This window comes from Triticum urartu, chromosome 5A (genome assembly GCF_056163025.1).
Source record: "Triticum urartu cultivar PI428250 chromosome 5A, HENAU_Tu73, whole genome shotgun sequence".
NCBI lineage: Eukaryota > Viridiplantae > Streptophyta > Magnoliopsida > Poales > Poaceae > Triticum > Triticum urartu.
The window spans coordinates 439,434,387-439,578,565 of record NC_141877.1 but is presented as its reverse complement, the minus strand read 5'-3'; the positions used below and the strand labels follow the sequence as shown (position 1 = coordinate 439,578,565).

Genomic DNA, 144,179 nt, shown 5'->3' with positions numbered 1-144,179 from the left:
GGATCGTCGTTCGATCAAGGAGAATCCAACGGTGTAGATGTATGATCCGTGGGGTTTGGATTCTGGCCAATCAGAAAGCACGACTCAGATCGCGCGTGTGGCGGAGGGGTGGGGGTGCATCGGCCATGGTTTAGTGGACACACGGCTTTCATTAGTGAACCGTGTGCTCTTTGAAAACATTTACATTACCTACCATCATATTTTTGTTCGAATGAAAACATGAGTTCATCATTTCGCCTCCAATTTTTTCCACGGTAAGAAATCACGAGTATGGTGGAGAGTGTCATATACTAGCTCCATCTGACTAATGCTCCCTCCGTCCCATAATATAAGACGTTTATACAAGCTAAAATGGCTTGCAAAAACATCTTACATTGTGGGACGGAGGGAGTAGTATATAGTATCATAGAGTACGTACGTATCTTCATAGTGCATATATAGTATCATAGAGTAGTACTAGCTCCCTGTGTAAACTAATATATAAGAGCGTTTAGAATACTAAAATAGTGACCTAAATGCTCTTATATTAGTGTACGGAGGGGGTATATATCATAGATGACCGTATTTATGGCCATGCATGACACAAAGTAGTATAGCATTTATTATTTATATATATGTTACGGTATCTACATATGTTACTACTTCTTTGCCACATCATCATATTTTATACTCCTGAGTGCATGGTATACCGACTATGATACCCCACTATGGACACCCTAATAAGGCTGGTCGTAATATGGGAGTATCAAGCGGTACGATGCATGCCAACTAGACTTTTTGGATGATGTGGCACACAGTTAAACCGGAAAGGAGGTAGTATGAGAATAGCCACAATGGAGGGTACATTAGTAACATACACATATCCCTAGACTATATATGTTACTACCTTCATAGTGGGTAGTAACATAAGTGTAGTGTCATGCAAAGCTTCATTTATTAGGTTATAGACTCATATTGCATTGGGACATGTGATGATACAATAACTAGCTAAGTTATTGAAACTATCTCTCTCCTCATTAACTTATTGCCACATAAGCAAGTTTGCTGAGTTGGAGTCGATGTTACTGCTGAAGTTACTCCCACTGTGGCTAGTGATCTGATACTAGCTAGCTTGTCGTCTATGATATACTAGCTACCTCACTAAGAGCATGGTTAATAATATAGCCAAGGGTCGGCTATAAGAAGTTGCCATGTCATATACAGCCAACCTCTTAGCGGGCATGTACAATAATAAGTTTTATATACGTACTAGTTTATCAATAGTTGGCCACCTTACATCCTCACAAAGTGTCTTGGGTCTCGTGTTGCAGCTGGCTCTACTAACCAAGAGCCCGCTTCTCTTCTCTTTCCTCCAACTAATAAGCACATATATGTATTATTCTATTCCTTATAGCCTGCTTAGACTACCCACAGGGGGAGTAACATAGGTAGTAACATCACACGTATCTAGATAAAATAGATGATGTGGCAAGCAATAAATGAAGAAAGAGAGGAAAGTGGTAACATAGCTAGTTAGACTGACCACAATGGGTAGTAACATGCACAAGTTACTAGTCTATGTTAATACCTCTATAGTGGGGAGTAACATATGTGTGGTAACATGCAACACTTCATTTATTAGGCTATAGACTCATTTTGCCTTGATATGTGTGTGATGTTACTCATACTACTAGTAACTAGCTATGTTACCACTTTCCTCCATTTCTTCATTTATTGCTTGCCACATCATCTATTTAACCTAGATATGTGTGATGTTACTACCTATATATGTTAGGGCATCTCCAATGGTTGTAAGATAGTTGTTGGTAGACTTTGCCACATAGGATTTTTTATGATGTGTCATATAATAAATGAGGGAAGATAGCAATGTTGTATGTACATGAACCAACACCCCTTGCACAAGCTCCAATGTAGAATGAGAGAGCACCTTATTTATTATATCACGTCCTACTGGGAAAACTAGATACTATCCATTGGAGTTGTTGTATGTTAAGGTGTTGGTTGATGACATGTCATATTTTACCAACAAGCTAACATACAAACTGTTGGAGATGCCCTTACTCCCACTATGGGTAGTCTAAGACTACCCACGGTGGGAATAACATATATAGGTAGTAACATCGCACATATATAGGTTAAATAGATGATGTGGCATGCAATAAATGAAGAAAGAGATGAAAGTGGTAACATAGCTAGTTACTACTAGTATGAGTAACATCACACATATATATCAAGGCAAGATGTGTCTATAGCCTAATAAATGAAGTGTTGCATGTTATCACACACATATGTTACTCCCCACTATAGAGGTAGTAACATACACTAGTAATGTGGGCATGTTACTAGTCTATGTTACTACCCATTGTGGCTAGTCTTACTAGTAGAGTAACATCACACATCTCAAGGCAAGACGAGTCTATAGCCTAATAAATGAAGTGTTGCATGTTACTACACATATGTTACTCCCCACTATAGAGGTAGTAACATAGACTAGTAACATTCTATGTTACTACCCATTGTGGCTAGTCTTAATTATGTCACTCTATTGTGTACTTGCTCTAATGCATAGTATCATAGAGTAGCTAGTATCATATGTAGTACTTTATTTATATTGTCATGCATGACACATAGTAGTATAGCATTTATTATGATACGGTTTCATGATACATGATACTTACCCCTCTCTTTCTTCATTTAATTAATTCTATGACAGCTCATCAAAATTGCCTAGTTGGCATGCATGATACTAGCTATGATACCCCCCTTACTATCAGCCTAACAAATTTGTACAGATCATTTGTGTGTTGCTTTGTGAGTTTTCATCCGTTTATTCGAGAAGCGGGGAGAAGTTTCAAACATTTCGGCCGCGAGGTGCGGCCACTGGCGTAGGCCTAGTTGGTATTTTAGTTACAGGAAATTCAGATGGAGTTCGAACATCATCAAAATTGATGTGTGCCTGTGGCGTGCTCTCACGACCCCGTGAAAAAAATTGGTAAAGTTTGGCACAAGTTTTGATGACCGCTCCTTCCAAACCGGAGCATCTCACATGAAGGATCATGGTTTTCCAAAAGGAGACGTGTCAATTCAAGCTCCTGTGGCTGGTGACTTCATCGTTTGGCCTCATAAAAATTTCCCCACGGTACGCAATCACCAATATACCATGTGTTTGATTTTCTGGCGCATTTGAGGTATCGTTAGCTATATTTAAGACAATTTTTTTGAGATTAACATTCATTTTGTGCATATAAAAAAATTACAACCGGAACTGCATGTGCTTTGCTACCTCTTGAGCATGCGTTGGTTTCCCTTGAACAGGAAAGGGTGATGCAGCAAAGTAGCGTAAGTATTTCCCTCAGTTTTTGAGAACCAAGGTATCAATCCAGTAGGAGACTACATGCAAATCGCCTAGTACCTGCACAAAAATCAAGAACCTTGCAACCAACGCGATAAAGGGGTTGTCAATCCCTTCATGGCCACTTACAAAAGTGAGATCTGATAAAGATAATAAGATAAATATTTTTGGTATTTTTGTTGTATAGATTGAGAAGTAAAGATTGCAAAATAAATAGTATAGATCGGAAACTTATATGATGTAAAGTAGACCCGGGGCCATAGGTTTCACTAGTGGCTTCTCTCAAGATAGCATATATTACAGTGGGCGAACAAATTACTGCCGAGCAATTGATAGAAAAGCGCATAGTTATGAGAATATCTAGGCTAGGCATGATCATGAACATAGGCATCACGTCTGTGTCAAGTAGACCGAAACGATTCTGAATCTAATACTATTACTCCACACATCGATCGCTATCCAGGATGCATCTAGTGTATTAAGTTCATGGAGAAACGAAGTAATGCAATAAGAACGATTACATGATGTAGACAAGATCTATTCATGTAGGAATATACCCCATCTTGTTATCCTTAATAGAAACGATACATACGTGCCTCGCTACTCCTTCTGTCACTGGAGAAACAGAGTAATGCATTAGGCAAGATGACATGATGTAGAGGGATAAACTCAAGCAATATGATATAAACCCCATCTTTTTATCCCCGATGGCAACAATACAATACGTGTCGGTTCCCTTTATGTCACTGGGATCGAGCACCGCAAGATTGAACCCAAAGCTAAGCACTTCTCCCATTGCAAGAAAGATCAATCTAGTAGGCCAAACTAAACCGATAATTCGAAGAGACTTGCAAAGATATCAAATCATGCATATAAGAATTCAGAGAAGAATCAACTATTGTTCATAGATAATCTTGATAATAAACCCACAATTCATCGGATCTCGGCAAACACACCGCAAAAAGTATTACATTCAATAGATCTCCAAGAACATCGGGGAGAACTTTGTATTGAGAACCAAAGAGAGAGAAGAAGCCATCTAGCTAATAACTATGGACCCGAAGGTCTGTGGTAAACTACTCACACATCATCGGAGAGGCTATGGTGTTGATATAGAAGCCCTCCTTGATCGAATCCCCCTCCGGCAGATCGCCGGAAAAGGCCCCAAGATGGGTTCTCACAGGTACAGAAGGTTGCGGCGGTGGAAAAGTGGTTTCGTGGATCCCCTGGATGTTTTCAGGGTATAAGAGTATATATAGGCGAAAGAAGTCGGTCGGTGGAGCTACGAGGGGCCAACGAGGGTGGGGGCGCGCCTACCCCCCTGGGTGCGCCCTCCTGCCTCCTGGCCGCCTCATTGCGTCTCTGACTTCCACTCCAAGTCTCCTGGATTGCGTTTGTTCCAAGAAAGATCCTCGCGAAGGTTTCATTCCGTTTGGATTCCATTTGATATTCCTTTTCTGCGAAACACTGAAATAGGCAAAAAAACAGCAATTTGCATTGGGCCTTCGGTTTATAGGTTAGTCCCGGAAATAATATAAAAGAGTATATTAAAGCCCATTAAACATCCAAAATAGATAATATAATAGCATGGAACAATCAAAAATTATAGATACGTTGGAGACGTATCAGCATCCCGAGCATAATTCCTGCTCTTCCTCGAGTAGGTAAATGATAAAAACAGAATTTTTGATGTGGAATGCTACATAACATAATTTTCAATGTAATTCTCTTTATTGCGGCATGAATTTTTAGATCCAAAAGATTCTAGACAAAAGTTTAATATTGACATAAAAATAATAATACTTCAAGCATGCTAACCAAGCAATTATGTCTTATCAAAATAACATAGCCAAAGAAAGCTTATCCCTACAAAATCATATAGTTTGGCCATGCTTCATTTTTGTCACACAAAATGCTCCCATTATGCACAACCCCGATGACAAGCCAAGCAATTGTTTCATACTTAGCCTTTTCAAACCCTTTCAACTTTGACGCAATATATGAGTACGAGCCATGGACATAGCACTATGGGTGGAATAGAATATGATGATGTAGGTTGTGTGAGAAGACAAAAAAGGAGAAAGTCTCACATTAACGCGGCTAATCAACGGGCTATGGAGATGCCCATCAATTGATGTCAATGCAAGGAGTAGGGATTGCCATGCAACGAATGCACTAGAGTTATAAATATATGAACGCTCAACAAAAGAAACTAAGTGGGTGTGCATCCAACTTTCTTACTCACGAAGACCTAGGGAATTTTGAGGAAGCCCATCACTGGAATATACAAGCCAAGTTCTATAATGAAAAATTCCCACTAGTATATGAAAGTGACAAAATAAGAGACTCTCTATCATGAAGATCATGGTGCTACTTTGAAGCACAAGTGTGGAAAAAGGATAGTAACATTGCCCCTTCTCTCTTTTTCTCTCATTTTTTATTAGGCCTTTTTTCTCTCTTTTTTTATGGCCTCTTTTTTTATTTGGGCTTCTTTGGCCTCTCTTTTTTCGTCCGGAATCTCATCCCGACTTGTGGGGGAATCATAGTCTCCATCATCCTTTCCTCACATGGGACAATGCTCTAATAATGAAAATCATCACACTTTTATTTACTTACAACTCAAGAATTACAACTCGATACTTAGAACAAAATATGACTCTATGTGAATGCCTCCGGCGGTGTACCGGGATGTGCAATGAATCAAGAGTGACATGTATGAAAGAATTATGAAGGTGGCTTTGCCAAAATAACGATGTCAACTTCAGGATCATGCAAAGCAGTATGACAATGATGGAGCGTGTCATAATAAATGGAACGATGGAAAGTTGCATGGCAATATATCTCGGAATGGCTATGGAAATGCCATAATAGGTAGGTATGGTGGTTGTTTTGAGGAAGATATAAGGAGGCTTATGTGTGATAGAGCATATCATATCACGGGGTTTGGATGCGCCGGCGAAGTTTGCACCAACTCTTGAGGTGAGAAAGGGCAATGCACGGTACCGAAGAGGCTGGCAATGATGGAAGGGTGAGAGTGCGTATAATCCATGGACTCAACATTAGTCATAAAGAACTCACATACTTATTGCAAAAATCTACAGGTCATCAAAACCAAGCACTACGTGCATGCTCCTAGGGGGATAGATTGGTAGGAAAAGACCATCGCTTGTCCCTGACCGCCACTCATAAGGAAAGCAATCAAGGAACACCTCATGCTTCCAATTTGTCACACAACGTTTACCATACGTGCATGCTACGGGACTTGCAAACTTCAACAAAAGTATTTCTGAATTCCACAATTACTCAACTAGCACGACTCTAATTACCATCTTTATATCTCAAAACAACTATCAAGAATCAAACTTCTCATAGTATTTAATGCACTCTATATGAAAGTTTTTATTATACCCATCTTGGATGTCTATTATATTAGGACTACTTTTATAGCCAAAGAAAATTACCATGCTGTTCTAAAAGACTCTCAAAATAATATAAGTGAAGCATGAGAGATCAATAATTTCTATAAAATAAAACTACCATCGTGCTCTAAAAAGGTATAAGTGAAGCACTAGAGCAAAATTATCTAGCTCAAAAGATATAAGTGAAGCACATAGAGTATTCTAATAAATTCCGATTCATGTGTGTCTCTCCCAAAAGGTGTGTACAACAAGGATGATTGTGGTAAACTAAAAAGCAAAGACTCAAATCATACAAGACGCTCCAAGAAAAACACATATCATGTGGTGAATAAAAATATAGCCTCAAGTAAAGTTACCGATAGACGAAGACGAAAGAGGGGATGCCTTCCGGGGCATCCCCAAGCTTAGGCTTTTTGTTGTCCTTGAATTTTACCTTGGGGTGCCTTGGGAATACCCAAGCTTATGCTCTTACCACTCCTTGTTCCAATCCATCAAATCTTTACCCAAAAACTTGAAAACTTCACAACACAAAACTCAACAGAAAATCTCATGAGCTCCGTTAGTATAAGAAAACAAACCACCAATTTAAGGTACTGTAATGAACTCATTCTTTATTTATATTGGTGTTAAACCTACTGTATTCCAACTTATCTATGGTTCATACCCCCCGATACTAGCCATAGATTCATCAAAATAAGCAAACAACGCACGAAAAACAGAATCTGTCAAAACAGAACAGTCTGTGGCAATCTGGAAGTTTCGAATACTTCTGTAACTCCAAAAATTCTGAAAAATTAGGACGTGCTAAATAATTTGTATATTGATCTACTTCAGTTGTAATTGGTATTTAATCGCTCTTTGGTAAGAAATTAAAATTATTCTCGTGAGCGCATACTTTCTGTTTTTTACAGCAAGATCAAATAACAATCAGCCAAGAAGACCCTAAAGGCTTTACTTGGCACAAACACTAATTAAAACATAAAAGACACAATCATAACAGATGATATATGATTTATTTATTACTAAACAGGAACAAAAAGCAAGTAATAAAAATAAAATTGGGTTGCCTCCCAACAAACGCTATCATTTAACGCCCCTAGCTAGGCATAAAAACAAGAATAGATCTAGGTATTGTCATCTTTGGTGTGCAATCCATAAGTGGCTCTCATAATAGATTCATAAGGTAATTTAATTTTATTCCTATTAAAGTGTTCCATGCCTTTCCTTAATGGAAATTGGAATCTAATATTTCCTTCTTTCATGTCAATAATTGCACCAATCGTTCTAAGGAAAGGTCTACCAAGAATAATAGGACATGTAGGATAGCAATCTATATCAAGAACGATGAAATCTATGGGCACATAATTACTATTTGCAACAATAATAACATCATTAATCCTTCCCATAGGTTTCTTAATGGTGGAATCCGCAAGGTTCAAATTTAAATAACAATCATCAAATTCCCGGAAACCTAACACATCACACAAAGTTTTTGGAATCGTGGAAACACTAGCACCCAAATCACATAAGGCATAGCATTCATGTTTAATGTTAATTTTAATAGTAGGTTCCCACTCATCATAAAGTTTTCTAGGGATAGAAACTTCTAATTCAAGTTTTTCTTCATAAGAGTGCATTAAAGCATCAACGATATGCTTAGTAAAAGCTTTGTTTTGATCATAAGCATGAGGAGAATTTAACACGGATTGCAACAAGGAAATACAATCTATCAAAGAGCAATTATCATAATTAAATTCCTTGAAATCCAAAATAGTGGGTTCATTGCTATGTAAAGTTTTGACCTCTTCAATCCCACTTTTACCAATTTTTGCATCAAGATCTAAAAACTCCGAATCATTGGGACGCCTTTTAACTAAAGTTGACTCATCTCCAGACCCATCTTTATCAAGATTCATATTGGAAAACAAAGATTTAATAGGAGACACATCAATCACTTTTAGATCTTCATCATTATTATCATGAAAACTAGAAGAACACGCTTTCACAAAGCAATCTTTTTAGCATGCATCCTAGTGGTTCTTTCTTTGCACTCATCAATGGAAATTCTCATGGCTTTGAGAGACTCATTGTAGGATCGAAAGTATGTCTAGAGGGGGGTGATTAGACTACTTGACCAATTAAAAATCTATCCTTTTCCCAATTTTAGTCTTTGGCAGATTTTAGCTATCTTAGCACAAGTCAAGCAATCTTAACACATTTCAAGAAAGCATGCAAAGAGTCTATGAGCAGCGGAAAGTAAAGCATGCAACTTGCAAGAATGTAAATGGAAGGGTTTGGAGAATTCAAATGCAATTGGAGACACGGATGTTTTTGTCGTGGTTCCGATAGGTGGTGCTATCGTACATCCACGTTGATGGAGACTTCAACCCACGAAGGGTAACGGTTGCGCGAGTCCACGGAGGGCTCCACCCACGAAGGGTCCACGAAGAAGCAACATTGTCTATCCCATCATGGCCATCGCCCACGATGGACTAGCCTCACTAGCGGTAGATCTTCACGAAGTAGGCGATCTCCTTGCCCTTACAAACTCCTTGGTTCAACTCCACAATCTTGTCGGAGGCTCCCAAGTGATACCTAGCCAATCTAGGAGACACCACTCTCCAAGAAGTAACAAATGGTGTGTTGATGATGAACTCCTTGCTCTTGTGCTTCAAATGATAGTCTCCCCAACACTCAACTCTCTCTCACAGGATATGGATTTGGTGGAAAGAAGATTTGAGTGGAAAGCAACTTGGGGAAGGCTAGAGATCAAGATTAATATGGTGGGAATGGAATATCTTGGCCTCAACACATGAGTAGGTGGTTCTCTCTTAGAAAATGTGTATTGGAAGTGTAGGTATGTTCTGATGGCTCTCTCCACGAATGAAGAGTGGGTGGAGTGGTATGTATAGCCTCCACACAAAAACTAACCGTTACACACAATTTACCAATCTCGGTGAGACCGAATTGAGAAACTCGGTTGGACCGATTTAGCAAACCTAGTGACTGTTAGGATTTTCGGTGGGACTGAGATGCAACTCGGTAGGACCGATATGGTTAGGGTTAGGGCATAACGTAATCTCGGTGTGACCGATTACACAAACTCGGTGGGACCGATTTTGGTAATAAGCTAACCAGAGAGTTGGTCAGGTAAACTCGGTGGGACCGATTTGCTCATTTTGGTGGGACCGAAATGTTACAAAAGGGAAATAGAGAGTTTACATTGCAATCTCGGTGGGACCGATCGCTCATCTCGGTAGGACCGAAACGTTACGAAGGGAAACAGAGAGATTACAACCCCATCTCGGTGTGACCGAGATCCCTATCGGTGAGACCGATTTGCCTAGGGTTTGTGGCAGTGGCTATGACATCTGAACTCGGTGGCGCCGGATAGAAAGAATCGGTGGGGCCGAGTTTGACTTTTGGTTTGGGTCATATGTGGATGTGGGAAGGTAGTTGAGGGTTTTGGAGCATATCACTAAGCACTATGAAGCAATAACCTCATCAAGCAACACCTCATCCCTCCTTGATAGTATTGACTTTTCCTATAGACTCAATGTGATCTTGGATCACTAAAATATAAAATGTAGAGTCTTGAGCTTTGAGCTTGAGCCAATCTTTTTGTCCTTAGTATTTTGAGGGATCCACTTTCCTCATCCATGCCATGCCATTCATTGAGCTTTTCCTGAAATATTAATCTTGGAATAATGTTAGCTCAATGAGCTATATGTTGTTAGGAATTACCAAAACCACCCAGGGATAGTTGCACTTTCAATCTCCCCCTTTTTGGTAATTGATGACAACATATAGATCAAAGCTTCGATGAATGATAATAAGAGTGAAAAACATTGTCGCTTTGAGAAGTATGTGAAAAGCAAGAGCTCCCCCTAAATTTGTGCATAGTTTATGATTTGCTTTGGACTGCAAATGCATAGAGAGTTAGGCTCATGGGTTACTCTTCCATGTCACATACATCTTGGTGGAGCGCTCAAAATGATAATAATTAAATACATGCACTCATCACCAAGCAAAGTGAATGATCATATAGGGATAAAATGATAATGTCATCCAACAAGCATTAATGTAGCATATGATCAAACACACATGATCATCCAAGTATCACACAGACAGAAAGTATCTCAATCAAGCAAATAAAGTTCAACCACCAAAGCAAGAGAGAATAAAAAAGCAACACTCTCTCTCGAAGCCTATGATCTACACATTTTTCTCCCCCTTTGGCAACAAGTTACCAAAAAGTTCATAGAAAATGCATAACACTAAATCGTCTCTCAGGCTTGGTCTTCAGGTGGTGGTGTCCGGAGAACTCCAAGAACGAAGGCTTCAGTCGATGTAGATGGAGCTGTTGGAGTAGGTGCTGGAGCTTGTGGCACTAAAGCTGTAGCTGATGCAGATGAAGTGGCTCTGGTGTCTATTACTGGCGCTGCAGTTGACCTCTGAGCTCTAGGCACTCTGGCAAATGCCTCAGTGGTTGTCTTGCCCTTCCTCTCCTGCATATCATCCTGAAGTTGCTCCACAATAGACTGGATCTCAGTTACCTTCACATCCATGTCATAGAACTTCTGCTCCGTGATCCTTTCCAAGCTCTCCTGGTTTTGAGTCAGGGTGGCCAGCCCTTTCTCAATCCTTAGAGTGGATGCAATCAAGTAGCCAAGCTGATCTTGCTTGCTCTTCAGAAGATAATGAGATGCCTCTTCCATGGTTGGCATCTTTGCAGCTTTCTCAGCCTTTGCCTTCTCCCTCTTTGCTTGAGCATGCACAGAAGATGGTTCATCCTCATTCATAACCACTTGGTTGTCCTCAAAGTCTGGATAGATAGGCATGTGCTCCTTGTCCAACAAGTATGTGCCAGTGCCCATCTTGGAGTTAATCAACTCCTGGATCTGTGGTGCATACCCATAGCTTCTCTTTTGGTCAGCAGTTGTCCTCTTGATAGTTTCAACTATAAGACTCGTGACCTTGAACTTTTGTGGCACATCAAATATATGTAGCAGATTGATGGAGTGGCCTCTGATCATTCTGTGATCACCAGACTTGGGAAGAAGAGTGTGCCTGAGGATCCAATTGATAGTAGGCAGTCCTGACAGCAGGTGTTTCACTGATCCAAATTGGTGAGTCTCAAGATCTGCATCAGGAATCTCCTTATACATGCTAGCCATGGAGCTGTGATCCTTCTTCTTCTTGGCATAGACATCCAAGTCATCTTCATTCTCCTCAGGAGCATTGATTAATTGAGCCCATTCTGCTACTATTGACTGGTATCTAGTGCCTTCAGACATCCAAACTATCTTGCCATCTGGGTAGAAGTGAGCTGTGGAGTAGAACTGCATGATAAGCTCATCATTCCACTTTGTGAGTTTCTGAGCCACAAACTCATCAACTCCACAAGCCTTGAAACTGTCATATACTCTTGGATAGTGTTCTTCATTCTCCTTGATGTACTCCCAGTTGAACCATCTCATGTCACATACTATTGGTTTCTTGTCAAGCAACACTGTCTCATAAAAATCCTGTTGTTCTTTGGTATGGAACCTATAGTCCACAACAGTTCTCCTTCTGGTGGCATATGGATCTGACTCTCTCCATAGCCTCAATCCTGAGTCCTTCCTGATCTTCATGTTTTCTGCTATGGGATGAGCATCATTATGATCTAGAATTTTTGGCTTTAACTTCCTCAAAACATGTGTCTCATCATATTCTTCTTTAGCAACAGTTTCAGGCACTGGGGCCTTGTTTTTCTCAGCAGCTGGAATGTTCCTGGTACTCCTCTTTGGTGCAGTTTTGGGTTTTGGAGCAGCTAGCTTGGGAGCTTCTTTGGGCTTAGATGAAGCAGCCCCTGATCTTATGGCATCTCCCATAAGTTTCTGTGCCTTAGGTGCTGGTGCAGCATCTTCTTCCTCTTCCTCTTCAGAATATCTCATCATAGATGGCTTTCCAATTACTCTGGCCATGGTCTTCTTGACCCTCTATTTCCACTTCTTGCCATCTTCAGCTTCCTTGGGTTCAAGAGTGAGCTCCATTTTCTCACATGTGGCAACTTTCCTAGGTTTAGACATTGGCTGTCTTCCTGTTGGTCTCTTGGTCTTCAGACCTGGCTTAGTTGCAGCAGCAGTGCTATATTCCTTTTTAAGCACTTTCTTCTTGGAAGTGGCCTCATCCTCAACTGCCACATAGTCTTCATCCTCAGATTCAAAAGTTTTATTCTTTCTGGCCCTGGTGGCAGCTTTTGGCAAGTTGTTTGGTGTGCTCCTGCTTCCATCATTTGAGATGCTAGAGGGACTAGTGCCCTCACTCATGTGAACCTGCTCCTCTGACTAGTTCTGACTGTCACTTTGATCAGACATAATGCAATCTCTGACAGCTGACCCTGTGAATAGATTATAGATGAGGTAGAGTGGATGAGCATCACAAAATACGGAGGTTTTTGCAAAAGAATGAATCAAAAACTTAGTTTTAGTTTTCCTCAGAAAGCATTTTGGATCAACCAATTTGTAAACTCAGTGATACCGAAGCAGCTATTGGAACCTAAACTAGTGAACTCGGTCAGACCGAGTCACAGTTCGGTGGTACCGAGACTGCTAGGGTTTCACAAAGTCCTGAACTCGGTCACACTGATTTTCAATTCTCGGTCAGACCGAGAATCACATATGCAATGGCCTGAGCCGAATCGGTGGTACCGAGTTCCACAACTCGGTTGGTCCGAGATGATTTCGGCAGAAACCTAACCCTAAATTTTCAAATCATCTCTAATCTACGGAGTGTTTTTGACTGGATAAGATAGTTTCAATCGTGGCAAGATTCATGGCGAACACAATGTGCTAGGAATCAGATAAGGATAGCATAGTGATCAAGTTCATACCCTAGTTCGGCGATGAACTCGCTACGGCGGCAACGGCGGGGATGATTCCCGTTGACGGCGGCGGAGACCAGCGGCAGGAGGCAACTGGCGACAAGGAGGACGATCCGGAGTACCTGGAGGTAGAGCAGGCTAAGCGCGGGCGAAAGAGTTCAGAGAAAATTTCCAAAATTTTACCCGTGGGTATATATAGCCCGACCCTGTCGGTGTGACCGAGTGGAACAACTCGGTGGCACCGAGATGCATTACTACAAGCAGTTGCTGCAACTCGGTGTGACCGAAAAGTTCAAATCAGTTGCACCGAGATTGAAAACCTAGATCGACTTAGTGATCTCGGTATGACCGAAATGGGTGAATCGGTCAGACCGAAATGCACAAAGAAGTTTTGGAAGTTTAAGTCTATGAAAAATCGGGGACTCCGAGTGCTCCTCACACAGAGTGGTTCGAATCTGACTTGATCAAATTTTGTGATGTAGCATGAATAGAGTTTGAGACGAGAAAAGCATAGATAGCTAGAGAAGGTTCTTAGGCATTCTTGTCCATCCACTTGGCAAGAGGAAAAAGAAACCAATCAATCAAAACAACAAGTGGATGTCCTTGAATGAGTAAATTATGCAACCAACATGCTCATACAATAAAATGGCAATTGAAATATGTGGCAAAGCATGCACAACCAATTCTAGCATCTATCAAGCAATTGGCGATGACTAGGTCATCTATATATGAGTATATTGACTTAGGAGTCAAATGAGAACATTTGATCATAGGTCATACTCATCGTTTAAGCACAAGTGGGGTTACCACTTTTACATAAAGCGCTATTGTTTTCACACCATTAGAGTTGCTTTAGCTCAATTCTTAGAGTAAAGCTCCCCCTAGATGTGAGATCCCCCCTAAGAGGGATGAACTAACCTTGGGTTTTGTCGATGATGACTTCATGTAGATGTTGAAGATGTGGATGCTCAATGTTGATGCAGATCATTTGGAGCTATCCTTTGGAGTGAGTTGCTCTTTCAATACCTACACGGGTTAGTCCCACAAGGAACAAACAAGGATATCCATAGGCATAGAGTGATGCACACACAAGATGATGTCTATGAAAGCTTTAGATTACCTTGTCCCTTGTCTTAAAAACAAGAGGGTTTGTGACTCCTTGAACTAGTGCAAGATGTGGAAGTTGATTGCACTCGTTCTTGCCAAAATGATAAGAGTGAAGTATGTTGGCGGAGTCACCCTCAAGAACTCTCTAGTTCTTCTTCTTCGGGATCCACACCATCTTGATGGGAATCCTCGGAGTTGTAGTTGTACTTGATGAAGTGGAACTTGATGTAGTCTTGGGAACCCACTTGACCAAGGCCTTAGGAGCTTCTTCAAATGCATCAATTTCCTCTTGAAGCTTGTCCTTGCCTTTTTGCTTGTGGTCTTGTGGTGAAAGATCATCTTGAGCTTGTGTCCCTTTGAAAGAAGTAGGATCATACTTCTCTTGTTGAGGAACAAACTTCGTCTTGGGGTATTGATCTTCTTCCCACTCAACTCCATTGGCATTGAACTTTCGCTCAAAACCAACACCTTGGTTCTTCTGATGCCTTCCTTGCTTGCGTACAATTTCCTCGAATTGCTTACTCCTGGCAAGGCTCTTGTAAACACCTTTCTCTATAATTCCCTTCAATAAGCTATTTTCTTGCTCAAGTGTAACTTGGCTAAGAGAATCATTAGTGGAATCAAGAGAACTACTAGTAGCAACAACATTGGATTTAGCATGATTATTGTTACTACTAGAGGAAGAATCTTTCTTGTTCTTGTTACTATACTTGACTTGAGGCATGTAAGTGGATAAGAGTAAACGCTTGGCAATGTAAGAAGAACTTTTCTTGCGAAGATAATCATTGATTGCCTTCAAGAACTCATGCTCTTGCTCAAGATTGAGCTTTTCAAAACGTAATTTCTCATGAGTCCTTAAAAGTTCTCGATGATCTCCTAAGATAGTTTCATGAGATAACTTAAGAGTGTTTAGTTATTTAGTTAGAGACTCAATCTTCTCCTTATCATTGTCATTCGTTTCATCTTGATTAGCATGATTAATTGATGTTTCATCATAGTATTCATCACTAGAGTTGTCAACAAGTAAATCATCATCACCTAACATGTCATCTTCATCACTATTGAAATCAACATACTCGGGGTGTGATACCTTTGGACCTTTGGCCATGAAGCATCTTCCAATTCCTTCATTTGGTGAATCAAATATGTTGTAGGAGTTGGTTGAAACAAGTGCTAGACCGGCAACACCTTCATCTTGAGTATGTTCGGAGTCGGAGTGATAGCTTCTCTCGGAGTGATTGTCGGAGTCGGAGTCGGATACCCATTCACCAACATGAGCTTGATGTCTTTGTTTTGTGTAGCTCCTTGATGATTTGTCCTTTCTTTCCGAATCCTTGCTTCTCCGTGAGGGTCTTCGTTCATAACGATCATCTCCACTCCTTCTTTCTCTAGGTGGTGATTCTTCTCTTCTACTTCATCTTTTTGGAGAATCTTCTCTTCTTTTGTGGGGTGCCGTACACTCATTGGAATAGTGTCCGGGCCTTCCACAATTGTAGCAGTTTCGCTCTCGACTAGAAGATCTTTTGTCATTGTAGGACCTTGACTTGGAGCTTCTCTCTTTGCTTCTACTCTTGTAGAATTTGTTGAAGTTCTTCACCATTAAGCTCAATTCTTCATTGAAGGTTTGTTTCTCACTTGATGATGTGGGGGCTTCGCATGAGGCTTTGTAAGCACCACTTGATTTGTTGTGAAGTTCCTCCTTATCCTTGAGTGACATCTCATGAGCAACAATTCTTCCAATGACTTCCGTTGGCTTGAGATCTTTGTAATTGGGCATCATTTGAATCAATGTGCACACGGTATCATATTTTCCATCCAAGGCTCTTAGGATCTTCTTGATGATGAATCTGTCGGTCATCTCTTCACTTCCTAAGCCGACAATCTCATTTCTGATAAGAGCAAGCCTAGAGTACATTTTAGCGACACCTTCACCATCCTTCATTTTGAACTTGTCAAGTTGACTTTGAAGCACATCCAACTTGGATTCCTTGAAGGAGTCGGTACCTTCATGCATGTCAATCAAAGTATCCCAAATTTCCTTTGCATTCTCAAGACGGCTGATTTTGTTGAATTCTTCGGGGCAGAATCCGTTGAAGAGGATATCACAAGATTGAGCGTTGTATTGCAGCATTTTCAACTCTTCCGTGGTGGCTTCACGATCCGGTTCTCTCCCATCAAAGAATTCACCTTGCAAGCCAATACACACAATAGCCCAAACGGCGGGGTTATGTCCAAGAATATGCATTTTCATCTTATGCTTCCAACTAGCAAAATTAGTACCATCAAAGTAAGGACCTCTACGGTGATAATTTCCCTCGCTAGACGCCATACTCTCCTAGGTTGTGAAACCAAGGCTATGACCACTAAAAGCTATGGAAATCAAACCAAATGGAGACCAAAGCTCTGATACCACTTGTAGGATGGAAAGTATGTCTAAAGGGGGGTGCTATCGTACATCCACGTTGATGGAAACTTCAACCCACGATGGAGCATATCACTAAGCACTATGAAGCAATAACCTCATCAAGCAACACCTCATCCCTCCTTGATAGTATTGACTTTTCCTATAGACTCAATGTGATCTTGGATCACTAAAATATAAAATGTAGAGTCTTGAGCTTTGAGCTTGAGCCAATCTTTTTGTCCTTAGTATTTTGAGGGATCCACTTTCCTCATCCATGCCATGCCATTCATTGAGCTTTTCCTGAAATATTAATCTTGGAATAATGTTAGCTCAATGAGCTATATGTTGTTAGGAATTACCAAAACCACCCAGGGATAGTTGCACTTTCACTCATTGATATCATGCTTAGGTGGAATAGATCTAAGTTTAAAATAATCAACATCAAGAGAAATTCTATCCATGTTCCTAGCCAACTCATCAATCTTAGGCAATTTTCTTCAAGCAAAACATTGAAATTCTTTTGCGAATTCATAAATTCTTTAACACTAGTCTCAAAATCATAGGGCATCTTATTAAAATTTCCATAAGAGTTGTTGTAGGAATTACCATAATTATTAGAGGAATTACTAGGGAACAACCTAAAATTAAAGTTTCCTCTATACGCGTTATTACCAAAATTGTTCCTACCAACAAAATGCACATCCAAGGATTCATTATTATTCTCAATCAAAGTGGACAAAGGCATATCATTAGGATCATAAGAAACACTCTTATTAGAAAACAATTTCATAAGTTCATCCATCTTTCCACTCAAAACATTAATCTCTTCTATCGCATGAACCTTTTTACTAGTGGATCTTTCGGTATGCCATTGACAATAATTAACCAAAATATTATATAGGATTTTAGTAGCTTCTCCTAAAGTGATTTCCATAAAAGTGCCTCCCGCGTCTGAATCTAAAAGATTTCTAGACGCAAAATTCAATCCGGCATAAAATTTTTGTATAATCATCCATAAATTCAAACCATGTGCACGACAATTATGTATCATTAATTTCATTCTCTCCCAAGCTTGTGCAACATGCTCATGCTCAAGTTGCTTAAAATTTATAATATGGTTTCTAAGAGAGATGATCTTGAAGGAAATATGCCCTAGAGGCAATAATAAAGTTATTATTTATTTCCTTATATCATGATAAATGTTTATTATTCATGCTAGAATTGTATTAACCGGAAACATAATACATGTGTGAATACATAGACAAACAGAGTGTCACTAGTATGCCTCTACTTGACTATCTCGTTAATCAAAGATGGTTATGTTTCCTAACCATGAACAAAGAGTTGTTATTTGATTAACGGGATCACATCATTAGATGAATGATCTGATTGACATGACCCATTCCATTAGCTTAGCACCCGATCGTTAGTATGTTGCTATTGCTTTCTTCATGACTTATACATGTTCCTATGACTATGAGATTATGCAACTCCCATTTGCCGGAGGAACACTTTGTGTGCTACCAAATGTCACAACGTAAATGGGTGATTATAAAGGTGCTCTACAGGTGTCTCCAAAGGTACATGTTGGGTTAGCGTATTTCGAGATTAGGATTTGTCACTCCGATTGTCGGAGAGGTATCTCTGGGCCCTCTCGGTAACGCACATCACATAAGCCTTGCAAGCATTGCAACTAATGAGTTAGTTGCGAGATGATGTATTACGGAACGAGTAAAGAGACTTGCCGGTAACGAGATTGAACTAGGTATTGAGATACCGACGATCGAATCTCGGGCAAGTAACATAACGATGACAAAGGGAACAACGTATGTTGTTATGCGGTCTGACCGATAAAGATCTTCATAGAATATGTAGGAGCCAATATGAGCATCCAGGTTCCGCTATTGGTTATTGACCGGACACGTGTCTCGGTCATGTCTCCATTGTTCTCGAACCCGTAGGGTCCGCACGCTTAAGGTTTCGATGACAGTTATATTATGAGTTTATGAGTTTTGATGTACCGAAGTTAGCTCGGAGTCCCGGATGTGATCACGGACATGACGAGGAGTCTCGAGATGGTCGAGACATAAAGATTGATATATTGGACGGCTATATTCGGACACCGGAAGTGTTCCGGGTGATTTCGGAGAAAACCGGAGAGCCGGAGGGTTACCGGAACCCCCCGAGAGGAGTAATGGGCCATATGGGCCTTAGTGGAGAGAGAGAGGGGCAGCCAAAGGTGGGCCGCGCGCCTCCTCCCCCTGGTCCGAATTGGACTAGGAGAGGGGGGCGGCGCCCCCCTTTCCTTCTCCCTCCCCACTTCTTTCCCCCTCCTAGTAGGAGTCCTACTCCTACTAGGAGGAGGACTCCTCCTTGGCGCACCATAGGGGCCGGCCGGCCTCCTCCCCTTGATCCTTTATATATGGGGGCAGGGGGCACGCCTAGACACACAAGTTGATCCACATGATCATATTCTTAGCCGTGTGCGGTGCCCCCTTCCACCATAATCCTCAATAATATTGTAGCGGTGCTTAGGCGAAGCCCTGCGACGGTAGTACATCAAGATCATCACCACGCCGTCGTGCTGATGAAACTCTTCCCCGACACTTTGCTAGATCGGAGTCCGGGGATCGTCATCGAGCTGAACGTGTGCTAAAACTCGGAGGTGCCATAGTTTCGGTGCTTGATCGGCCAGGCCGTGAAGACGTACGGCTACATCAACCGCGTTGTGCTAACGCTTCCGCTGTCGGTCTACAAGGGTACGTAGATCACACTCTCCCCTCTCGTTGCTATGCATCACCATGATCTTGTGTGTGCGTAGGAAATTTTTGAAATTACTACGTTCCCCAACAGATCTTAGCAGGAGGAAAATACTTAGAGATAAAAGCATCTTTGCACTAATTCCATGAATCAATACAATTTTTAGGCAAAGAAGAGAACCAAGTTTTAGCACTATCTCTAAGCAAAAACGGAAATAGCTTCAATTTAACAATATCAATATCCACATCTTTCTTCTTTTGCATATCGCACAAATCAACAAAGTTGTTTAGATGGGTAGCGGCATCTTCACTAGGAAGGCCAGAAAAATTATCTTTCATGACAGGATTCAACAAAGCAGCATTAATTTCACAAGATTCAACATCGGTAATAGGAGCAATCGGAGTGCTAATAAAATCATTGTTGTTGGTATTGGAAAAGTCACATAATTTAGTATTGTCTTGAGCCATTGTTACAAATAATCAATCCAACACACAAGCACATAAGAAGCAAGCGAAAAGAAACGAACGGAAAATGGGCGAATAAAATGGCAAAGGTGAAGTGGGGGAGATAAAAATGAGAGGCAAATGGCAAATAATGTAATGCGAGGGATAAGAGTTTGTGATGGGTACTTGGTATGTCTTGACTTGAGCGTAGATCTTCCCAGCAATGGCGCCAGAAATCCTTCTTGCTACCTATTGAGCATGCGTTGGTTTTCCCTTGAAGAGAAAAGGGTGATGCAGCAAAGTAGCGTAACTATTTCCCTCAATTTTTGGGAACCAAGGTATCAATCCAGTAGGAGACTACACGCAAATCGCCTAGTACCTGCACAAACAATCAAGAACCTTGCAACCAACACGATAAAGGGGTTGTCAATCCCTTCACAGCCACTTGCAAAAGTGAGATCCGATAAAGATAATAAGATAAATATTTTTGGTATTTTTGTTGTATAGGTTGAAAAGTAAAGATTGCAAAATAAATACTAAACTAGAATTTTATATCGGAAACTTATATGATGTAAAGTAGACCCAGGGGCCATAGGTCTCACTAGTGGCTTCTCTCAAGATAGCATATATTACGGTGGGTGAACAAATTACTGCCGAGCAATTGATAGAAAAGCGCATAGTTATGAGAATATCTAGGCATGATCATGAACATAGGCATCACGTCCCAGTCAAGTAGACCGAAACGATTCTAAATCTACTACTATTACTCTACACATCGACCGCTATCCAGCATGCATCTAGAGTATTAAGTTCGTAAGAACAAAGCAACGCATTAGGCAAGATGACATGATGTAGAGGGATAAACTCAAGCAATATGATATAAACCCCATCTTTTTATCCTCGATGGAAACAATACAATATGTGTCGGTTCCCTTTCTATCACTGGGATCGAGCACCGCAAGATTGAACCCAAAGCTAAGCACTTCTCCCATTGCAAGAAAGATCAATCTAGTAGGCCAAACTAAACCGATAATTCGAAGAGACTTGCAAAGATATCAAATCATGCATATAAGAATTCAGAGAAGAATCAAATATTGTTCATAGATAATCTTGATCATAAACCCACAATTCATCGGATCTCGGCAAACACACCGAAAAAGTATTACATTGAATAGATCTCCAAGAACATCGAGGAGAACTTTGTATTGAGAACCAAAGAGAGAGAAGAAGCCATCTAGCTAATAACTATGGACCCGAAGGTCTGTGGTAAACTATTCACACATCATCGGAGAGGCTATGGTGTTGATGTAGATGCCCTCCATGGTCGAATCCCCCTCTGGCAGATTGCCGGAAAAGGCCCCAAGATGGGATCTCACGGGTACAGAAGGTTGCGGTGGTGGAAAAGTGGTTTCGTGGCTCCCCTGGATGTTTTCAGGGTATAAGAGTATATATAGGCGAAAGAAGTACGTCGGTGGAGCGACGAGGGGCCCACGAGGGTGGGGGGTGCGCCTACCCCCCCCCCCCAGGGCACGCCCTCCTGCCTTGTGGCCGCCTTGTTGCGTCTCTAACTTCCACTCCAAGTCTCCTGGGTTGCATTTGTTCCAAGAAAGATCCTCGCGAAGGTTTCTTCCGTTTGGATTTTGTTTGATATTCCTTTTCTGCGAAACACTGAAATAGGCAAAAAAAACAGCAATTTGCACTGGGCCTTCGATTAATAGGTTAGTCCCAAAAATAATATAAAAGAGTATATTAAAGCCCATTAAACTTCCAAAACAGATAATATAATAGCATGGAACAATCAAAAATTATAGATATGTTCACTAGTGCGCGTCGGTCCTAAACAAACGGTTTAAAACCCCTTTCCGCGACGGCATTTGGAACCGTCGCCAAGTGAGTGTGTGCGATAGGGTGTCCTTCCCACACGACCCAGAAATCGTCAGGGATAGGCCCTCCTGGGACCCAGGCTAGGGCCGTGTGCGATTGGGCGAGGCATCAAAACTCATTCATTTCCGTAGGTATGTACATCCCACACGGTGAATCCCATAAATCATTTCCGTAGGTATGTACATCCCACACGGTGAATCCCAGAAACCATTTCCGTAGGTATGTATATCCCACACGGTGAATCCCAGAAAAACATTTCCGTTCATATGTATATCACACAGTCAATCCAATGAATACATTTCCGTTCTTATGTACATCCCACACAGTCAATCCAGGGAAAACGTTTCTGTTCGGATGTACATCCCACACGGTTTTATGTATACGCTCATGTGTGAAAGGTGTAACTATCACACACGCTCTGCCTTGGTTAACTATTTGCTTTCATTAACTACATCACGCATGATTTGATGTAGAAAACTGTGTGGCATTGGGCTATCCATCGCAAGCGCTTTTACTGCTAAAACCGTTTGCAAAGGTCCATGACCATTTGTTCTATTTTTATTTTTGCCTGTAATTTATTATTCTAATTGGAAATTTTGAAATACGAAACGTGCAACTCAAATTCTCAGCACAATGGTTCAACAACGAATCCATAGATAAAATTTCCAGTAATCTAGATTCACTCATTTTGCTCCTTATGTAGTCTATATTGGAATCTCTAAAAATACTTATATTTAGGAATAGATGGTGTATAAGACATGGGATGTAGCTAACCTCGACGGCAAACAACAGCATCGCCCATTGTAGCCCTGTGTAAGTACATGGAAAGCCAATGTTAACTACAACAGGGTCAACATCCACCAAAAATAGCAAATGGTAATAAAACAACAGCATCTGTAGTGATATCTTCATTTTGAAAGAGTAGCACGGTAGCAAAGGGACGGATTAAAAAATGGATACAACTGTTAATTGCAGGAGGCTTAACAACATGGTAATTCATGTTTTGTAAGTTTATAGCCATTGAAATACAACTCTTTAAAATGGATACAACTGTTAATTGCAACAGGCTTAATGGCCATTGAAACCGGTACTGATAAAAATGCAATTGGCAGAGTTAAACATCACAGGGCAGGTGCTGCTAGAGCAGATAATGGCCCAGTTGTCTATAAAAAGGTAGGGAAATAGCTCAAACGTGTTAGGCATGTTTACTACAACATGCTTAATACATCGACAGTACAAAACATAGCCATTAATTGCAACTGGTATTGGTAAGATTGAACTGGTGGGTACATACTTGGTAAGTCATGAGCGGTAGTTGCTGGGGCACTTCATCTTGGCCAGAGCCCGCCCAAAGTCAACGGCGGCGGAGGCGAGCTGTTCCTCCGGGTCAAAGCGTGGATCAGTGCCACTGACATGTGTACCTACAGGCAACCAGTAAATGGTAGAAGTTAAACTGCAATTGCACAAATGATGTGAAATACTGTAAGACATGGGATGCAGCTAACCTTGACGGCAAACAACAGCATCGGCCGTTATGACCCTGCGTAAGTACATGGACAAGCATGTTAAGTACAACAGGGTTAGCATCCACCAAAAATAGCAAATGGGGCAGCATCTCTAGTATATCTTCATTGTGGAGAGTAGCATGGTAGCAAATGGACAGATTAAAAAAATGGATACAACTGTTAGTTGCAACAGGCTTAACAACATCCTAAGTCATGTTTTGTAAGTTTGTAGCCATTGAAATGCAACTATTTAAAAATGGATTCAACTGTTAATTGCAATAGGCTTAATAGACATTGAAACCAATACTAATAAAAATGCAGTTAGCATAGTTAAACATCACAAGGCAGGTGCTGCCAGAGCAGAGAATGGCCTAGATGTCTATAAAAAGGTAGGGATAGTGGCAAAAACGTGTTAGGCATGTTTACAAGAACATGCTTAATACATCGACCGTACAGAACATAGCCATTAATTGCAACTGGTATTGGTAAGATTGAACTGGTGAGTACATACTTGCTAAGTCCTGAGAGGTAGTTGCTGGGGCACTTCATATTGGGCAGAGCTCGCTCAAAGTCAGCGACGGCGGAGGCGAGCTGTTCCTCCAGGTCGAAGCATGGATCAGTGCCACTGACATGTGTACCTACAGGCAACCAGTAAATGGGTAGAAGTTAAACTGCAATTGCACAAATTGTGAAATACTGTAAGACATGGGATGCAGCTCACCTCGACGGCAAACAAAAGCATCGGTCGTTATGACCCTGAGTAAGTACATGGGCAGGCATGTTAAGTGCAACAGGGTTAGCATCCACTAAAAATAGGAAATGGGCAACATCTCTAGTGATATCCTGAGCCATGTATTGTAAGTTTGTTGCTGGTCTTGGTGAAATAGAGTTGGACACGGTAATATTTGAACATCACATAGTGTGTAGTACTGAAATAAACAAGGCACGAACATGCTTAATACATCAACCGTACAAATCATAGCCGTTGCAAGTGGTATTGGTAAGATTTAGCTGGTCAGATCTTACATGTTAAGTCCTGGGGGGTAGTCGCTGGGGGGCTTCATCTGGGCCAGAGCCTGCACCATGTCGGCGGCGGTGGCGGAGGCGAGGTGTTCCTCTGGGTCAACACGCACAACGGCCATCGCGCCATGGACCGCCATCAGCTCCTCGCGGGGGGGGGGGGATTTGGAGGCATGAGGATCTTTCGCATGTGCCATTTAAGCAATCAGGTCGGGGACGTGATAGAGACCGGTGGGTTACCTGACTGGATCCGAGCAGAACGTAGATGTGGTTGAAGTTGTGGTTGCGGCGACGGCGGTTTGAGATGCCGGTAGGAGGAGGCGCAAGGGAGGGGATATTGAGGGGAAGGGGATGTGGTTGGAGGAATAAATTCTGAAATTGCGCGCCTAATGAAAATTTCGATGCGAGATTTGGAACTTGGGCAGGGGAAACACACAACACAGACGAAGCGCGTAAAATACTCGTGTGCGAGAAAAAAGAAAGTTGGCAGATCCCGTCTCCAAAAAAATATACACGTGTACTTGATTTTTTTTCGGTCAATGGTACGCTTGGTTTATTAGGAAATATCGCACAGGTAACTGACTTATGGGTCATTAACGCAAAAAACGCAGACGGGTACAGCATAGAAACCGTGTGTTTTGTGATCTTCTAATGATTAACGCAAAAAAAACGCACACAAGCACACATGCTAATCAACGCTCAAAGCCCTCAAACTTAAAGTACTACTGGTAATTTGCTCTAATACTACAAAATTAAACTACTTCTCACATGCTGCCATTAGGGCATGCTGGCCAGACACCGGTGTTCTCCTTCCCGGCCTTGTAGGCGGCAGCCCACCATGCTTCGATCTCCGCCAAGCTCTCCTCACCACGGCGTGCTGCCTCTTTTTTCTTGCGGCGGCGGGGCTCTCTTTTCTTGACTGTTTTTTTGCCTTTTCCGCTCCTTCTGTGCGGCTTTGGCCGCCTCTAGATCCACCACTCATTCGGACATGGCAGCCTCAAAGTCCGCCCATGTAACTATCTGGCCGCCGGCGGCAATGAACTCGGCATGGCGAGATGCCATCGCTTCCTTACCATGTGCACGATCGCGGGCGGCGAGGAACGCGGCGCGGCGGGATGCCATCGCTTCCTTACCAGTTACTGTGCGCCATGGTGCCATGGATGACGCCTGGAGAGAGCTCTGGGACGGAGGGGCCAGGCAGCCGTACAGTGCGGTGGTATTCAAGAGCTCAACCAAAAACGACAACAGAAATTTGGCTTCCCTTACAATTTTGCTCATTCATTATCGCACACGGTTCATCTCCGTTGCTTCCGAAAATAGTGTGCGCTGAGCCTATTGTTTGTTGCATTATGATTGGCCGAAACCCCAGCCACGCAGATCGCACATGTGCACCGTTGGATGCGCCGCGATCGAACGACAATCCACGTCCCTCACATCACACTCGTGCACTTGTAGCTGGATTGGATTTATATGCGCTAAATGCCTAGAAAATGCACATAATCCCCTAAATATGGTAAATGAGCCCGGAAAAATGCCAAATTTGAACATGGTGATTTGCAGGGTGTATGTTCGTCATAGAAAAAAAACTCCAGGGCAAAGAACGAAGAAAATTTGGATTCCCCTTCAATCTTGAGGATTTCCCTTTCGAAAGCATGGAACTTCCTCGGTAATGGTTCGATTTATGAAGGGCACGCATGACAACATAAGCCAAACCTTCTCAAATTTTTACCAACGCGTGGTGAGGTTATACCATGGCACCATGCCAGGCGTCATGTTTTTAAAGCATTTATTTCATTTTTTATAGTTGAAAACCCAACGAACAGACATTTGTGGTTGACTATTGCCACACATTTCATCGAAATATATGTCCATTCCTTGTAAAAGGCATGAGAATTTACTAAATGGCACGAGTATGGTTTTCTACACGTTCTTATGGACCCTTTCATGCATCGATTGTTTGAACTTGAATTATGCGCATTAATGCCTAGGAAATGCACATAATCCCCTAAATATGGCAAATGAACCCGGAAAAGTGCCAAATTTGAACACGGTGATTTGCAGGTTGTATGCTCATCATAGAAAAAAAACTCGTGGACAAAGGACAAAGGAAATTTGGACCCCCCCCCTTCAATCTTGGTGATTTCCCCCTTGAAACCATGAAACTTCATCGGTGATGGTTCGATTTATGAAAGGCGCGCATCACGACATAAGGAAAACATTCTCCAATTTTTACCAGGGCATGGTGAGGCCATACCATGGCACCAAGCCAGGCTTCATGTTTTCCAACCATGTGTTTCATTTTTTCATAGTTGTTAACCGAGTAAACGACGCGTTTATGGTTGACTATTGCCACACATTTCCTTGAAATATCTGCCCATTCCTTGTAAAAGGCATGAGAATGTGCTAAGTAACACGAGCATGGTTTTCCAGACCGTTCTTGTGCACCTTTCATGCATCGATTGTTCGAATTTGAATTATGTCCATTAATGCCTAGAAAATGCACATAATGCTCTAAATATTGTAAATGAGCCCAGGAAAATGTCAAATTTGAACACGTCGCATTTGAGGCGGTATGTTGATCGTTGGAAAAAAAACTAAATGACAAACTAGGACGGAAATTAGGATTCCCCTTCAATCTTGGGGATTTTCCCTCTCGAAAGCATGGAACTTCCTCGACGATGGTTCGATTTATGAAGGGCGTGCATGATGACATAAGCCAAACCTTATCAAATTTTTACCAGGGCATGGTGAGGTCATACCATGGCACCATGCCGGGCTTCATGTTTTTTAAGCATTTATTACATTTTTTCTATAGTTTAAAACCCAACAAACAAACATTTGTGGTTGACTATTGCCACACATTTCATCTAAATATCTGTCCATTCCTTGTAAAAGGAATGAGAATTTACTAAATGGCACGAGCATGGTTTTATAGGCCGTTCTTGTGGACCCTTTCATGCATCGATTGTTTGCACTTGAATTATGTGCATTAATGCATAGGAAATGCACATAATCCCCTAAATATGGCAAATGAACCCGGAAAAGTGCCAAATTTGAACACGGTGATTTGCAGGTTGTATGCTCATCATAGAAAAGCTCATGGACAAAGGATAAAGGAAATTTGGATCCCCCTTCAATCTTGGTGATTTCCCCCTCGAAACCATGAAACTTCCTCGGATGATGGTTCATTTTATGAAAGGCGCGCATCACGACATAAGGAAAACATTCTCCAATTTTTACCAGGGGCATGGTGAGGCCATACCATGGCACCACACCAGGCATCATGTTTTCCAACCATGTGTTTCATTTTTTGTATAGCACGAGCATGGTTTTCCAGACCGTTCTTGTGCACCTTTTCATGCACCGATTGTTCGAATTTGAATTATGTGCATAATTAATGCCTAGAAAATGCACACAATCCCCTAAATATGGTAAATGAGTTCGGAAAAATGTCAAATTTGAACACGTTTCATTTGAGGCGGTATTTTGATCGTTGGAAAAAGTCTGAAAGACAAACTAGGACGGAAATTTGGATTCCCCTTCAATCTTGGTGATTTCCCTCTCAAAAGCATTGAAATTCCTCAGTGATGGTTCGATTTATGAAGGGCGTGCATGACGACATAAATCAAACATTCTCATCTTTTAACCAGGGCACAGTGAGGCCATACCATGGCACCATGCCAGTCGTCATGTTTTTCAAGCACATATTTCATTGTTCTATAGTTGATAACCCAGTAAATGACGCGTTTGTGGTTGACTCCATTGAAATCTCTGCCCATTCCTTGTAAAAGGCTTGAGAAATTACTAAATACCACGAGTATGGTTTTTCCAGCCGTTCTTGTGCACCCTTTCATGCACCAATTGTTTGAATTTGAATTACGTGCATTAATGCCTACAAAATGCACATAATCCCCTAAATATTGTAAATGAACCCGGAAAAGTGTCAAATTTGAACATGGTGATTAGGAGGGTTTATGTTCATCGTAGAAAAAACTCATGGATGAAAGACAAAGGAAATTTGGATTCCCATTCAGTCTCGGCGATTTACTATCGCACACGGTTCATCCCCGTCGCCTCTGCGAACCACGTGTGTTCACTCACACATGCAAAAGGAAAATAAAACCCTCGCCCACTTCGTCCCCACTCACTCGCCGTAGACTCCTCCGCAACTCTGCACCCTAAGCTCGACGGCTGTTGGCGGCGGCCGTAGGTCGCGCTCCAAACGGCACCGAATTTCGCCTCCACCGCTTTTCACCGCCTATCTGCTCCGACATTCTAGACTCTGGTCGACTGGGGTTTTCTGCGGGATTGGGCCTGGGATTTTTCTCCTGGAGAAGGTAATCAACATAATTAGCGAAATATTCGCTCATCTCTTATCGCAGTCCGTCCGTCGCTGTTAATCAACAGCGAAAATCGCCGTGGAATCATTTTTGTTCTAGCTGATTCGTGGGTGTTCATTCATGTGTGCACAGTGCGAGCACAAATCGGGCAACTATGGTCGTGGCCAGTCGGAAACGAAGTTCTATCTCACCATCCCGGATGACTTCAGGGAGCGCTCGGTATGTTCAATCTCAACCTACCACGGTCGGCATGGCCTAAATTTGTGAACATGTACTGTTTGTTGCTACATTATCTATATATTTGCATCAAATCTTTGTTACATTGTCGATTTTTAATTCTATATTTTTGTACTTTGCTTGCATCTATATATGGATATGTTCTATCAGTTACTCCCATATTTGCATCTTGCTCGGTTATTTCAATATATCTAATTTACGATCTTAATTTTCATTTCAAGCAGTACATCCCTTGCTTTGCAAGAACATGAGTAGAAGGAAATCTTGGGCTTTACTTTGATGATGACTCCCAGGATGTCATATTGACAACGCAACATGGGTTTACAATGATGGTTAGCGTAAAACTTGATAAAGATGCTCACTCATATTTTAATGCGGACCTTTGGAGAAAAATGTCTAAGTGTTATGAACTAAAAGCTGGCAATAAAATTCTAGTGCGTGCACCACAGCCTGGTCTAATTAACATGGATGTTTACTTCCCCAACATCATCAGCCGATCAAAGTCTGGTCGAGGTTAGTGTCCTTTCAACTTTCTCCATGCTGTCATGTTACTATTTAAGCAACCAATTGGTCACTATTTAAGCAACCAACTGTGATATCATATTCAGACTCCGTTCCTAGGCAGTAACAAATTCTGTTTACCAATTTATGCGCACTATATATATTCTTCTGCCATGTTCTGAATAAATAATACCTTTCCACCTTTTAAGCAGGATATGTTGGATGCATAGTGAATGATCTGTATGTTACTAAGCGTACCAAATTTCACTGGAAGGACTTGAAGCATGTCATAAACTTTGTTAATAATCTGACAGAGATAGCATAGCGTATGAATGCTGGATTTTGGATGGGATTAATTACACCTATGGTGCACACACTAAACAAGACCAATTATGTGCACAAAGCGCTGGTAAAAAGTCTTATTTTAATGTTGATGCTCATAAACTATATATATCTTCAACGATATGTTACAATTGTTTTCTATTCTACATGTCAACAGAAATTGCCCCATGTAGCCATTCCTGGATCGATTTCCCGGCGTGGTCGAATTACACTTGTGCCTTCTAATAACGCCAAAGTGATTGCAAGGTACTGCATTTCCCGCAAAAATGGAACCATTCAAATTAACAAGTTCTCGCTTCTCGTGGCACTGCATCCATATTAGAAAATTGGAGACACTGTTCTACACCTTCTCTACCAAGGCACAGGAGGGCTCTTCCTTTTCATTGACGAGATGTCGAGTCGCCATGATCAAGCTGCTTCCAGTGGATAGTTGTGGTTGTTAGCCCTCAGCCTCTTAAAATGTGCTAGCTGTTACTATATATGTTAAGTATGTAGATATGGACCATATGGTTGTTGGCCCTTAGTCTCTTAAAATGTGATAGTTGTTACTATGTTAAGTATGTAGATATGGACCATATGGTTGTCAAAACCGTGTTACGAAGATCCTCCTTTTGTCGAATAGTGTAAGCACTATATATATGTTACTCAAATGTTGTTACCCAAGTTCATAATTTTCATGGAAAGTATTAGTATCGTACACAGTTCATTGAGTTTAAGCATGTGCCCGATGTCCAGAAGGCATTTGCATATTAACTATCCATATTGCAAATTCACACACATGTTCACATAAGGAAATGTATGTGTAACATACTAATCATCGCACACGAGTACTCGTAGACGCATCGTGTGCGATACTCCTCGCCACCGCAAGCAACTAGTTTGCATTTTTCAAAGTTTTTTGTACACACATGAAGTAACTGTATTGACCGTCTGTGTTGTAATTTCTCATCGCAAATAGTTCATCCGAGTCAGCTGTTTGCCACGTATCACACACATCTTGTTTACGCAACTCGTTTGTGTTCTTTTGGCTCATTGCAAACAGTTTATCCATGTGAATTGTATGCTGCATATCACACACATCTTGTTAAGTTGAACCGTTTTTGTTGTGTTCTCTAATCGAAAACAGTTCGTCCGAGTTAACCATATGTCGTATATCGCACACACATTGATATGGCTTCCTATTTCTGTTGTTCTACCTCATCGCAAACAGTTCGAATGGATTAACCATGTGTCCTGCATCGCACACACATTGTTATGGCTCCTCGTTTATGTTGTTCTGCCTCATCGCAGATAGTTTGAACGGATTAACCATATGCCCTTCATCGCACACGCAACTAAAACCTGAACCATGTTTGATGAATCCGTCATCGCAAACATTTTATACATTTCTGACGGTTTTCCTACACCACCGTTTGTGATCATTGCATTGCACACAGTTTCTCGAAGGGTCTCTGATCGTAGTGTCGCGTTAGCAGTCTCCTGCAGCAGTGGTTGGGGACGTATCAGTGTTGTCGAAAGGGATGAGGATCACCGTTCAATCTGCGAGCATCCAACGGTGCAGACGTACAATCCGTGGGGTTTGGGTTCTGACCAATCAGAAAGCATGACTCAGATCGTGGGCGGGGTGGCGGGGTTTGGTCGGCACATGGCTTTCATCAACGAACCGTGTGCTATTCGCAAACCAGATTACATACTGTAGTGAGATCAATTGAGTGTGCTACCTCTATGATATAATAATAATAATAACAAAAAACAGTTCATATTCATTGCCTGAGCTGACAGCATATCAAGGTCAACATATGAACGGTTCTTACATCAACAGAAAACCGGGCATAACTCACAAATTCAGTACACGCGGCAGTTCTAAATTGAACGAATTAAGTTGCAGGGTAGGCATAAAGACTAGTCTCATGGCTTAATTCCCATGTACATGGGGGAACTGGGATCATTAAGTTGACCCCGAATTAACTTGGGGTTTTCGATGATTTTACGCTGCTCTACTGCACGGGTGCGTGATTCCTTGGTTGGCAACTCATCAAATTCATCGTACTCGTCCTCATCGGCAACATCGTCGACACCCAGCACCCTTCTCTTCCCATGCATCGCTAAATCGCCGTTCTTATGCAAGGGGTCCCCCACAAAGAAAATCTAGGTAGCATCGCTGGCAAGAATGAATGGGTCCGCGTGATATGCCATCGTTGTCCTGTTAACACAGGTCTTCCTATACTCATCAATCCTTACCTGACCAAGAGGGATCCATGCGCACCTGAATAATGCCACCTTAACTTTCACATATTCAAGCTCCCAAATCTCTTTGATGGTTCCATAATATATCCTTTTATCAGCTTCATTTACAGTCATGCATTCTATTCGAACAGAGATGTTCTGATACGAGGTCTTCTTATCACATTCCTCAATGTAGAACATGTATCCATTTATGTCATATGCTTGGTACGTCAACACCATAGGTGATGGCTTTTGTGCCAACCACGTACCAATGTCATCGATGGATCCTTGTGCCAAACGATTCTTCGGCCATTCGGCGTACTTCTTAATGTGCTCCTTCATCTCCACTTCTGATGAAGGCACCATTGGTAAGAAGTTTTGGTGTATCTCCTCCAAGTGTTCTTCGGCATAAGCGATGAGAATTGGGTTGTTAAGCAGTACCGTCAAATGGGATTTCTCTGCCAATTCTCTGGGTGCAGCCATTTGTGTGCCAACAAGGACCAGCTTACCTTTCAGCCTTCCCTCGTGGTGAGAGAGGGGCAAACCTATAGGTCTTTGTTTCATGTATTCGGTGCAAAACTCAACCACCTCCTCCGTGGTATAACCTTGTAGGATGCTTGCCTCTAGATGGTTTCGGTTCCGACACAAGCGCTTCAGTATTCCCATGAACCGCTCGAAGGGATACATGTTGCGAAGAAACATAGGACCACAATACTTTATCTCGTCGACAAGGTGCACAGTGAGATGGACCATGACATCAAAGAATGACAGTGGGAAAACATATATAGGTTGGACAATATTCTTGCAATATCATCTTGCATATGATCCAATTCTTCAGGATTTACAACTTTCTGCCATAGTTGGTTGAAGAAATCACATAGGTCAATGAGTGTGTTTCTTATATCTTTGTCCATCGGATTCCTGATGGCCAACGGGAGGATTTATGTCAACATTACGTGGCAATCATGTGACTTCATGTGTCCCACTTCATTTTACCTGAGCTCACATCCACCAAACTTCTGCTGTTTGCGCAGTAGGAAGAGCGTGTCTTAACTGACAACAAATAGGTGAAGAACTGTGTTGCTTCTTTTGTACTGAAATTGTAACTGTGGTGAGTTTTGATGAATTTGTCATCATCTTCTGCTTCACTCTTGCATTGTGATTGATTAGCAAGCATATCGAGCAATGAGCCATCACCATCCTTTCTTTTACCTTTAATCTTGAGTAGAGTACCAAGAATGCTTTCACATACGTTATTCTCTACGTGCATGACATCGATGTAGTGACGTACACATAGAATCTCCCGGTAAGGTAATTTCTAGAACACTGATTTCTTCTTAAACACTTGATCCTTGGGTGTTAGTTTCACCGTCAAAGGGCGGTTCTTGCCAAGCACGACATTAATTTTTTTAGCCATGTTGTGGACCACCTCCCCTTCATAGGGTCTTGGGCCCTCAGCTGTCTCTATCGTACCATCAAATTCAGCTTTCATCTTTTGGTATGGTTGATTTTTCCGTAAGAACCTACGATGACGCAATTATACTTTTTTGCACGAGTTGGGAAGTCTTCTGCTAGCTGTCCTATCCATGCATGTGACACACCCTACACCTCCCCTTGTTTTTTTCCCCGATGTGTTGCCTAATGTCGGCATATCTTAAATGGTGTGCACCAGCATCGCATGTAGATCGAAAATCTCCTTTCTGTAAGCATCATAACATTTTACAGTAGGCGCATCTGTCCACAATGTCAGCGGTTCTTCTACCGGTAGCTAAAAGTAAATGTCGATGTCATTTCCAGGTTGCTTCGGGCCTTGGATAATCATTGACATCATAATGTATTTTTTTCTTCATACACAACCAAGGAGCTAGGTCATATATGCATAGTAGCACCGACCATGTGTTGTGATTGGTGCTCATATCGCCAAAAGGATTCATCCCGTCACTACACTCCCCGAGCTTTATACTTCTAGGATCCTTGGCAAATTTTTCAAACTTGTTGTCGATTAATTCCCACTGAACCCCATCTTTCGGGTGCCTCACAAACCTATCCGCAATTCGCTCATCATGATGCCACCGCAACCTCTTTGCCTCTCTAGGGTTTGCAAACAAACACCTCAACCTTGGAATTAAAGGCAAGTACCAAACAACCTTGAACGGGGTTCCTGTCTTGATCTCATCGTCCAATTTGTACTTGTCATATGCTCTCTTGCGCTTGTATCGTGCATGCTTGCATGTGGGACATGCACGCAAATCATTTTACTCACCACGGTACAATATACAATCATTCACACAAGCATGTATCTTCTGTACTTCAAGTTCCAATGGGCAAACAATTTTCTTCGCTTCATTCGTGCTTCTCGGGAGCACATTATCTTCCGGAAGAATTTCTTTCAAAAGACCTAACTGGAGGAAATATGCCCTAGAGGCAATAATAAAGTTATTATTTATTTCCTTATTTCATGATAAATGTTTATTATTCATGCTAGAATTGTATTAACCGGAAACATAATACATGTGTGACTACATAGACAAACATAGTGTCACTAGTATGCCTCTACCTGACTAGCTCGTTAATCAAAGATGGTTAAGTTTCCTAACAATAGACATGAGTTGTCATTTGATTAACGGGATCACATCATTAGGAGAATGATGTGATTGACTTGACCCATTCTGTTAGCTTAGCATTTGATTGTTTAGTATGTTGCTATTCCTTTCTTCATGACTTATACATGTTCCTATGACTATAAGATTTGCAACTCCCGTTTACCGGAGGAACACTTTGTGTGCTACCAAACATCACAACATAACTGAGTGATTATAAAGGTGCTCTACAGGTGTCTCCGGAGGTACTTGTTGAATTAGCGTATTTTGAGATTAGGATTTGTCACTCCGATTGTCGGAGAGGTATCTCTGGGCCCACTCGATAATGCACATCACTATAAGCCTTGCAAGAATTGTAACTAATGAGTTAGTTGCGGGATGATATATTACAGAACGAGTAAAGAGACTTGCCGGTAACGACATTGAAATAGGTATTGAGATACCGACGATCGAATCTCGGGCAAGTAACATACCGATGACAAAGGGAACAGTGTATGTTGTTATGCAATTGGACTGATAAAGATCTTCGTAGAATATGTAGGAGCCAATATGGGCCTCCAGGTTCCGCTATTGGTTATTGACCAGAGAAGTGTCTCGGTCATGTCTACATAGTTCTCGAACCTGTAGGGTCCGCACACGTAACGTTCTTTGACGATATAGTATTTATGAGTTATGTATGTTGGTAACCGAATGTTGTTCAGAGTTCCGGATAAGATCACGGACATGACGAGGAACTCCGAAATGGTCCGGAGATAAAGTTTGATATATGAGATAATAGTGTTTGGTCTCCGGAAGGGGTTTCGGATGTTTCCCGGAATTTTTGGGTATGAGAACACTTTATTTGGGCCAAAGGGGAAAGCCCACAAGCTTTTTGGAAAGCGCAAAAGGAAGTTTTGCGGAGTCCAGGGGCCAGATGTCAGGGTCCCTGGCGTCTGGGTCCATACGCCGGGAACCCTGGCGTCTGGCCCTGGAGTCCGAGAAGGACTCTTGCCTTTTGGGTGAAATCGACTTTGTAGACTCTTTTACTCCAAGTTTCGACCCCAAGGCTCAACATATAAATACAGGGGTAGGGCTAGCACCCAGGACACATCAAGAAACACCAAGGCATGTGCCGGCAACCCTGTCCCCTTTAATTTATCCTCTGTCATAGTTTTTGTAGTGCTTAGGCGAAGCCCTGTGAAGATTGTTCTTCACCAACACCATCACCACACCGTCGTGCTACCGGAACTCATCTACTACTTCGCCCCTCTTGCTGGATCGAGAAGGTGATGACGTCATCGAGCTGAACGTGTGCTGAACGCGAAGGTGACGTACATTCAGTACTTGATCGGGACGGATCGTGAAGGTGTACGACTACATCAACCGCATTGATAAACGCTTCCGCTTACAGTCTACGAGGGTATGTAGACAACACTCTCCCCTCTCGTTGCTATGCATGACCATGATCTTACGTGTGCGTAGGATTTTTTTTTTTGAAATTACTGCGTTCCCAACAGTGGCATCCGAGCCTGGTTTTATGCGTAGATGTTATATGCACGAGTAGAACACAAGTGAGTTGTGGGCGATACAATTCATACTGCTTACCAGCATGTCATACTTTGGTTCGGCGGTATTGTTGGATGAAGCGGCCCGGACCGACATTACGCGTACGCTTACGCGAGACTGGTTCTACCGACGTGCTTTGCACACAGGTGGCTGGCGAGCGTCAGTTTCTCCAACTTTAGTTGAACCAAGTGTGGCTACGCCCGGTCCTTGCGAAGGTTAAAATAGCACTAACTTGATGAACTATCGTTGTGGTTTTGATGCGTAGGTAAGAACGGTTCTTGCTCAGCCCGTAGCAGCCATGTAAAACTTGCAACAACAAAGTAGAGGACGTCTAACTTGTTTTTGCAGGGCATGTTGTGATGTGATATGGTCAAGATGTGATGCTATATTTTGTTTTATGAGATGATCATGTTTTGTAACCGAGTTATCGGCAACTGGCAGGAGCCATATGGTTGTCGCTTTATTGTATGCAATGCAATCGCCCTATAATGCTTTACTTTATCACTAAGCGGTAGCGATAGTCGTAGAAGCAAAAGTTGGCGAGATGATAATGATGCTATGATGGAGATCAAGGTGTCACGCCGGTGACGATGGTGATCATGGCGGTGCTTCGGAGATGGAGATCACAAGCACAAGATGATGATGGCCATACCATATCACTTATATTGATTGCATGTGATGTTTATTCTTTATGCATCTTATTTTGCTTAGATCGGCGGTAGCATTATAAGATGATCTCTCACTAAATTTCAAGATAAAAGTGTTCTCCCTGAGTATGCACCATTGCCAAAGTTCGTCGTGCCGAGACACCACGTGATGATCGAGTGTGATAAGCTCTACGTTCATCTACAACGGGTGCAAGCCAGTTTTGCACACGCAGAATACTCGGGTTAAACTTGACGAGCCTAGCATATGCAGATATGGCCTCGAAACACTGGAGACCGAAAGGTCGAGCGTGAATCATATAGTAGATATGATCAACATAGTGATGTTCACCATTGAAAACTGCTCCATTTCACGTGATGATCGGACATGGTTTAGTTGATATGGATCATGTGATCACTTAGATGATTAGAGGGATGTCTATCTAAGTAGGAGTTCTTAAGTAATATGATTAATTGAACTTTAATTTATCATGAACTTAGTCCTGATAGTATTTTGCAAATAATGGTGTAGATCAATAGCTCGCGTTGTTGCTTCCCTATGTTTTATATGTGTTCCTAGAGAAAACTAAGTTGAAAGATGATAGTAGCAATGATGCGGACTGGATCCATGATCTGAGGTTTATCCTCATTGCTGCACAGAAGAATTATGTCCTTGATGCACCGCTAGGTGACAGACCTATTGTAGGAGCAGATGCAGACGTTATGAACGTTTGACTAGCTCAATATGATGACTACTTGATAGTTTAGTGCACCATGCTTAACAGCTTAGAATCGGGACTTCAAAGACGTTTTGAACGTCATGGATCATATGAGATGTTCCAGGAGTTGAAGTTAATATTTCAAGCAAATACCCGAGTTGAGAGATATGAAGTCTCCAACAACTTCTATAGCTAAAAGATGGAGGAGAATAGCTCAAGCAGTGAGCATATGCTCGGATTGTCTTGGTACTACAATCGCTTGAGTCAAGTGGGAGTTAATCTTCCAGATAAGATAGTGATTGACAGAGTTCTCTAGTCACTATCACCAAGTTGCTAGAACTTCGTGATGAACTATAATATGCAAGGGATAACGGAAATGATTCCCAAGCTCTTCGTGATGCTGAAATCGACGAAGGTAGAAATCAAGAAAAGCATCAACTGTTGATGGTTAACAAGACCACTAGTTTCAATAAAAGGGCAAAGGGAAGAAGGGGAACTTCAAGAAGAACGGCAAGCAAGTTGCTGCTCAAGTGAAGAAGCCCAAGTCTGGACCTAGGCCTGAGACTAAGTGCTTTTACTGCAAAGGGACTAGTCACTCGAAGCGAAACTGCCCCAAGTATTTGGGGGATAAGAAGGATGGCAAAGTGAACAAAGGTATATTGGATATACATGTTATTGATGTGTACTTTACTAGTGTTTATAGGAACCCCTCGGTATTTGATACTAGTTCAGTTGCTAAGAGTAGTAACTTGAAACGGGAGTTGTAGAATGAACAGAGACTAGTTAAGGGTGAAGTAACGATGTGTGTTGGAAGTAGTTCAAAGAATGATATGATCATCATCGCACACTCCTTATACTTTCGGGATTAGTATTGAACCTAAATAAGTGTTATTTGGTGTTTGCATTGAGCATGAATATGATTTGATCATGTTTATTGCAATATGGTTATTCATTTAAGTTAGAGAATAATTGTTATTCTGTTTACATGAATAAAACCTTCTATGTTTATACACCCAATGAAAATGGTTTGTTGAATCTCGATCGTAGTGATACACATATTCATAATATTGAAGCCAAAAGATGCAAAGTTAATAATGATAGTGCAACTTATTTGTGGCACTGCCATTTAGGTCATATTGGTGTAAAGCGCATGAAGAAAATCCATGCTGATGGGCTTTTGGAATCACTTGATTATGAATCAGTTGATGCTTGCGAACCATGCCTCATGGGCAAAGATGACTAAGACTCCATTCTCCAGAACAATGGAGCAAGCAACTGACTTATTGGATATAATACATACTGATGTATGAGGTCCGATGAGTGTTGAGGCTCGCAGCGGTATCGTTATTTTCTTACCTTCATAGATGATTTGAGTAGATATGGGTATATCTACTTGAAGAAACATAAGTATGAGACATTTGAAAAGTTTAAAGAATTTCAGAGTGAAGTGGAAAATCATCGTAACAAGAAAATAAAGTTTCTACAATCTGATCGCAGAGGAGAATATTTGAGTTACGAGTTTGGTCTTCAATTAAAACAATGTGGAATAGTTTCACAAACTCATGCCACCTGGAACACCATAGCGTAATGGTGTGTCCGAACGTCATAACCGTACTTTATTTGATATAGTGCAATCTATGATGTCTCTTACCGATTTACCACTATCGTTTCGGGGTTATGCATTAGAGACAGCTGCATTCACATTAAAAAGGGCACCATCTAAATCCGTTGAGACGACGCCGTATGAACTGTGGTTTAGCAAGAAACCTAAGCTGTCGTTTCTTAAAGTTTGGGGTTGCGATGCTTATGTGAAGAAGTTTCATCTTGATAAGCTCAAACCCAAGTCGGTGAAGTGCATCTTCATAGGATACCCAAAAGTAATTGTTGGGTACACCTTCTATCGCATATCCGAAGGCAAGATATTTGTTGCTGAGAATGGATCTTTTCTAGAGAAGGAGTTTCTCTCGAAAGAAGTGAGTGGGAGGAAAGTAGAACTTGATGAGGTAACTGTACCTGCTCCCTTATTGGAAAGTAGTTCATCACATAAATCTGTTTCTGTGACTCCTACACCAATTAGTGAGGAAGCTAATGATGATGATCATGTAACTTCAGATCAAGTTACTACCGAACCTCGTAGGTCAACCAGAGTGAGATCCGCACCAGAGTGGTACGGTAATCCTGTTCTGGAGGTCATATTAATTGACCATGACGAACCTACGAACTATGAGGAAGTGATGATGAGCCCAGATTCCGCGAAATGGCTTGAGGCCATGAAATCTGAGATGGGATCCATGTATGAGAACAAAGTGTGGCCTTTGGTTGACTTGCCCGATGATTGACAAGTCATAGAAAATAAATGGATCTTCAAGAGGAAGACGGACGCTGATAGTAGTGTTACTATCTTCAAAGCTCGAATTGTCGCAAAAAGTTTTCGACAAGTTCAAGGTGTTGACTATGATAAGATTTTCTCACTCGTAGCGATGCTTAAGTCTGTTCGAATCATGTTAGCAAATTGCCACATTTTATGAAATCTGGCAAATGGATGTCAAAACTACATTCCTTAATGGATTTCTTAAAGAAGAGTTGTATATGATGCAACCAGAAGGTTTTGTCGATCCTAAAGGTGCTAACAAAATGTACAAGCTCCAGTGATCCATCTATGGACTGGTGCAAGCATCTTGGAGTTGGAATATACACTTTGATGAGTTGATCAAAGCATATAGTTTTATACAGACTTGCGGTGAAGCCTGTATTTACAAGAAAGTGAGTGGGAGCACTACAACATTTCTGATAAATATATGCGAATGACATATTGTTGATCGGAAATAATGTAGAATTTTCTGGAAAGCATAAAGGAGTATTTGAAAAGAGTTTTTCAAAGAAAGACCTCGGTGAAGCTACTTACATATTGAGCATCAAGATCTATAGAGATAGATCAAGATGCTTGATAAGTTTTTTCAATGAGTACATACCTTGACAAGATTTTGAAGTAGTTCAAAATGGAACAGTCAAAGAAAGAGTTCTTACCTGTGTTACAAGGTGTGAAATTGAGTAAGACTCAAAGCCCGACCACGGCAGAAGATAGAAAGAGAATGAAAGTCATTCCCTATGCCTCAGCCATAGTTTCTATAAAGTATGCCATGTTGTGTACCAGATCTATTGTATACCCTACACTGAGTTTAGAAAGGGAGTACAATAGTGATCTAGGAGTAGATCACTAGATAACGGTCAAAATTATCCTTAGTGGAATAAGGATATGTTTCTCGATTATGGAGGTGACAAAAGGTTCACCGTAAAGGGTTACGTCGATGAAAATTTTGACACTGATCCAGATGACTCTAAGTCTCAATCTGGATACATTTTTGAAAGTGGGAGCAATTAGCTAGAGTAGCTCCGTGCATAGCATTGTTGACATAGAAATTTGCAAAATACATACGGATCTGAATGTGGCAGACCCATAGACTAAACTTCTCTCACAAGCAAAACATGATCACACCTTAGTACTCTTTGGGTGTTCATCACATAGCGATGTGAACTAGATTATTGACTCTGGTAAACCCTTTGGGTGTTGGTCACATGACGATGTGAATTATGGGTGTTAATCACATGATTGTTGGGGAACGTAGTAATTTCAAAAAAATTCCTACGCACACGCAAGATCATGGTGATGCATAGCAACGAGAGGGGAGAGTGTGATCTACGTACCCTTGTAGACCGACAGCGGAAGCGTTAGCACAACGCGGTTGATGTAGTCGTACGTCTTCACGGCCCGACCGATCAAGCACCGAAACTACGGCACCTCCGAGTTTTAGCACACGTTCAGCTCGATGACGATCCCCGGACTCCGATCCAGCAAAGTGTCAGGGAAGAGTTTCGTCAACACGACGGCGTGGTGACGATCTTGATGTACTACCGTCGCAGGGCTTCGCCTAAGCACCGCTACAATATTATCGAGGATTATGGTGGAAGGGGGCACCGCACACGGCTAAGAATATGATCACGTGGATCAACTTGTGTGTCTAGGGGTGCCCCTGCCCCCGTATATAAAGGATCAAGGGGAGGAGGCCGGCCCCTATGGTGCGCCAAGGAGGGGGAAAGAAGTGGGGACGGAGAAGGAAAGGGGGGCGCCGCCCCCCTCTCCTAGTCCAATTCGGACCAGGGGGGAGGAGGCGCGCGGCCCACCTTTGGCTGCCCCTCTCTCTCTCCACTAAGGCCCATATGGCCCATTACTCCTCCCGGGGGGGTTCCGGTAACCCTCCGGCTCTCCGATTTTCTCCAAAATCACCCGGAACACTTCCGGTGTCCGAATATAGCCGTCCAATATATCAATCTTTATGTCTCGACCATTTCGAGACTCCTCGTCATGTCCGTGATCACATCCGGGACTCCGAACTAACTTCGGTACATCAAAACTCATAAACTCATAATATAACTGTCATCAAAACCTTAAGCGTGCGGACCCTACGGGTTCGAGAACAATGTAGAAATGACCGAGACACGTCTCCGATCAATAACCAATAGCGGAACCTGGATGCTCATATTGGCTCCTACATATTCTACGAAGATCTTTATCGGTCAGACCGCATAACAACATACGTTGTTCCCTTTGTCATCGGTATGTTACTTGCCTGAGATTCGATCGTCGGTATCTCAATACTAGTTCAATCTCGTTACCGGCAAGTCTCTTTACTCGTTCCGTAATACATCATCTCGCAACTAACTCATTCGTTGCAATGCTTGCAAGGCTTATGTGATGTGCATTACCGAGAGGGCCCAGAGATACCTCTCCGACAATCGGAGTGACAAATCCTAATCTCGAAATACGCCAACCCAACATGTACCTTTGGAGACACCTGTAGAGCACCTTTATAATCACCCATTTACGTTGTGACGTTTGGTAGCACACAAAGTGTTCCTCCGGCAAACGGGAGTTGCATAATCTCATAGTCATAGGAACATGTATAAGTCATGAAGAAAGCAATAGCAACATACTAAATGATCGGCTGCTAAGCTAATGGAATGGGTCATGTCAATCAGATCATTCACAAAATGATGTGATCCCGTTAATAAAATAACAACTCTTTGTTCATGGTTAGGAAACATAACCATCTTTGATTAACGAGCTAGTCAAGTAGAGGCATACTAGTGACACTCTGTTTGTCTATATATTCACACATGTATTATGTTTCCGGTTAATACAATTCTAGCATGAATAATAAACATTTATCATGATATAAGGAAATAAATAATAACTTTATTATTGCCTCTAGGGCATATTTCCTTCAGTCTCCCACTTGCACTAGAGTCGATAATCTAGATTACACAGTAATGATTCTAACACCCATGGAGCCTTGGTGCTGATCATGTTTTGCTCGTGGAAGAGGCTTAGTCAACGGGTCTGCAACATTCAGATCCGTATGTATCTTGCAAATCTCTATGTCTCCCACCTGGACTAGATCCCGGATGGAATTGAAGCGTCTCTTGATGTGCTTGGTTCTCTTGTGAAATCTGGATTCCTTTGCCAAGGCAATAGCACCAGTATTGTCACAAAAGATTTTCATTGGACCCGATGCACTAGGTATGACACCTAGATCGGATATGAACTCCTTCATCCAGACTCCTTCATTTGCTGCTTCCGAAGCAGCTATGTACTCCGCTTCACATGTAGATCCTGCTACAACGCTTTGTTTAGAACTGCACCAACTGACAGCTCCACCGTTTAATGTAAACACGTATCCGGTTTGCGATTTAGAATCATCCGGATCGGTGTCAAAGCTTGCATCAACGTAACCTTTTACGATGAGCTCTTTGTCACCTCCATATATGAGAAACATATCCTTAGTCCTTTTCAGGTATTTCAGGATGTTCTTGACCGCTGTCCAGTGATCCACTCCTGGATCACTTTGGTACCTCCCTGCTAGACTTATAGCAAGGCACACATCAGGTCTGGTACACAACATTGCATACATGATAGATCCTATGGCTGAAGCATAGGGAACATCTTTCATTTTCTCTCTATCTTCTGCAGTGGTCGGGCATTGAGTCTTACTCAATTTCACACCTTGTAACACAGGCAAGAACCCTTTCTTTGCTTGATCCATTTTGAACTTCTTCAAAACTTTGTCAAGGTATGTGCTTTGTGAAAGTCCAATTAAGCGTCTTGATCTATCTCTATAGATCTTAATGCCTAATATGTAAGCAGCTTCACCGAGGTCTTTCATTGAAAAACTCTTATTCAAGTATCCCTTTATGCTATCCAGAAATTCTATATCATTTCCAATTAGTAATATGTCATCCACATATAATATCAGAAATGCTACAGAGCTCCCACTCACTTTCTTGTAAATACAGGCTTCTCCAAAAGTCTGTATAAAACCAAATGCTTTGATCACACTATCAAAGCGTTACTTCCAACTCTGAGAGGCTTGCACCAGTCCATAAATGGATCGCTGGAGCTTGCACACTTTGTTAGCTCCCTTTGGATCGACAAAACCTTCTGGTTGCATCATATACAACTCTTCTTCCAGAAATCCATTCAGGAATGCAGTTTTGACATCCATTTGCCAAATTTCATAATCATAAAATGCGGCAATTGCTAACATGATTCGGACAGACTTAAGCATCGCTACGGGTGAGAAGGTCTCATTGTAGTCAATCCCTTGAACTTGCCGAAAACCTTTTGCGACAAGTCGAGCTTTGTAGACAGTAATATTACCGTCAGCGTCAGTCTTCTTCTTGAAGATCCATTTATTCTCAATTGCTTGCCGATCATCGGGCAAGTCAACCAAAGTCCATACTTTGTTCTCATACATGGATCCCATCTCAGATTTCATGGCTTCAAGCCATTTTGCGGAATCTGGGCTCACCATCGCTTCTTCATAGTTCGTAGGTTCATCATGATCTAGCAGCATGACTTCCAGAACAGGATTACCGTACCACTCTGGCACGGATCTCACTCTGGTTGATCTACGAGGTTCAGTAGTATCTTGTCCTGAAGTTTCATGATCATCATCATTAGCTTCCTCACTAACTGGTGTAGGTGTCACAGAAACAGGTTTTTGTGATGTACTACTTTCCAATAAGGGAGTAGGTACAGTTACCTCGTCAAGTTCTACTTTCCTCCCACTCACTTCTTTCGAGAGAAACTCCTTCTCCAGAAAGTTTCCGAATTTAGCAACAAAAGTCTTGCCTTCGGATATGTGATAGAAGGTGTATCCAATAGTTTCCTTTGGATATCCTATGAAGACACATTTCTCCGATTTGGGTTCGAGCTTATCAGGTTGAAGCTTTTTCACATAAGTATTGCAGCCCCAAACTTTCAGAAATGACAACTTTGGTTTCTTGCCAAACCACAGTTCATAAGGCGTCGTCTCAACGGATTTTGATGGTGCCCTATTTAACGTGAATGCGGCCGTCTCTAGAGCGTATCCCCAAAACGATAGCGGTAAATCAGTAAGAGACATCATAGATCGCACCATATCTAGTAAAGTACGATTACGACGTTCGGACACACCATTACGCTGTGGTGTTCCGGGTGGCGTGAGTTGCGAAACTATTCCACAATTTTTCAAATGTACACCAAACTCGTAACTCAAATATTCTCCTCCATGATCAGATCGTAGGAATTTTATTTTCTTGTTACGATGATTTTCAACTTCACTCTGAAATTCTTTGAACTTTTCAAATGTTTCAGACTTGTGTTTCATTAAGTAGATATACCCATATCTGCTTTAAGTCATCTGTGAAGGTGAGAAAATAACGATATCCGCCACGAGCCTCAACGTTCATCGGACCACATACATCTATATGTATGATTTCCAACAAATCTGTTGCTCTCTCCATAGTACCGGAGAACGGTGTTTTTGTCATCTTACCCATAAGGCACGGTTCGCAAGTACCAAGTGATTCATAATCAAGTGGTTCCAAAAGCCCATCAGTATGGAGTTTCTTCATGCGCTTTATACCGATATGACCCAAACAGCAGTACCACAAATAAGTTGCACTATCATTATCAACTCTACATCTTTTGGCTTCAACACTATGAATATGTGTGTCACTACTATCGAGATTCAATAAAAATAGACCACTCTTTAAGGGTGCATGACCATAAAAGATATTACTCATATAAATAGAACAACCATTATTCTCAGATTTAAATGAATAACCGTCTCGCATCAAACAAGATCCAGATATAATGTTCATGCTTAACGCTGGCACCAAATAACAATTATTTAGGTCTAATATTAATCCCGAAGGTAGATGTAGAGGTAGCGTGCCGACTGCGATCACATCGACTTTGGAACCGTTTCCCACACGCATCGTCACCTTGTCCTTAGCCAATCTTCGCTTAATCCGTAGTCCCTGTTTCAAGTTGCAAATATTAGCAACAGAACCAGTATCAAATACCCAGGTGCTACTGCGAGCATTAGTAAGGTACACATCAATAACATGTATATCACATATACCTTTGTTCACCTTGCCATCCTTCTTATCCGCCCAATACTTGGGGCAGTTCCACTTCCAGTGACCAGTCTGCTTGCAGTAGAAGCACTCAGTTTCAGGATAAGGTCCAGGTTTGGGTTTCTTCTCTTGAGTAGCAACTTGCTTGCTGTTCTTTTTGAAGTTCCCCTTCTTCTTCCCTTTGCCCTTTTTCTTGAAACTAGTGGTCTTGTTGACCATCAACACTTGATGCTCCTTCTTGATTTCTACCTCCGCAGCTTTTAGCATTGCGAAGAGCTCGGGAATAGTCTTATTCATCCCTTGCATATTATAGTTCATCACGAAGCTCTTGTAGCTTGGTGGCAGTGATTGGAGAATTCTGTCAATGACGCAATCATCCGGAAGATTAACTCCCAATTGAATCAAGTGATTATTATACCCAGACATTTTGAGTATATGCTCACTGACAGATCTGTTCTCCTCCATCTTGCAGCTATAGAACTTATTGGAGACTTCATATCTCTCAGTCCGGGCATTTGCTTGAAATATTAACTTCAACTCCTGGAACATCTCATATGCTCCATGACGTTCAAAACGTCGTTGAAGTCCCGATTCTAAGCCGTAAAGCATGGCACACTGAACTATCGAGTAGTCATCAGCTTTGCTCTGCCAGACGTTCATCACATCTGGTGTTGCTCCAGCAGCAGGCCTGGCACCCAGCGGTGCTTCCAGGACGTAATTCTTCTGTGCAGCAATGAGGATAATCCTCAAGTTACGGACCCAGTCCGTGTAATTGCTACCATCATCTTTCAACTTTGCTTTCTCAAGGAACGCATTAAAATTCAACGGAACAACAGCACGAGCCATCTATCTACAATCAAGCATAAACAAGCAAGATACTATCAGGTAGTAAGTTTCATGATAAATTTAGGTTCAATTAATTTACTTAAAGAACTCCCACTTAGATAGACATCCCTCTAATCCTCTAAGTGATTACGTGATCCAAATCAACTAAACCATGTCCGATCATCACGTGAGATGGAGTAGTTTCATTGGTGAACATCACTATGTTGATCATATCTACTATATGATTCACGCTCGACCTTTCGATCTCCGTGTTCCAAGGCCATATCTGTATATGCTCGGCTCGTCAAGTATAACCTGAGTATTCCGCGTGTGCAACTGTTTTGCACCCGTTGTATTTGAACGTAGAGCCTATCACACCCGATCATCACGTGGTGTCTCAGCACGAAGAACTTTCGCAACGGTGCATACTCAGGGAGAACACTTCTTGATAATTAGTGAGAGATCATCTTATAATGCTACCGTAAATCAAAGCAAGATAAGATGCATAAAAGATAAACATCACATGCAATCAATATAAGTGATATGATATGGCCATCATCATCTTGTGCTTGTGATCTCCATCTTCGAAGCACCGTCGTGATCACCATCGTCACCGGCGCGACACCTTGATCTCCATCGTAGCATCGTTGTCATCTCGCCAATCTTATGCTTCCACGACTATCGCTACCGCTTAGTGATAAAGTAAAGCATTACAGCGCGATTGCATTGCATACAATAAAGCGACAACCATATGGCTCCTGCCAGTTGCCGATAACTCGGTTACAAAACATGATCATCTCATACAATAAAATTTAGCATCATGTCTTGACCATATCACATCACAACATGCCCTGCAAAAACAAGTTAGACGTCCTCTACTTTGTTGTTGCAAGTTTTACGTGGCTGCTACGGGCTTAAGCAAGAACCAATCTTACCTACGCATCAAAACCACAACGATAGTTTGTCAAGTTGGTGCTGTTTTAACCTTCGCAAGGACCGGGCATAGCCACACTAGGTTCAACTAAAGTTGGAGAAACTGTCACCCGCAAGCCACCTATGTGCAAAGCACGTCGGGAGAACCGGTCTCGCGTAAGCTTACGCGTAATGTCGGTCCGGGCCGCTTCGTCCAACAATACTGCCGAACCAAAGTATGACATGCTGGTAAGCAGTATGACTTATATCGCCCACAACTCACTTGTGTTCTACTCGTGCATATAACATCAACATATAAAACCTAGGCTCGGATGCCACTGTTGGGGAACGTAGTAATTTCAAAAAAATTCCTACGCACACGCAAGATCATGGCGACGCATAGCAACGAGAGGGGAGAGTGTGATCTATGTACCCTTGTAGACCGACAGCGGAAGCATTAGCACAACGCGGTTGATGTAGTCGTACGTCTTCACGGCCCGACCGATCAAGCACGGAAACTACGGCACCTCCGAGTTTTAGCACACGTTCAGCTCGATGACGATCCCCGGACTCCGATCCAGCAAAGTGTCGGGGAAGAGTTTCGTCAGCACGACGGCGTGGTGACGATCTTGATGTACTACCATCGCAGGGCTTCGCCTAAGCACCGCTACAATATTATCGAGGATTATGGTGGAAGGGGGCACCGCACACGGCTAAGAATATGATCACGTGGATCAACTTGTGTGTCTAGGGGTGCCCCCTTCCCTCGTATATAAAGGATCAAGGGGAGGAGGCCGGCCGGCCCCTATGGTGCGCCAAGGAGGAGTCCTCCTCCTAGTAGGAGTAGGACTCCTACTAGGAGGGGGAAAGAAGTGGGGAGGGAGAAGGAAAGGGGGGCGCCGCCCCCCCCCCCCTCTCCTAGTCCAATTCGGACCAGGGGGAGGAGGCGCGCGGCCCACCTTTGGCTGCCCCTCTCTCTCTCTCCACTAAGGCCCATATGGCCCATTACTCCTCCCGGGGGGGGTTTCGGTAACCCTCAGGCTCTCCGGTTTTCTCCGAAATCACCCGGAACACTTCCGGTGTCCGAATATAGTCGTCCAATATATCAATCTTTATGTCTCGACCATTTCGAGACTCCTCGTCATGCCCGTGATCACATCCGGGACTCCGAACTAACTTCGGTACATCAAAACTCATAAACTCATAATATAACTGTCATTGAAACCTTAAGCGTGCGGACCCTACGGGTTCGAGAACAATGTAGACATGACCGAGACACGTCTCCAGTCAATAACCAATAGCGGAACCTGGATGCTCATATTGGCTCCTACATATTCTACGAAGATCTTTATCGGTCAGACCGCATAACAACATGCGTTGTTCCCTTTGTCATCGGTATGTTACTTGCCTGAGATTCGATCGTCGGTATCTCAATACCTAGTTCAATCTCGTTACCGGCAAGTCTCTTTACTCGTTCCGTAATACATCATCTCGCAACTAACTCATTCGTTGCAATGCTTGCAAGGCTTATGTGATGTGCATTACCGAGAGGGCCCAGAGAAACCTCTCCGACAATCGGAGTGACAAATCCTAATCTCGAAATACGCCAACCCAACATGTACCTTTGGAGACACCTGTAGAGCACCTTTATAATCACCCATTTACGTTGTGACGTTTGGTAGCACACAAAGTGTTCCTCCGGCAAACGGGAGTTGCATAATCTCATAGTCATAGGAACATGTATAAGTCATGAAGAAAGCAATAGCAACATACTAAATGATCGGCTGCTAAGCTAATGGAATGGGTCATGTCAATCAGATCATTCACAAAATGATGTGATCCCGTTAATAAAATAACAACTCTTTGTTCATGGTTAGGAAACATAACCATCTTTGATTAACGAGCTAGTCAAGTAGAGGCATACTAGTGACACTCTGTTTGTCTATATATTCACACATGTATTATGTTTCCGGTTAATACAATTCTAGCATGAATAATAAACATTTATCATGATATAAGGAAATAAATAATAACTTTATTATTGCCTCTAGGGCATATTTCCTTCAATGATGATGTGAACTATTGGTGTTAAATCACATGGCGATGTGAACTAGATTATTGACTCTAGTGCAAGTGAGAGACTAAAGGAAATATGCCCTGGAGGCAATAATAAAGTTATTATTTATTTCCTTATTTCATGATAAATGTTTATTATTCATGCTAGAATTGTATTAACCGGAAACATAATACATGTGTGAATACATAGACAAACATAGTGTCACTAGTATGCTTCTACTTGACTAGCTCGTTAATCAAAGATGGTTAAGTTTCCTAACCATAGACATGAGTTGTCATTTGATTAACGGGATCACATCATTAGGAGAATGATGTGATTGACTTGACCCATTCCGTTAGCTTAGCATTTGATCGTTTAGTATGTTGCTATTGCTTTCTTCATGACTTATACATGTTCCTATGACTATGAGATTATGCAACTCCCGTTTACCGGAGGAACACTTTGTGTGCTACCAAACGTCACAACGTAACTAGGTAATTATAAAGGTGCTCTACAGGTGTCTCCGTAGGTACTTGTTGAGTTGGCGTATTTCGAGATTAGGATTTGTCACTCCGATTGTCGGAGAGGTATCTCTAGGCCCACTCGGTAATGCACATCACTATCAGCCTTGCAAGCATTGTAACTAATGAGTTAGTGGCAGGATGATGTATTACGGAATGAGTAAAGAGACTTGCTGGTAATGAGATTGAACTAGGTATTGAGATACCGACGATCGAATCTCGGGAAAGTAACATACTGATGACAAAGGGAACAACGTATGTTGTTATGCGGTTAGACCGATAAAGATCTTCATAGAATATGTAGGAGCCAATATGGGCATCCAGGTTCCGCTATTGGTTATTGACCAGAGAAGTGTCTCGGTCATGTCTACATAGTTCTCGAACCCGTAGGGTCTGCACGCTTAACGTTTGTTGACGATATAGTATTTTATGAGTTATGTATGTTGGTAACCGAATGTTGTTCAGAGTTCCGGATAAGATCACGGACATGATGAGGAACTCCGGAATGGTCCGGAGATGAAGTTTGGTACATGAGATAATAGTGTTTGGTCTCCGGAAGGGTTCCGGAATTCACCAGAAGGTGTTCCGGATGTTTCCCGAAATGTTTGGGTACGAGAACACTTTATTTGGGCCAAAGGGGAAAGCCCACAAGGTTTTTGGAAAGCGCAAAAGGAAGTTTTGCAGAGTCCAGGGGCCAGACACCAGGGTCCCTAGCGTCTGGGTGCAGATGCCGGGAACCCTGGCGTTTGGCCCTGGAGTCCGAGAAGGGCTCTTGCCTTTCGGGTGAAACCAACTTTGTGGAGGCTTTTACTCCAAGTTTCTACCCCAAGGCTCAACATATAAATAGAGGGGTAGGGCTAGCACCCAAGACACATCAAGAAACACCAAGCCGTGTGCCGGCAACCCCGTCCCCTTTAGTTTATCCTTCGTCATAGTTTTCGTAGTGCTTAGGCGAAGCCCTGCAAAGATTGTTCTTCACCAACACCGTCACCACGTCGTCGTGCTGCCGGAACTCATCTACTACTTCGCCCCTCTTGCTGGATCGAGAAGGCGAGGACGTCATCAAGCTGAACGTGTGCTGAACGCGGAGGTGTCGTACATTCGGTACTTGATCGGGACAGATCGTGAAGGTGTACGACTACATCAACCGCGTTGATAAACGCTTCCTCTTATGGTCTATGAGGGTATGTAGACAACACTCTCCCCTCTCGTTGCTATGCATCACCATGATCTTGCGTGTGCGTAGGATTTTTTTTGAAATTGCTACGTTCCCCAACACTAACATCTCTGTGAAGCCCTTGTTTGATAGACCTTTTGCTGCTTTAAATCTGAGAAGCGCCAGGGTGGCACTCAACCTGGAATATTTCTTTTTGCAACCTGGATACAATTCTTTCTTGGAGTCCGCATCAATGGTTGGCAGATCCTTGTACCCAATCATATCCTTTTCTGGGCCCTCGAAATCTACAATCATAGCAGCAAAATCTGGCATATCAAGATCGTCGTCATCTGCGTGGACATCTTGGTTTCCAGTGGGCGTTTCGGCTTTCCGGTGTTTCATTGGTAGCTTGACGCCTCTACCCCAATGTTAGATTCAACATCCATGTGACACTGATCGGGGTTTTGCATCTCGCTGCCCTGGGTATCTTCATCCATGACCTCCTCTTCACCGTGTCTGGTCCAATGTGTATATCCATCCATGAATCCCCTAGAGACTAAGTGCATCTAGACATTTGTAACTTCACGTGACTCTATATTGGCACAATCAGTATATGGACACAGGATGTAATCCGCATCACCAATTCTCCTCTTTGTACTTTTAGCCAAATTCATGAACTATGTCACGTCACTAATAAAATCTGCGGTTTTGCGATTTTTCATCCATCGAGATCGTTCCATCTGCAGCAGACGAATGGTAATTAAAAACAAAACAACAACATTAATACACAGATTAACTGCTGCCCAGAGATGCATGCATAAATCACAAGGTTTTATTTTATTACTGAGGGCGCTCCATGTTGTTATCCAGACATGCAATGACAAAAATTAATGGCCAGTCAATTTACACGCAGAGTACTAGTACAACACTACACTTAGAAATTGAATATCTTAATTAAGCCACTCATGAAAAGAATACCTTAATTAATTAAGAGCGGTGACCTCCACCCAGCAGACAAACAAGTGCGATGTGGCGGCACGCCGAGACAGCAGGGTCGAGGAGCAAAGCTTAGTGCGACTGCCGCCTGAAGTTCGACCTCCACTATCCCGCCATCGGCCGCGATGGATGTGCTCGAATCACGCCGCCGCCGACCTCGATGGTTGAGCTCCTCCTATCTCCTGCCGCAGACCGAGGATTGACCTCCTATGACGCCCCACCGCCCACCGATCGAGGATTGACCTCTTCTCCAGTAGCTACTGCCTAGGCCACCGCCGCCATCTCTATATGCAGAGCGGCTGTTTTTTTTACGGATATCCGTGGAGCGGCTGTTTACACGGTATCTCACTGTAACTCAATTATATGGACAGGGTAGTATATCACATACGGTTATGTAATGGCAACCGTGTCTAACCTACGTTGTCTTCTCACACAGTTTGGTGCAGAAATCGTGTATGATGTTGTAATACCTAACACAAACGACATGTACAAACAGTGTGCCGTATACAACATATATATAGTGCCATTAGTAGTTCCTGACCGTTAGCTTATCTCCACGGTTTCCCCATTTCCCCCAAATCCCTACATAGCCTCCAAATTCCCTCGCGTGGCGCTAACATTGGGGGAATGCAGACGAGTGGTGCTGATGGTTTCGGTGCAGCTGATCCTGCTCGTATCGCCGCCACAACGGCGGTCGCCGCCGAGCACTTGCCTAAGGTCATCAGAAGGCAGGTGTACTACGGATCCGAATCGTCCTGTCAGGTTCCAATCTATCCCAATCTTTTTTTAGCATGTCCAAAGTATAGATCCTTGTTGAACCCATCCTGAATGACCCCCCCCCCCCCCGGAAAGCGATCTGCCACCGGATCCGGAGCTTGACTCCAGACTCCCGCAAAAGGAGTTCGACTCCGAGTTTTGCGCCATCGAGAAGTACCAAAAGCTGAGTTGTGTGCACGGGCACACTCCCGCTCGACGTGTATGCATGGAGGGATTCGACATTGGCAGGCGGTTTCTCAGTTGCCCCTTAGAGGTTAGTGCTAATTAAGTTCATCATTTTACTTCAGTTAATGCCACCGCTCATCCAGAATACTATTTAACATTGGCAGGGATATGAGGCTTGTGCCTTTGTTAACTGGCTGGATGAAGAATGGCATGGCAAGGCTCGGAGTGTTATCAACAAGCTCGCAGAAGATAACGTAAAGCTGAAGAAGAAACTGGCTGATCTAGAATGTACAATCAATACGATGAAGCAAGAAAGAATCAATCACAGGAAACAAATGAAAGAAAGAGACAAGAAGGAACTAGCATGTGTAGTTGTGGTTGTCGCATTAGCCATGTTCTATGCGTTGTTTTCAATGATGATTAGGGGTTTTGTTTGACAGTATTGCTAAAGCACATCTAGATGTGCTCTAAGTAATGCACATCTAAGTATCGCATGAGTGTTAGCAATTGTGAAAGATTAAATGATAGTTGAGTATGTGGACTTGCTGAAAAGCTCTTATATTGACTCTTTCCGATGTTATGATAAATTGCAATTGCACCAATGACTGAGATCATAGTTTGTTGGTTTTCAATAAAGTTTCCGATTCATACTCTATCTTGTGATAGAATTGTTACTTTAGCATGAGAAATTATATGGCATTATATGTTGTTGTTCTAAAGATGATCATGATGCCCTCATGTCTGTATTTTATTTTATCGACACCTCGATCATTAAACATGTGGACATATTTATCGATATCGGCTTTGGCTTGAGGACAAGCGAGGTCTAAGCTTGGGGGAGTTGATACGTCCATTTTGCATCATGATTTTATATTGATATTTATTGCATTGTGGGTTGTTATTACACATTATATCACAATACTTATGCCTATTCTCTCTTATTTTATAAGGTTTACATGAAGAGGGAGAATGCCGGCAACTGAAATTCTGGATTGGAAAAGGAGCAAATATTAGAGACCTATTCTGCGAAACTCCAAAAGTCCTGAAACTTCACGGAGCATGTTTTTGGAATATGTAAAAAAAATTGGGCGAAGAAAGTACTAGAGGGGGGCCACCAGCCAGCCACAAGGGTGGAGGGCGCGCCCCCCGACCTTGTGGGCCCCCTGGCAGGCCTCCTGTCCCCATCTTTGGCTATATGGTGTATTTTGACCTAGAAAAAATCAGAAGGAAGCTTTTGGGACGAAGCGCCGCCGTCTCGAGGCGGAACCTGGGCAGAACCAATCTAGGGCTCCGGCGGAGCTGTTCTGTCAGTGAAACATCCCTCTGGGAGGGGGAATCGTCGCCATCGTCATCACCATCGATCCTCTCAGCAAGAGGGGGGCAATCTCCATCAACATCTTCACCATCACCATCTCCTCTCAAACCCTAGTTCATCTCTTGTATTCGATCTTGGTCCCAAAACCTCAGATTGGTACCTGTGGGTTGCTAGTAGTGTTGATTACTCCTTGTAGTTGATGCTAGTTGGTTTATCCGGTGCAAGATTATATTTTCAGATCCTTAATGATAATTAATACTCCTCTGATTATGATTATGATTATGAATATGCTTTGTGAGTAGTTACATTTGTTCTTGGGGACATGGGAGAAGTCTTGTTATAAGTAGTCGTGTGAATTTGGTATTCGTTCAATTTTTTGATGAGATGGTTATCTCTCCTCTAGTGGTGTTATGTGAACGTCGATTACATGACAATTCACCATTATTTGAGCCTAGGGGAAGGCATTGGGAAGTAATAAGTAGATGATGGGTTTCTAGAGTGACAGAAGCTTAAACCCTAGTTTATGTGTTGCTTCGTAAGGGGCTGATTTGGATCCATATGTTTCATGCTATGGTTAGGTTTGCCTTAATTATTCTTTCGTAGTTTCGGATGCTTGCGAGAGGGGTTAATCATAAGTGGGAGGCTTGTCCAAGGAAGGGCAGCACCCAAGCACCGGTCCACACACATATCAAATTATCAAAGTAACGAATGCGAATCATATGAGCATGATGAAAACTAGCTTGACAACAATTCCCATGTGTCCTCGGGAGCACTTTGCTTTATATAAGAGTTCATCCAGGCTTGTCCTTTGCTACAAAAAGGATTGGGCCACCTTGTTGCACCTTAGTTACTTTATTTACTTGTTACCCGTTACGAATTATCTTATCACAAAACTATCTGTTACCGATAATTTCAGTGCTTGCAGAGAATACCTTGCTGAAAAACCACTTGTCATTTCCTTCTACTGCTTGTTGGGTTTGACACTCTTACTTATCGAAAGGACTACGATAGATCCCCTATACTTGTGGGTAATCACACGGCCATCGCCTTCAACCAGACCATCCTCAAGAAGGTTAACCGTATCATTCGTGGATTTCTTTGGGCCGGATGCAAGGAGGCCAATGCATGGTCAACTGGCAGCGAGTCTGTGTAGGGGAACGTAGTAATTCAAAAAAATTCAAAAAAATTCCTACGAACACGCAAGATCTATCTAGGATATGCATAGCAACGAGAGGGGAGAGTGTGTCCACGTACCCTCGTAGACAGAAAGCGGAAGCATTATGTAACGTGGTTGATGTAGTTGAATGTATTCACGATGCAACCGATCCAAGTACCGAACGTACGACACCTCTGTGTTCAGCACACGTTCAGCACGATGACATCCCTCGAGCTCTTGATCCAGTAGAGGGTCGAGGGAGAGTTCCGTCAGCACGACGGTATGGCGACGGTGTTGGTGATGTGATCCGCGCAGGGCTTCGCCTAATCACTACGATAATATGACTGAGGTGGTAAACTGTGGAGGGGGCACCGCACACGGCTAAGAAACAAATTGTTGTGCTTTGGGGTGCCCCCTGCCCACGTATATAAAGGAGGGAGGGAGGAGGAGGCCGACCCAAGGGGGGGGCGCCATGGGGGGGAGTCCTACTAGGACTCCGTTCCTAGTAGGATTCGCCCCCCTTTCCTTCCAACGGAGAGGGGGTAAGGGAAAGGGAGAGAGAGGGAGAAGGAAAGAGGGGGGTCGTGCCCCCTCCCCTTGTCCAATTCGGATTGGGTCAAGGGGGGCGCGCGCCTCCTTCAGTGGCCTGCCTCCTCTCCTCCACTATGGCCCATTAGGCCCAATAACTTCCCCGGGGGGTTCCGGTAGCCTCCCGGTACTCCGAAAAATCCCCAAACCTTATCGGAACCATTCCGGTGTCCGTATATAACCTTCCAATATATCAATCTTCACCTCTCGACCATTTTGATACTCCTTGTCATGTCTGTGATCTCATCCTAGACTCCGAACAAACTTCGGTCACCAAAACACATAACTCATAATACAAATCGTCATCGAACGTTAAGCGTGCAGACCCTACGGGTTTGAGAACTATGTAGACATGGTCGAGACACATCTCCGGTCAATAACCAATAGCGGAACCTGGATGCTCATATTGGTTCCTGTTGGGGAATGTTGCAGAAAACAAAAAAATTCCTATGGTTTCACCAAGATCCATCTATGAGTTCATCTAGCAACGAGTGATCGGATTGCATCTACATACCTTTGTAGGTCACGCGCAGAAGCGTTCAAAGAACGGGGATGAGGAAGTCGTACTCGACGTGATCCAAATCACCGGAGATCCTAGCGCCGAACGGACGGCACCTCCGTGTTCAACACACGTACGGTCAGCGTGACGTCTCCTCCTTCTTGATCCAGCAAGGGGGAAGGAGAGGTTGATGAAGATTCAGCAGCACGACGGCGTGGTGGTGGATGCAGCAGTCACCGCAGCAGGGCATCGCCGTTCTTCTACGAGAGGGAGAGGTGTAGCAGGGGAGAGGGAGGCGCCAAGAGTCAAGGGTGCGGCTACCCCTCCCTCCCCCCTTTATATAGGCTCCCCAAGGGGGGCGGCGGCCAAGGGTGGAGTGGCCCCCAAGGCAAGTGGGGCGCCCCCCCCCCCCCACCCTAGGGTTTCCAACCCTAGGCGCAGGGGGTGGGCCAAGGGGGGTGCACCAGCCCACTATGGGCTGGTTCCCCTCCCCACTTCAGCCCATGGGGCCCTACGGGATGGGTGGTCCCACCCGGTGGACCCCCGGGACCCATCCGGTGGTCCCGGTACAATACCGGTGACCCCCGAAACTCTCCCGATGGCCGAAACTGCACTTCCTATATATAATTCTTCACCTCCGGACCATTCCGGAACTCCTCGTGACGTTCGGGATCTCATCCAGGACTCCGAACAACTTTCGGGTTACTGCATATTCATATCTCTACAACCCTAGCGTCACCGAACCTTAAGTGTGTAGACCCTACGGGTTCGGGAGACATGTAGACATGACCGAGATGGCTCTCCGGTCAATAACCAACAGCGGGATATGGATACCCATGTTGGCTCCCACATGCTCCTTGATGATCTCATCGGATGAACCACGATGTCGAGGATTCAAGCAACCCCGTATACAATTCCCTTTGTCAATCGGTACGTTACTTGCCTGAGATTCGATCGTCAGTATCCCAATACCTTGTTCAATCTCATTACCGGCAAGTCACTTTACTCGTACCATAATGCATGATCCCGTGACCAGACACTTGGTCACTTTGAGCTCATTATGATGATTCATTATGGAGTGGGCCCAGAGATACCTCTCCGTCATACGGAGTGACAAATCCCAGTCTTGATCCGTGTCAACCCAACAGACACTTTCGGAGATACCCGTAGTATACCTTTATAGTCACCCAGTTACGTTGTGACGTTTGGTACACCCAAAGCACTCCTACGGTATCCGGGAGTTACACGATCTCATGGTCTAAGGAAAAGATACTTGACATTGGGAAAACTCTAGCAAACGAACTATATGATCTTGTGCTATGTTTAGGATTGGGTCTTGTCCATCACATCATTATCCTAATGATGTTATCTCGTTATCAATGACATCCAATGTCCATAGTCAGGAAACCATGACTATCTGTTGATCAACGAGCTAGTCAACTAGAGGCTTACTAGGGACATGTTGGTGTCTATGTATTCACACATGTATTACGATTTCCGGATAACACAATTATAGCATGAATAAAAGACAATTATCATGAACAAGGAAATATAATAATAATCCTTTTATTATTGCCTCTAGGGCATATTTCCAACAGTCTCCCACTTGCACTAGAGTCAATAATCTAGTTACATTGTGATGAATCGAACACCCATGGAATTCTGGTGTTGATCATGTTTTGCTCTAGGGAGAGGTTTAGTCAACGGATCTGCTACATTCAGGTCCGTATGTACTTTACAAATATCTATGTCTCCATCTTGAACATTTTCACGAATGGAGTTGAAGCGACGCTTGATGTGCCTGGTCTTCTTGTGAAACCTGGGCTCCTTGGCAAGTGCAATAGCTCCAGTGTTGTCACAGAAGAGTTTGATCGGCCCCGGCGCATTGGGTATGACTCCTAGGTCGGTGATGAACTCCTTCACCCAAATTGCTTCATGCGCTGCCTCCGAGGCTGCCATGTACTCCGCTTCACATGTAGATCCCGCCACGACGCTCTGCTTGCAACTGCACCAGCTTACTGCCCCACCATTCAAAATATACACGTATCCGGTTTGTGACTTAGAGTCATCCAGATCTGTGTCGAAGCTAGCGTCGACGTAACCCTTTACGATGAGCTCTTCGTCACCTCCATAAACGAGAAACATTTCCTTAGTCCTTTTCAGGTACTTCAGGATATTCTTGACCGCTGTCCAGTGTTCCTTGCCGGGATTACTTTGGTACCTACCTACCAAACTTACGGCAAGGTTTACATCAGGTCTGGTACACAGCATGGCATACATAATAGAACCTATGGCTGAGGCATAGGGGATGACACTCATCTCTTCTATATCTTCTATCGTGGTCGGACATTGAGCTGAGCTCAATTTCACACCTTGCAACACAGGCAAGAACCCCTTCTTAGACTGATCCATATTGAACTTCTTCAATATCTTATCAAGGTATGTGCCTCGTGAAAGACCTATGAGGTGTCTTGATCTATCTCTATAGATCTTGATGCCTAATATATAAGCAGCTTCTCCAAGGTCCTTTATTGAAAAACTCTTATTCAAGTAGGCCTTAATGCTGTCCAAAAGCTCTATATCATTTCCCATCAAAAGTATGTCATCTACATATAATATGAGAAATGCTACAGAGCTCCCACTCACTTTCTTGTAAACGCAGGCTTCTCCATAAGTCTGCATAAACCCAAACGCTTTGATCATCTCATCAAAGCGAATGTTCCAACTCCGAGATGCTTGCACCAGCCCATAAATCGAGCGTTGGAGCTTGCACACTTTGTCAGCATTTTTAGGATCGACAAAACCTTCCGGCTGCATCATATACAATTCTTCCTTAAGGAAACCATTAAGGAATGCCGTTTTGACGTCCATTTGCCATATCTCATAATCATAGAATGCGGCAATTGCTAACATGATTCGGACGGACTTCAGCTTCGCTACCGGTGAGAAAGTCTCATCGTAGTCAACCCCTTGAACTTGTCGATAACCCTTAGCGACAAGCCGAGCTTTATAGATGGTCACATTACCATCCGCGTCTGTCTTCTTCTTAAAGATCCATTTATTTTCTATGGCTCGCCGCTCAATGGGTAAGTCAGTCAAAGTCCATACTTCGTTTTCATAAATGGATCCTATCTCGGATTTCATGGCTTCCAGCCATTTGTCGGAATCCGGGCCCGCCATCGCTTCTTCATAGTTCGAAGGTTCACCGTTGTCTAACAACATGATTTCCAAGACAGGGTTTCCGTACTACTCTGGTGCGGAACGTGTCCTTGTGGACCTACGAAGTTTAGTAGCAACTTGATCTGAAGTTTCATGATCATCATCATTAACTTCCTCTCTAGTCGGTGCAGGCACCTCAGGAACATTTTCTTGAGTTGCGCCATTTTCCGGTTCAAGAGGTAATACTTCATCAAGTTCTACTTTCCTCCCACTTACTTCTTTCGATAGAAACTCCTTCTCTAGAAAGGATCCATTCTTGGCAACAAAGATCTTTCCTTCGGATCTGAGGTAGAAGGTATACCCAATAGTTTCTTTAGGGTATCCTATGAAGACGCATTTTTCCGACTTGGGTTCGAGCTTTTCCGGTTGAAGTTTCCTGACATAAGCATCGCATCCCCAAACTTTTAGAAACGACAGCTTAGGTTTCTTCCCAAACCATAATCCATACGGTGTCGTCTCAATGGATTTCGACGGAGCCCTATTTAAAGTGAATGCGGCAGTCTCTAAAGCATAGCCCCAAAAAGATAGCGGTAAATCGGTAAGAGACATCATAGATCGCACCATATCTAATAGAGTGCGATTATGACGTTCGGACACACCATTATGCTGAGGTGTTCCAGGCGGCGTGAGTTGTGAAACTATTCCAATTTTTCTTAAGTGTGTGCCAAATTCGCGACTCAAGTATTCTCCTCCACGATCTGATCGCAAGAACTTGATTTTCCTGTCATGTTGATTCTCAACCTCACCCTGAAATTCCTTGAACCTTTCAAAGGTCTCAGACTTGTGTTTCATTTAGACATACCCATATCTACTCAAGTCATCAGTGAGGGTGAGAACATGACGATAACCACCGCGAGCCTCAACACTCATTGGACCGCACACATCAGTATGTATGATTTCCAATAAGTTGGTTGCTCGCTCCATTGTTCCTGAGAACGGAGTCTTGGTCATTTTACCCATGAGGCATGGTTCGCACATGTCAAATGATTCGTAATCAAGAGACTCTAAAAGTCCATCTACATGGAGCTTCTTCATGCGTTTGACACCTATGTGACCAAGGCGGAAGTGCCACAAGTATGTGGGACTATCATTATCAACCTTACATCTTTTGGTACTCACACTATGAATATGTGTAGCATTACGCTCGAGATTCATTAAGAATAAACCATTCACCATCGGAGCATGACCATAAAACATATCTCTCATATAAATAGAACAACCATTATTCTCGGATTTAAATGAGTAGCCATCTCGAATTAAACGAGATCCTGATACAATGTTCATGCTCAAAGCTGGCACTAAATAACAATTATTGAGGTTTAAAACTAATCCCGTAGGTAAATGTAGAGGTAGCGTGCCGACGGCGATCACATCGACCTTGGAACCATTCCCGACGCGCATCATCACCTCGTCCTTCGCCAGTCTCCGCTTATTCCGCAGCTCCTGCTTTGAGTTACAAATGTGAGCAACCGCACCGGTATCAAATACCCAGGAGCTACTACGAGTACTGGTAAGGTACACATCAATTACATGTATATCACATATACCTTTTGTGATGCCGGCCTTCTTGTCCGCTAAGTATTTGGGGCAGTTCCACTTCCAGTGACCACTTCCCTTGCAATAAAAACACTCAGTCTCGGGCTTGGGTCCATTCTTTGGCTTCTTCCCGGCAGCTTGCTTGCCGGGCGCGGCAACTCCCTTGCCGTCCTTCTTGAAGTTCTTCTTACCCTTGCCTTTCTTGAACTTAGTGGTTTTATTCACCATCAACACTTGATGTTCCTTTTTGACTTCTACCTCTGCTGATTTCAGCATTGCAAATACTTCAGGAATGGTCTTTTCCATCCCCTGCGTATTGAAGTTCATCACAAAGATCTTGTAGCTCGGTGGAAGCGACTAAAGGATTCTATCAATGACCGCGTCATCCGGGATATTAACTCCCAGCTGAGTCAAGCGGTTATGTAACCCAGACATAGTGAGTATGTGCTCACTGACGGAACTGTTTTCCTCCATCTTACAGCTGAAGAACTTGTCGGAGACTTCATATCTCTCGACCCGGGCATGAGCTTGAAAAACCATTTTCAGCTCTTCGAACATCTCATATGCTCCGTGTCTCTCAAAACGCTTTTGGAGCCCCGGCTCTAAGCTGTAAAGCATGCCGCACTGAGCGAGGGAGTAATCATCGGTACGTGTCTGCCAAGCGTTCATAACGTCTTATTCTGCAGGGAGAACAGGTGCGTCACCTAGCGGTGCTTCTAGGACATAATCTTTCTTTGCAGCTATGAGGATGATCCTCAGGTTCCGGACCCAGTCCGTATAATTGCTGCCATCGTCTTTCAACTTGGTTTTCTCTAGGAACGCGTTGAAGTTGAGGACAACGTTGGCCATTTGATCTACAAGACATATTGTAAATATTTTAGACTAAGTTCATAATAATTAAGTTCATCTATTTAATGAACTCCCACTCAGATAGACATCCCTCCAGTCATCTAAGTATAACATGATCCGAGTTAACTAGGCCGTGTCCGATCATCACGTGAGACGGACTAGTCAACATCGGTGAACATCTTCATGTTGATCGTATCTTTTATACGACTCATGCTCGATCTTTCGGTCTTCTGTGTTCCGAGGCCATGTCTGTACATGCTAGGCTCGTCAAGTCAACCTAAGTGTTTGCATGTGTAAATCTGTCTTACACCCGTTGTATGTGAACGTTGGAATCTATCACACCCGATCATCACGTGGTGCTTCGAAACAACGAACTGTCGCAACGGCGCACAGTTAGGGGGAACACTTTCTTGAAATTATTATGAGGGATCATCTTATTTACTACCGTCGTTCTAAGTAAACAAGATACAAAAACATGATAAACATCACATGCAATCAAATAATAATAGTGACATGATATGGCCAATATCACATAGCTCCTTTGATCTCCATCTTGGGGCTCCATGATCATCTTGTCATCGGCATGACACCATGATTTCCATCATCATGATCTCCATCATCGTGTATCCATGAAGTTTCTCGCCAACTATTACTTCTACTACTATGGCTAACACGTTTAGCAATAAAGTAAAGTAATTTACATGGTGTTTCTCAATGACAAGCAGGTCATACAAAAAATAAAGACAACTCCTATGGCTCCTGCCGGTTGTCATACTCATCAACATGCAAGTCATGATTCCTATTACAATAGCGTGAACATCTCATACATCACATATATATCATTCATCATTCATCACAACTTTGGCCATATCACATCACAAAGTTGTGATGAATGATGAATGATATATATGTGATGTATGAGATGTTCACGCTATTGTAATAGGAATCACGACTTGCATGTCGATGAGTATGATAACCGGCAGGAGCCATAGGAGTTGTCTTTATTTTTTGTATGACCTGCGTGTCATTGAGAAACGCCATGTAAATTACTTTACTTTATTGCTAAACGTGTTAGCCATAGTAGTAGAAGTAATAGTTGGCGAGCAACTTCATGGAGACACGATGATGGAGATCATGATGATGGAGATCATGGTGTCATGCCGGTGACAAGATGATCATGGAGCCCCAAGATGGAGATCAAAGGAGCTATGTGATATTGGCCATATCATGTCACTATTATTATTTGATTGCATGTGATGTTTATCATGTTTTTGCATCTTGTTTACTTAGAACGACGGTAGTAAATAAGATGATCCCTCATAATAATTTCAAGAAAGTGTTCCCCCTAACTGTGCGCCGTTGCGACAGTTCGTTGTTTCGAAGCACCACGTGATGATCGGGTGTGATAGATTCCAACGTTCACATACAACAGGTGTAAGACAGATTTACACATGCAAACACTTAGGTTGACTTGACGAGCCTAGCATGTACAGACATGGCCTCGGAACACAGAAGACCGAAAGGTCGAGCATGAGTCATATAAAAGATACGATCAACATGAAGATGTTCACCGATGTTGACTAGTCCGTCTCACGTGATGATCGGACACGGCCTAGTTAACTCGGATCATGTTATACTTAGATGACTGGAGGGATGTCTATCTGAGTGGGAGTTCATTAAATAGATGAACTTAATTATTATGAACTTAGTCTAAAATATTTACAATATGTCTTGTAGATCAAATGGCCAACGTTGTCCTCAACTTCAACGCGTTCCTAGAGAAAACCAAGCTGGAAGACGATGGCAGCAATTATACGGACTGGGTCCGGAACCTGAGGATCATCCTCATAGATGCAAAGAAAGATTATGTCCTAGAAGCACCGCTAGGTGACGCACCTGTTCTCCCTGCAGAACAAGACGTTATGAACGCTTGGCAGACACGTACCGATGATTACTCCCTCATTCAGTGCGGCATGCTTTACAGCTTAGAGCCGGGGCTCCAAAAGCGTTTTGAGAGACACGGAGCATATGAGATGTTCGAAGAGCTGAAAATGGTTTTTCAAGCTCATGCCCGGGTCGAGAGATATGAAGTCTCCGACAAGTTCTTCACCTGTAAGATGGAGGAAAACAGTTCTGTCAGTGAGCACATACTCACTATGTCTGGGTTACATAACCGCTTGACTCAGCTGGGAGTTAATATCCCGGATGACGCGGTCATTGATAGAATCCTTCAGTCGCTTCCACCGAGATACAAGATCTTTGTGATGAACTTCAATATGCAGGGGATGGAAAAGTCCATTCCTGAAGTATTTGCAATGCTGAAATCAGCAGAGGTAGAAGTCAAAAAGGAACATCAAGGGTTGATGGTGAATAAAACCACTAAGTTCAAGAAAGGCAAGGGTAAGAAGAACTTCAAGAAGGACGGCAAGGGAGTTGCCGCGCCCGGCAAGCAAGCTGCCGGGAAGAAGCCAAAGAATGGACCCAAGCCCAATACTGAGTGTTTTTATTGCAAGGGAAGTGGTCACTGGAAGCGGAACTGCCCCAAATACTTAGCGGACAAGAAGGCCGGCATCACGAAAGGTATATGTGATATACATGTAATTGATGTGTACCTTACCAGTACTCGTAGTAGCTCCTGGGTATTTGATACCGGTGCGGTTGCTCACATTTGTAACTCAAAGCAGGAGTTGCGGAATAAGCGGAGACTGGCGAAGGACGAGGTGACGATGCGCGTTGGGAATGGTTCCAAGGTCGATGTGATCGCCGTCGGCACGCTACCTCTACATTTACCTACGGGATTAGTTTTAAACCTCAATAATTGTTATTTAGTGCCAGCTTTGAGCATGAACATTGTATCAGGATCTCGTTTAATTCGAGATGGCTACTCATTTAAATCCGAGAATAATGGTTGTTCTATTTATATGAGAGATATGTTTTATGGTCATGCTCCGATGGTGAATGGTTTATTCTTAATGAATCTCGAGCGTAATGCTACACATATTCATAGTGTGAGTACCAAAAGATGTAAGGTTGATAATGATAGTCCCACATACTTGTGGCACTTCCGCCTTGGTCACATAGGTGTCAAACGCATGAAGAAGCTCCATGCAGATGGACTTTTAGAGTCTCTTGATTACGAATCATTTGACACGTGCGAACCATGCCTCATGGGTAAAATGACCAAGACTCCGTTCTCAGGAACAATGGAGCGAGCAACCAACTTATTGGAAATCATACATACTGATGTGTGCGGTCCAATGAGTGTTGAGGCTCGCGGTGGTTATCGTCATGTTCTCACCCTCACTGATGACTTGAGTAGATATGGGTATGTCTAAATGAAACACAAGTCTGAGACCTTTGAAAGGTTCAAGGAATTTCAGAGTGAGGTTGAGAATCAACATGACAGGAAAATCAAGTTCTTGCGATCAGATCGTGGAGGAGAATACTTGAGTCGTGAATTTGGCACACACTTAAGAAAAATTGGAATAGTTTCACAACTCACGCCGCCTGGAACACCTCAGCGTAATGGTGTGTCCGAACGTCGTAATCGCACTCTATTAGATATGGTGCGATCTATGATGTCTCTTACCGATTTACCGCTATCTTTTTGGGGCTATGCTTTAGAGACTGCCGCATTCACTTTAAATAAGGCTCCGTCGAAATCCATTGAGACGACACCGTATGAATTATGGTTTGGGAAGAAACCTAAGCTATCGTTTCTAAAAGTTTGGGGATGCGATGCTTATGTCAAGAAACTTCAACCTGAAAAGCTCGAACCCAAGTCGGAAAAATGCGTCTTCATAGGATACCCTAAAGAAACTATTGGGTATACCTTCTACCTCAGATCCGAAGGCAAGATCTTTGTTGCCAAGAATGGATCCTTTCTAGAGAAGGAGTTTCTCTCGAAAGAAGTAAGTGGGAGGAAAGTAGAACTTGATGAAGTATTACCTCTTGAACCGGAAAATGGCGCAACTCAAGAAAATGTTCCTGAGGTGCCTGCACCGACTAGAGAGGAAGTTAATGATGATGATCATGAAACTTCAGATCAAGTTGCTACTAAACTTTGTAGGTCCACAAGGACACGTTCCGCACCAGAGTAGTACGGCAACCCTGTCTTGGAAATCATGTTGTTAGACAACGGTGAACCTTCGAACTATGAAGAAGCGATGGCGGGCCCGGATTCCGACAAATGGCTGGAAGCCATGAAATCCGAGATAGGATCCGTGTATGAAAACGAAGTATGGACTTTGACTGACTTGCCCGTTGAGCGGCGAGCCATAGAAAATAAATGGATCTTTAAGAAGAAGACAGACGCGGATGGTAATGTGACCATCTATAAAGCTCGGCTTGTCGCTAAGGGTTATCGACAAGTTCAAGGGGTTGACTACGATGAGACTTTCTCACCGGTAGCAAAGCTGAAGTCCGTCCGAATCATGTTAGCAATTGCCGCATTCTATGATTATGAGATATGGCAAATGGACGTCAAAACGGCATTCCTTAATGGTTTCCTTAAGGAAGAATTGTATATGATGCAGCCGGAAGGTTTTGTCGATCCTAAAAATGCTGACAAGGTGTGCAAGCTCCAACGCTTGATTTATGGCCTTGTGCAAGCATCTCGGAGTTGGAACATTCGCTTTGATGAGATGATAAAAGCGTTTGGGTTTATGCAGACTTATGGAGAAGCCTGCGTTTACAAGAAAGTGAGTGGGAGCTCTGTAGCATTTCTCATATTATATGTAGATGACATACTTTTGATGGGGAATGATATAGAGCTTTTGGACAGCATTAAGGCCTACTTGAATAAGAGTTTTTCAATAAAGGACCTTGGAGAAGCTGCTTATATATTAGGCATCAAGATCTATAGAGATAGATCAAGACGCCTCATAGGTCTTTCACAAAGCACATACCTTGATAAGATATTGAAGAAGTTCAATATGGATCAGTCTAAGAAGGGGTTCTTGCCTGTGTTGCAAGGTGTGAAATTGAGCTCAGCTCAATGTCTGACCACGGCAGAAGATATAGAAGAGATGAGTGTCATCCCCTATGCCTCAGCCATAGGTTCTATTATGTATGTCATGCTGTGTACCAGACCTGATGTAAACCTTGCCGTAAGTTTGGTAGGTAGGTACCAAAGTAATCCCGGCAAGGAACACTGGACAGCGGTCAAGAATATCCTGAAGTACCTGAAAAGGACTAAGGAAATGTTTCTCGTTTATGGAGGTGACAAAGAGCTCATCGTAAAGGGTTACGTCGACGCTAGCTTCGACACAGATCTGGATGACTCTAAGTCACAAACCAGATACGTGTATATTTTGAATGGTGGGGCAGTAAGCTGGTGCAGTTGCAAGCAAAGCATCGTGGCGGGATCTACATGTGAAGCGGAGTACATGGCAGCCTCGGAGGCAGCGCATGAAGCAATTTGGGTGAAGGAGTTCATCACCGACCTAGGAGTCATACCCAATGCGCCGGGGCCGATCAAACTCTTCTGTGACAACACTGGAGCTATTGCACTTGCCAAGGAGCCCAGGTTTCACAAGAAGACCAGGCACATCAAGCGTCGCTTCAACTCCATTTGTGAAAATGTTCAAGATGGAGACATAGATATTTGTAAAGTACATATGGACCTGAATGTAGTAGATCCATTAACTAAACCTCTCCCTAGAGCAAAACATGATCAACTCCGGAATTCCATGGGTGTTCGATTCATCACAATGTAACTAGATTATTGACTCTAGTGCAAGTGGGAGACTGTTGGAAATATGCCCTAGAGGCAATAATAAAAGGATTATTATTATATTTCCTTGTTCATGATAATTGTCTTTTATTCATGCTATAATTGTGTTATCCGGAAATCGTAATACATGTGTGAATACATAGACACCAACATGTCCCTAGTAAGCCTCTAGTTGACTAGCTCGTTGATCAACAGATAGTCATGGTTTCCTGACTATGGACATTGGATGTCATTGATAACGAGATCACATCATTAGGAGAATGATGTGATGGACAAGACCCAATCCTAAACATAGCACAAGATCGTATAGTTCGTTTGCTAGAGTTTTCCCAATGTCAAGTATCTTTTCCTTAGACCATGAGATCGTGTAACTCCCGGATACCGTAGGAGTGCTTTGGGTGTACCAAACGTCACAACGTAATTGGGTGACTATAAAGGTATACTACGGGTATCTCCTAAAGTGTCTATTGGGTTGACACGGATCAAGACTGGGATTTGTCACTCCGTATGACGGAGAGGTATCTCTGGGCCCACTCCGTAATGCATCATCATAATGAGCTCAAAGTGACCAAGTGTCTGGTCACGGGATCATGCATTACGGTACGAGTAAAGTGACTTGCCGGTAATGAGATTGAACGAGGTATTGGGATACCGACGATCGAATCTCGGGCAAGTAACGTACCGATTGACAAAGGGAATTGTATACGGGGTTGCTTGAATCCTCGACATCGTGGTTCATCCGATGAGATCATCGAGGAGCATGTGGGAGCCAACATGGGTATCTAGATCCCGCTGTTGGTTATTGACCGGAGAGCCATCTCGGTCATGTCTACATGTCTCCCGAACCCGTAGGGTCTACACACTTAAGGTTTGGTGACGCTAGGGTTGTAGAGATATGAATATGCAGTAAACCGAAAGTTATTCGGAGTCCCGGATGAGATCCCGGACGTCACGAGGAGTTCCGGAATGGTCCGGAGGTGAAGAATTATATATAGGAAGTGCAGTTTCGGCCATCGGGAGAGTTTCGGGGGTCACCGGTATTGTACCGGGACCACCGGATGGGTCCCGGGGGTCCACCGGTGGGACCACCCATCCCGGAGGGCCCCATGGGCTGAAGTGGGGAGGGGAACCAGCCCATAGTGGGCTGGTGCGCCCCCCTTGGCCCACCCCCTACGCCTAGGGTTGGAAACCCTGGGGTGGGGGGGGCGCCCCACTTGCCTTGGGGGCCACTCCACCCTTGGCCGTCGCCCCCCCTAGGAGATCCCATCTCCTAGGGCCGGCGCCCCCCCTTGGGGAGCCTATATAAAGGGGGGAGGGAGGGGCAGCCGCACCCTTGACTCTTGGCGCCTCCCTCTCCCCTGCTACACCTCTCCCTCTCGCAGAAGAACGGCGAAGCCCTGCTGCGGTGACTGCTGCATCCACCACCACGCCGTCGTGCTGCTGGATCTTCATCAACCTCTCCTTCCCCCTTGCTGGATCAAGAAGGAGGAGACGTCACGCTGACCGTACGTGTGTTGAACACGGAGGTGCCGTCCGTTCGGCGCTAGGATCTCCAGTGATTTGGATCGCGTCGAGTACGACTTCCTCATCCCCGTTCTTTGAACGCTTCCGTTCGTGATCTACAAAGGTATGTAGATGCAATCCGATCACTCGTTGCTAGATGAACTCATAGATGGATCTTGGTGAAACTGTAGGAAAATTTTGTTTTCTGCAACGTTCCCCAACTGACAAAACATCCATGTCTCCAATTGCGTTTGAATCCTCCAAACCCTTCCCTTTACATTCTTGCAAGTTGCATGCTTTACTTTTCGCTGCTCATATACACTTTGCATGCTTGCTTGAATTGTGTTAAGATTGCTTGACTTGTTCAAAGTTGCTAAAATCTGCCAAGAACTAAAATTGGGAAAAAGGCTAGATTTTTATTTGGTCAAGTAGTCTAATCACCCCCTCTAGACATACTTTCGATACTACAAGTGGTATCAGAGCTTTGGTCTCCATTTGCCTTGATTTTCATAGCTTTTGGAAGTCATAGCCTTGGTTTCACAACCTAGGAGAGTATGGCGTCTAGCGAGGGAAATTACCACCGTAGAGGTCCTTACTTTGATGGCTAGTTGGAAGCATAAGATGAAAATGCATGTTCTTGGACATAACCCCGCCGTTTGGGCTATTGTGTGTGTTGGCTTGCAAGGTGAATTCTTTGATGGGAGAGAACCAAATCATGAAGCTACCGCGGAAGATTTGAAGATGCTGCAATACAATGCTCAAGCTTGTGATATCCTCTTCAACGGATTGTGCCCCGAAGAATTCAACAAAATCAGCCGTCTTGAGAATGCAAAGGAAATTTGGGATACTTTGATTGATATGCACGAAGGTACCGACTCCGTCAAGGAATCCAAGTTGGGTGTGCTTCAAAGTCAACTTGACAAGTTCAAAATAAAGGATGGTGAAGGTGTCGCTGAAATGTACTCTAGGCTTGCTCTTATCACAAATGAGATTGTCGACTTAGGAAGTGAAGAGATGATCGACAAATTCATCATCAAGAAGATCCTAAGAGCCTTGGATGGAAAATACGATACCGTATGCACATTGATCCAAATGATGCCAAATTACAAAGATCTCAAGCCAACGGAAGTCATTGGAAGAATTGTTTCTCATGAGATGTCACTCAAGGATAAGGAGGAGCTCCATAACAAGTCAAGTGGTGCTTACAAAGCCTCATGTGAAGCTCCCACATCATCAAGTGAGAAACAAACCTTCAATGAAGAATTGAGCCTAATGGTGAAGAACTTCAACAAGTTCTACAAGAATAGAAGCAAAGAGAGAAGTTCCAAGTCAAGGTCCTACAATGACAAAAGATCTTCTAGTCGAGAGCGAAACTGCTACAATTGTGGAAGACCCAGACACTACTCCAATGAGTGTACGGCTCCCCACAAGAGAAGAGAAGATTCTCCCAAAAGAAGAAGTAGAAGAGAAGAATCACCATCGAGGGAGAGAAGGAGTAGGGATGATCGTTATGAACGAAGACCCTCCCGGAGAAGCAAGGATTCGGAAAGGAAGGACAAGTCATCAATGAGCTACACAAAATGAAGACATCAAGCTCATGTTGGTGAATGGGTATCCGGCTCCGACTCCGACAATGACTCTGAGAGAAGCTATCACTCCGACTCTGAATATACTCAAGATGAAGGTGTTGCCGGTCTAGCACTTGTGTCAACCAACTCCTACGACATATTTGATTCACCAAATGAAGGAATTGGAAGATGCTTCATGGCCAAAGGTCCAAAGGTATCACATCCTGAGTATGTTGATTTCAATAGTGATGAAGATGACTTGTTAGGTGATGATGATTTACTTTTTAACAACTCTAGTGATGAATACTATGATGAAACGTCAATTAATCATGCTAATCAAGATGAAACGAATGACTATGACAAGGAGAAGATTGAGTCTCTAACTAAAGAAATAAACACTCTTAAGTTAGCTCATGAAACTATCTTAGGAGATCATCGAGAACTTTTAAGGACTCATGAGAGATTACGTTTTGAGAAGCTCAATCTTGAGCAAGAGCATAAGTTCTTAAAGGAAATCAATGATGATCTTTGCAAGAAAAGTTCTTCTTACACTGCCAAGTGTTTACTCTTATCCACTTACATGCCTCAAGTCAAGTCTAGTAACAAGAACAAGAAGGATTCTTCTTCTAGTAGTAACGATAATCATGCTAAATCCAATATTGTTGCTTCTAGTAGTTCTCTTGATTCCACTAATGATTCTCTTAGCCAAGTTACACTTGAGCAAGAAAATAGCTTATTGAAGGGAATCATAGAGAAAGGTGTTTACAAGAGCCTTGCCGGGAGTAAGCAATTCGAGGAAATTGTACGCAAGCAAGGAAGGCACTGGAAGAATCAAGGTATTAGTTTTGAACAAAAGTTCAATGCCAATGGAGTTGAGTGGGAAGAATATCAATACCCCAAGACGAAGTTTGTTCCTCAACAAGAGAAGTATGATCCTACTTCTTTCAAAGGGACACAAGCTCAAGATGATCTTCCACCACAAGACCACAAGCAAAAAGGCAAGGACAAGCTTCAAGAGTAAATTGATGCATTTGAAGAAGCTCCTAAGGCCTTGTCCAAGTGGGTTCCCAAGACTACATCAAGTTCCACTTCATCAAGTACAACTACAACTCCGAGGATTCCCATCAAGATGGTGTGGATCCCGAAGAAGAAGAACTAGAGAGTTCTTGAGGGTGACTCCGCCAACATACTTTACTCTTATCATTTTGGCAAGAACAAGTGTAATCAACTTCCACATCTTGCACTAGTTCAAGGAGTCACAAACCCTCTTGTTGGTAAGACAATGGACAAGGTAACCTAATGCTCTCATAGACATCATCTTGTGTGTGCATCACTCTATGTCTATGGATATCCTTGTTTGTTCCTTGTGGGACTAACCCGTGTAGGTATTGAAAGTGCAACTCACTCCAAAGGATAGCTCCGAATGATCTACATCAACTTAGAGCATCCACGTCTTCAACACCTACATGAAGTCATCATCGACAAAACCCAAGGTTAGTTCATCCCTCTTAGGGAGGATATCACATCTAGGGGGGCTTTGCTCTAACAGTTGAGTTAAAGCAACTCTAATGGTGTGAACACAACAACGCTTTATGTAAAAGTGGTAACCCCACTTGTGCTTAAACGATGAGTATGACCTATGATCAAATGTTCTCATTTGACTCCTAAGTCAATATACTCATATATAGATGACCTAGTCATCGCCAATTGCTTGATAGATGCTAGAATTGTTTGCGCATGCTTTGCCACATATTTCATTTGTCATTTTATTGTGTGAGCATGTTGGTTGCATAATTTACTCATTCGAGGACATCCACTTGTTGTTTTGATTGATTGGTTACCTTTTCTTTTGGCCAAGTGGATGGACAAGAATGCCTAAGAACCTTCTCTAGCTATCTATGCTTTTCTCGTCTCAAACTCTATTCATGCTGCATCACAAAGTTTCATCAAGTCAGATTCGAACCACTCTGTGTGAGGACCACTCGGAGTCCCCGATTCGTCATAGACTTAAACTTCCAAAACTTCTTTGTGTGTTTCGGTCTGACCGGTTCATCCATTTCGGTCATACTGAGATCACTAAGTCGATCTAGGTTTTCAATCTCGGTGCAACCGATTTGAACTTTTCTGTCACACCGAGTTTCAGTAACTGCTTGCAGTTATGAATCTCGGTGCCACCGAGTTGTTCCACTCGGTCACACTGACAGGGTCAAGCTATATATATCCACGGGTCAAATTTTGGAAAACTTTTCGAACCTCCTCGCCCGCGCTTAGCCTGCTCTGCCTCCCTGGGTCTCCGGATCATCCTCCTTGTCGCCAGCCGCCTCCTGTCGCTAGTCTCCGCCGCCGTCAACGGGATCGTCTCCGCCGTTGCCGCCGTAGCAAGTTCATCGCCGAACTAGGGTATGGAGTTGAACTTTGTGCTGTTCTAACTCCGATTCCCCAGCACATTGCTTTGCCATGTATCTTGCCACGATTGAGATCAATCTATCCATCAAAAACACTCCGTAGTTTAGTCATGAATTGAAAATTTAGGGTTAGGTTTCCGCCAAAACCATCTCGGACTGACCGAGTTGATGAAGTCGGTTCCACCGATTTGGCTCAGGCCATTGCACATGTGATTCTCGGTCTGACCGAGAATTGCAAATCGGTGTGACCGAGTTCAGCACTTTGTGAAACCCTAGCAGTCTCGGTGCCACCAAACTGTGACTCGGTATGACCGAGTTCACTAGTTTAGGTTTCAAAAACTGCTTCGGTATCACCGAGTTTGCAAATCGGTAGATCCGAAATGCTTTCTGTGGAAAACTAAAACTAACTTTTTAATTCATTATTTTGCAAAAAATTTGTACTTTGTGATGCTCATCCACTCTACCTCATCTATAATCTATGTTGGGGAACGCAACAGAAAACGAAAATTCGGTATAGCGAGCACGCCCAGGACCACTATGGAGACTGCATACAAGGTTTGATCTGTTCCGTACCGACTCGAAGCGCAGCGGAAAGAGAGTCGGTGGAGATCGTTGGTGCAGATCCCCGCAGCTAGGATTTACAACCTCCCAACCGCAAGGATGTACTCCCTCGCCGTACAGCCCTTCGGGAGGCGGTCGGACAGTCCCCCGGACGATGTCGCGGACAGCCCTTCGGGAGGAGCCTCGAAACTCGAACGGAGACTCGGACAGCCCTTCGGGAGGACACTCGAACAGCCCCTCAGGCAAAAGACCGAAACTACAACCTCTCTACGGGGTTGCACACATATGGTGCCAGCTATCCGGCAGGGCTTCGCCGTCCAGAACTAGTTCCTGCCGGAACCCAGACAGCCTTACAGCTCTACGAAACTCTTTTCGTGGGAGGGAGAGAAGAAGCCGGATAATGCATGGCATGTGTATGAGAGCAAGGGGATAAACTTTGGGCTGCCCACTCCTCCTCTATTTATAGGAAGGCCAAGGGGTAGGGATGGCCCACAAAAAACCCAAAATGCCCATGCAAATGTCACACATGAAGGGCATAATGGGGAGAGAAGTGGAGCTCCATGGAGCCCCACACATGTGGCCGGACAACCCCCTTGGGGGGCCCCCATGAGGAGCATGCTTGGTCCCCAAGCCCTTCTAGAAGCCTTTTGGAAATATCCCAAAAGGTGACTCACCATAAAATATCCCAAAAAGCACTTTCACTATTCACGACGACATTTTTCAGCGTCCGTTCGAACTGAAAATATTTATGTGGGCTTAGAACATTTCCAGTACCCACCATAATAATTTTCAACGCGTTCCGACACAATTCCGGTTTTAGTGATTTTCATCTGCGAAACGCATCTGAAGTGGCTCCGGCAGCTCCGGAACATTTCCGGTTTTTATCTCAGAAAATTCCAAAAAGCTTCCAGAATGATTCTGGCACCCTCCAAGAATTATCAGGCATTTGCCGAAACCAATTTGACTTAATGGTATATCCCGAAACAACTTTTCGGTATCATTGAAACTCATCCGATGATCTCTCTCTGCGGTACGATTCCGCTGTCCGAAACTTTTCCGGTGTCCGAAACTTTTTCGGTGATTTTCTCTCAGACTCCCTGTCTAGTATTCAGCAGATAGATGACCCTTAAGCGTGTGACCCTATAGGTTCGGTGAAGTATAGACATGACCTGGAACCTCTTCCGATCAATGATCAACATCGGAGCCGTGGACACCCGTATTGACCCCTATACCCACACGAATGAATATTCAAGTGAACCTCCAGTTGCCTTGAGCTATTCCTGTTGCTTCACGATATGTCACAAACACCCGAGGTGAGATTTATTGCATTCCTGTGGATCAACAATTTGTCCACCATGCAAGTTACCTCGTTACCGGTTTTGTTCTCTTTTCTCGTTTCCGTGTTCCGGCATCCCAGTGATCAAATCACAATGTGTCTGGCCAGACGATGATGGATAGCGTTACACCGAGAGGGCCCGAGTATATCTCTCCATCGTCGGAGGAGCAAATCCCAATCTTGAGCTATCTCGTTACTTGCCATACTTTTCCGTGAACCCGTAAGCCGCCGTAATAGCCACCCAGCTACGGATGACGTTTAACATACCCCAAAGTTCACGAAGCAAGTATGAAGGAACTCGATACTCTCATGGTCTAAGGAATTATGCAAACATTGACTTCTTTGTGTTATTAACCATTAACTTGTGACGAATGTATCTCATAGCATAACATCAAATTGGGTCGATACAACACAAGTGTTCTACTAATAATTGTGCCCTCAAAATTGCCGGCATAGTCATGCCCATGATCAGGAAAACAGGATCATCATGCAATACTTGAGCCAGTCATAGAGGCTTGACTAGGAATACATTTTACCGTTTATTATCCCACACGTGCACATGAGTTTCCCTCCAAGCCTCGTTTTATTTGCAGACTCGAGAATCATTGCAGTTATAGCACGGAACATAAACCTTCATTACAAACCAGGAGATACAAAATAACTGATATTACTGCCTCTAGGGCATATCTCCTACAGACTCCCACTTGCACTAGAGTCATAATCTAGTTACATGGCTTCCCTAACACCAATGGCTATCCGGTGTTGCTCATGATTTGCTCGTGGTAGAGGCTTTGTCATCGGGTCTGACACATTCAGATCCGTGTGAACTTTGCGTACTTTCACTAAACCCTCTTCGACATGATGTCGAATGAGTTTATATTTGCGTTGAATATGTCTTGTCTTATGGTGCGAACTTGGCTCCCTTGCCTGAGCCACGGTGCCACTATTATCACAATAGATCTCCACCGGGTCCTGGGCACTAGGAACCACACCAAGGTCTTCAAGAAATTGCTTGATCCATACCGCCTCCTTGGAGGCTTCTGAAGCAGCAACATATTCCGCCTCCGTCGTAGAATCCGCCACAGTCTTTTGTTTGGAACTTTTCCAATCTACTGCGCCACCGTTCAGAATGAAAACATAGCCTGATTGAGATTTGAAGTCATCTGGGTCAGTCATGAAGCTTGCATCAGTGTAACCACTTACAATGAGCTCTTCATCACCTCCGTACACAAGGAGTAAATCCTTGGTCCTTCTGAGGTGCTTAAGAATACCCTTGACTGTGGCCCAGTGTTCCAATCCTGGATCACTTTGGTACCGACTGCTAACACTTAGTGCATAGGAAACATCCGGTCTTGTACATAGCATGGCATACATAATAGAACCAACTGCCGAGGCATATGGAACATCATTCATTTGCACTCGCTCATCGAGAGTCCGAGGACACTGATTCTTGCAAAGCACTATGCCAGGTGACATGGGGAGAAGGCCCTTCTTGGAGTTCTCCATGTTGAACCTTTTCAACACCTTGTCAATGTACGTGCTTTGGCTAAGCGCTATCAGGCGTTTTGATCTATCTCTATAGATTCTGATGCCCAATACATATGTCGCTTCGCCTAAGTCTTTCATTGAAAACCTCTTTTGCAATGAGTCTTTTATTTCTCTAAGAAAATTCACGTCATTTCCAATCAACAATATGTCATCCACATACAAGATTAGAAATGCTTTTGCGCTCCCACTAAACTTCTTGTAAACACAAGATTCTTCGTCATTCCTGATGAAGCCAAACTCTTTGACCACTTCATCAAAACGAATGTTCCAGCTCCTTGATGCTTGCTTCAGACCATAAATGGCTTTCTGAAGTTTGCATACCTTTCCAGCATCCTCATGAATGACAAAACCTTCTGGCTGTATCATGTATACATCCTCTTTGAGGTTTCCATTTAGGAAAGCCGTTTTGACATCCATCTGCCATATTTCATAGTCGAAATAAGCAGCAATTGCTAGCAATATCCGAACAGAACTAAGCATAGCTACGGCGAGAAAGTCTTGTCGTAGTCCACTCCTGGAACTTGCGTGAACCCTTTCGCGACAAGTCTAGCTTTGTGGATAGTAATGTTACCATCCCCGTCCGTCTTTCTTTTGAAAATCCGTTTACAACCAATCGGCTTTACGCCTTCTGGAAGTTCCTCCAAGTTCCAAACTTGGTTTTCGTACATGGATTCCATTTCAGATCTCATGGCTTTGTGCCATTCTTTTGAGCTGGGGCCCGCCATCGCTTCCTTGTAGTGTGCAGGTTCATCGTCTTCAAGAATGAAGATTTCGTTATGAAACCACTCAGGTGGCTGGATAGCCCTACCTGATCTGCGCGGTTCAGTTACAACATTGTCTAAAGTCTCCGCATCACATGCGACAACTTCCGGATCGGTTGTAGGGATAATTAGCGGAATTTCTTCCGGTTCCTTAGCCATATCAACGGTTGCCGAAGATTCACTAACCTCATTAAGTTGTACTGTCCTCCCACTCACTTCTTTAGTGAGAAACTCTTTCTCAAGAAAAACTCCATGTTTTGCAACAAACACTTTGTTCTCGGAGGCGTGGTAAAAAGAATACCCAACTGTCTCCTTGGGATAACCTACAAAGTAACATTTGTCTGATCTGGGATCAAGTTTGCTTGGTTGTAAACGCTTTACATAAGCTTCACAACCCCAAATTTTGAAAAACGACAGGTCGGGTTTCTTCCCGTGCCACATCTCATGTGGTGTTGTCTCAACAGATTTAGACGGTGCTTTCTTTAGTGTGTGAGCAGTAGTAAGCAGTGCGTGACCCCAAAAAGATATCGGAAGATTTGTAAGAAACATCATCGACCTTACCATGTCCAACAAGGTTCGGTTACGTTGTTCCGATACTCCATTTCTCTGTGGAGTTCTGGGAGGCGTAAGTTGTGAAACGATTCCACGGTCACTCAGATGTTGGCCAAACTCATGACTAAGATACTCGCCTCCGCGATCAGACCGCAGAAACTTAATCTTTTTGTCACGATGATTTTCTACCTCATTCTGAAATTCTTTAAACTTTTCAAAGGTTTCTGACTTATGCTTCATTAAGTAGATATATCCATACCGACTTAAATCATCAGTAAAAGTCATGAAGTAGAAATACCCACCCCGTGCGGCTGTGTTCATTGGACCACATACATCACTATGTATTATTCCCAATAATTCATCCGCCCGTTCAGGATGACCCGTGAACGGCGTCTTGGTCATTTTCCCCATCAAGCAAGCTTTACATGTGTCAAATGATTCAAAATCAAAGGACGGTAAAACTCCATTTTTATGGAGTCTTTGCATGCGTTTCTTTCCGATGTGGCCAAGCCGACAGTGCCACAAGAAAGTGGTGGTGGTATCAGCCTTCTTAAGGCGTTTAGCATTCACGTTAAAGACATCATTTCCACATTCAAGATTTAGTATGAAAAGGCCCCCAACAATGGGTGCAAATCCATAAAACATATCCTTACAATAAAGTGAACAACCATTGTTCTCAGACTTGTACGAATACCCATCGTGTACTAAACATGATCCGGAGATAATGTTTCTACACAACAGTGGAATAAAATAACAGTTTCTTAGTTCTAAGATAAATCCTGAAGGGAGACGTAGAGGCATAGTGCCGACGGCTTGAGCGGCGATCCCAGCGCCGTTCCTGACGCGCATCACGACTTCATTCTTTGCCAGCTTGCGCACCTTCTGAAGCCCCTGTATCGAGTTGCAAATGTGAGCAACCGATCCGGTATCAAATACCCAAGACTTAGAATTTTTGCTAGCAAGCAAAACGTCAATGACATTAACTTGTATAACAATTATACCTTTTCCGGTTTTCCCGGTCTTCTTATCTTCCAGATACTTCTTGCAGTTTCTCTTCTAGTGTCTTGTGCCCTTGCAGTAGAAGCACTCAGTTTCATTCTTGGCTCCGCCCTTAGAGTTGCTTTGGGAGCCGGTCTTACCGGCGCCCTTGCCCTTCTTTGGCTTGCCTTTCTTTTTGAAACTGGCGGTTTTATTCACAATCAACACTTGCTTGCGATTTTTCCGCAGTCCTCCTTCTGTAGTTTTCAGCATGGCGAGCACCTCTTCCGGTGTCTTCTCCATCCCTGTCATGTTGTAGTTCATGACAAAACCGTCGTAAGACGGGGGGAGTGAAGAAAGCAACATGTCCATCATATGGCCAGGTGGAAGTGGAAATTCCAGGGCTTTAAGCCTTTCAGAATAGCCAATCATTTTGACCACGTGTTCGCCAACTGAACTACCCTCAGCCATCTTGCATTCCATCAAAGCCTTCATGATATCAAATCGTTCAGACTTTGCGGTTTCCTTGTACAGAGCATCCAATTCCCGGACCATATCACGGGGTTTATGGAATTCAAAACGTTTTTGAAGCCCTGGACTCATGCAAGCTAGCATGAGGCACTGCACTAAGTTGTGATCATCATCCTTAGTGGCCCAGACATTTTGTTCATCTTCCGCGGCCTCTGCCGCCGGTTTAGCTGGAAGAGCAGTTTCAAGCATGCACAATTTCTTAGCGCTCCTGAGGACAATCCTCAGGTTACGGACCCGGTCCGCATAGTTGTTTCCAGTCGTAGCTAACTTATCTTTCTCTAACATCGAGCCTAAGTTGAACGCGGTGTTGCGAGCCATTTGATCTACAATGGAAAACACAAGTTTCACTTAGACTTTGTTTATAATGAAATTTGCACTAGTGAATAAACATTTTTATTCTAAAATGCACTCCCACTCAAATCAATATCTCTCAAAATTGATTATGAGTGATTCAAGATCCATGTCTTGATTGTTCGCCATTGGTGTAACACCACTGATGACAAAAATCTTAACCGGTAGGACAACTTGCCAATCACATCACTATATGACTCTTGTTCATCTTTCGATGTGTGTGTTCCGAGCTCATGACGGTCATGCTTGAACGTCAAGACAACCAAGTGATCTCGCTACGAGGTCTCAACTCACCCGCCTCACACTTCTCTAATCGTTCGTACCCGTGTGACACGGCGCACCCCGAAAAGATAGGTGCCGTGACGGTGCTACACTTGGGAGAACACTATCTACTTGATATCTTTAAGTGAGAGATCACCCTAATAAAAGCGACTACCGCGCAATCAAGAAGGGTGCATCATAGGGGATAAACATCTCAGGCAATTCATAATTAGCATGATATGGTATAGCCCTTTCTGACGGAGAAGTCTTTCAATTCTTCGTCTTCGACATTTGCGTCGGTGTTCACCTTCGCGAAGATTGCCACCACCTTGTCGATGCACCAGATAATATTGCTATCTCTATAGCTAATAAAATAAGTGCATTACTTAAGGTTGACACGCATGTCATTAAAGTGCAATCATATGGCTCCAGCCATCAAGCCGAATCATGACACACAGGTCATGTTAATTACATCATATAGTCATCTCATACATAATCAAATTGAATATGAGCATTGCTATACCACATCATATGCACATCCTGCAAAACCAAGTTAGACGCCTCTAATCGGTTTATGCAAAATTTTATTTTACGTGGCTTCTAAGGTTTTGACTTAAACCGCAGCTACCAACGTTTTATCATCAAGTATGATTATTCAAGTTGCTATATTAACATCTCGGGGTGTATGAAACACGAGATAATTAAATCTCGAGCCCCATACTAAACTTCGTCATACGCATGACCCCCGTGCAGATCATATCTACAATGCCCTTTCATCTACGAATTTCATCTTTCTTTTGACTATGGCAGAACCCAAAGAACCGATAGCACTTCCATGATCAATCAGGATCACGGATTGCCAGAACTTTGTCAAATTCTACTATGTTGTCTCGAGATTGAGCAAATGCAAATTCTAGGGAAGCAACAAGAACGTCGGGTAACTGATTTCATCTGTCACCCGCATAAATAATTTTCGGCAATAGATCTCATCTATTCCAAAATTATATTATGTAATACCCATACATCTCCATGTATTCTAGATCGTAACCTGCATCTATGCATAGCACGGCTCTTGATGCCACTGTTGGGGAACGCGACAGAAAACGAAAATTCGGTATAGCGAGCACGCCCAGGACCACTATGGAGACTGCATACAAGGTTTGATCTGTTCCGTACCGACTCGAAGCGCAGCGGAAGAAGAGTCAGTGGAGATCGTTGGTGCAGATCCCCGCAGCTAGGATTTACAACCTCCCAACTGCAAGGATGTACTCCCTCGCCGGACAGCCCTTCGGGAGGCGGTCGGACAGTCCCCCAGACGATGTCGCGGACAGCCCTTCGGGAGGACCCTCGAAACTCGAACGGAGACTCGGACAGCCCTTCGGGAGGACACTCGAACAGCCCCTCAGGCAAAAGACCGAAAATACGACCTCTCTACGGGGTTGCACACATATGGTGCCAGCTATCCGGCAGGGCTTCGCCGTCCAGAACTAGTTCCTGCCGGAACCCAGACAGCCTTACGGCTCTACGAAACTCTTTTCGTGGGAGGGAGAGAAGAAGCCAGATAATGTATGGCATGTGTATGAGAGCAAGGGGATAAACTTTGGGCTGCCCACTCCTCCTCTATTTATAGGAAAGCCAAGGGGTAGGGATGGCCCACAAAAAACCCAAAATGCCCATGCAAATGTCACACATGAAGGGCATAATGGGGAGAGAAGTGGAGCTCCATGGAGCCCCACACATGTGGCCGGCCAACCCCCTTGGGGGGCCCCCATGAGGAGCATGCTTGGTCCCCAAGCCCTTCTAGAAGCCTTTTGGAAATATCCCAAAAGGTGACTCACCATAAAATATCCCAAAAAGCACTTTCACTATTCACGACGACATTTTTCAGCGTCCGTTCGAACTGAAAATATTTATGTGGGCTTAGAACATTTCCAGTACCCACCATAATAATTTTCAACGTGTTCCGACACAATTCTGGTTTTAGTGATTTTCATCTGCGAAACGCATCTGAAGTGGCTCCGGCAGCTCCGGAACATTTCCGGTTTTTATCTCAGAAAATTCCAAAAAGCTTCCAGAATGATTCTGGCACCCTCCAAGAATTATCAGGCATTTGCCGAAACCAATTTGACTTAATGGTATATCCCGAAACAACTTTTCGGTATCATTGAAACTCATCCGATGATCTCTCTCTGCGGTACGATTCCGCTGTCCGAAACTTTTCCGATGTCCGAAACTTTTTCGGTGATTTTCTCTCAGACTCCCTGTCTAGTATTCAGCAGATAGATGACCCTTAAGCGTGTGACCCTATAGGTTCGGTGAAGTATAGACATGACCTGGAACCTCTTCCGATCAATGATCAACATCGGAGCCGTGGACACCCGTATTGACCCCTATACCCACACGAATGAATATTCGAGTGAACCTCCAGTTGCCTTGAGCTATTCCTGTTGCTTCGCGATATGTCACAAACACCCGAGGTGAGATTTATTGCATTCCTGTGGATCAACAATTTGTCCACCATGCAAGTTACCTCGTTACCGGTTTTGTTCTCTTTTCTCGTTTCCGTGTTCTGGCATCCCAGTGATCAAATCACAATGTGTCTGGCCAAACGATGATGGATACCGTTACACCGAGAGGGCCCGAGTATATCTCTCCATCATCGGAGGAGCAAATCCCAATCTTGAGCTATCTCGTTACTTGCCATACTTTTTCGTGAACCCATAAGCCGCCGTAATAGCCACCCAGCTACGGATGACGTTTAACATACCCAAAAGTTCACGAAGCAAGTATGAAGGAACTCGATACTCTCATGGTCTAAGGAATATGCAAACATTGACTTCTTTGTGTTATTAACCATTAACTTGTGACGAATGTATCTCATAGCATAACATCAAATTGGGTCGATACAACACAAGTGTTCTACTAATAATTGTGCCCTCAAAATTGCCGGCATAGTCATGCCCATGATCAGGAAAACAGGATCATCATGCAATACTTGAGCCAGTCATAGAGGCTTGACTAGGAATACATTTTACCGTTTATTATCCCACACGTGCACATGAGTTTCCCTCCAAGCCTCGTTTTATTTGCAGACTCGAGAATCATTGCAGTTATAGCATGGAACATAAACCTTCATTACAAACCAGGAGATGCAAAATAACTGATATTACTGCCTCTAGGGCATATCTCCTACAATCTATTCACAGGGTCTGCTGTCAGTGTTTGCATCATGTCAAATCAGAGTGACAGTCAGAACAAGTTAGAGGAGCAGGTTCACTTGAGTGAGGGCACTAGTCTCTCTAGTAGCTAAGATGATGGCAGCAGGAGCACACCCAGCAATCTGCCAAAGGCTACCACAAGGGCCAGCAAGAAAAGAACCTCAGAGTCAGAGGATGAGGACTATGTGGCTGAGGAGGAAGAAACCATCTCAAAGAGGAAAGTCCTGAAGAAGGAATATGGCACAGCTACTGCCACCAAGCCAGGGATGAAGCAAAAGGTTCCTGCCAAGAGAGCTCCGATGCCTAAAGCCAGAGCATCCACTCAAGAGACTTTGGGATCTGCACCCAAAGAGCAGGTTGTGGCAGAAAATAAAAGGAAAGAGAGGGTCAAGAAGACCATTGCCAGAGTGCTTGGGAGATCTTCAATCATGAGAGACTCTGAAGAAGAAGAAGAGGAAGAGGATGTTGCACTAGCACCTAAAGCTCAAAAGCTTATGGGAGATGCCATAAGATCAGGGGCTGCTCCATCTAAGCCCAAAGGAACTCCTAAGCCAGCTGCTCCAAAACCCAAAACTACACCCAAGAGGAGCACCAGGAACATCCCAGCAGCAGAGAAGAACAAGACCCCAATGCCTGAAGCTACAATGGAAGAAGAAGATGATTCTGTTGTCTTTAGGAAATTGAAGCCAAAAATTCCAGATCACAATGATGCTCATCCAGTTGCAAAGAACATGAAAGTCAAGAAGGACTTTGGTCTAAGGCTATGGAGAGAGTCTGATCCATATGCCACCAGGAGAAGGACTACTGTGGACTACAGGTTCCATACAAAGGAACATCAGGACTTCTATGAGACCATCTTGCTTGACAAGAAGCCCATAGTGTGTGACATGAGATGGGTCGATTGGTAATTCATTGAGGAAAATGAGGATCACTTCCCTGGTGTATATGACAGCTTCAAGGCTTGTGGAGTTGATGAGTTTGTGGCTCAGAAGCTCGCAAAATGGAATGATGAGCTCATCATGCAGTTCTACTCCACGGCTCACTTCTACCCAGATGGAAGTATTGTCTAGATGTCTGAAGGTACGAGGTACCAGTCCACAGTTGCAGAATGGGCTAAGTTGATCAATGCCCCAAAAGAGAGTGAAGATGACTTGGATGTCTATGCCAACAAGAAGAAGGATCACAACACCATGGCACACATGTACAAGGAGATCCCAGATGCTGCTCTTGAGACACACAAGTTTGGATCTGTACATTACCTTCTGTCAGGCTTGCTAACTATCAACTGGATCCTCAGGCACACTCTCTTGCCAAAGTCAGGTGATCACAAGATGATCAGAGGCCATGCAATTAACTTGCTTCACATCTTTGATGTCCCACAGAAGTTCAAAGTCATGAGCCTAATAGTGGAAACCATAAAGAGGACAACTGCAGATCAGAAGAGGAGTTGTGGGTATGCCCCATAGATCCAGGAGCTGATCAACTCCAAGATGGGCACTGGCACATATCTGCTGGACAAGGAGCATCTGCCCATCTACCCAGACTTTGAGGACAACATTATGGTGATGGATGAAAATGAACCATCTTCTGTGCACGCACAAGCCAAGAAGGAGAAGGCAAAGGCTAAAAAGGCCGCAAGGATGCCAACTATTGAAGAAGCATCTCACTACCTTCTAAAGAGCAAGCAATATCAGCTTGGCTACTTGATTGCCTCCACTCTAAGGATTGAGAAGGGACTGGCCACCTTGACTCAAAATCAGGAGAGCTTGGAGAGGATCGTGGAGCAGAAGTTCTATGACTTAGATGTGAAGGTCACTGAGATCCAGTCAGTCGTTGAGAAACTTCAGGATGAAGTGGAGGAGAAGAAGGGCAAGACAACCACTGATGCTTTTGCTAGAGTGCCCAGAGGTCAGAGGTCTGCTGTAGTGCCTATTCTAGACACCAGAGCTACTTCATCTGCACCAGCTACAGCTTCAGTGCCACCGGCTCCAGCATCTACTCCACCAGCTCCATCTACATCGACTGATGCCTTCATTCTTGGAGTTTTGTCTACACCACCACCTAAAGACCAAGCCTGAGTGTCGATCTAGCACTATGCATTTTTATGAACTTTTTGGTAACTTGTTGCCAAGGGGGGGGATGTATAGATCATAGGCTTCGATAGAGAGCGTTGCTTTTTATTCTCTTTTTTGTTTGGTGGTTAAACTTCGTTTATTTGCTTGGTTGAGATACTTCGTACTTTGTGCTTGCTTAGATGATCATGTGTTTGATCATATGCTACCTTAATGCTTGTTGGATGACATTATCCTTTTATATGATCATTCATTTTGCTTGGTGATGAGTGCATGTATTTTAATTATTATCATTTTGAGCACTCCACCAAGATGTATGTGACATGGAAGAGTAACCCATGATCCTAACTCTTTGTGCATTTGCAGTCCAAATCAAATCTTAAACTATGCACAAATTTAGGGGGAGCTCTTGCTTTTCACATACTTCTCAAAGCGACAATGTTTTTCACTCTTATTATCATTTGTCGAAGCTTTGATCTATATGTTGTCATCAATTACCAAAAAGGGGGAGATTGAAAGTGCAACTATCCTTGGTAATTCCTAACACACATAGCTCACTGAGCTAATGCTATTTCAAGATTAATATCTCAGGAAAGCTCAATGATTGGCATGGCATGGATGAGAAAAAGTGGACCCCTCAAAATGCTAAGGACAAAGGATTGGCTCAAGATCAAAGCTCAAGACTCTACATTTTCTATTTTAGTGATCCAAGATCACATTGAGTCTATAGAAAAAGCCAATACTATCAAGGAGGGATGAGGTGTTGCTTAATGAGGTTCTTGCTCAAATGCTTAGTGATATGCTCCAAAACCCTCAACTACTTTCTCACATCCACATATGACCTAAACCAAAATTCAAACTCGGCCCCACCGATTCTTTTTATCCGGCGCCACCGAGTTTCAAATGTCATAGCCACTGCCACAAACCCTAGGCAAATCGGTCTCACCGATAGGGATCTCGGTCTCACCGAGATGGGGTTGTAATCTCTCTGTTTTCCTTCGTAACATTTCGGTCTCACCGACATGAGCGATCGATCCCACCGAAATTGCAATGTAAACTCTCTGTTTTCCCTTCATAACGTTTCGGTCTCACCGAAATGAGCGATCGGTCCCACCGAGTTTACCTGACCAAATCTCTGGTTAACTTATTACCAAAATCGGTCTCACCGAGTTTGTGTAATCGGTCTCACCGAGATTACGTTATGCCCTAACCCTAATCATATCGGTCCTACCGAGTTGCATGTCGGTCCCACTGAAAACCCTAACGGTCACTAGCTTTGCTGAATCGGTCCGACCGAGTTTAACCATTCGGTCCCACCGAGTTTGGAAAGTTATGTGTAACGGTTATATTTTGTGTGGAGGCTATATATACCCCTCCACCTCCTCTTCATTCGTGGAGAGAGCCATCAGAACAAACCTACACTTCCAACCTATATTTTCTGAGAGAACCACCTACACTTGTGTTGAGACCAAGACATTCCATTCCTACCATATAAATCTTGATCTCTAGCCTTCCCCAAGTTGCTTTCCACTCAAATCTTCTTTCTACCAAATCCAATCCTATGAGAGAGAGTTGAGTGTTGGGGAGACTATCATTTGAAGCACAAGAGCAAGGAGTTCATCATCAACACACCATTTGTTACTTCTTGGAGAGTGATGTCTCCTAGATTGACTAGGTCTCACTTGGGAGCCTCCGACAAGATTGTGGAGTTGAACCAAGGAGTTTGTAAGGGCAAGGAGATCGCCTACTTCGTGAAAATCTACCGCTAGTGAGGCAAGTCCTTCGTGGGCGATGGCCATGGTGGGATAGACAAGGTTGCTTCTTCGTGGACCCTTCGTGGGTGGAGCCCTCCGTGGACTCAGGCAACCGTTACCCTTCGTGGGTTGAAGTCCCCATCAACATGGATGTATGATAGCACCACCTATCTGAACCACGACAAAACATCCGTGTCTCCAATTGCGTTTGAAGCCTCCAAACCCTCCCCTTTACATTCTTGCAAGTTGCATGCTTTACTTTCCGCTGCTCATATACTCTTTGCATGCTTGCTTGAATTGTGTTAAGATCGCTTGACTTGTTCAAAGTTGCTAAAATCTGCCAAGAACTAAAATTGGGAAAAGGCTAGATTTTTATTTGGTCAAGTAGTCTAATCACCCCCCTTTAGACATACTTTCGATCCTACAGCTATCTTCCGCGCCTCAACCACTTGGAGCGTTGGCAATGGCGACAAGTGCAAGTTCTGGACCGACTACTGGATCGACGGACGACCGGTGGCCGAGATCGCTCCTCAACTATTTCAAATGATCCCGAAGAGGCGACGGAAGATTCGCACGGTCAGAGACGACCTATCCCAGTGTTCCTGGGTGCAGGACATCCATGGCGCTCTTGGCCCTGCCGCCATGGTGCAATACATGCAGCTCTAGCGGGCGGTGCACCACATTCAGCTCATCGACTCCTCGGACACCATCCGATGGTGCTGGACTACCTCGGGCATCTACTCTGCCATCATGCTACCAAGCCCTCTTCCTTGGAGCTTGCGAGGAACCACATTGGAAGCTCACATGGAAATCTTGGGCACCACTTCACGTCAAGTTCTTCATCTGGCTCGCTCTGCAAAACAGGCGCTGGACGGCGGAGCGTCTTGCTAGACACGACCTGCCTCATGAACCCGCGTGTGCCCTCTACGATCAAGAAGACAAAACGATGCAGCACTTGCTGGCTGGCTGCTCCTTCTCCCGCCAGGTGTGGCATGATATTCTTGCTTGGGCTAGATCTCCTACGGACCTGCCGACCGTAGACACCGACTTCCTTGCGTGGTAGGCATCTTCTTGAGCCCTCGCGCCCGCTGCCGCGCGTAAAGGATTGTCCTCCCTCATCATCCTCACCGCTTGGTGGATTTGGAAGCACCGGAACGACTGCACCTTCGACGGTGACCGACCCTCCGTCTCTCACCTATGCTCCACGCTCAAAGACGAAGCGCGTCTGTGGGCTCGGGCTGGCGCCACCGCAATTGGTAACATCATCCCACAGACCTAGGATAGGATGTTGAGGGGATGAGCAACCCCATCTGTTTGCTTGACGACCACTTACATGCCTTCTTTGTGTACATGGCATAGTGTGTCGTCTTAATCTCATACTATAAACACTCTCCTTCTATCAATGAAAAGGTACGCATCCTTAGCGTATTCGCGAAAAAAAAATCGCTTTTGACTCTTCTACCCGGGGGCAAAACCGTAAAGTTGTCCACTCCGCTCCTGATTCTCTTTCCGGTCTCCTAGGGTTTAAAGAACTCGCCGAGCCCACCCCACGCGGCCCAGAGCCCACTAACTCCGTCTCGATCTCCTCGTCCCTTTATCCCCGGCTCCCCGCGCCGCCCTCGCCGGAGAGGAGCCCCTCCGCCATCCGCGGCAATGGCGTTCTCCTTCTCCTCGCCGGCGCAGCAGAACCCTTTCCAGACGCCAACGCAGCAGAATCCGTTCCAAACCCCAGCGCCGCAGAACCCATTTCAGACTCCGTCGCCGGCGCAGACTCAGGCGCCGGCGCAGTCGCCTTCGCCGTTCCAGTTTAACTTCCAGCAACCCCAGCAGCAGCAGCAGCAGCAGCAGCAGCAGCAGCAGCAACAACAACAACAGCAGCAGCAGCAGCAACAGGCCGCGCCGACGGCGCAGCCTCAGCAGCAGCTGATGCTGTATACAAAGGAGGGGAAGCCCGCAGGGTACAACACGAAGTGGGATGAGCTCCACGCCGACTCGCAGAAGGCGCTGCTTCAGATCGAGTATGGCTTCCCTAATTTTTCTTTCTATTTTCCGGTAAAAAAAAGTATGCTTCTTTTCTGTGTGATGAGTTGGGGCGTCATTGGTTACAATTTTTTTTGGTTAATCTCTTGGTTTGCTCCAATTGATTGGAATCTCACCCCTTGTTGTTTACCCAATTGTGCCATACCTCTATACTAGGTCAGCTTAGTGAAATGCACTGTCGTTGGGTTGGATGAGTGGAGTAGTTTTTATGTGCGCGTGTGATTCAAATTAAGACATTGCGCGATAAGATTGCGTTTTTCAAGTTTCCCAGGCATCAATTTTCTTAATTTGCTGAATTATTGTACTACTATTGTTGAGGGTTTCTGTTTGAGGTGGTTTAGTAGTGTCCATTATTGTTGATTTGAGGTATTGGGCGAAAGACAAGTGCTTTTGGTGTTCTATATGATCTTATTTGCCAGTTAAGCTGGGTTGTTAAGCTGCTGCTTCTATTGGCATGGAGGTGGCAATTTTATGAGCTTAGGGTTACAGGAGTTTGTATCCTTCCATTATCTGTTTAGCAATTGGTGTCATACTGCTGCAGTCTACACTCTGAATTACCTGGAAGATTTTTGTGCTGAAAATACCTAGAATGTGGTTTGCTAACAATCAATCTTGTAGGGATAAAATACGGGAGTACAAGGACGAGAGTGAAAGGTTGGATCAGTGCAGTCGCCTTCATGACTCCTCAATCTCGAATGTCAATTTTGAGCTCGATGCAAGTCACATTGCTCAGGTTCGACTATTTCCCTTGCTCAAGTTTCTCATTGCATGGAGTGTATGTATCTTTGTTTTTGTCTTGTTCCATTGCTGAAACAATGAACTTTCACACATACTCCCTCCGTCCGCGAATAAGTGTACTTCTAGCTTTTGTCCTAAGTCAAAGTTTTAAAATTTTAATCAACTATATACAAAAGAATAGTAACATATATGACACCAAATTGATATATTATGAAAGTATAATTCAAAACGGACTAATACTAATTTAGTGCCATAAATGCTGGTACTTTTCCCTCTAAAGTTGGTCAAAGTTTTAAAACTTTGACTTAAGACAAAAGCTAGAAGTACACTTATTCGCGGACGGAGGAAGTATCCATTTGACCACTGGAAGATCAATGAGCTAGTGAAGTGCAATGGAGACAAATAGCATTGTGCTTATTCACCTTCAACTCTCAATTGGAAAAGATATTCGTCTGCATATTTGATATCATAAACTTGACCCAAGAAGAGAATTGTGTGTTTTGTCACTGCCTAGCGCCTATCTCACTTAAGCGCATGCATAGCATGATTAAGCGCTAGGCGGTATGTGTCACCTAGTAGTAGGACCTAGGCATTCCTTTTTTCCCCACTGGAACAGAGTAGCCTGAATGTTGCGTATTATTTTGTACTAGTTCCCTGAATGATGGACATGTATCGTCTTAGCACAGAGTATTCTGTAATGGAATTTTCCCAGTAAGCAATATTAGCAAGACTGTAAGATATGCAATTTAATCGTTAGATGGTAAAGCTTAGTTCACAATCAGAAATTCCTCTGTCAGGAATAGTGACTAAACTGTCTCTTGTAAAAGAAAAAAGAACGTTTATACAGCTAAATTAATATATTAGCACAGAAATGTAAATAAGTTTGTGAAACAGTGCAGGCTAAGGGTTATACCTTAAGATTGGGCCAGCCATTATATTTTTGGAGTTCTGCAAAAGAAAAAAAGAGAGAAGAAAATTTGAAGTTAATATCCCATGTAGCATTGAATATTTTATTTCGAAGTAATGGTCCTTGTATTCCCTATGAAAGCAGTCCTCTTGGACACTGGCATGGTCTCCAAATGCAACTTCTGCCACTGTTTTTTTTATCGTAATATAGTTGTAATACCCCACAGAATTACATATTATGGAAGTACCTTTTCATGACAAAATTCACACATACGATTTTCATCAAGTATCTAAGCAATTTAGAAGATATTGGAAGTTCTGTCTCGGCCTCTGTCCTCCAGAATGACATCTGTTTTAGTCCATAACTGTAAGCATATTTGTGGCAATAGGGAGTGTTATCTATTCCTAATTGGGTAATACATACGTTCATAAAGCACATGCTACCTATTCCTAGAACATCCCTCCTTGGGCAGATAATTATTCATTTGCTTTAACAGGAACTCGCAGGGACTGCAACCGTAATTGAGAGAGAGAAGGCATCTGTTCAGGAGTTGATGACTGTTGTCAATGAAATGATGTGGAACACAGAATTTGCTATTCGCTCATATATGATGTTGAGACCAAGGTTCCTCAAATCAGCCACAGGTTCTTCAAATCCTTCTGGACCTGCTGGAGCTCTGCCCAATCAGCCTGGACCAACCAATGATTTCTATAGTGGCGTCCCAAAGAGGCCTTCCCTTTTTATGCTGCAAACTGTCAACAAGTTTGAGAAGTATCTTGACGAATGCTGCAAGTGGATTACTGAACTAGAGCAGCTGGTTCAAATCGAGAGCAATAAAAGATCATCATCTTCTGTGGAATCTCTACCAAAAGTTATGTCGAATGTGCATGACTATTTCATCTATGTCGCTTCAAAGGTAACATCTTATTATTCATCTATGTTACTTCTATGGTGACACCTTGTTTATACGGAAATGAGAAATCTAACATGTACTGTTCAAATTAGTATTTTTGAAGTTGCGAACATGATATCTGTCATTTATTGTTGATTATTAGTGCCTATATATAAGGCAGTTAACTGATGAATTTTCTAGTAAAATCAAATAGTATATGGACAATATAAGAGGGGGAAAAGTTTTTGTTATTGTGTCGATGGAAACTGAATATCTGATGTTACTTTCTGTACAGGTGGAAAATCTTCATCAGTATGTTGTGTCGATGAAAACTGAATATCTACATGGTCAGCGCCGTCTGGGCAATGCAAATGATCCATTTCTAGAGGCAAATAGAAGAGAAGCAGCCAAAGAAGAAGCAGCTGCCAAAAGGGTCCATCCGACATTGCACTTGCCTGCTCCTGTACAGCCCACAACACAAGTTGCTGCACCAGCAACAAGCCAACCACAGCAATCTTTGCTCCCTTCTGGAGGAACTTCCTCGAGTCCCTTCACAGCTTTTAGCATGCCGGCCTCTGCTCCATCCACTTCAAGTCTCTTTTCAACACCAACAACTTCAAGTCTCACAACTAACCTTTTCGGTACAACTGGATCAGCCTCGCTGTCCACACCATTTGGGACATCCTCCACTCCCACTCTTGGATCAACACCAACTCCGTCTGGATTTGGGGGTATCACCCCATCTTTTCCTTCAACACCTGCTTTAACTGGAACTTCACTATTCTCTACGCCATTTGGAGGTACTCAAACTTCCTTGTGATGTATGTTACTTGATGTTCATTTCAATTGACCTCTGGTCATGAGGGTAAAGGTTCTATGAGAAATGTCAGTTGCACACAGTAAAACCAAAATCGTTTTATGTGCTGTACTGCATTACGTTGATGGCTCTCCCAGATCCGAATGGTTTGAAGTGTTTAGAAATTTGCATTACTTTGATGACTCCCATAGTTTTCGCTGCAATCTGAATGTATCCTCGCTGCAAATTGTTAGTATCAGCAGTTCAGCACCGCTGGGATCTTTAAAAATCTTGTACAGTATATGCTGCAAAACCGCTAATCTTGTTATTTGAGGCGACATGTTCTCAGTTGAACGCTGAATCCCTATGGTGATTCCCAGCAGTTTTGGCGTGTCTGCATTTTTCTTTCTTATGGCATATTTCCCCTCCAAGGCAGTACTCTTCATCGGCAAATCCGAATGTCTCGATCCGAGTTGAGACCCACCTACAGAAATTGATCCATCAACGGCTTTTTCTATAGTGGCAGGAAGTCTCCAACTCATGATAAGCTAACTTCTTTTTCTGAGCAGCTTCATAAAATTTATAGACCTGTCAATTTCCTTCTGTGTACTGCCCAACACTAGACCACTATCTACAGCAGATTTTACTAGACTAGCAGAATCAATGGAATTGCAAATAGCATATCTGTTAGTTGTAGCTGCAATGGAATTAACTGTGTCATCTAAATGTTAATACCTTAGCGCAATCTGTTGATGACAGCACTAGTGTACGTGATCTGTGCATCAGTACTTCAGCTAGTTATAAAAAAGCTAGCATGTCTGCGCATACACTGACACTGCTTTACTTTACGTCATTTTTTAATTTGATTTGTTAGTATCGTTACTGCCCATGTCGTGACTCTATACTTTCAGTAGAACTAAACAATGTTTTCCCTTGTTAATTCATTTCTGTGATTTGTATGACATTCCATTTGTGTACCTACCTACAGGTGGTGCTACAGCTTCCGGGTCCAGCTTTGGTGGCACATCTGTGAGTAAAATTCCCATCATCTTACGACAGCATCCTTTGTTCATTAGCAGTAGTTGACAATGCCAAGCACAAGTTTTTTTTTGTTTGTTTCACACACGATGTAGTATGCTGTCAAATCGTCAATCTCCTCACACCTTGTTATTTTTGTTCGGTGCAGAAAGGGAGGTCAAAGGCCCGAGGCCGGCGCTAGACGTGACTGATCGGCCGTGAAATGCGGGCGGGCGCCTCTTGTATCTCCTGTCTACTGAGGAAAAAAAACTTGTAATTAATTTTCCAGGCAATTCTACCGGTGGAGCTTGGGTGACTATCTATCTTGTCAATTGCCTGGTACCAGATTCATTTGTCTAACGCTTGTTGTTAGCATCGTTCTGCCTGTGGACTATCTATCTCAGTGCTAACAGAGCTAAGCTTCCTATTTTTAGAGGCAAAGGTTGTAAACTTGTAATGGCACAACTAGTTTGTGATTGTCATTGCAGAACCTTGGTCTTGCAGCCTGTCTAGTGTTTTATTTATTTTGTCATCACTGGAGCATAAATTTTTCGGGGTTTCTTTTCGAGTCGGGCTGTTGGCTGCTGGGCTAGGAGAAAATTGACACTCCTTCCAGTGATTCTCATTGCTTATTGTTATGGTGATGATGAAGCTGCTACGACTTGTCTCGTTCTGGGGAACGGGCACGCAGGTCAAAGATTGTGTTATGTTAATTACTCTTATGTGGCACTCTGCGTGTGGTGTCGTGCATGGATGCGTGAATGCACGGCACCAACACTTAGTATGAAGGCTCCGACCTTCTGGTCGGAGAAAGGGATGGGACGCTGACTTTCCTTTTTCTTTTTCTCAATTCTGTTTCTCGTTTTGACTGGGACGTCCTGATGAGTGAAGCTCCCGCCTTTGTGCACACAAGCGGAGGAGGGTTGACACATTGAGAAGCTACTCCCTCCGTTCCTAAATACTTGTCTTTCTAGACATTTCAAATAACTACTACATACGGATGTATGTAGACATATTTTAGAGTGTAGATTCACTCATTTTGCTCCGTATGTAGTCATTTGTTGAAATGCCTAGAAAGACAAGTATTTAGGAACGGAGGGAGTAGTTTTCAACCCAAGCATATGCATATCCATTTCCCATTTTTGAACGAACGAACTCGGCAGTGTTCAGCACGCGCGGTGCGGTCACGTAGGTAGTAGAGCTGGACAGTTTCTTCTTCTTTTTGAAACAAAACAAAGAGCTGGACAAATCTAGAAACCCTCGTGACCGGGAAAAGGTCCGCTGCTGTTCCTTCCGTGTAAGTTCTACTACTAGCCATTTCCATACAGGGAAAGGAAGATTCATCCGATGACCCAACCTCTGGTTGGTGCGTCTAACGTTTCACTACATCCGAACCTGTCTAGATTTTCACTGACACGCCGTTGTTCTTAGTACATCGTTGTGGCAGCAGCGGCACGGTCGTCACCTGATCGCGACGGATCCTTCTTCCTCCCTGATGAGAATCGTCAGCGCTTACGACCTCTGCTGCTCCCGGTTTTCCTGTTGCAGTTATCCGGTCGATTGGCAGCAAAGCAATTCTGATTGCCACCGTGCCTGTGCCCAACCAATCACTGGCCAGAGAGGCCTCACTCACCGTCACTGGGGCAGTGGAACCTGCCGAGAAGCAGCGGGGCGATACCGATCACGTGGTGTAATAAAGCGACGAGCCACTACGCATAAACATTGCTTCACGTTACCGTCAACGGAGCTACACATAAACATCTGTACTCTGCCATCTGCAGCGGCGTTTCGTTCTCTGAGAGGTAGCGGCGGGAGGCAGCAGTCGCGGCCTGGCCTGTCCGGTCTAATTTGTCTCCGTTAAACTTTCCACTCGTTATCTAGGATCTTTTTCCTCTTCCGAAGGATCTCGATCTTGGCCATTCTCCTCCATGCTTCATTTTGGTTTGCAATTCTGTAAAAACCAAGAAAGTATATGGGAAATGATAGTAGAAAATGCCATGGTTTCCTACGCAACCTTTGGACAAACGAACGGTATTCTTTTAAACTGGTTTCCTACACAACCTTTCCAGTGGCGGTGCCAGAAAAATTGTCCTGTGTAGTCAATATGAATTTGTGTGGTCAACTATATGAATTTACACAAATTTATTTCAATATTTCTACACCTATAAGCTAGTTTCACCAAAAAGCTGGGTAGTCAATTGACTACCCAGCTTGTACGTGGCTTCCCCACTGCACCTTCCTATAAAAATTAACCACCATTCGCATGCATCCGAGACATTTTTTTTGTCTCGTCTAAGAGTAAATCCAGCAGACTCGAATCGTCATGATAACTGCTAATGTACTTTTAGTAATTAAAAAAACCATGAAAACAGAATCATCGTAATTTATGAGGCGCCCTCTATATCTGGCCTCTCAATCTCCAAATTTACGCCTCGGAGCCAACTTTTAAAGCGCGCTTCCTCCAAACCAAATTGTTTGGCGCAAAGAAGATTTTCACGTGGGAATCGAAGGGGGATTGGAGGGAAATGATGTTTCATTGACGAGTGAGTCACATTGATACGGGTGCAACCAATACAAAGACGCCGAGTTTGCGCATCACCTTGACGGTCTTCATATGCACATGGAGCGCGCTCCATATCCATTTTGATGACGGTTCGGCTCTACCAGAGCTACTCTAATCAACCATTCACACTTTTCATATTTTGCAGTTGTCTGCTTTACGTTGCATTCCTACAAAATCATCGTGTCTTTTTCTTGCTTTCTTACGTTTCTCGACCATGACGGTTCGGCTCTACCAGAGCTACTCTAATCAACCATTCACACTTTTCATATTTTGCAGTTGTCTGCTTTACGTTGCATTCCTACAAAATCATCGTGTCTTTTTCTTGCTTTCTTACGTTTCTCGACCATGACGGTTCGGCTCTACCAGAGCTACTCTAATCAACCATTCACACTTTTCATATTTTGCAGTTGTCTGCTTTACGTTGCATTCCTACAAAATCATCGTGTCTTTTTCTTGCTTTCTTACGTTTCTCGACCATGCGTTCCATAGACTTCCTAAAAATTGATGGTAAAAAAAAGCTCGATGCACGATTGCAAAGACAAACATATTATTTCCTCTCGCGGTTTCTCATTCAGTAAAAATGATGGTATAACAGTTAGTAATAAGTTTGCTCATTTCTCACTGTTTTCTTCTGTCGTTGAACCCATTTCCAATAGTAATTACCGGGAAAATTCTCAAAAATGTGCTTGGGGTCAGTGGATGTCCACCTCATCGTCAACAGTGAGCGCGCACGCGTCTATATACAGCACCCGCCCGTCGCCTCGCGCTTTCCCTCCCCCGCAACGCCCCCATCGCCGCCTACCTCATTGACCGCCGCCGTTGACCTCGCCCTCCGGCGAGGCCAACTCGCCAAGCACTAACCCCGCCGCCGCCGCCGCCTGACCCCGCCGCACCTCCCCCGAGCCAGCGCCGCCCGACCCACCGGCCTCTCTCCCGGCTCGCCGCGGCCTCGCCATCCCCCGCCCAGCCGCCCCGCCAGTCGAACCCCGGCGGCATGGTCTGCAATCAGTAGCCGATCGCGTCCCCCGTTGCTCGTTCTCCCCCGACCGCCCAATCCAGCTCTTCTCGGTAACACTACGGCTCCTCTGCTTGGTCGCCATGGCGATCCGCATCACCGTCTCCTACTCCGGCTACGTGGCGCAGAACCTCGCCGCGTCGCTCGGCCTCCGCTGCGGGTCCTCCGCCTCCGCCGGGTGCCGGTTCCTCCAGGAGGGGTCGTGGCGCCCCTTCTGCATCTTCACCTCCTCTCGCCACCAGCCCGACCGCCTCCGGGCCAGCGACGGTGACCGCCATGACGCCGCCGACGACCACAACCACCCCAAGCCTCAGGCCCTCGCTGCCGCCGCCGCTGCCGCCTCCGGAAGCCACTCTCTTTTCCCTTCGAGGCCCTACTCTTCGTCCAAGCCGCCGCCGCCGCCGCCTCTCGCCGTGGGGTTGCTGTCGGTGCTCGCCCAGGGTTCGACGGCTGGGTCGTCGACGGCTGGCGCGTCTCTGGCCGGATCGTCGTCGATTTCGATCGGGCTGTTCAACCCGGCGCACCTCCTCCCGTTCTTGCAGACCGCGAGGTGGCTCCCCTGCAGCGACCTTGCCCCCTCCTCGTCTTCGGCGCCATCGTCCCCTCCTCCCTCGCCACCGCTGCCTTCGATCCGTCCCTCCAGGAAGACGTTCAGCGGTGTTCCACCCGCCGGAGCTTCCGCTTCTGCTTCTGGCGCGATTGCCCGGAACATCGGTGCTAGTGCCACAATGAGCAGGAGCAACTGGCTGTCCAAGTGGGTGAGCTCGTGCTCCGACGACGCCAAGACGGCCTTCGCCGCCGTGACCGTGCCGCTGCTCTACAGCTCCTCCCTTGCCGAGCCGAGGTCCATCCCGTCCAAGTCCATGTACCCGACCTTCGACGTCGGTGACCGGATTCTCGCCGAGAAGGTAAAACATTTTAGGGAGGATTATCTGATGATTAATTTGTCATTTTGCTCGCTCTACTTGGTTTCTGATCTTTGTTGTAATAATGTGATCTGTAGGTGTCATATGTGTTCCGGGAACCAGAAATCTTGGACATTGTGATCTTCCGTGCTCCCCCAGCTCTTCAGGTATGATGATTTCCACTCTCTCCAATTTAGTGTTTCCATGGTTCATCATACTGGTGAATTTGATGCTAATTTGAGTGCAATGTTATGGCAGGATATGGGGTACAGCTCCGGTGATGTGTTCATCAAGAGGGTTGTGGCCAAGGGAGGGGACTACGTCGAAGTAAGCTTTTATCCCAGTGGTAGTGCCTTGTGTTTGTTTCTTTGCGTTGCTACTAGTAATTTGTTGTGCTTGTGCTGCAAAAAGTTTGATTCTTTGCTCGAGCCGAGCTATAACAGTTGTTCACTTGGTTCTTCTATAGGTGCGTGATGGCAAGTTACTGGTCAATGGGGTACTTCAAGATGAAGAATTTGTGCTGGAGGCACACAACTATGAGATGGAACCATTGGTATGTTTATCTTCTGTGTCTAGTCTCTAGTGTCTCTGCCACCGCGTATCTTGTATTCTGTGAGCTATGCCATCATTGTACATTATATGATCTTTGAACATTTAGGCCTTTTTGCGGTTGTTTTGCTAAATTGAGCTGAATTCTGGGACCTGTAGTTTGTTAGTAGAATACGGAGTATTTACTAATGCAAGTAAGATTATTCTGTTAGTGTCTAAAGAAGAAATCTTTGTAACAAACTTTTATACCTACGAGCGAATATAAATAAATAAGCGCTTATGAAAAGCCACCACAATGACAAAAGGAGCCTTAGCTGACATGATCCCATTGAAATGTTTGATTTTTGGTCAAAGCAAACAGAATCTGAAATTTTAGAATGAATTTGGCATTAAAAGTATCAATTGCGCCGCATACCGGCCCACTAGTAGCAGAGAATATTTCACCCAGCGTTGCGTATCTCCTTGCATATTCATACATGACAATGCCTATAGAAATGCCAGCCTTTCCGATTTCCGCGAACTAATCGCTGCTGTTATTCTTGCAGCTTGTGCCGGAAGGGTATGTGTTTGTGCTGGGAGACAACCGTAACAACAGCTTAGACTCCCATAACTGGTGTGCTCCGAGCTCCATTTTCATCCCATAAGCTTCAGCTACATAGTAGAATCCAGGTTTGATTACTTTTGTGATCTGTGGTGTTTCAGGGGGCCGCTCCCGGTGAGGAACATACTCGGCAGATCCGTGTTCCGGTACTGGCCACCGTCGAAGATAACGGATACAAGATACTACCAACCCGATGCGGCGCTCTACGCGGTGGGGATGTCGTGACGACACGTGCCTCCGGCGATGCCGTGGCAACCAATCCTCTTGTTTCATCGAGAGTTTGTATTTAGAACTGTGAATGAATTCCCGTTCCGTTCGTTTTTCGCTGCCTACTGGCAGGCGCTTGTTAAAAGACCACGAAAAGCTTGGTTATGTGTAGAGACTAGAGAGCAGCTGCTGAGGGAGCATTCATTCATTCATTTTGCTTCAGAGCTGGACGATTTTTGTTCTGCTTCCAGCAAGCTGGCTGGGAGATGTAAGGTACAGTATATTTGAAAAAAGAAAAAAAATGTAAGGTACAGTATATTAGAAAAAAAAGACGAATGCAAATGCAATGGCCAGCTGCTCTGTGGTTTCTTGTGTGTGTGTACTGAAACAGTTTTTTTTGTTTGCTTACTGTCAGAAACTGAGCTGGCATTGTGATTTTAGTGTAGTGAAGTCTGAGTTTCATCTGAATCACGAGCGAATTACTGCACTCTTTTAGCGTGAGCTATTACATTCTCTATTTTATTTAATGGGAATTGCATTCTCTTTTAGTATGGCATGAGTTGTGCGGCAGCCAACGATTAGTTGCAAATATGATAGCTTGTGATGCTTATGTGTTCATGGTAGAAATAGAAATGAGGCTGCATATATGCCTTGTTTTTATTTGAACAAAATAAACTCTTGACATCCTAAAATGCTAAAATTTTCTACCGTTAAATGATGTTATTTGAAAAAATGTTGTTGTTTACTACTCCCTATTTTCCGTGAATCGAATCAAATGTTACACAATGGGACATGAGACCAGTTACCAATGGACCATTGGGCCAACTCCATGCCCTCGAGCACAACATAGGGTCGGCCCATTCCCATCCCTGGACCCGACCCCTGGCCCGTCTTTTGGCAGCATTGCCCCTTTTCACGCTTCATCGTCAGCACGCGTGCGCAGCACCTGCGACGCCCAGGCCGATCGGAGCTCCCGAACGGGTCCCTGGCGCTCATGCACCCGTGCTCATGGGCCAGCCCAAGAAGAAGGCAAGTGCTCATGGGTCCTGGTCGCTCGATCATGCTTGATCGCTCAACCGTCGACTTTTGAAAAAAATACGAAAAAAATTAAAAGGGGAAAAAGAGAAAAAATGCAAAAAATCATGAATTAGAAAATGTTCACGAATTTCCAAAAAAAAGTTCAGAGAATTTGAAAAGAAGTTCGTGAAGTTATAAATGGTTCATCGAATTTGAAAAAAAATCATCGGATTCAAAAAAGTCCGTGCATTCTGATTTTTTTAGAAAAGGTTAAAAGAAAAAGATAAGGAAAAGAAATAAGAAAAGAGAAAAAAAAGGATATAAGTAGCCACAACAAGTGAGGTGTCACAAGTTTTTCTGTTTTGTTTGAGGGGTAGTAAGTTGTCACAAGTGGTTAGTGCAGTCTAGACACAAAGAGGAGGTCACGAGTTTGAATGAAATCAACCCACGCCTGACTTTTCTTCTGCAGGGGAGCAGAAAAAAGGAAAAAAAAGAATGAAAAAAATAGGAGGGGGGGGTTGTGCGCCGGTTTGCGAGATGTGAAGTAACGGCCGCTGTATAGGAAATGCTCAGGCCGACGAGACACGGGAGAGGAGAGGCAGACAAGACACGGGAATGTCCCGTTTATCCGCAATCATCAAGGAACAAATAGGACATGCTCTCGTCCCGTGGTCGTGGTGACCATGAGACATGAAGCACCACACCACACTCCGTACTCGTGGCCACGGCGGCAATATCCTGTCCAGTGTTCCTATAGGTGGGTCGTGCTTTCCCAAGAAACAAACAAACAAACAAAAAAAGCAATCGTGGCGCACCGGCTTGGAGCTGGAAAGAGGTGACCCGTCCCAGTTCCGTGATGCGGACATGAAAATTCGGCCAAGGGCGAAAGAAAATAGAGCGAAAGGCAGCGAGGGGTTCCGAGTCAGCGCCCACCGGGCGGGAGTCCTCGAATGCCATGGCATGGGTGCCACCAGATATACCACCACACCGTCACCGTCACCGTCACCGTCACCGTCGGCTCGGCCGCAAAAGCAGCATCGGCGAGGAATTTTATGTCGAGCAGCAAGCAAAGGCAGCGCGATCCGATCCTTTCTCTCTTCAGAAACCAAACCAAAAGAAAAGGAGGAGCGTCTTCCTCCTTTCTCTGGAAAACCTTTGTGCGCCAAGCCAACTTTACGGCGTCTCCATCTACTACTGTACGTCTTGCTCAATTCGGCACGTAGGATCTTTTCCGCTGTCAACCACTTGCTACTGGCGGCCTGCCCTTTGCTTCCTCCGCTCCACATGACCACATCTTTGGAGTTTTTTTTTTGAGGCTGCACTGCTGCGCACTTGGTTCTCCCTATTCCCTCTTCTTTATCAACTTACTGCGTACTTTGGTCATTAGCTGACCCTCGTTTCAACTCGGCTCAAGAATAATACTCAAGGAGTAATACGTTTGGTCATCAACCGAGCTTCGTTTCAGCCCGGCAAAATTAAGAATATAATTTGACACCGGTGGCACCATGACAGGTGTAAATCGTAGGTTTTATGTTTCGCAAATGCGCATTCTTGGATGAAGTCTGAACCCAATAAAGCTGGAACTGTCCAAGGAGAAAATAAAAGGTCTGCTTCTGTGGCGTAAAAATGGAAAACTGCGTGTACACTTTCGAATTTTCTTTTTTTGAGAATCGCAGTACGTATGTAGACGCTCACGACACGCACTGCACTCACCCTTATAAGCACATGCACGTAATCCTACCCCTTTAAGCATCTCCGAGAGAACGAGCCGGATAATTGTTCACCATGGTAATGTTGCCACGAAAATTTGTAGAGTACATCCATACTACATCCTACAATATAGCTCTGTGATTTTCATTTTTTTTTGAATTTGTAGAAGGTAACATAGTCTTTTTCCCAGACTAAGTTCGACTAAGAGGATTACACATTACTTGACTGGATTCGATCATCATAGGACCTAGATTCAGATTGATTTAATTACCTTTTTTTAGGGGTAGATTCATCTAATTACCTGCATTCCATAGAAGCTAAGAAGGGCTTAAAAGTCAAGATCCCTATGAACGCTGAAAACCCAGTCCCTGCACTCAGAACCACAATGCTGAGTAGGACAACACATTTGCCTCATGTCTCCTTTTCATTGCTTACCTTTTTGACCAAATTCAGATAACTTTCTTCCTTGCTCCTTCCTTCCTTCCTTCCTTCCTTCAGGAATGTTCAGTACTCCACCATTCAGAAACTTGGTTATCAACCATGTACTATAAAGGCATCATAGGATATGACTTCAGGGTGACTGATCTAATAATAATTCACATTCCATCCAAGCTAAAAAGGCCTTTAAAGTCATGATCCCCATGATGGCTGATGAAAATCCTACCCCTGCACTCAAAACGAATGCTGAGTGTGAGTATGACACACATTTCCCTCCTCTTTCCTTTCCATTGCCTCCTTTTCTGGCCAATTCCAGATAACTTTCTTCCTTTCTCCTCCCCTCCTTCATTAAAAGGAAGCCAGGAACAACATGGCTCTCTCTCCCCCTCTCCCTTATGCATCTCTGCACTAGCCATGGTTCACACATCGAAAGCCTCAGCACGGCGCTGAAGTGCCGATCATGGCCGCCCGTTCTCCTGCCGCCGCAGGGTTCGAAAACGAGTGCAGAGAGATCCATGGCGCGTGCGACGAGCCGCGCCGCCTGAGCCGCCTCCTGGCTCACCGGAGCGCGTCGGAGAGGCAGCAGATCAAGGCGACGTACCGTGCAATGTTCGGCGAGGACCTCGCCGGCAGGCTCCACAAAACCCTCACGGCCAATCAGGACAATGAGGTAATAAGATAGACAAAGGGCATAACAGGTAGGCAGACTGGCAGAGCGTCTCAACGTACTCTGCTTTCAGTCTCACATGGCCTCCCTCTCCAGCTCTGCAACCTGCTCTACCTGTGGATGCTTGACCTGGCGGAGCGAGACGCGATCATGGCGAGGGACGCCATCGAGAGCGGCACGGCGGCCGATTACCGCGCCCTTGTCGAGGTCTTCACGCGGCGGAAGCAGGACCAGCTCTTCTTCACCAAGCAGGCGTACCTGTCCAGGTTCAAGAAGAACCTGGAGCAGGACATGGACACCGACCCCTCGCACCCTTATCAGAGAGTATGTCTGCCCTGTCCACGTCCTGCTTCTCGTTCTGGTTTCAGTCATTTTTCTTCCGTTTCTACCTGGCAAAGGTAGCTCACTCCTTTGCCGGGTTTCCCCCTCGTGGTTCGAGCAGCTATTGGTAGCTCTGGCAACCTCCCACAAGTCGCACCACGATGAACCCAGCCGGCACATCGCGAAGTGCGACGCCAGGCGATTGTACGACGCCAAGAACGGTGGCGGCACGGGATCGGTCGACGAGGCCGCCATCCTCGAGATGTTCAGCAAGAGGAGCATCCCACAGCTCAGGCTGGCGCTCTGCAGTTACAAGCATATATATGGGCATGACTTCACCAAAGTAAGCAAACTCAATGGCAGTCTCTGAATGTGAATCTTGGCCAATCATGAATGTGTATGTATGCAGGCACTGAAGAAGAATTTGGCAGTTGATTTTGAAGAGTCTCTGAGACTTGTTGTCAAGTGCATCTACAGTCCTTCCAAGTATTACTGCAAGGTGAATAACAGAAACGCAAGCAGTGCTGTACTTGAATTTGTACTAGCTACATCGCTGGTCCCTGACTCATTCTTCTGTTCTTGGCCTTGTCAGTTACTGCAGAGAAGCATGCAACGCCCAGAAGCCCATAAAAGGTTGGTTACGAGGGCTATCTTGGGCAGCGACGACGTCGGCATAAACGAGATCAAGTTGGCGTTCAAGAGTAACTTCGGAAAGAACTTCGCAGATTTCATCCATGAAAGCTTACCACAGAGTGATTACAGAGAGTTTCTTTGGTTGTGGCAAGGGGGCCGGTGCCCAGTAGCATCATAAAATTGGTACTTGCATTTTGTTTTGTAATAGTGGTAAGTTGAACATGAAGAGTGGCAGCAGTGCCATCTTATCTGAACTTGGGATTAGGTGAGAACATGCTATCATTTATCTGTTACATAATTGCTTAACATCCATTGTGGCAAAATTATTATATTTCATCTAGTACTAAATAGAACATAGAATGTATGTATGCTGCAGAGGAGTATATAATCTCAGATAAGCTTCTTCTTTCGGAAGTACCGTTTTAGATGCACCAGCTGCATAACTGAAACACAAATGCAAACACCGAGCGACATCATGCTCAACCATAAGACCCTAGCATTCGTCACCTCACTGACATCTCTCATGTCGGATTCTCTGCATCAAGAACAATATTTTTAGACGGAATAGTTACGTCTTTTGGCATCAACAAAATTGATGAAACACGACCGGAGAAGTGCATTGGACTTACTTGGTCCTCAGCACGAGCAGATTTTCATAGATTGTTTGGACAGATTCATCAAGCTTAAACAACTCTAGCGCAACTCCCTATTCAGGAAAGGCACTGTCATCCAAACGAGGAAAACAACGAAATTGAAAAATGATGGGTATACCATCATAATTTCATGTACTTCACCTCAATCTTTTCCTTTTTAGCAATAGCATCCCAATCTTTTGCCGCGATACCAATTTTCCAGTCAAGATTTAGTTTCACCACCAAACCCTTGTTATCACCGTCAACTGTAAAGCAAGCCAAGTAATTTCCTGCTTCTGATGTGGTAAATGCAAACTGGTCCACCGTAACCTTATCTTTCTTGTGTATGGTATCCCCAAAAGGGGATGTGATCTGCAAGAATTATGTACATCAAAACGGATACAAATGAGTCAAGAAAACAGAAATTGGAGTCAGTTCCAAGAAATTACAAGGGGAAATAAATATACAGTTAAAACTGAATGATAAAGCGTGGAAGGAAGCCTAGTGACGGGATTTTTTTTGGAACTCTACTGCCCTTGCACACGCACACTGCATAGCTACAGGAATATAACGTATGCAATAATATCATGTGATGCAACTATGGAACCAAAGTTACAGCTAATAGAATAGTAGAAGGTGTCAAGGTGGATCATAATTCCAATGCCTCCCAATTCGCAAGTACTTATTAGTTCTTCCTATTCCTAGTTATGACTCAGACTGAATTAAAATACTGCAGATTCTCTCTATTTATGATCTTCTGTTTCCTTCAGTAAAGCACTAAAACATCAAAACCATGTGATTGTAAGGCATGATATGGCACATGCTTGAGAATTCAGCCCTAGTTTAGTGGCTGGAATTCAAGGTGCTGAACCCACCCACCCGTGTCCGAGTCCGCTATGCGGACTCAGATGGGTTGCTATCCGCGTTAATTTGCAGAGAGGTCTCACTTTTATATAACAGTGGACTTACCCCTTTAGCCAATGTATTTTTGATATGGAACATGCAGGAAAAGGAAAATTTTGAACTATCAACTCCAATTTTCATGGGTACAAGGTGAAAACCAAAATCAAACAAAGGTAATTTCGAAACAACACATATAATTCAATGTCGATGTAAAACTCCAGATATAATAGAAAAAATGGATAAGGCGCCAGGACAAATCAAATCACCGTTGTGCCCCATTATGTATTCTATTTCAGTGAATTCAATGCTTTTTTTTGTGACCACAGTGAATTCAATGTTGAAGATGATAATGAGCCCTGGTTGAAAGCAAAACACACCTTTGGTAAACTATGGATCATATAGAATGTTTAAATAATTCCTTATATATTTTCACTAGCAAAAATGGATAAGGCGCCAGGACAAATCAAATCACCGTTGTGCCCCATTATGTATTCTATTTCAGTGAATTCCATGTTTTTTTTTGTGACCACAGTGAATTCAATGTTGAAGGATGATAATGAGCCCTGGTTGAAAGCAAAACACACCTTTGGTAAACTATGGATCATATAGAATGTTTAAATAATTCCTTATATTCCTTTTATGTGTACACGCACAATGTGAAATAATCACATGTACTAGTATCTTTGAAAATGAATAAAGGTACCAAATGTTTTTCAGTACAACCAGCACCTGAGCCCCAGATCAATGTAGAGATATGCCAATGAATCAATGATTTCCCAACTGGTAATAGCCACCGATGACTCGTTACAATTTTCTGACGACTTTACCAACCGATTCTACCCCCGGTGACTCGTTCAATATTCTCATCTGCATTCTGCAACTTTGCAAAGGATCCTCACCATGAACAGATCAACCCAGTCGCTGTAAATTCATTGCTTTCTCCCTTTTCCGATCGAATATACTACTTACTAGAATGTGAACCCAATCCAGCCACTGTAAATTTGAGCTATCAATAAAAGCGGCAGCAGTCCTGCCATGTTTTTCCAAATAAATGAGGGGAGATGGTTCACCCGCGACTAACCCAACCCTCATCATTCATTTCGCAGTGTTGAACGTTAAATCCTTCCATTTTATAACCTCCCACATTGCATTTATGCACCGATCGTTCGGGCGGATTATGAAATGTAAATGTACGTAAATGAATTACCTTGACGGAGACGGTGGGATGGACCTGCTGGTGCTCGTAGAGGACGGCGTAGTCGCCGATGACGACGACGTTGGACCGGATCTCCTCCGCCACGCACTTGGTCCCCGACGGCGCGATCTCCAGCCACACCGCCCCGGCGCCCGCCGCCATCCACCACAGCACCGCCGCCGCCGCCGCCGCCCACGCGCCACCTCGCGCCATTGTCGCCTCTTCCTGCTGGTCACACTTCCCTCCCAACCTCCTTCCTCTCCCAGATTGTTTTTTGAGGGAACACCACACCAATGGCTCCATCCTTTTTCGGCCCAGTAGGCCCATTAACACGTGAGGCCCCATTGGGCCAGATTAATCAATGCTGAACATCATCACATTACGCGGAGGAACCGAGTCCGAGTCAAAGCCCAACATCCTATCCAACCCCTCTCGGTGCAAAAAGAGAAGAGGAAATCGGCAGAAAGAAAAGGCGAGAAGGAAGGAGGCAACGAAGCGAGGGGATTCCGCGGAGTTGGTGGAGGCGAGGGTTTGGTGCGGCCATGGAGAACCTGGCGATGCTGTGGGGGATCATCGGGCCGGGCGTCGCCGGCGCGCTCTTCGGCGCCGGCTGGTGGTTCTGGGTCGACGCCGTCGTCTGCAGCGCCGTCCAGGTCTCCTTCATCCACTACCTGCCCGGTAACCAGATCCCCTCCCTCCCGCTTCCCCAGGCTTTGGTGATTCGTGTCGCGGCTCCGAGGTCGGGAATTGACGGGTCTCTGTGGGCGATTTGCAGGGATCTTCGCGTCGCTGGCCGCGCTCATGTTCAATTGCGTCGACAAGGATGCCATCGGGAACGACTACTACTCGTCCTACGGGGATGATTCCGAGTGGAGGTCAGATTACTGCTCGATTTGGCACCAGTTGATCGAATTGATCGCTGAATTCAAGATACTGTGTAGTATTAACCAAAGATTAGGTTACTGAAATTCCTAGTGGATGATTGGATTGAACCCTGAATATATACACGTTAACTGCACGACCGAAAATTTAGTTATGTTTGCAATTATAATGTCACACACTGAATTTATGATGTGTTTGTTGGGTGTGTCTAGGGCACATCTAGATGTGCTCTAGTTATTGCACATCCAAGTGAGTGAATCAAACATAAAGAGGAAAAGAAAAAAGAAAAAAAGAAAATATCCACACGAATCTCGACGTAGGATCAATGACATAAGATTTAGATGTGCAATACTTATGGCACATCTAGATGTGCTTTAGCAAAACTGGTGTTTATTTTAGTTGACCAATTGGTTCTGGATGAAACCAAACTGATTAGGTACCTTGACTATTCTTGTGTCAAAAGAGAAAAGCCATGATATCTTGGACCTAGGTTAGGTTCTTAAGTCATCTCAGGCCTGACCATATGTTAAGGGCTGACTGATCTGATTACATGAGTCTGAATGGTTTAGCGAAGTCATATTAAGGCTTCTTTGGGTGGTCATGGATGTGCTTGGACCAATTGATTCTGGATGAAACCAAACTGATTACGTACCTAGGCTATTCTTGTGTCAAAAGAGAAAAAGTTACGGTGTATTTGACCTAGGTTAGCTGCCCAAGTCATCTGAGGCCTGACCATATGTCAAAGTCTGACTAATCTTATTATGAGTTTAAATGGTTTAGAGAAAGTCATATTAAAGCTTCTTTGGGTGGTCGTGGATGTGCTTGACACCTAAGTCTGTAAGTCAACAGTGTGACCTCTCTTTTGATAGTTCTAACAGCTAAAACAGTTACTATATCTCATGAGGGTAGCACCGGTTTCTCTATTGCTAACGATCCTCATTATTTCCCTATTAGCACTGCTCATCAATCTTCATTGTATGCTACTCTATTTCTATCATATTCCTGTTTCCCTTGACATTTAATTTAACATGTGTCAAACACCTACATATTTTGTTACCGGTTTCTGTTACTGTGGCTTGCCTTTCAAGCCGAGCTTTTTCCATGATGTGCCAATATGGTACAATCCCAATGGGGTTCAAAAAGAAACTCTTATTGGTTGAAACTCTTACCGGTTTCTGTTACTTGTATGCTTATTTGGATTTATTTCTGAATTATAGTTGTACTCCCTCCGTTTTTATTTAGTCCGCATATTGGCTTTGGTCAAAGTCAAACTTTGTAAACTTTGACAAAGTTTATAAACAAAAATATGAACATATACAATAACAAATCAATATCACTAGATTCATTATTGAATGTACTTTCACATCATATAAATTTGTTATGTTAAATGTTTATATATTTTCTCTAAACTTGGTCAAACTTTATAAAGTTTGACTTCAGTCAAACCTAATATGCAGAGTAAATAAAAACGGAGGGAGTATATATTAATTTCTGTCGTTCAACTTTCTGCTGCGTGACTGCCTGAGCGAGATAAAAAAAAAGTGCAGTTTCACCTATTTTCTTCTAAATATCATACGTGCATAAAAAATTGATGTTGGTAGAGGTGGAAAGTTAGGACTTCAAGTGTCTACTGTTGTGAAGCCCATTTTTCTAAAATTGTAGACCCGTGTATAACATTTTTATTATATCGTGGTTAGTTTCTATGTTGTTATCTTTGTAAATATTCATTGGGAAAGATCAGAATAATTTATTCCAAACCTATAGTTGCAATCTGACCAAGATCATAGTTAGAATGCTTGATTAAGTTATTTTTATGGCTCTAGGTTTTCGAACTAATCTCTTTGTATAATATTTTATATGTTGGAGTCAAAGGAATACGTTTAATTTTCCTGAACTGATGTGCTGCACATTCTGCAAATATTTTAAGCTTCATTCCAGCCATACAAAGCCAATGCAAGGATTAGCTAAAACTTCTTCAAGAAATTTGAAATAAGCCACATGGTTCTTTAAGGAGGAAAATAGTAGGAGAGGCTCCTATTGTGGTATGATATATAAGTAAAGATATTTACGACATGGGGTTGAGCTATGACATACTCCCTCCGTCCCGAGTTACTTGTCTTAGATTTGTCCGTATCTAGTCACTTTTAGTGTCAGATACATCCACTAGGCAAATCTAAGACAAGTAATTTGGGACGGAGGTAATATAAATAAAGATATTTACAACATGGGGTTTAGCCCTTATAGAGGAACATAGAAAATAGGAACATTACACTGTCAACAGAAGTGAAAATATAATCAGTAAGTGGGATCCTTGGCCTTAGCAGATGAAGCCACACGGATATCTTGCAACAAGATGAATCTTAAAATGTAGGCACAGTCTACGCAAGCCCGGAATGTTGAAGGTTTACTTGTTTATTAGGTTCAAGTGCAGGGGTTAAGGGTTTTCATTTTATGGCATCTATTCATTTATGTTGTGCAGAATCTCAAACTCGTTGTCGAGATGCTATCTCAAACTGATGAAGTGCTTTTGACCAAAAGAACGTTGTAGTTGCAGCATGTTACTATGTGATTGCACTGATTCATTCTGCCTCTTTGTGTCTTTCATTAGAGTATAAGTAGACAAATAATGGGTGCTCGACAACTTCCTTTTACACGAAGCAATTGCTTAGGAACCTTAGTGTACAATCTGCGCCGTTTCCCTCTCTACTTTAGATCTTAGCACCCAATCAGTATGTCTGTACTAAGGATGAAGGCCTGTATTGGGAGTTTCTCTAGGGTTGGTAAAGCGAAATGGACGCCACCCTAGCCCATTGAGTGCTGGGTACAGTAGTTTACTAGCAAATGGGATTTAATGTGCAAGAAGGATTTTCTCCTGTCCTGAGATACTACATTGTATTGTTCTAACAAGGGTTTCTTAATGCGCAGGGTGAAGCTCTGGCTTTTCGTCGCCTATGTAGTTTCTTTCGTCTGCCTGGCTGGATCAGTGGGTTTGTTGGTGCAAGACGCCCTGACAGACAAGGGCCCTTCTGTGTGGACTGGTGTTGCCGGCGTCCTGCAATGCGTTTTTGTGTTGATAAGGTATATCGGCAACTTCGTCTCTGCCTCCCTCCTTGATTCACTTGGCCAGTATGCGTGTCCTGACGTCGCATCGCCTTTGCAGTGGGTTGACATACTGGACGTGCCACACCGAGGAATAGGAAGGGTCAAAATGCTGTGAGCGGACTGGGATGGATGGTAAAACTTGTCGCGAAGACGTCTGCTCTACTGCCCGTGTGTGGTCCTGTGTAAATTAACGTTCATTCCAGGGCGCGATTACTGCTACGATAAAAAAAAGGTGGGATTACTGAGTGTCTGTTGTGTGCATAGCTGACTGCTTCCTGAAATGGATCCGTAGCATCAGTACTACTACGTGTTTATTATCATAATTTGTTGTGAGCCTGTGGTGCTTGGTGGCTCGAGAGGTTAGCATTGAGATTGGATCACGAGCAAATCGTTATTACTGTCAAACCTCCCTATGAAAATTCAGTTGACTCCATTAAAGCTGCTGCTTGGGCGGTTGCTGCTCGCAGATTCTTATTTCTTGGTGATCGCAAGACAGTAGACGGGGCATAATGTCACACCGGGTTCTTTTTGGGGGACTGCATCGCTCCTTAAATCCAGATGCCGTTGCAGGCTGATTCTTTTGGTGCCCGTAAACAAAATTTGTCAGTCGATCTAGATCGTGTGACGTCTGTGTCCTGAATGTACATTTTCATAATTTGGCATCTCGGACTCCTTGGACAGCACTAGATTTTGCAGGTAGCCTGGCACCTTGTTTAGACTACTCTAGATTAGATTGCGTGGGGCCTGGCTGCCGCCCACCCTGCCGGACGAGACTTCGGGATCGCGCGGCAGGCTGACCCCTGGCCCGCCTAAAATATGTGCCGACAGCAGCGGAGAAGTAGAAGGCGAGGACCCCCCACGTGTCGCCTCCGTCGAACGATCCATCACCGTCGCGCTTCCCCGCTCGTCCTCCCGGTGATGTCACCGGTGCCGTTCCGCCCGTGGCGCCTCGTGTGCTTTGTTTGCGTGCAGTGCAGCCCTGATCGGATCCAGCTTGGTCGCTTTCCCCAAAGCTCAGGACCGGGATATCGCGTTGCTTTGGTAGTGCCAACCGCGTTTGTTTCTTCCTAACCAACTTCCATCTAGGAAGGAAAGAGGATGCGAAACTACTCGGACAGCAACTGCTACGAGTGTAAGTACCGTCACGAGCAATCCGTCGTCTGCAGAGTAGATTTTCCGGCCAGGTGATCCAAAATCGTCAGAGAGAGCAGTCTGTCTACCGACTGCGTGACGATAAAACGTGACGGGCGATGCAGCAGATAGAGATAGACAGCGTGACGGGCGCCCCACGGCCTGCCGACGTGCGCGCCTGGTGCGCCCTCGCGTACACGTAATCGCGCGGGCGAGCGAGCTCGTAACGCGCCGCAGCGCCCCCGGCCCTGCGCCCGCGACGTGACGCCCGGGCCACTCCGACCCGATCCTCGGCGCACTCCTCCCCGACGTGAGGCCCTAAAATACGCCGAGAACAGAGGACAAGTCGAGGACTCCGTGGCATCTCGTGCGGTGCACTAGCGCTTCGCCCTGATCGGACCAGACCAGACCAGCCTCATCGCTTTCCCCAAAGCGCAGGGCATAATAAGCGATTAACCGGACCGGGACCGGTACGCGTCGACGTCGCGCTCTTGGAAGTGCCGACCTTCCGTTCGTGCTGAAGGACTTCCATGGCCCAACGAAGAGTACCGAAAACGACGTGGGAAGCTTGTCATCAGTGCTCCCGAATTATCCTCTCATTTTTTTCCGGCAGGACGTCCGCTAATGATGAGCACTGAGCACTCTGCCAATACTCACGTTAGCCAGGGCCGGTGCGAAAAGGTAATGTGACGAGGAAACGCACGGCGCCTTGCCGTCGCCGTCGCCGGCGGCTGGCCGTGGTGGGCGCGCGCACTGGAACCGGGTGCCGCGTTGACTCGGGAGACGCACCGGGCGCCACACTGCCCCGCGTCGTCGCGTGCCCCCCACCCCACCCCACATACTCGAACGTGATACGGACCCCCCGGCAAGTCCGCCGGGCGGCCGCGACGTGTGACGCCCCCGGGATCCGAACCTCGGTGCCAACGCGGCCTGCCGCGGGAGCGATGGATGATCGTGGATGTACAGATCACGGATGCCCACACGGCACGACCGGTCGGCCGCGCCGGCGATTTGTGCGTTTAGTTTTCCGCCCATCGTTGCTACGCCGGCTGGCTGGCTGGCGCAGGACAATTGCAAATACTACTAGCTATCCATATGCCGATTTTGACTCGTTTTCAGGGCCTATTTGATATGATACTTCCTCGGTCCATATTAATTGTCGCTGAAATGGATGTATCTAAATGTTCTTTATCTTGAAACGATGTTTAAAGTATTTCAATCCATAGGAGCTCTAATATGGCGGCGTCAACTCTCGGTCATTTATGACCAGAGTCATTCGACAACATTTACAATAGTACCTTCCAGCGTGAAAGTGTTCTTCTCAGCTCGAATTTATATGAGCTCCGATGAACGGTAAAATTCAAACATAATGATTTTTGTGTGTGTGGGGCAAACTTTGACAAATGTTTTCAATGCTTACAAAGTTTCATCCTGAAATCACATTCATGGATGTCATGAAAAAAAATATCAACACTCCAAAATTCTCTTGAAAATAACTTTCTGGAGCATCGATTTTGTTTTCTTTGCCACGACTTCCATGAATGCTATTGTATGATGAAACTTTACAAGCATCGAAAACATTTGTCAAAGTTTGCAACAAAAACACTCAGTTTTTTTTGGTCTTAACAAATTTTAGAGCTCGAGCTCAGTTAATCCGCGTCGCTTCTAGAGGTCGATTTTGCCTACTAGGCAAAAATACCGCAAGTTCTAAATTTTATCTCGGACAGGGATTTCTATAATTACTATGAAATTCATAAAAGAAAAAAATCGGGTCTATGTTCAACGTTTTTTTTCTCAAGAACAAGGAAAACTATTTTGTTTGGGTGAGAATGAATTGACTCGAGCCGGTGCAGGGCCGCAGGTGTCCGTGACGACGATCATCCCCCAACGATGGCAAGACGAACGTGACAATCGCCTCCCGTTGTCACCGTCTCTGAGAAAAGAAAAACAGCCGCCCTCTGACCCCCGTTCACAGCCCAGCCTTGTGAACGCAGCATTTTCCTTTCTTTTCTTTTCTGAACTCCGGCCATTAAAAAGATTAAACTAGTCTTCTTCTTCTCCGCCTTTGTGTTTCCCTCCCCCGGCTTCGGTTACTTCGAACCTTCATAAAGGCCGGCCTCGGCCTCTCGCTCCCGGCACAGCACAGCAGCGCGCGACGCGTTCACCAGACCAGCTCCACCTCCAGGCGATAACGTACACACGTACTACGCCGGAGAGGGTTGGGACGGAGGTGGCCGGGAGGAGGATGAAGGCCAAGGGCGGCGCCGCCGGCGGGGAGAGGAGGCCGGTGCTGTCGAGGACCATACTGCTCCTCTGCGCCTGCAGCTTCGGCCTCGGCATGCTCTTCACCGACCGGTGAGCCCCTCTCCTCCCCTCCACCCCCTAGATTGGTTTCCGTCTGACACGCCGTGGGCACCCTTCTTGGTGGGGTTCTTGGATGCATCTGCTCGCCGTTTGCGGAGCGATGCGGCGCCCTGCTCGCCGCAGGCCTGTGGCTGACGCATGTTCTATGGCGTAGGTTCGGAGCGATGCCGGACTTGAAGAGCCCCGTGGTGGCGCAGCGGCGGCGCCAGGAGGAGGAGCTGCAGGTCGTTTCTGAAGATTTTGTCGCCAAGACGGTACGTTAGGGCGGCTGACTAATCGATGAACCCCTTCTATACTTATTTATGTTGATGGAACTTATGCTTGGTTGCATTTTAAAAAGTACTACTAAATGTTTGTAAACTTTGGCATCATTAATTTTAACAATGCAGAAACGACGGTAAACACCCATTGATACTTTGATAGGGATCGTCTGTTTTTGGCACCTGGTTTATTTCAGAAAAAAGAACAAACAAGGTTTATCAACATAAGATAAATCAGGTTATCTTTTTTACAAGAAATAGGTGCAGAGTGAAAATGGATATTTAAATGAGAAAATCCTGATGTTCTTCAGTTTCCCCTTTGGTGTGCAATTCTGTGAACACCTTTATTATTTATTTCAGAAACCATCTGACGACAGGGACGTCATGGGGGAAGTGGCCAAGACTCATGAGGCCATACAGTAAGTTGACATCAGTCTTGAAAATTGTTCCGGAACTCTCTGCATTTTTATATTTTTATTAGGGGCTAATTGGAACATATCATTTTTGTGTCTAGATATTTAGACAAGTCGATCGCCACGCTACAGATGGAGCTGGCAGCGCGGCGCAGCAGGCATGAGCTGCTTGAGAGTGCGGATGGCGTGAGGCAGGAAAGGAAGAAGGCTTTTGTGGTGATCGGGATCAACACCGCCTTCAGTAGCAAGAAGCGCCGGGATTCTGTCAGGGAGACGTGGATGCCTCAAGGTTCATTACTTTGCAATGCTACCTGATTGTCGAGATGATTGTCTCCCTTGTTTTAGCCTAGCTGTTGCTTTCTGGATTTCTTGTTCTTAGTTAGAACCGATGCAGAGGAATGTGTATTTAATCGGCTAGAATGGTGGTGTGCAGCTAGCAAGGAAATTACAGAGAAATGTGCAAGTACAGAATCAAGGGACCAAATAGGATCATCCATTATCATAGCAAATATAATCAATTAAATATGATTATTTATCATTATAGCAATTAGAATAATCAAATAGGTTTATTTATCATCATAGCTGCCTCGGGTCATACATTTTGTTTGTTGCATGTGTACTTTCTGCTAAGAGTTGAGCTATTTAGATTGGGGTGGGGTGGATCATTTAGTTGGCTGACAGTTATTTCACCACACATATCTCGTCATTATTTATCAGGTGAGAAACTCAAGAAATTGGAAGAGGATAAGGGAGTCGTCATTCGCTTCATGATCGGTCATAGGTAATGTAACGGACACAATATTTTATAACTTGTTGCCAAAATATCGTAAGATGAGGTTCCGTAAAAGAAAAATCGTAACACAGAACAGATACATTGTAAATATCTCCATGGAAAGCTTACATATTTTAGCCAAGAAAAGGATTCCGCAAAGCCTCAGTTTCTTGTTCTGTTTTGATTTTTAGAGATTTCTGTAGTTATTCACTTTCTCAAATTCCAAAAGACAGATTTCATTCAAGCTTCAGTAGATTGTGTTACTATTTTTTCAGAACACATACTGTGCAGCCTTTTCTTTTTAGATTGTATATTTCCATAAGTCTAAATGTAGTAACATGTGTTTATGCTTTCCAGCCCGGCATCAAACAGCGCCCTTGATCAGGCGATAGACGTGGAAGATGCTATTCATCATGACTTTCTTAGGCTGGTATGGCGTTACTCTCCAAACACTGAATTGCATCATTTCTTTCCCCTTTCTGTTAAACGAGAATCAGCCAAATCTTCTTGACATCATCGATTTGAGGTGTCAACAGTTCAACAATGAAATTAATTCTGACATAATTCTCAAAGAATTTTTTTTGATTCTGACATCCATCCGTGCGTGTAGGACCATGTCGAAGGTTACCACAAGCTATCTGCAAAGACCAAGACATTCTTCTCCACTGCTGTGGCATCATGGGATGCTGATTTTTATGTCAAGGTGGATGATGATGTCCATGTCAACCTAGGTATGCTGTTGTATATATAAATATACCTTATGAAATCCCAATCATATTGGAGAGAACTAAGTGATGTATTTTGTACAGGAATGCTCCTCACAACCCTTGGGCGGCACAAATTGAAACCCCGTGTCTACATTGGCTGTATGAAGTCTGGACCGGTTCTCTCCGACAAGTAAACTTTCTGAAAACACTATCTAGCTATTACAGTCGAAGTATCAGTGCATCCTACTATTTTATAAGTACTGAATATCACTGCTCTTCTTCAGAAGTTCGAAATACCATGAGCCCGAGTTCTGGAAGTTCGGAGAAGACGGGAACAAGTACTTCCGCCATGCGACCGGGCAGATATACGCCATCTCAAAAGACCTCGCCACCTACATCTCAGTCAACAAGTAAGATTAGAGAACAGATAATGCTCATTCAGACAACGTTTCCATTTGATGATTAGCAACTGACGCCGCCGTGTTTTCGTCGTATCACCCAGGCCCCTTCTGCACAAATTTGCAAACGAAGATGTGTCTCTGGGAGCATGGTTCATCGGGCTAGACGTGGAGCACATCGACGACAGGGACATGTGCTGCGGAACGCCGCCAGGTCAGTTCCTTTCAGTTGTTATTATCTACACCATGCACGTCTCTGAAGATTTGGCACTAACATTTCATTTCTGGAATGGCTTCGATATCTCAGACTGCGAGTGGAAGGCGCAGGCAGGGAACGCCTGTGTCGCGTCGTTCGACTGGAGGTGCAGCGGGGTCTGCAACCCGGTCGAGCGGCTCAAGGACGTGCACATGAGGTGCGGCGAAGGAGACGAAGCGATCTGGAGCGCCTCATTCTGAAGAGGTCCTAACGAGTATTCAGAGTCAAGAGGTTCCGTCCGGGTATAGATGTAGACAGTGCAGATCATAGCTGCCTGAAGGCTCCCCGAGTGTGAGATCAGACCGCAGCGCGATTGGGTGGGAGACGACAAGAGAAGAGATTACTTGCATATTATCTGATGATGAATGAATGAAGGAACAAACAGGAGGAGAATACCGGACGGACGCACCTCTTTTTTCTTCTTTCTCTTTCTCTTTTGTATCTTGTAGGGATAGAGGTGATAGTCATATACAGATGCAGGGGCTTGTTTGGGCGTACATAAACATAACTGCATTCAATTAATTATTTCATTTCGTCTACTAGTAGTATGTGATCGTCCTTGAAGCAGTTGAAAGTTGAACAAAGCTTGGCCTTGTGTCTAACGGAAAGATCATCGTTGTCTGCGCCGTCGTTTGTCTTTTGTAGTGCGTGTGCCAGAGTTTAGGACGCTGGCATCTTCCTAACCTCCTTCCACGGAGGGAGATAAGTTCACACCTGCTTTTTCGTTTTTTGCCGGCTTTCTGTTTTGTTCAAAATCAACCTATGGATCAGATGCAAAAATGTAGGGAGGACAGCTCATCTCGTCAGGCCTCTCTCCCCCTAAGGCGGCGGCGCCGCGCCGCCCTCAAGGAGTCCCCGCCCTCAGCCCTCCCCCTCCATCGCCTCCCTCTACCGCCGCCGTCGCTGATGACACTACGGGGCGAAGCCCCTGTGGTGAGACGGCGCCGGCGGCGCAGTCCTCGGCCGGTGGTAACGCGTGGGGGCAGCAGCGTCCATCTCCCTCTTCCAACGGCAGTGCGCAGCGGGTTGGCGGTGACCAGGTGATCTTCGGCGGCCGTTTGGCGGATGAGATTTGGCTGCGATGAGATCTGATCTGGGCCCGAGGGGTTTAGATCGAGATCCACTGCGGCTGCGCCTCGTCTCGACAACGGCAAGAGGAGACCCCCCTGAGTAATCTTCGTGGCACGAGGACGTCCGGGTCTCTTGGCCTGGGCATGGTGGTGGTGGCTGCCTTCTCCACCGAAGGCGGTTGGCCAGGCTGGTACTGGCGGATCTTGGATCCCACTATTAGCATCGGCGGCGAGTGGGGGAGACATAGTCGCCGATGAACCGAGCCGACTCCGGTCATGGCGGGCGATGGCGGCGTCTACGTCGTTGCCTTGATGAAGGCGTCGTCAAGCAACTATCGTCAACCTGCTCGTGCCGCTCCGGAAGAAATCCTAAGATCTCTGGATCGGATGATGGCGGCGCTGCGGTGTCGTGTTCCCTATTGGGAGCATCGTTTGTGGAGCGACTCCGGATGGAAGAGGCGTGAGGTAGTGTGGCGTGCCCTCTCTCGCGTCGACGACGGCGGGTCTCGGTGGCATGGAGCAGCGGGGTCTCGTCGGTGGGCGTGTAATGATAGACGAGCGCAGGATGGTGGCGTTGTCTCGCGTCGTGGTGGCGTTGACGGGAACTAGACCGGGCAAGGTAGATGCAACAGTACATCACCGAAGATGGATTGGTGGTAGGTGGCTGCGGCGGCCTCATACCCGGCAGGCGTCCAGGTTGAGGAGTGTGCCGGACTGATGGGTGCCCCATACCAGGCAGGCGTCCTGGTTGGGACCTCAGGTCTTAGATGTTAGGTTTGGCTGCAAGGTCTGTTTGGTATTAGACCCAGACTATCAACATCCCTATATCAATTGGATAGGAGTAGCGACAGATATTGCCTAGACAGTGGCTTTCGTCTTACTGTTGTATGACTTTGTAAGATCTTGTGTGAATAATTAATAAAGTGGCTGCATGCATCTCCAGATGCAGAGGCCGGGGGTCCTCCACCATTTCTAAAAAAATGCAAAAATGTCATTAACTCCCAGTAAGCATATGTTGAAATTTGATATTCAGTGGCCTTGACCCTAACACCGAAACAACCTAAAACCCTTGACCCTAACACCGAAACAACCTAAAACGTCTTTCTGTTACACGATAATATAAGAGCATCTCCAGCCGTTGGCCCCCCAGGAGGCGCCTAAAATCGTCGCCTTGGATGAGCCGGCGCAAAAAATCGGCCTAGGGGCGAGTTGGTCCCCAGTCGCCGGTTCCAGGGCCGCCCCCAGGCGCGTTCAAAAAATAAAAATAGATAGCAAATTTCGGCAAAGTTCGGTGAAGTTCGGCTAAACACGACAAATTTCGTCCAACTTGGGTTAGGACCCCGATTCTAAGTCACACCGATCTAGCATGTAACACATCATATCACTTTGCGGCCTCACGCACGGTATTCCCACGGGTGCCACCTTACCTGGCCCGGGACCGTTTGCGCATTTTGGCTCACGTATATGATAGTGTCGCTAGCATCCATATGACAGAGAACCCGGGCCGACATGACTAGTCGTGAACCCAAAGTGGCACTAACTTACGGGGACATGCATACATGAATCAACATCGAGTATGTCGGTCAGCAGCGTGCGAATCCGGGCTGTAGCACTGGGCTAACAGGACTCCGGTGAACCGGGCTATAGCAGTCTAGGCAGGACTCCGGATGTCACCGCGTGACATTTCCCCGAAGGGACAGACACAGGAACGAAGTGAATCACATGCCGGCCAGTCAAGTGTTCCGGAGCAGTAGTGCTGGGCTAGCAGGACTCCGGTGAACCAGACTGTAGCGGACTACTATGGCTCATGGAAGCACAAGACTATATTTCCCCATAAGAGAGGCTACCCAGGATAAACAACTAGGTTGTCGGATCCCACACATGCCAAGCATTTCAATCATACACACAATATGCTCGATATGTGTAAATACAACATGGCATCACAACATAACTCTACGACTCAAGTATTTATTCATTAGGCTCCGAGGAGCGAGATATTACAAACATGGGTCTCATGACCCAACATTTATAACATACAAGTCAAAGCACATGTGGAAGCTTAACATGTCTGAGTACAGATATCTACAAATGAAAAAGGCTGAGAAGCCTGACTATCTACCAGATCCTGCCGAGGGCACAAGATCGTAGCTGAGGTATCAAGCTAAACGTCGAAGTCCACACGGAACTACTAGCGAGACTGACGTCTCTCTGCAAAACATAAAATAGGCAAACGTGAGTACAAATGTACCCAGCAAGACTTACATCAGAACTAGCTACATATGCATCAGTATCAACAAAAGGGGGGGTGGAGTTTGACTGCAGCAAGCCAGCTTTGACTCAGTGGCTATCCTAAACTATGACTGCAAGTAACTCTTCTGAGGTGGCGCACATGAGTCCACATATTCACCATATCAATACACCACTATGGATCCGCTCCTGTCTCTCTACGAAAATGCCATCCATAGCACTCACGCTTATCTTGCACATTTTAGAGTATCCACTTTCACTTGTCTATGAACTATGCAGGCAACCCAGAAGTCCTTTACCGTGGACGCGGCTATTCGAATAGATCATTTATAACCCTGCAGGGGTGGTACTTCTTCACACATGTTTCCGCCACTTAGCGTCTGCACACGACATGTGCTCGGCAGACTTTAAGCGAAAGCCGACGTGGGTGTAGACCACGACCTAACTAACCACACAAGTCTCTAGTCCAGGTTTATCGCCTATTCGGGTTCCATCCGCGAGGAGATCCGGACGGGGTTTCGCTCACAGCCCCAAACGATATGTGCAGGGTTCCCGAGACACCAAACGGGCCCCCGGTACACCGGGCCACGGTGTATCTACCGCGTCATAGCCCATCCCTAGGGTCAGCACTACGCACGGCCTCCAACACATATCCTACAAACATCAGAAACTAGCTGCAACTCCTGGACGGAGGACAAGGGCGGTTAATAAGTCGAGAGGGTTAATTAAGGATCCCAATGAGTGGTAGTAGCTGTTCATGGATCACAAACACAGAACTCAGTTCCTGAGGACGGTTTCAATGAGACAACCCACCATGCACTCCTACATGGCCTCTCACCGCTACCTTTACCAAATCGTGTTCACACACTTAGCTCACACACAGTAGGACATGTTCATCACCATTCCAATTCATCCCCGATGAATCAGACCTGACTCAACTCTAAGCAGTAGCAGACATGAAAAACAAGCATGAATGAGTAGGCACATCAGGGCTCAAACAACTCCTACTCATGCTAGTGGATTTCATCTATTTATTGTGGCAATGACAGGTCATGCAGAGGAAGGGGTTCAACTACCGCAACATGTAACAGTTGAATCGTTGTTGTCCTAATGCAGTAAAAGAGAGCAGGAGCGAGAGAGTGGGATTGTATCGGAATGAACAAGGGGGTTTTGCTTGCCTGGCACTTCTGAAGATGATATAGCTCTTCATCGGTGTCATTGATCACATCGTCGAAACATAAGTCTACCAAGGGGAAACAATCACCGGCAAACACAGAAAGAATACAATCAATGCAATGCACAATATGATGCATGATCATGACATGTCAATATGCTGTGATTTGAGCTAATGCAGCTAAGAATAGAAGGGTTTGAGTTGATTTGAACTCAAGGTTCAAATTCAGATTCAAGCTATGAATTCAAATAGTGCATGATCATGTTTTGAACTAAACAGTGAGGTTAAGTTGTTTAAACATGCATGAAACCAGTACAGATGGATAGATTGGATTTTTCTGATCATTTTTCATATATAAATTATTTCATTTGGAGTTACGATTGAATTTCTATCATTTTTAGAAGTTTATACTATTTTTCTGGAATTTCCTGGTTTATTTTAATCCAGAAAATGTATTATTGCATCAGCACTACGTCACTGCGACGTCAGCAGGTCAACTGGGTCGGTCCAGGTCAAACCTGACCAGTGGGGTCCACTAGTCAGTGACTCAGTCAACTAACAGGGTTAATTAGCACTAGCTAACAGTTAATCTAGGCTAATTAGTCCCTGGACCCACACGTCAGTGACTGTGGGTTTAAGAATTAAGTTAATTAAACACTTAGCTAATTAACAGGGGCCAGGGCCCACATGTCAGCGGCTAACCTAACTAACCTAAATAGGATTATCACTAACTAACTTAGTTAGCCAGGCGGGGCCCGCATGTCAGTGAGAGAGAGGGTTCAAACCCCTGGTCAGACGGGGTCAAACCCCGCCGGTCAAAGGGGTCAACCTGCCGGCGTTTAGCCGCCGGCGTGGCCGGACGCAACGGAGAGCGTCAGAAACACTGCTCCGGCCACAGTTCGAAGCGCAGGTGGACGCTATGGGTACCTGACGGTGTGGCGCGTCCAACGGTGGCCTTGGACGGAGCTGGGGTGGCCAGAAACGATGACAGCGACGAGTCGGGCGGCGGCCGGAGCTCGGGTGTTTGCGGAATCGGCGCTGCGGTGTGCAAACGAGCGCAGCGAGGCGCTGGGGAGACTCTACGCGCGGCGGTGAGCATGTTGGGCGCACGCCCGGGACCAAATGGTCACCGGAGCGTCACCGGCGACAAGCGCAGGCGCCGACGCATTTCGGCCGCGATGGGGAACGGAGCTAGGGGACGAGGGAGAACGCTAAAGAAGAGGGGAAAAGGAGAGGAGCTCACGGCGGAGTCGATGAGCAGATCAGTAGCTCGGGGGAGGCGTCAGAGCGAGCGGGGCGGCGAGAGCGATCTCCGGCGGGAGCGGTGAAGATGAGCTTGAAGACGACGTTGCAGAGCTCCCGCGGTTGAATGGGTTGGCGCAGACGATGCAGGAGTGGACGACGGTTCTTCTGGACGCATTGACAAGATGAGGGGTCGACGGTGGCGTTCGGCCGTGCGCGTGAGAGAGAGACAGAGGGGAGGAGGAGCACGGGGAGAGTGAGAGAGAGACAGAGGGGTTGCGTGGCGCCCTTAGCCAGCTCCAGGCGGTCGGCGGCAAGCAGGAGGTGGCGAGCTACGGGCGCGCGCGCGTCGGGCACACGCTCTGCGTCCGACTGGCGCGAGGTGGAAGACGCCTCTGCCCCTGGTGGGCTGGGCCGGCCTACTGGGCCGCCAGGTGGGCTGCAGGTAAGGTTTTTGTTCTTTCCTGTTCTTTTCTAATTCTGTTCTGTTTTCTATTTTGCAGGTTTGTTTTGAATTTGGTTTGAAACCAATTCAATTTTTTGCTTCTGAAAATATTTTTAGGAGCTAAAAGAATTAAACCAATGCTCCACAAAATATTTCAGAATTATTGGACCTATATTGATTTAATAGTAGATATAAATCCAATTCAAATAGCTATTCACTTAATTCAAATGCCCAAAATAAATGTTTCTGAGACACCAAAAATATTGGTTTGGGTTTTACTTCTTGCCAATATTTCCAGAGGATAACAGGAATATTTTCTTGGACTTATTTGAAGCAATTTTATCTTGATCATTTTTAAAAGGATTCTGAGGCTTTGAAAAATCCTCAATTGAAATTTCATTTGAATTTAAACATGACGCAACAACCAAGCTAGTCCAAGGCCAAGGTAAAGCTAGGGATGTGACATTAGGCATATATTTCGACAAAGTTCACGGATTTTCATTACATAGCAAATATATAAACTAATCTAAAAAAGAAACTGGCTGAACGCCGAGTAGTCGCCGTTGTCGCCGCCATCGTCACCACCGTCGTCATCGTCGGCCTTCTCCTCCTTGACGCGGGCGCCCCTGCTGGACCCGGCGTCGCCATGGCGGACTGGTGGCGGCGGCGGCGCGTCGTCGTCGTCACTGTCGTCGATGACGACAACTCCTCCTTCGTCGCGGCCCCGGCGGCGCTCCGCGAAGCACCGCAGGGCGGCGCACTGGCGCTCCCTCGCCATCTTCAGGGAGTCCTGGCGTGCCCATGTTGGGTTTCGTAGTAATTTCAAAAAATTTCCTACGCACACGCAAGATCATGCAAAAAATTTCGTACGCACACGCAAGATCATGGTGATGCATAGCAACGAGGGGGGGAGTATGATCTACATACCTAGTAGATCGACAACGGAAGCGTTTGGTTGATGTAGTCGTACGTCTTCACGATCCAACCGATCAAGCACCGAAACTACGGCACCTCCGAGTTCTAGCACACATTCAGCTCCATGACGATCCCCGGACTCCGATCCAGCAAAGTGTCGGGGAAGAGTTCCGTCAGCACGACGGCGTGGTGACGATCTTGATGTACTACAGCAGCAGGGCTTCGCCTAAACTCCGCTACAATATTGTCGAGGACTATGGTGGCTGGGGGCGCCGCACACGGCTAAGGAATAGATCACGTGGATCAACTTGTGTGTCTCTGGGGTGCCCCTGCCTCCGTATATAAAGGACTAAAGGGGGGAGGCCGGCCGACCACATATGGCGCGCCAGGAGGAGTCCTACTCCCTCCGGGAGTAGGACTTCTCCCCCAATCCTTGTTGGAATAGGATTCATGAGGTGGAAAAGAGAGAGAGAGAAGGAGGAGGGTGCCGGCCCCCTCTCTCCTTGTCCTATTCGGACTAGGGGGGAGGGGCGCACGGCCCAAGCCCTGGCAGCCTCTCCTCTTCTTCCACTATGGCCCATTAAGGCCCATATAGCTCCCGGGGGGTTCCGGTAACCTCCCGGTACTCCAGTAAAATCCCGATTTCACCCGAAACACTTCCGATATCCAAACATAGGCTTCCAATATATCAATCTTTACGTCTCGACCATTTCGAGACTCCTCGTCATGTCCCCGATCTCATCCGGGACTCCGAACTCCTTTGGTACATCAAAACTCATAAACTCATAATATAACTGTCATCGAAACCTTAAGCGTGCGGACCCTACGGGTTCGAGAACAATGTAGACATGACCGAGACACGTCTCCGGTCAATAACCAATAGCGGTACCTGGATGCCCATGTTGGCTCCTACATATTCTACGAAGATCTTTATCGGTCAGACCGCATAACAACATACGTTTGTTCCCTTTGTCATCGACATGTTACTTGCCCGAGATTCGATCGTCGGTATCCAATACCTAGTTCAATCTCGTTGCCGGCAAGTCTCTTTACTCGTTCTGTAATACATCATCCTGCAACTAACTCATTAGTTGCAATGCTTGCAAGGCTTAAGTGATGTGCATTACCGAGAGGGCCCAGAGATACCTCTCCGACAATCGGAGTGACAAAACCTAATCTCGAAATACGCCAACCCAACATGTACCTTTGGAGACACCTGTAGTACTCCTTTATAATCACCCAGTTACGTTGTGATGTTTGGCAGTACCCAAAGTGTTCCTCCGGTAAACGGGAGTTGCATAATCTCATAGTTATAGGAACATGTATAAGTCATGAAGAAAGCAATAGCAACCTACTAAACGATCGGGTGCTAAGCTAATGGAATGGGTCATGTCAATGAGATCATTCACTTAATGATGTGATCCCGTTAATCAAATAACAACTCATGTTCATGGTTAGGAAACATAACCATCTTTGATTAACGAGCTAGTCAAGTAGAGGCATACTAGTGACACTCTGTTTGTCTATGTATTCACACATGTATTATGTTTCCGGTTAATACAATTCTAGCATGAATAATAAACATTTATCATGATATAAGGAAATAAATAATAACTTTATTATTGCCTCTAGGGCATATTTCCTTCAGCCTCCCACTTGCACTAGAGTCAATAATCTAGTTCACATCGCTATGTGATTTAACAGCAATAGTTCACATCACCATGTGATTAACACCCATAGTTCACATCGATATGTGATCAACACCCAAAGGGTTTACTAGAGTCAGTAATCTAGTTCACATCGCTATGCGATTAACACCCAAAGAGTACTAAGGTGTGGTCATGTTTTGCTTGTGAGATAATTTTAGTCAACGGGTCTGTCACATTCAGATCCGTAAGTATTTTGCGAATTTCTATGTCAACAATGATCTGCACGGAGATACTCTAGCTTATTGCTCCCACTTTAAATATGTATCTAGATCGAGACTTAGAGTCATCCAGATCTGTGTCAAAACTTGCATCGACGTAACTTTTTACGACGAACCTTTTTGTCACCTCCATAATTGAGAAATATTTCCTTATTCCACTAAGGATAATTTTGACCGCTGTCCAGTGATCTACTCTTAGATCACCATTGTTCTCCCTTGCTTAACACAGTGTAGGGTATACAATAGATCTGGTACACAGCATGGCATACTTTATAGAACCTATGGCTGAGGTATAGGGAATGACTTTCATTCTATTTCTATCTTCTGCCGTAGTCGGGCTTTGAGTCTTACTCAATTTCACACCTTGTAATACAGGCAAGAACTCTTTCTTTGACTGCTCCATTTTGAATTACTTCAAAATCTTGTCAAGGTATGTACTCATTGGAAAAACTTATCAAGCGTCTTGATCTATCTCTATAGATCTTGAAGCTCAATATGTAAGCACCTTCACCGAAGTATTTCTTTAAAAAACTCCTTTCAAACACTCCTTTATGCTTTGCAGAATAATTCTACATTATTTCCGATCAACAATATGTTATTCACATATACTTATCAGAAATGTTGTAGTGCTCCCACTCACTTTCTTGTAAATACAGGCTTCATCGCAAGTCTGTATAAAACTATATTCTTTGATTAACTTATCAAAGCGTATATTCCAACTCCGAGATTCTTGCACCAGTCCATAGATGGATTGCTGGAGCTTGCTTATTTAGTTAACACCTTTAGGATCAACAAAACCTTCTAGTTGCATCGTATACAACTCTTCTTTAGTAAATCCATTAAGGAATGCAGTTTTGTTTATCCATTTGCCAGATTTCATAAAATGCGGCAATTGCTAACATGATTCGGACAGACTTAAGCATAGATACGAGTGAGAAAATCTCATCGTAGTCAACACCTTGAACTTGTCGAAAACCTTTTGCGACAATTCTAGCTTTGTAGATAGTAACACTACTATCAGCGTCCGTCTTCCTCTTGAAGATCCATTTATTTTCTATGGCTTGCCGATCATCGGGCAAATCCATCAAAGTCCATACTTTGTTCTCATACATGGATCATATCTCAGATTTCATGGCCTCAAACCATTTCGCGGAATCTGGGCTCATCATCGCTTCCTCATAGTTCGCAAGTTCGTCATGGTCTAGTAACATGACTTCCAGAACAGGATTACCGTATCACTCTGGTGCGGATCTCACTCTGGATTACCTACGAGATTTGGTAGTAACTTGATCTGAAGTTACATGATCATCATCATTAGCTTCCTCACTAATTGGTGTAGTAGTCACAGGAACAGATTTCTGTGATGAACTACTTTCCAATAAGGGAGCAGGTACAGTTACCTCATCAAGTTCTACTTTCCTCCCACTCACTTCTTTCGAGAGAAACTCCTTCTCTAGAAAAACTCTGAATTTAGCAACAAAAGTCTTGCCTTCGGATTTGTGATAGAAGGTGTACCCAACAGTCTCCTTTGGGTATCCTATGAAGACATATTTCTCCGATTTGGGTTTGAGCTTATCAGGATGAAACTTTTTCATATAAGCATCACAACCCCAAACTTTAAGAAACGACAACTTTGGTTTCTTGCCAAACCACAGTTCAGATTGTGTCATCTCAACGGACTTAGATGGTGCCCTTTTAAACGTGAATGCAGCTGTCTTTAATGCATAACCCCAAAACGATAGTGGTAGATCGAAAAGAGACATCACAGATCGCACCATATCTAATAAAGTACGATTATAATGTTCGGACACACCATTATGCTATGGTGTTCCAGGTGGCGTGAGTAGTAAAACTATTTCACATTGTTTTAACTGAAGGCCAAACTCGTAACTCAAATATTTTACCTCTGCGATCATATCGTAGAAACTTTTATTTTCTTGTTACGATGATTCTCTACTTCACTCTGAAATTCTTTGAACTTTTCAAATGTTTCAGACTTGTGTTTCATTAAGTAGATATATCCATATCTGCTCAAATCATCTGTGAAGGTCAGAAAATAATGATACTCGCCGCGAGCCTTAACACTCATCGGATCTCATACATCAGTATGTATTATTTCCAATAAGTCAGTTGCTCGCTCCATAGTTCCGGAGAACGGTGTTTTAGTCATCTTGCCCATGAGGCATGGTTCACAAGCATCAACTGATTCAAAATCAAGTGATTCCAAAATCCCATCAGCATGGAGTTTCTTCATGCGCTTTACACCAATATGACCTAAACGGCAATGCCACAAATAAGTTGCACTATGATTATTAACTTTGCATCTTTTGGTTTCAATATTATGATTATGTGTATCACTATGATCGAGATCCAACGAACTATTTTCATTGGGTGTGTAACCATGTAAGGTTTTATTCATGTAAACAGAACAACAATTTATTCTCTTACTTAAATGAATAACCGTATTACAATAAACATGATCAAATCATATTCATGCTTAACGCAAACACCAAATAACACTTATTCAGGTGCAACACTAATCCCGAAAGTATAGGGAGTGTGCGATGATGATCATATCAATCTTGGAACCACTTCCAACACACATCGTCACTTCACCCTTAACTAGTCTCTGTTTATTCTGCTTGGCTCGTCAAGTATAACCTGAGTGTTCCGCGTGTGCAACTGTTTTGCACCCGTTGTATTTGAACGTAGAGCCTATCACACCCGATCATCACGTGGTGTCTCAGCACGAAGAACTTTCGCAACGGTGCATACTCAGGGAGAACACTTCTTGATAATTAGTGAGAGATCATCTTAAAATGCTACCGTCAAAGTAAGCAAAATAAGATGTATAAAAGATAAACATCATATGCAATCAAAATATGTGACATGATATGGCCATCATCATCTTGCGCCTTTGATCTCCATCTCCAAAGTACTGTCATGATCTCTATCGTCACTGGCATGACACCATGATCTCCATCTTGATCTATATCAATGTGTCGTCACACGGTCGTCTCGCCAACTATTGCTCTTGCAACTATTGCTATCGCATAGCGATAAAGTAAAGCAATTATTTGGCGCTTGAATCTTATGCAATAGAGAGACAACCATAAGGCTTTTGCCAGTTGCCGATAACTTTAACAAAACATGATCATCTCATACAACAACTTATATCTCATCATGTTTTGACCATATCACATCACAACATGCCCTGCAAAAACAAGTTAGACGTCCTCTACTTTGTTGTTGCAAGTTTTACGTGGCTGCTACGGGCTTAAGTAAGAACCAATCTCACCTACGCATCAAAACCACAACGATAGTTTGTCAATTTGACTCCGTTTTAACCTTCGCAAGGACCGGGCGTAGCCACACTTGGTTCAACTAAAGTTGGAGAAACTGTCACCCACAAGCCACCTCTGTGCAAAGCACGTCGGGAGAACCGGTCTCGCGTAAGCGTACGCGTAATGTCGGTCCGGGCCGCTTCATCCAACAATACCGCCGAACCAAAGTATGACATGCTGGTAAGCAGTATGACTTATATCGCCCACAACTCACTTGTGTTCTACTCGTGCATATAACATCAACACATAAAACCTAGGCTCGGATGCCACTGTTGGGGAACGTAGTAATTTCAAAAAATTCCTACGCACACGCAAGATCATGGTGATGCATAGCAACGAGGGGGGAGTATGATCTACATACCTAGTAGATCGACAACGGAAGCGTTTGGTTGATGTAGTCGTACGTCTTCACGATCTGACCGATCAAGCACCGAAACTACGGCACCTCCGAGTTCTAGCACACGTTCAGCTCGATGACGATCCCCGGACTCCGATCCAGCAAAGTGTCGGGGAAGAGTTCCGTCAGCACGACGGCGTGGTGACGATCTTGATGCACTACTGCAGCAGGGCTTCGCCTAAACTCCGCTACAATATTATCGAGGACTATGGTGGAAGGGGGCACCGCACACGGCTAAGGAATAGATCACGTGGATCAACTTGTGTCTTTGGGGTGCCCCTTGCCTCAGTATATAAAGGATGGAGGAGGAGGAGGCCGGCCAAGGTTGGTGCGGCCAGGATGTGGAGTCCTACTAGGACTCCACGTCCTAGTAGGAGTCCACCAAGAGGGGAGGAAGGGAGAAGGAAGTGGAGGAGAGGGAGAGGTGGCCGGCCCCCTTTTCCCTAGTCCAATTCGGACCAGAGGGGAGGGGGGGCGCAGCAGCCCCTTGGCCCTTTCTCCCATTAAGGCCCATATAGCTCCCGGGGGGTTCCGGTAACCTCCCGGTACTCCGGTAAAATCCCGATTTCACCCGGAACACTTCCGATATCCAAACATAGGCTTCCAATATATCAATCTTTATGTCTCGACCATTTCGAGACTCCTCGTCATGTCCGTGATCACATCCGGGACTCCGAACAAACTTCGGTACATCAAAATGCATAAACTCATAATATAACTGTCATCGTAACCTTAAGCGTGCGGACCCTACGGGTTCGAGAACAATGTAGACATGACCGAGACATGTCTCCGGTCAATAGCCAATAGCGGGACCCGGATGCCCATATTGGCTCCTACATATTCTACGAAGATCTTTATCGGTCAGACCGCATAACAACATACGTTTGTTCCCTTTGTCATCGGTATGTTACTTGCCCGAGATTCGATCGTCGGTAACCAATACCTAGTTCAATCTCGTTGCCGGCAAGTCTCTTTACTCGTTCTGTAATACATCATCCTGCAACTAACTCATTAGTTGCAATGCTTGCAAGGCTTAAGTGATGTGCATTACCGAGAGGGCCCAGAGATACCTCTCCGACAATCGGAGTGACAAAACCTAATCTCGAAATATGCCAACCCAACATGTACCTTTGGAGACACCTGTAGTACTCCTTTATAATCACCCAGTTACATTGTGACGTTTGGTAGTACCCAAAGTGTTCCTCCGGTAAACGGGAGTTGCATAATCTCATAGTTATAGGAACATGTATAAGTCATGAAGAAAGCAATAGCAACATACTAAACGATCGGGTGCTAAGCTAATGGAATGGGTCATGTCAATCAGATCATTCACTTAATGATGTGATCCCGTTAATCAAATAACAACTCATTGTTCATGGTTAGGAAACATGACCATCTTTGATTAACGAGCTAGTCAAGTAGAGGCATACTAGTGACACTCTGTTTGTCTATGTATTCACACATGTATTATGTTTCCGGTTAATACAATTCTAGCATGAATAATAAACATTTATCATGATATAAGGAAATAAATAATAACTTTATTATTGCCTCTAGGGCATATTTCCTTCAGCCCATTCAAGGGCCGCGTCGTCGTCGAGCTCGACCTCGCCATGCTTCGTCTTCATGGTGAGTGCTGTTCGCTGAGAGTGCGGCAGCTGAAGCCGTTAGCCACCGCCTCGTCTCCGGGGAAACGCTCAGCCATCGGGAGAGGGGGAGGGAGAGGGAGGGGCTGGGCGGCGGCTCATGGGAGAGGGAGAGAGAGGGCTCGGCGGTGGCACTCGGGAGAGGTAAAGCTTGGTGGCGAGGGCGGGGCTGGTGTGGCCACAGGCGAGCGAGGCCACCAGCTTATATAGCCGCGCCGCGCCCATGTGTACGCATGCGAGGGAGGGGAGGCGTTGGCGCGTCGCCCATTAGGAATCAATGGCAAGGCTGACCGGCGGCAGCCTTGCCATTCATTCCCCGCGCGGGAAACCGAGGCGTTAGGGGAAGACGAGGCGTGGCATCGCTGACGCGGCTGGACCGCGGCTTTTTCGTGCCAAAACCGCTCGCCCCGGCGCCCCTGGGCGCCCCCAGCGCGCCGGGATCGACCTGGGTCCGCCGGCGCTGATTTCGGCCCAAGCCGGTGAAAATCGGGCTCCTGGGGGCGCGACTAGGCCGTTTTTTCGGCACCGGCGCGAAAAAATCGCCTGGGGAGGCCTCCTTGGGGGCGCGGCTGGAGATGCTCTAAAAGGCTCATGTATTGGAGGGCAAACGGTGCATCTCCAAACTAGGTGTATTTCCAAAATCTCGTGTTGAGGTCATTGCCCATCGAGAAAGAACATCTCGGAAGATTTCAACCTTAACTCTCATCAAACCTTTCTAGGACGAATAATTCGACATCTTTGCTGAAACTTGGGACATGGTCTTGGACCAAACATATTTGTTTTGCGGCAACTCCTGCCAACAAACTTACCCGGCAAGCAAGTTGAACAACCATTTCCAACAAGCATTTGTTCTTGATTTCAAGGTACTCAATCCCAAGTTACCCTTGATCTTTCAGCCTACAAAGAACATTCTACCGCCATATGCATTGGCTTCGTATTTGATTTCCACTGCATCACCATTCACCATGATTTTTATGCGGTTAGAGCGGGTGGGCTTGGGAGGTTTTTACCCAACATGAATGTAAGCATAATCTTCGGACTGAATCACCACCTTCCTCGATATAGGCACATTGATGGCGACCTTGAGGGTGACCGCGGCGGCGTCCGTGCTCGTCGTTGGGGCCGGCCCGTCCTCGCCGCTCTCCCTGGCCGGCGCCGCCCTCCCGCCTTGCCCGCCCTTCCCCTGCTCGCCGCTTCTCCCCCGCCCAGCGTCCCCTCTCCCCGCCCCTCCCCTCATCGTGGCCTTGCCTGGTCGGGCTTGCTGGACGGACTGGGCGGTCGAGGAGGACCTGGCTGAGGCTGCAGCTGTGGTGGCTGGCCATCCTCGTCGGGCGCGCCAGTTTGGTGACCGGCTCGCGGAGGTGGCCGACCGGAGTTGGGGCTGCCGCTCCCGCCGTCCTTGCCTCCCCTCCTCCCCCTTCCCTTGTGGGTGTGGCCTAGTGCCTGCCGCGCACCACCTCCCCCACCGTCGCCTGCTACGCGCTGACTGGATGGCCGACGCGGTGGTGGGGCCCGAGCCAGAGCTTGGGGGTGGCTGGAAGGGCAGATGTCGGCCACGGAGCGGTGTCTTGGCACTGCCCCTCATCGGCGTCGATCCCCGGCGTCTGCGCCTCGTTGTGACCCTCGCCGGCGATGGACGGTGTGGTTCCCCAGGGGCCAGCGTTCCGTGCATTCCGTTCATCCCCAGTGACCACCATGGCGGCTCCGGCCGGCAGTTCCTCGGCAGCGGCGGTGTGGGTGAGAGAAACCCTAGCCCCTTCCCCTTCCTCTGGCTGGACGGGATGGGCCGTCCCGGGCCTATTGGGCCGGCTGGGACAGGGGAGCCATCTAGGCCTTGGCGGCCTGTCTCTCTCCCTCGGGCCTCTGGGCCGCACACCCCCCCTCGCAGGCCTCGGCCCAGGTCTAGCTGGCCTGCGGGCACCCACCCTCTTTAGGGTTGGCTGCTGGACCGGCGCCCGCCTCCTCCCCTCGCCTTCCCTCTACGCCTCCGCCATGCGTCGCCTCCCGACTCCCCTCGGTGCAGCGCGCGTGTGCCTCCCCCCTCCCTGTGTCGGCCCCCCTGCGTCCCTCTCCCTCCCGTGCGACCCAGCCCACCATGGTTCGGGAGACGGGCGATGGCGCGCCTCGACCCAAGCGTAGGGCGGGTGCTCGGGACCCGCAGCCTCCCCCGGAGTCTTGCCGGGCCTCGCTGGATGGCTCCCGCTGGGAGGTCGAGTTGCAGGAGGATCTCCTCCGCTCCAAGGGTCCAGCCCCGGCTGGCAGTGGCGACTGGCGCACCGAGCGTGGCCGTGAGCGGCCTCCGATGGAGTGGCGGGGCCGCGAACGAGACCTTGACCATCGCTCCTTCCCCCGCAGCTTGCGCTCCCCGCCGCGGCCTGATCGTGCGCCGGCGTCTCCTCCACGTCGCCAAGCCCAGTTCCCCCTGACCGGACCCAACTCCAACAACAATCGCAATGGCCGGGGGGCGTTTGTGAAGAAGAAGAAGAAGCGAGGTAACCAACCTCAGCCGGGTGGCCCGGCCTCCTCCGTCACCAACCCAACGGTGGAGGCGACCCCTCCCTCCACCATGGCCGCGGCCACTTGCTTCAATTGTGTGGTGGCCGGGCACTACCAGGGGGATTTCCCTAAGCCGTCAGCCTGCTTCCTCTGCAAGAAGACGGATCATCCCGCCGCCATCTGCCTGGATCACCAGCCTCCCGGGACGCTGGGGCTGTTTGGCTACGTGTTGGATGACCTGGGCTTCTTCCAGATGGACCTCCCCGAGGCCCGGGCCCCTCCGCCCATGAATGCTCTCATCTCGGTCTTGGATGGTTGGACGGCTTCCCCGGCCATCATCTCTGAGGAGCTTCGCCACCTGCTCAACTCGGATTGGGATTGGGAGGTGACCCCGATCTCGGACCGGGAATTCACCACGGTCTTCCCGGACCCGGCCAGCTTTTGCTACAGCACCCACAGTGCCAGACTCACGCTCGCCATCAACCAACTCTCAGTCTGCATCTCGGTGCCGTCCGTGGACCTGCTCGCAGTGGCCACCCTGTCCACGGTGTGGGTGCAGATTCGTGGACTCCCCCCCTGCTCGGGATGAGGGTGTCCTCAGTGGCTTGTCCCGTTGATGTCTACTACACAACCTTCTTCTTGTAGACGTTGTTGGGCCTCCAAGTGCAGAGGTTTGTAGGACAGTAGCAAATTTCCCTCAAGTGGATGACCTAAGGTTTATCAATCTGTGGGAGGCGTAAGATGAAGATGGTCTCTCTCAAACAACCCTGCAACCAAATAACAAAGAGTCTCTTGTGTCCCCAACACACCCAATACAATGGTAAATTGTATAGGTGCACTAGTTCGACGAAGAGATGGTGATACAAGTGCAATATGGATGGTAGATAAAGGATTTTGTAATCTGAAAATATAAAAACAGCAAGGTAGCAAGTGGTAAAAGTGAGCACAAACGGTATTGTAACGCGTTGAAACAAGGCCTAGGGTTCATACTTTCACTAGTGCAAGTTATCTCAACAATAATAACATAATTGGATCATATAACTATCCCTCAACATGCAACAAAGAGTCACTCCAAAGTCACTAATAGCGGAGAACAAACAAAGAGATTATTGTAGGGCATGAAACCACCTCAAAGTTATTCTTTCTGATCGATCTATTCAAGAGTCCATAGTAAAATAACACGAAGCAATTCTTTCCGTTCAATCTATCCTAGAGTTCATACTAGAATAAAAACTTAAGACACAAATCAACCAAAACCCTAATGTCACCTAGATACTCCAATGTCACCTCAAGTATCCGTGGGTATGATTATACGATATGCATCACACAATCTCAAATTCATCTATTCAACCAACACAAAGAACTTCAAAGAGTGCCCCAAAGTTTCTACCGGAGAGTCAAGACGAAAACGTGTGCCAACCCCTATGCATAAGTTCACAAGGTCACGGAACTCGCAAGGTGATCACCAAAACATACATCAAGTGGATCACATGATATCCCATTGTCACCACAGATAAGCACGTGCAAGACATACATCAAGTGTTCTCAAATCCTCAAAGACTCAATCCGATAAGACAACTTCAAAGTGAAAACTCAATTCATCACAAGAGAGTAGAGGGGGAGAAACATCATAACATCCAAATATAATAGCAAAGCTCGCGATACATCAAGATCGTATCACCTCAAGAACACGAGAGAGAGAGAGATCAAATACATAGCTACTGGTACATACCCTCAGCCCCGAGGGAGAACTACTCCCTCCTCATCATGGAGAGCGCCGGGATGATGAAGATGGCCACCGGAGAGGGATTCCCCCTCCGGCAGGGTGCCAGAACGGGTCTAGATTGGTTTTCGGTGGCTACGGAGGCTTCTGGTGGCGGAACTCCCGATATATTCTGCTCCCCGATGTTTTTAGGGTATATTGATATATATAGGTGAAAGAAGTCGGTCAGGGGAGCCACGAGGAGCCCACGAGGGTGGGGGCACTCCCAGGGGGCAGGCGCGCCTCCCTGCCTCGTGGCCACCTCGAAGCTTCCTTGACTTCAACTCCAAGTCTCTTGGATCGCGTTCGTTCCAAATATCACGCTCCCGAAGGTTTCATTCTGTTTGGACTCCGTTTGATATTCCTTTTCTGCGAAACACTGAAACAAGGGAAAAAACAGAAACTGGCACTGGGCTCTGGGTTAATAGGTTAGTCCCAAAAATAATATAAAAGTGCATAATAAAGCACATAAACATCCAAAACAGCTAATATAATAGCATGGAACAATCAAAAATTATAGATACGTTGGAGACATATCAGCATCCCCAAGCTTAATTCCTGCTCGTCCTCGAGTAGGTAAATGATAAAAACAGAATTTTTGATGTGGAATGCTACCTAACATATTTCTCTAAGTAATTCTCTTCATTTTGGCATGAATGTTCAGATCCATAAGATTCAAGACAAAAGTTTAATATTGACATAAAAATAATAATACTTCAAGCATACTAACTAAGCAATCATGTCTCCTCAAAATAACATGGCCAAAGCAAGTTATCCCTACAAAATCATATAGTCTGGGTATGCTCCATCTTCACCACACAAAGTATTTAAATAATGCACAACCCCAGTGACAAGCCAAGCAATTGTTTCATACTTTTGGTGTTCTCAAACTTTTTCAATCTTCACGCAATATATGAGCGTGAGCCATGGATATAGCACTATATGTGGAATAGAATGGTGGTTGTGGAGAAGACAAAAAGGAGAAGATAGTCTCACATCAGCTAGGCGTATCAACGGGCTATGGAGATGCCCATCAATAGATATCAATGTGAGTGAGTAGGGATTGCCATGCAACGGATGCACTAGAGCTATAAGAGTATGAAAGCTCAAAAAGAAACTAAGTAGGTGTGCATCCAACTCGCTTGCTCACGAAGACCTAGGGCATTTTGAGGAAGCCCATCACTGGAATATACAAGCCAAGTTCTATAATGAAAGATTCCCACTATTATATGAAAGTGACAACATAATAGACTCTCTATCATGAAGATCATGGTGCTACTTTGGAGCACAAGTGTGGTAAAAGGATAGTAGCATTGCCCCTTCTCTCTTTTTCTCTCATTTTTTAGGCCTTCTCCTTTTTTATGGCCTCTCTTTTTTTCGTCCGGAGTCTCATCCCGACTGGTGGGGGAATCATAGTCTCCATCATCCTTTCCTCACTGGGACAATGCTCTAATAATGATGAGCATCACACTTTATTTACTTACAACTCGATACTTAGAACAAAATATGACTTTATGTGAATGCCTCCGGCGGTGTACCGGGATATGCAATGATGCATGAGTGACATGTATGAAGAATTATGTACGGTGGCTTTGCCACAAATACGATGTCAACTACATGATCATGCATGTAATATGACAATGATGAAGCATGTCATAATATCGGAACGGTGGAAAGTTGCATGGCAATATATCTCGGAATGGCTATGGAAATGCCATAATAGGTAGGTATGGTGGCTGTTTTGAGGAAGGTATATGGTGGGTTTATGGTACCGGTGAAAGTTGCGCGGTACTAGAGAGGCTAGCAATGGTGGAAGGGTGAGAGTGTGTATAATCCATGGACTCAACATTAGTCATAAAGAACTCACATACTCATTGCAAAAATCTATTATGTTGGGTTTCGTAGTAATTTCAAAAAAATTCCTACGCACACGCAAGATCATGTGATGCATAGCAACGAGAGGGGGAGTATGATCTACATACCTAGTAAATCGACAACGGAAGCGTTTGGTTGATGTAGTCGTACGTCTTCACGATCCGACCGATCAAGCACCGAAACTACGGCACCTCCGAGTTCTAGCACACGTTCAGCTCGATGACGATCCCCGGACTCTGATCCAGCAAAGTGTCGGGGAAGAGTTCCGTCAGCATGACGGCGTGGTGACGATCTTGACGTACTACTGCTGCAGGGCTTCGCCTAAGCACCGCTACCATAATATCGAGGACTATGGTGGCTGGGGGCGCCGCACACGGCTAAGGAATAGATCACGTGGATCAACTTGTGTGTCTCTGGGGTGTCCCTGCCTCTGTATATAAAGGACTAAAGGGGGGAGGCTGGCCGGCCAAGGAGGGCGCGCCAGGAGAGTCCTACTCCCTCTGAGAGTAGGATCCCCCCCCCAATCCTAGTTGGAATAGGATTCGCGGAGGGGGGAAAAGAGAGAGAGGGGCCGGCCCCCTCTCCTTGTCCTATTCGGACCAAGGGAGGGGAGGGGCGCGCGGCCCATGTAGGGCTGCCTCTTCTCTTTTCCACTAAGGCCCATCATGGCCCATATAGCTCCCGGGGGGTTCCGGTAACCTCCCGGTACTCCGGTAAAATCCCGATTTCACCCGGAACACTTCCGGTATCCAAACATAGGCTTCCAATATATCAATCTTTATGTCTCGACCATTTCGAGACTCCTCGTCATGTCCGTGATCACATCCGGGATTCCGAACAAACTTCGGTACATCAAAATGCATAAACTCATAATATAATTGTCATCGTAACCTTAAGCGTGCGGACCCTACGGGTTCGAGAACAATGTAGACATGACCGAGACATGTCTCCGGTCAATAACCAATAGCGGAACCTGGATGCTCATATTGGCTCCTACATATTCTACGAAGATCTTTATCGGTCAGACCGCATAACAACATACGTTGTTCCCTTTGTCATCGGTATGTTACTTGCCCGAGATTCGATCGTCGGTATTCCAAATACCTAGTTCAATCTCGTTACCGGCAAGTCTCTTTACTCGTTCTGTAATACATCATCCCGCAACTAACTTATTAGTTGCAATGCTTGCAAGGCTTAAGTGATGTGCATTACTGAGAGGGCCCAGAGATACCTCTCCGACAATCGGAGTGACAAAACCTAATCTCGAAATATGCCAACCCAACATGTACCTTTGGAGACACCTGTAGTACTCCTTTATAATCACCCAGTTACGTTGTGACGTTTGGTAGCACCCAAAGTGTTCCTCCGGTAAACGGGAGTTGCATAATCTCATAGTTATAGGAACATGTATAAGTCATGAAGAAAGCAATAGCAACATACTAAACGATCGGGTGCTAAGCTAATGGAATGGGTCATGTCAATCAGATCATTCACTTAATGATGTGATCCCGTTAATCAAATAACAACTCATTGTTCATGGTTAGGAAACATAACCATCTTTGATTAACGAGCTAGTCAAGTAGAGGCATACTAGTGACACTTTGTTTGTCTATGTATTCACACATGTATTATGTTTCCGGTTAATACAATTCTAGCATGAATAATAAACATTTATCATGATATAAGGAAATAAATAATAACTTTGTTATTGCCTCTAGGGCATATTTCCTTCATATTAGTCATCGAAACAAAGTACTACGCACCTGCTCCTAGGGGGATAGATTGGTAGGAAAAGACCATCACTCGTCCCCGACCGCCACTCATAAGGAAGACAATAAATAAATAAATCATGCTCCGACTTCGTCACATAACGGTTCACCATACGTGCATGCTACGGGGATCACAAACTTCAACACAAGTATTTCTCAAATTCACAACTACTCAACTAGCATGACTCTAATATTACCATCTTCATATCTCAAAACAATTATCAAGTATCAAACTTCTCATAGTATCCAATGCACTTATATGAAAGTTTTTATTATGTCCCTCTTGGATGCCTATCATATTAGGACTAAATTCATAATCAAAGAAAATTGCCATGCTGTTCTAAAGACTCTCAAAATAATATAAGTGAAGCATGAGAGTTCACCTATTTATTAAAAATAAAACCACTGCCGTGCACTAAAAAGATATAAGTGAAGCACTAGAGCAAATGACAAACTACTCCGAAAGATATAAGTGAAGATCAATGAGTAGTCGAATAATTATGCAACTATGTGAAGATTCTCTAACATTTAATAATTTCAGATCTTGGGATTTTATTCAAACAGAAAGAAAAACAAAAGAAAATAAAATGACGCTCCAAGCAAAACACATATCATGCGGTGAATAAAAATATAGCTCCAAGTAAAGTTACCAATAGACGAAGACGAAAGAGGGGATGCCTTCCGGGGCATCCCCAAGCTTAGGCTCTTGGTTGTCCTTGAATATTACCTTGGGGTGCCTTGGGAATCCCCAAGCTTCAATTCTTGCCACTCCTTATTCCATAGTCCATCAAATCTTTACCCAAAACTTGAAAACTTCACAACACAAAGCTTAACAGAAAACTTGTAAGCTCCGTTAGTATAAGAAAATAAATCACCACTTAGGTACTGTTGTGAACTCATTCTAAATTCATATTGGTTTAATATCTACTGTATTCTAACTTCTCTATGGTTCATACCCCCCCCCCCCCCCGATACTACTCATAGATTCATCAAAATAAGCAAACAACACGATGAAAACAGAATCTGTCAAAAACAGAAGAGTCTGTAGTAATCTATATCATTAGAATACTTCTGTCACTCCAAAAATTCTGAAATAAATTCTTGGATCTGAGGAATTTGTCTATTAATCATCTGCAAAAAGAATTAACTTTATCGCACTCTCCAGTAAAAAATGGCAGCTAATATCGTGAGCGCAAAAGTTTCTGTTTTTTACAGCAAGATCGCAAAGACTTCATCCAAGTCTTCCCAAAGGTTCTACTTGGCACAAACACTAATTAAAACATAAAACCACATCTAAACATAGGATATATGAATTATTTATAACTAAACAGGAACAAAAAGCAAGGAACAAAAATAAAATTGTGTTGCCTCCCAACAAGCGCTATCGTTTAACGCCACTAGCTAGGCATGATGATGACAATGATGCTCACATAAAAGATAAGAATTGAAACATAACAGAAGCACCATGAAGCATATGACTAGCACATTTAAGCCTAACCCACTTCCTATGCATAGGGATTTTGTGAGCAAACAACTTATGGGAACAATAATCAACTAACGTAGGAAGGTAAAGCAAGCATAACTTCAAGATTTTCAACATGTAGAGAGGAAACTTGATATTATTGAGATACGTAGAAGCATATGTTCCTATCTCATAGTAATTTTCAGTAGCATCATGAATTAATTCAACAATATAGCTATCACATAAAGCACTATTTCCATGATGCATAAGCATAGAAATTTTATTACTCTCCACATAAGCAAAATTCTTCTCATTCAGACTAGTCGGAGTATCATAAGAAACCCGAATACTATAAATGGTTTCCACATTAAAAGAGTAATGTTCAGAAAAAGGGTAATCATAATCATGACAAGTTTTATAAATATAATCATCACTACTTTTTATAGAATAAGTTTCATCACAATAATCATCATAAGTAGCAACTTTGTTCTCATCATAATCAATTGAAATCTCTTCCAAAATAGTGGAATCATTAATAAATAAAGTCATGACCTCTCCAAATCCACTTTCATAATTGTCACAATAAGATTCAACACCCTACAAAATAGTGGTATCATTACTTCCTAAAGTTTACACTCTTCCAAACCCACTTTCATCAATATAATCATCATAAATAGGAAGCATGCTATCATCATAATAAATTTGCATATCAAAACTTGGGGGAGAAAAATGTATCATCTTCATCAAACATATCATCCCCAAGCTTGTAGCTTTGCATATCATTAGCATCATAGATATTCAAGGAATTCATACTAACAACATTGCATTCATGCTCATCATACGAAGATTTAGTGCCAAACATTTTATAGACTTCTTCTTCTAGCATTTGAGCACAATTTTCCTTTTCATCGTTCTCACGAAAGATATTAAAAAGATGAAGCAAATGAGGCAAACTCAATTCCATTTTTTGGTAGTTTTCTTTTATAAACTAAACTAGTGATAAAACAAGAAACTAAAATATTTGATTGCAAGATTTAAAGATATACCTTCAAGCGCTAACCTCCCCGGCAACGGCGCCAGAAAACAGCTTGATGTCTACTACACAACATTCTTCTTGTAGATGTTGTTGAGCCTCCAAGTGCAGAGGTTTGTAGGACAGTAGCAAATTTCCCTCAAGTGGATGACCTAAGGTTTATCAATCCGTGGGAGGTGTAGGATGAAGATGGTCTCTCTCAAACAACCCTGCAACCAAATAACAAAGAGTCTCTTGTATCCCCAACACACCCAATACAATGGTAAATTGTATAGGTGCACTAGTTCGGCGAAGAGATGGTGATACAAGTGCAATATGGATGGTAGATAAAGGATTTTGTAATATGAAAATATAAAAACAGCAAGGTAGCAAGTGGTAAAAGTGAGCACAAACGGTATTGCAATGCGTTGAAACAAGGCCTAGGGTTCATACTTTCACTAGTGCAAGTTCTCTCAACAATAATAACATAATTGGATCATATAACTATCCCTCAACATGCGTCCCTCGAGGCTAAGGAGATCCTGGAGGGCCATCTCGCAGCCACCAGGGCGTGCGAGGCGGCAGCAGCTGCGGAGGCCACTTCACCCACGCCCAGCCGGGCGAGGGGTCGTGGTCTCCCCGTGGTTGACCCCGGCGAGATCCATGGTCAGACTCGCTCGCGTACTGCTCAGTTGCGTCGGGCCCTTAGTTCCACCTCTACCGTTGGGTCCAGGGAGGACCCGTTAGGAGAGTGATCATGCATGCACTATTCTAGAACCCGCGGGGCTTCGGCCATGATGGCCGCCGCAGGCAGCTCATTGAGTACATGCGTGATGAATACGTGGATGTGGTAGCTATTCAGGAAACAATGCGCACTGAGTTCTCTCTTCTTGAACTTGAGCGTCTCAGTAGACACCTGTTTGCGTGGCACTGGCTACCTTCTAGTGGAGTGACAGGTCACTCCGGTGGCATCCTTCTAGGCGTGAAGGATGCCACCTTTGAGGTGGGATCCATGGATCATGGATCCCACTTCGTCAGCATGGAGGTTTGGGAACGTGACATGAATTTAAAGTGGGAGATCATTGTAGTCTACGGCCCGGCCGACCATAGTCGCTCGGCCTCTTTCTTGGCCGAGCTTCACGCCAAGATCTCCTCCGCGACTTTGCCAGTAGTAGTTGGAGGTGATTTCAACCTCCTTCGTTCCGCGGAGGAGAAGAGCAATGCGCGTATCGACCTTGCTGAGATGCGTCAATTCAACGACTGGGTTGCTGACCTAGGGCTCCTTG

The 144,179-nt window shown here is 44.6% G+C and overlaps 7 protein-coding genes across 7 annotated transcripts; 5 read left to right on the top strand and 2 right to left on the bottom strand.

The window, feature by feature from the left end:
* Window positions 1-79,970: 79,970 nt before the first annotated feature.
* LOC147971806 (uncharacterized) lies at window positions 79,971-80,708 on the bottom strand. Its single transcript, XM_087524130.1, has one exon. It carries the CDS (start codon window positions 80,706-80,708, stop codon window positions 79,971-79,973), a length of 738 nt encoding a protein of 245 aa, XP_087380256.1.
* An 8,902-nt stretch (window positions 80,709-89,610) lies between these two features.
* LOC125529447 (hydroxyproline-rich glycoprotein family protein) lies at window positions 89,611-95,001 on the top strand. The gene is made up of 6 exons (XM_048693856.2): window positions 89,611-90,097; window positions 90,738-90,852; window positions 92,261-92,680; window positions 92,952-93,456; window positions 94,441-94,481; window positions 94,639-95,001. The coding sequence occupies exons 1-6, from the start codon at window positions 89,733-89,735 to the stop codon at window positions 94,669-94,671; spliced, it is 1,479 nt and encodes a 492-aa protein (XP_048549813.2). The 5' UTR covers window positions 89,611-89,732; the 3' UTR covers window positions 94,672-95,001.
* A 2,788-nt stretch (window positions 95,002-97,789) lies between these two features.
* Window positions 97,790-100,678, top strand: LOC125529446 (putative thylakoidal processing peptidase 2, chloroplastic). Its single transcript, XM_048693855.2, has 6 exons — window positions 97,790-98,955; window positions 99,051-99,119; window positions 99,211-99,279; window positions 99,419-99,505; window positions 100,047-100,114; window positions 100,204-100,678. Exons 1-6 carry the CDS (start codon window positions 98,131-98,133, stop codon window positions 100,325-100,327), a joined length of 1,242 nt encoding a protein of 413 aa, XP_048549812.2. The 5' UTR covers window positions 97,790-98,130; the 3' UTR covers window positions 100,328-100,678.
* A 3,073-nt stretch (window positions 100,679-103,751) lies between these two features.
* LOC125529443 (annexin Gh1) lies at window positions 103,752-105,426 on the top strand. Its single transcript, XM_048693852.2, has 5 exons — window positions 103,752-104,144; window positions 104,238-104,465; window positions 104,584-104,805; window positions 104,872-104,961; window positions 105,055-105,426. The coding sequence occupies exons 1-5, from the start codon at window positions 103,935-103,937 to the stop codon at window positions 105,271-105,273; spliced, it is 969 nt and encodes a 322-aa protein (XP_048549809.2). The 5' UTR covers window positions 103,752-103,934; the 3' UTR covers window positions 105,274-105,426.
* LOC125529444 (transmembrane emp24 domain-containing protein p24delta3-like) lies at window positions 105,408-108,165 on the bottom strand. The gene is made up of 4 exons (XM_048693853.2): window positions 107,838-108,165; window positions 105,890-106,099; window positions 105,725-105,801; window positions 105,408-105,630 (listed from the first exon to the last, which is right to left on the bottom strand). Exons 1-4 carry the CDS (start codon window positions 108,150-108,152, stop codon window positions 105,486-105,488), a joined length of 747 nt encoding a protein of 248 aa, XP_048549810.2. The 5' UTR covers window positions 108,153-108,165; the 3' UTR covers window positions 105,408-105,485.
* A 62-nt stretch (window positions 108,166-108,227) lies between these two features.
* On the top strand, window positions 108,228-112,197 carry LOC125529445 (transmembrane 50A-like protein). The gene is made up of 4 exons (XM_048693854.2): window positions 108,228-108,503; window positions 108,601-108,700; window positions 111,633-111,785; window positions 111,868-112,197. Exons 1-4 carry the CDS (start codon window positions 108,368-108,370, stop codon window positions 111,902-111,904), a joined length of 426 nt encoding a protein of 141 aa, XP_048549811.1. The 5' UTR covers window positions 108,228-108,367; the 3' UTR covers window positions 111,905-112,197.
* Window positions 112,198-114,998: 2,801 nt separating this feature from the next.
* On the top strand, window positions 114,999-118,718 carry LOC147971805 (beta-1,3-galactosyltransferase 7-like). Its single transcript, XM_087526351.1, has 11 exons — window positions 114,999-115,295; window positions 115,459-115,558; window positions 115,925-115,983; window positions 116,079-116,266; window positions 116,695-116,758; window positions 117,107-117,179; window positions 117,360-117,480; window positions 117,559-117,646; window positions 117,741-117,866; window positions 117,959-118,068; window positions 118,162-118,718. The coding sequence occupies exons 1-11, from the start codon at window positions 115,186-115,188 to the stop codon at window positions 118,308-118,310; spliced, it is 1,188 nt and encodes a 395-aa protein (XP_087382477.1). The 5' UTR covers window positions 114,999-115,185; the 3' UTR covers window positions 118,311-118,718.
* The last annotated feature ends 25,461 nt before the right edge of the window (window positions 118,719-144,179 follow it).

Excerpts from the sequence above, each read along its gene's own strand:
- LOC147971805 (XM_087526351.1), top strand. The coding sequence starts at position 115,186 with ATGAAGGCCAAGGGCGGCGCCGCCGGCGGGGAGAGGAGGCCGGTGCTG. Across the intron at positions 115,984-116,078 it reads AAGACTCATGAGGCCATACA|ATATTTAGACAAGTCGATCG; the intron begins GTAAGTTGACAT and ends TTTTGTGTCTAG. Across the intron at positions 116,267-116,694 it reads GGAGACGTGGATGCCTCAAG|GTGAGAAACTCAAGAAATTG; the intron begins GTTCATTACTTT and ends ATTATTTATCAG.
- LOC125529447 (XM_048693856.2), top strand. The coding sequence starts at position 89,733 with ATGGCGTTCTCCTTCTCCTCGCCGGCGCAGCAGAACCCTTTCCAGACG. Across the intron at positions 90,098-90,737 it reads AAGGCGCTGCTTCAGATCGA|GGATAAAATACGGGAGTACA; the intron begins GTATGGCTTCCC and ends TCAATCTTGTAG. Across the intron at positions 92,681-92,951 it reads TCATCTATGTCGCTTCAAAG|GTGGAAAATCTTCATCAGTA; the intron begins GTAACATCTTAT and ends CTTTCTGTACAG.
- LOC125529445 (XM_048693854.2), top strand. The coding sequence starts at position 108,368 with ATGGAGAACCTGGCGATGCTGTGGGGGATCATCGGGCCGGGCGTCGCC. Across the intron at positions 108,504-108,600 it reads CTTCATCCACTACCTGCCCG|GGATCTTCGCGTCGCTGGCC; the intron begins GTAACCAGATCC and ends GGCGATTTGCAG. Across the intron at positions 108,701-111,632 it reads GGGGATGATTCCGAGTGGAG|GGTGAAGCTCTGGCTTTTCG; the intron begins GTCAGATTACTG and ends CTTAATGCGCAG.
- LOC147971806 (XM_087524130.1), bottom strand. The coding sequence starts at position 80,708 with ATGTTAGAGAAAGATAAGTTAGCTACGACTGGAAACAACTATGCGGAC.
- LOC125529443 (XM_048693852.2), top strand. The coding sequence starts at position 103,935 with ATGGCCGCCCGTTCTCCTGCCGCCGCAGGGTTCGAAAACGAGTGCAGA. Across the intron at positions 104,466-104,583 it reads CCTCGCACCCTTATCAGAGA|CTATTGGTAGCTCTGGCAAC; the intron begins GTATGTCTGCCC and ends TGGTTCGAGCAG. Across the intron at positions 104,806-104,871 it reads ATGGGCATGACTTCACCAAA|GCACTGAAGAAGAATTTGGC; the intron begins GTAAGCAAACTC and ends GTATGTATGCAG.
- LOC125529446 (XM_048693855.2), top strand. The coding sequence starts at position 98,131 with ATGGCGATCCGCATCACCGTCTCCTACTCCGGCTACGTGGCGCAGAAC. Across the intron at positions 98,956-99,050 it reads ACCGGATTCTCGCCGAGAAG|GTGTCATATGTGTTCCGGGA; the intron begins GTAAAACATTTT and ends TGTGATCTGTAG. Across the intron at positions 99,506-100,046 it reads ACTATGAGATGGAACCATTG|CTTGTGCCGGAAGGGTATGT; the intron begins GTATGTTTATCT and ends TTATTCTTGCAG.
- LOC125529444 (XM_048693853.2), bottom strand. The coding sequence starts at position 108,152 with ATGGGCCTACTGGGCCGAAAAAGGATGGAGCCATTGGTGTGGTGTTCC. Across the intron at positions 105,802-105,889 it reads CTAAAAAGGAAAAGATTGAG|GGAGTTGCGCTAGAGTTGTT; the intron begins GTGAAGTACATG and ends TTTCCTGAATAG. Across the intron at positions 105,631-105,724 it reads CTGCTCGTGCTGAGGACCAA|AGAATCCGACATGAGAGATG; the intron begins GTAAGTCCAATG and ends TTCTTGATGCAG.